Source organism: Triticum aestivum, chromosome 3D, assembly GCF_018294505.1.
Source record: "Triticum aestivum cultivar Chinese Spring chromosome 3D, IWGSC CS RefSeq v2.1, whole genome shotgun sequence".
NCBI classification, from domain to species: domain Eukaryota; kingdom Viridiplantae; phylum Streptophyta; class Magnoliopsida; order Poales; family Poaceae; genus Triticum; species Triticum aestivum.
Window position 1 is genome coordinate 58,107,136 of NC_057802.1, and position 144,179 is coordinate 58,251,314.

General features: G+C 45.3%; 6 protein-coding genes across 10 annotated transcripts; 3 read left to right on the plus strand and 3 right to left on the minus strand.

Moving 5' to 3' along the window:
• The first annotated feature begins 44,106 nt into the window (after window positions 1-44,106).
• LOC100037579 (fasciclin-like arabinogalactan protein 11) lies at window positions 44,107-45,193 on the plus strand. Its single transcript, XM_044497050.1, has one exon. The coding sequence runs from the start codon at window positions 44,158-44,160 to the stop codon at window positions 44,947-44,949; it is 792 nt and encodes a 263-aa protein (XP_044352985.1). The 5' UTR covers window positions 44,107-44,157; the 3' UTR covers window positions 44,950-45,193.
• A 6,804-nt stretch (window positions 45,194-51,997) lies between these two features.
• On the minus strand, window positions 51,998-58,328 carry LOC123077396 (F-box protein At5g49610). 5 transcript variants are annotated; one of them, XR_006436614.1, is made up of 5 exons: window positions 58,105-58,328; window positions 54,958-55,155; window positions 54,504-54,854; window positions 54,216-54,407; window positions 51,998-52,465 (listed from the first exon to the last, which is right to left on the minus strand). XR_006436614.1 is itself a non-coding variant. In XM_044499664.1 (4 exons), exon 4 carries the CDS (start codon window positions 53,264-53,266, stop codon window positions 52,157-52,159), a length of 1,110 nt encoding a protein of 369 aa, XP_044355599.1. In that variant the 5' UTR covers window positions 53,267-54,407; window positions 54,504-54,854; window positions 54,958-55,155; window positions 58,105-58,328; the 3' UTR covers window positions 51,998-52,156. The 5 variants fall into 5 exon arrangements, 4 of the variants coding, with proteins under 4 accessions (XP_044355599.1, XP_044355600.1, XP_044355598.1 ...); XM_044499664.1 differs by having other exon boundaries at window positions 51,998-54,407; XM_044499665.1 differs by adding an exon at window positions 57,059-57,224 and having other exon boundaries at window positions 51,998-54,854.
• Window positions 58,329-67,288: 8,960 nt separating this feature from the next.
• LOC123077400 (protein DELAY OF GERMINATION 1) lies at window positions 67,289-68,549 on the plus strand. The gene is made up of 2 exons (XM_044499671.1): window positions 67,289-67,903; window positions 67,970-68,549. The coding sequence occupies exons 1-2, from the start codon at window positions 67,391-67,393 to the stop codon at window positions 68,237-68,239; spliced, it is 783 nt and encodes a 260-aa protein (XP_044355606.1). The 5' UTR covers window positions 67,289-67,390; the 3' UTR covers window positions 68,240-68,549.
• Window positions 68,550-70,731: 2,182 nt separating this feature from the next.
• On the minus strand, window positions 70,732-73,469 carry LOC123077399 (mini-ribonuclease 3). The gene is made up of 7 exons (XM_044499670.1): window positions 73,159-73,469; window positions 72,764-72,885; window positions 72,454-72,543; window positions 72,064-72,116; window positions 71,589-71,691; window positions 71,259-71,374; window positions 70,732-71,180 (listed from the first exon to the last, which is right to left on the minus strand). Exons 1-7 carry the CDS (start codon window positions 73,388-73,390, stop codon window positions 71,132-71,134), a joined length of 765 nt encoding a protein of 254 aa, XP_044355605.1. The 5' UTR covers window positions 73,391-73,469; the 3' UTR covers window positions 70,732-71,131.
• Window positions 73,470-73,612: 143 nt separating this feature from the next.
• LOC123077397 (DEAD-box ATP-dependent RNA helicase 20) lies at window positions 73,613-77,543 on the plus strand. Its single transcript, XM_044499668.1, has 10 exons — window positions 73,613-73,897; window positions 73,986-74,233; window positions 75,096-75,275; window positions 75,371-75,532; window positions 75,695-75,849; window positions 76,121-76,213; window positions 76,320-76,405; window positions 76,492-76,718; window positions 76,805-77,038; window positions 77,183-77,543. The coding sequence occupies exons 1-10, from the start codon at window positions 73,842-73,844 to the stop codon at window positions 77,230-77,232; spliced, it is 1,491 nt and encodes a 496-aa protein (XP_044355603.1). The 5' UTR covers window positions 73,613-73,841; the 3' UTR covers window positions 77,233-77,543.
• A 2,233-nt stretch (window positions 77,544-79,776) lies between these two features.
• LOC123077398 (cytochrome P450 90D2) lies at window positions 79,777-86,933 on the minus strand. Its single transcript, XM_044499669.1, has 8 exons — window positions 86,468-86,933; window positions 85,937-86,273; window positions 84,674-84,823; window positions 84,177-84,431; window positions 82,887-82,976; window positions 82,594-82,779; window positions 82,162-82,283; window positions 79,777-80,280 (listed from the first exon to the last, which is right to left on the minus strand). The coding sequence occupies exons 1-8, from the start codon at window positions 86,707-86,709 to the stop codon at window positions 80,193-80,195; spliced, it is 1,470 nt and encodes a 489-aa protein (XP_044355604.1). The 5' UTR covers window positions 86,710-86,933; the 3' UTR covers window positions 79,777-80,192.
• Between the last annotated feature and the right edge of the window lie 57,246 nt (window positions 86,934-144,179).

Sequence of the window (144,179 nt, forward strand, 5' to 3'; positions counted from 1 at the left end):
ATTGAAATTTTGAGAGCAAAGGGTTTTGGAGATAAATGGATTGATTGGATCAACATGATTTATGGCACTGGTTTCTCATCAATTCTTCTTAATGGAATACCTAGGAAACAATTCCAATCTAAGAAAGGAGTTAGACAAGGTGATCCCCTATCCCCCCTGATTTTTTGTCATAGCTGCAGATATGCTCCAAACCATGATGAATGAAGCCATGCATAACAATCTGATAGTATCACCATTGATCCACCACTCCTGCCCTGGTTATCCAATCATCCAGTATGATAATGACACCATTCTAGTGGCCAATGCAGATGCTCAACAGCTCACTCACATTAAAAATTTGTTGCTCCATTTTGCATCCTACACAGGACTCAATGTTAACTATTCAAAATCCACCATGATATCCATCAACACACCCATAGAAAAAATGATTATGCTCTCTGATCTCCTAGGGTGCAAAGTTGGTACCTTGCCTCACACATATCTTGGACTCCCACTCAGTACATCAAAGCCAAATGTGGTGGATTATGTTCCTATGCTGCAAAGGATTGAGAATAGACTCCTCAGTTGCTCCACTCTGCTTTCTACCGGGGATAAGCTCACATTGATAAAAACAGTCTTCACCAGCATGCCCACTTTTTTCATGTGCACATTATCTCTGCCCAAGACTGTGGTCAAACAAATCAACATGTATCTTAAGCATTGTTTCTAGAGAAAGTATGGAACAGTTGACCAAGGACCTGCTCTTATAGCTTGGGAGAAAGTCTGTAACCCTAAGGAAGATGGTGGATTAGGTATTCTGGATATTTCTACCAACAACCAAGCTCTTCTGATGAAATTTCTCCATAAGTTCCTTAACTGAGAAGACATTCCTTGGGTAAATATCATCTGGGAAAGCTATTACCAGAACAATCTTCCAACTGATAGAATGGTGGGTTCCTTCTGGTGGAAATCTGTTTTGAAATTACTTCCTTGATACAAACAGTAGGCTCTCTGTAAGCCAGGAAAAGGGGACACAACTCTATTCTGGACTAATAATTGGAATGGTATTCCTCTAGCTGATAAATTCCCAGAACTGCATTCTTTTTCCATCAATGGAAACATCACACTGGCCAAGATTATGGAGCTTCCTGAAACTAGTCAACACTTCCACAGACCACTCACTCTTCAAGCCTATCAACAATTCACCTCACTTCAACCACTACTGGAAGATACAACGATGAATGATGTACAAGACAGATGGTACTATTCATGGAGCAGCAATAATTATTCCTCGATGAAGATGTACAGAACCCTTAAAAAGAGACACATTGCACACAACATCTTCAAGCTACTATGGAACACTTCCTGCAGGCTTAGACTCAAAATTTTCTTCTAGATGCTATATCATGACAGAGTCAATACCAGAAACTTGATCCATCGCAAGCATATGCATTTGGATGATTATAATTGTGTACTCTATGCTGACAAAACTGAAGAAACATCTCTTCACCTCTTCTGGGACTGTCCAATTGCAATCAGCTGCTGGAACTACCTCATTCAAGACAGGAAAAGAGGTATTTCATTCCACGATGAAACCACCTTATCCATACCCTCATTTCCCTCAGATATATCCATGGACATCATCATCATGAGTTGTTGGAGTATTTGGTTAGTCAAAAACGAAAAGATCTTCAGATCAGCAGCCCCACATTCAATACCTGGAAATTCTATCTCAAGGAAGGTCTATGGGCCTCAGAATTAAGAGCTAAACTGAGCAAAGCTGAGAAGATCAGGAACTGGGTGGCACAGATTATAGACCAGGACTAGGTTTTTTTTCCTCTTTTATGTGTATCATGATACCTAAAAAGGGAATTGGTTAGTTGTATTTCTCTTTATTTGTACTTTGTACTTTTGACATATCTATGAAAATACTGTAGAACGATTGTTCTACGGTTTCAGGCTCAAAAAAAATATTTCGTGCCAGGGCGTATGTGATCTATCTGTTCGTCTGTCATGGGTTCTAGCCAGTGTCAGGCCGCGGCGGGGAGAGGAAAGGCAAGGCACGACATGGCCGCACAGCTCGGTTCCGGATGGCGGCTGTTAACTTTTGTTTTTTAGGGGTGGCTGGCGGCTGTTAATTTCGTACCTGACGGGCACAGCACAGCCCATGGCCTGGTAAGCCCTTTCTTTAAATTTTTCTACTATACGTGGGCTGAAGCCAGCTCAACTTACCCTAAAAAGCCAGCTCACCATCACATATGACCAGCGATTTGTTTACCTCGCCCACCTTCTCATCCCCGAGCGAAACCCTATCTATCTGATCTCGTTTTCTTTCGCTCGTGTGGTGGCGGCGGTAGATTGGGGGCAACCAAACGCGACGACGGTGGCAGGAGTAGCTGCTCTCCTCCCTCTCCCGCCAGGTTCCTTGAGGGCACCATGCTGCGGAAGCTGCTAGTGGTGTCAGGGCCCTCCATGACGCGCAATGGCGGACCCAGCGTGCGCTGCGGCCGGACCAGCCTGGTCACGCGGCGGCGGCCCAACCTGTGTACATGACGTTCGTTCTCAGTGTGGGTACCTGCGTGCGTGCGTCCTCCAATCCCTCTCGTGTGATTGCAGGGACTGAACTCTCACTCTGTGGTGCAAGTTGCAACTCGTCCATACACTTTCTCAATTCCATCAGAGCGAATGAGGGGGTCATGGTGATGTTGGTGATGGATTATGGATGGGCTTAGGCCCATATAAGATAATAATCCCTGGTTAATCTCTAAGGCCCATTAATGTGTACGGCAAGTGGTGGGTAGTGTGGGAAGTTTAGTACCATACTGCTATAGTAAGAAGAGTGAGACCTCTTTATAAGGGCTGCTCTACCACTTTCTATTGGGAGCTTGGGAATAGGAGTTCTACATGCGTGCTCCTCCTCCTCCGCCGCCCGCCATGCCTCGTCACGACGCACCGCCGGTCGCGGGAATGAGCCGAGCCAAAGTTTTTTTTGTTGGTCAAGAATGGTTAATTAATCTCGTATCAATTAATGAGGTGTTTACGGAAGTGCCATTGTCCGAGACGTTGGACCGTGGGTTGTTCGCAGACTCGGTCGTGGGCCTGAGCCTAGGCCCATCTACCCGACGGCTTATATAAGAAGGCGCTGGCCAGTGGGGTGAACCCTAACTCAGTTCACTCACTCCCTCTCGCACAACCCTAGTCGGCATCGACTGTTCCTCTCACTGTGCTGCTTCCGGCGATCCCATCCCGACGACCGCGTGCACGGTTGGTCGGGAGAGCAGGTGCCTCCGGAACCCCGTCGTTCGAGATCCTGCCCGGGAGAACGGCAATAGGTTTTTGGGGAGCATCTTGACGCGGCTGCTCCCGATCCGTCCCCGTCTTTGTCCGCCTCTGCTTCCACTACTTCCCCTGCATCGACTCCATGGCTGACGATGAAGCCGCCAAGAAGAAGGCCTCAGCCGATGTTGAGGCTACCGCCGCGTTGGCCTGGCCAACCGGAGGGTATGACTCATTTATCCCTTATTTGCTCGTACATGTGCTGGCCGTATATATGCTGCTCATAGATGTTTTGGTTCTATGTACTGTATGTGCTCACATGCTTAGGTTTCGGTATGAGATGCATACCGTATTTGCCATGCTTATCATTTACTCGTGGATTAGATTAGTCGAAAAAGTGCTAATATTTCCAACAATCCGATAACCTTATTTTAGGCACTTTTCGACTCATGGCTTCGCCGCTACTCTGAAACCGGAAAAGTTTACGGGGGCGCGTTTTAAGCGTTGGCAGACGAGAACTACCTTGTGGCTCACAGCAATGAACACATTCTGGGTTGGTGGTGTGTCTCCCACGGTAACGGTTGCTCCTGAATAGGAGAATGCGTTTAGGGAGGCAACCACCATCTTTGTGGGAGCCGTTCTTACCGTGATCGGAGACAAGCTAGTCAACGCGTATCTCCATATGCGTGTTGCCAAGAATTTGTGGGATGCGCTCAAAGCTAAATTTGGCGCAACCGATGCTGGAAGCGAGTTGTATGCTATGGAGCAGCTCCATGATTACAAAATGGTTGATAACCGTTCTGTATTGGACCAGACCCATGAGATACAATGAATCGCTAAGGAGCTGAAGCTCCTGAAGTGTGAGTTACGGGACAAGTTTGTCGCGGGTTGCATTATTGCAAAACTCCCTCCTGGATGGAGGAACTTTGCTACTTCTCTCAAGCACTTGAGACGTGAATTCTCTGTTGAGGATGCCATCGGTCATCTAAGTGTTGAGCAGAACTCGAGAGAAAAGGACTCACACGTAAAAAGGGCAGAGGGTTCTTCTAGCGCCAATGTGGTGCAGAAGAATTTCCACAAGTTCAAGGGAAAGAACTCTGTCCAGCAGAATACTACCTTTAAGAAGAAGGGTAAGAAGAAAGACAAAAAGAGAGATGGATGCTTTACTTGTGGTTCAGAGGAACACTGGGCAAACAAGTGCCCAAACAAGTACAAGAAGCCAGGACAGGACTCCAAGTCTGTCAATGTCACTCTGAGCAACAATGACGGGGCATCTGGGTATGGTAATCTGTTTACCGTACTTTCAGTTTGTCAGTCCACCGATTGGTGGGTTGACACTGGGGCCAATATTCATGTGTGTGCTGATGTATCTTTGTTTTCTTCTTACCAGGTTGCACGAGATTGTTTCGTCCTGTTGGGGAACGGCTCGCATGCTTCTGTTCATGGTGTTGGCACGGTAGATCTAAAGTTTACTTCGGGAAATATCGTGCAACTGAAGAACGTGCAACATGTCCCCGCCATCAAGAAGAATCCCGTTAGTGGATCCAAGTTAGTATTTGAGTCCAACAAAGTAGTCATATATCGGTGTGGACTATTTGTTGGAAAAGGATACGATTGTGGTGGTTTGTTCCGCCTTTCCCTGGAGGATTTCTATAATAAAGTCGTGAACCAAATTCATTCTAATGTGAAAGAATCTGAGGTTTGGCATTCACGTCTTTGTCACATAAATTTTCGTTGTATGACGCGGCTAGCTAAGATGGATCTAATTCCGAGTTTCACTTTAGCCAAAGGCTCTAAGTGCCATGCGTATGTGCAAGCAAAGCAACCTCGTAAGCCTCACAAGCCTGCGAAGGAGAGACACCTGACACCACTAGAGCTCATACATTCAGATCTCTGTGAGATGAATTGTGTGTTGACTAAAGGTGGAAAGAAATACTTCATGACTTTAATTGATGATTCCACTAGATTCTGTTATGTGTATCTGTTAAATACAGAGCATGAGACTCTACACTACTTTAAAATCTATAAGACTGAAGTTGAGAACCAACTTGAGAAGAAAATAAAATGAGTACGGTCTGATCATGGTGTATAGTACTTTTCTAGTGAGTCCGATTTATTCTGTGTGGAACATGGTATTATTCATGAGAAGACGCCTCCCTATTCACCCCAGTCAAACAGGGTTGCCGAATGGAAAAATCGCACTCTAACAGATTTGGTTAACGCCATGTTAGATACATCAGGTTTATTGTAACATCCCAAATTTTCAATTTGCAATGTTATACATAGGTCATCATATGCATATCATATTTTATTTGCATTTTGGTAGTGATCCTAAAAATCCTAAGCAACTCAAGGACCCACGGAGAGAGTTGGGGACTTAATTATTTTCATATTTGAATTTTCTCGAATATTGAAAAGAGGATCATTTTGGTTTTAATTATTTTTCTCTCTGAAATATTTCATATTAAAATATATGAGAGGAGATAATATGACTTCTCCAAAAAAAGAAATATTGGGGGAAAATGTTAAAATCAAATAAATAATTTTATTTGAATTAGAAAAAATATGCATTTTTCAAAATTGCAATTTTAGGCCAAGAAAATGTTCACTTTGTTCTAAATATTTCATTTAGACGGTGAAAATTATTTTTGGCATTTTTAGATTTTTTATTATATTTTATTAGGATTTTTCTCGGCAGAATTTTATTTAAAAAAAAGAAAAAAAAAGTTCCGGACCGAGCTGGGCCGAAGCCCAGCTGGCCCATCACCGCCGCCGCCTACCGTCGCCGTGTTCGCGACGGACTCGGGGAGTTCGACCCCGAGCCGCCGGAGCCGTTGCCCCTCCCGCACGCCACGCCCCTCCCCGGCCTTTAAAGCCCGAGCCGCCGCCGCCCTCGACCCCCCCCCCCCACACCGCCCCACACCGCCACCCAGCGCCGCCGCAGCCGCCGCCGCGCTGCCGTCCCACCGCCCGAGCCGCGCCGCACATCGCCCGCCCGTCGGAATCCCGCGGGATATCGCCGGTTTCCGCCGCCCGGTTTTTTCGGTTTTAAGTAAAAAGCCGCCCCGTTTTTTTTAAACCCTAGTTTGTTTTTTTATTTAGATCGGTTCGGTTTTTTCGGTTTTCGTTATTTAGCGAGCGTCCGCTCGTTAGTTCGTTTCTAACGAACGCGTTCACCCGTTCATCTCTGTTAACGAACGTTCACGCCGTAGTCTTTTTCTTTTTATTTTCTTTTTCTGCCAGGGACCCATCCGCGATTATTTTTATCGCAGATTAGCCCCTGATCTTCAAACCCTCGCCGTTTCTAAACCATTTGTCCGAATCCAGTGAAACCAACGCCAAAACCTTCGTCTCGAGCCCCTCTTTCTGTTTAATCAACTTGAACAAGGTTTTGACAATTTAAAATTTGGTTTCAAGAAGATTTGATTTCGAAGTTCTTTTGACCGTAGTTTCAGTTCCGCAGCTCCGATTCGATTGATTCTTTTTGCAGATCGAATCTCTTCAGTTGAACTTTCAGATTTGATCTTCTTATTTGAGTTTTACCCTTGCATCTATGCTTGATTGCTTATGTATGCTATTGTTTGTTGCGATAGAATTTCCGGAGTGCGAAGCGTGCTACTACGAGTCTCTAGGGTTTGCAGATCGTCAGCAAGGCAAGTAGCACATTAATCATACTCTTTTCATACCCAGTTTTTATGCATTAGTTACAACCCTCAAACACTGCATGATTTAGGATGTGATTAACTTGTGGGTATTGGGGTGTAGTTGATGAGGTAGAACCTATTACCTGTTTTATTATCAAACCCTTGGGAGTTACTTCTACGTTATGCTTATATTGCCATGCTATGCCCGTAGACGTGGATTGGGTTTGAGTGTATTCCATGACAGATGTGAGATTGTTAATCAATGGTTAACTTAAGGTGGCTACTTAAACACACATCTGGGTGGATTGGTTGCGGGCACCTGGGGATATACCAGTGTTGTCCATTTGGTTCGCCACCCAGGCTCAAAGGGATCATAAGATTATTCATGCTAGAAACTTCCGTGTGCAGCCACAAGCTATTATGGGCTCTAGCATAGTTGAGTATGTTGCATGACCTCTTCCAGTGGTAGGCTAGCAGATGTGGGTTGGTACTGTCTACCCAGGGTTAGAGTTAATGCTTCTGAAATACTGTGTCTCGGTCATCCGTTTCTCAAACACCATGTAGTGCGAGAAATCCAACGGAGGAGATCGAGTCTTGTGGGGAAAAGTGCGCAAACCTCTACAGAGTGTAAAAACTAATCATGGTTAGCCGTGTCCCCGGTTATGGACATCCTGAGTATCTGGTTCTTGGATTATCATGTTGATCTCATCACTCTAAATTAATTTTGTTGGGTTGTTAATTACTTTTTAATTGGGATTGAGATGGGGATTTACCTTCTCAATGTTTCAACCACCATGATAGTTAAACAAAATATATTCCTTTGATGTAGGGAAAAATTGGCTTTTCGCAAAACCTTATAACCATAGAGCCTCCACCAGCCTCATATGCATGTAGTGATAGCTTTTACTTGTTCATTGCTCTACTGTGCTATCTTGCCAGCATATTCCATGTGCTAACCCATTTCCGGGCTGCAACATATCATGTTGCAGACTTTTTAGACGAAGAGTAAGGTGCGCTAGGTCGTTGTCGTGCACTCAACTATGCCATTGGAGTTGATGGACTCACTTTATCTTCCAAGCCTTCCGCTGTTATCTTATTTAGATGGCCTTAAGCCATGTTTATTGTAATAAGTTCTCTTTTGAGACTCTCGATGTAATAAGTGTGTGATTGAACTCTGTTATAAATCCTTCAAGTACTGTGTGTGTCAGCATCACCGATCCAGGGATGACACTTATACATAGAGATTTGACCGTCTGAGGTCGGATCGCTACATTTATCCAGGCATGGTGGGGGGAGGCCATATTGACATCATGTCATGTCCTGAATAAAGTTCCAGCGAAGGATAATGAGACTACTCCCTATGAGCAATGGGAAAAGAAAAGAACTACACTCTCTTACTTACGCACTTGGGGCTATTTGGCGAAAGCCAATGTGCCGATCCCCAAAAAGCGTAAGCTTGGTCCAAAGACCATGGACTGCGTTAATTTGGGCTATGCTAAGAATAGCGTTGGCTATAGATTTCTAGTAGTGAAATCTGAGGTACCTAACCAGAAGTTCGGTACAATTATATAGACTAAGGATGCTACATTGTTTGAGGATATTTTCACCATGGGAGATATGCAAAGCACTTCTAGACTGGAATCCGATGAGACTCCTGAACCTGCCATTCTGATGGAATATTATGAACACAAAAGTGATGAAAGTTCATCGGAGGATGACGAGGAAGCTCTTGTTAGGAGCAAGAGACAGAGGACTGCAAAGTCTTTTAGTGATGATTTCCTCGTGTACCTCGTGGATGACAACACTCCCAGTTCCATTTCAGAAGCTTATGCATCTCCGAATGCTGACTACTGGAAGGATGCGGTCCGTAGCGAGATGGGTTCCATCTTGGCTAACGGGACATGGGAGATCACTGATCGTCCTTATGGTTTCCAACCATTGGGATGTAAGTGGGTGTTCAAAAGGAAGCTTAGGCCCGATGGTACTATTGAGAAGTACAAGGCTAGGCTTGTGGCCAAGGGTTATACCCAGAAAGAAGAAGAGGATTTCTTTGATACTTACTCACCTGTGGCTAGACTGACAACCATTCGAGTGTTACTCGCTTTGTCTGCCTCGCATGGTTTTCTCGTTTATCAGATGGACGTTAAGACGACTTTAATGGGGAGCTAGACGAGGAAATTTACATGCAACAGCCAGATGGCTTTGTAGTAAATGGCCAGGAAAGAAAGGTGTGCAAGCTAGTGAAATCTTTGTATGGCCTGAAACAAGCACCTAAGCAATGGCATGAGAAGTTCAATAACACTTTGACATCTGTTGGCTTTGTTGTTAATGAAGCTGACAAATGTGTATACTATCGCTATGTTGGAGGCGAAGGAGTAATAATGTGTCTGTATGTCGATGACATACTGATATTTGGGACCCACCTCGAAGTCATTGAGGAGGTCAAGGCTTTTCTATCTCATAACTTTGAGATGAAGGACCTGGGAGTGGCTGATGTTATCTTGAACATCAAGCTACCGAGAGACACTGAGGGTGGAATTACACTTTTGCAATCCCACTACGTTGAGAAGATTTTGAGCCGTTTTGGATATTCCGACTGCAAACCTTCTGCAACACCATATGATAATAGTGTGCGGATTCGAAAGTTCGAAGGCACGGCTATAGATCAATTGAGATATTCTCAAGTGGTTGGTTCACTGATGTACCTAGGTTGTGAAGGAAATATCCCCTAGAGGCAATAATAAAGTTGTTATTTTATATTTCCTTATTCATGATAAAGGTTTATTATTCATGCTAGAATTGTATTGATCGGAAACTTAAATACATGTGTGAATACATAAACAAATACCGTGTCCCTAGTATGCCTCTACTAGACTAGCTCATTGATCAAAGATGGTTAAGGTTTCCTAAACATAAAAATGTGTTGTCATGTGATAACGGGATCACATATTAGGAGAATGATGTGATGGACAAGACCCACCCGTTAGCTTAGCATAATGATCATTCAGTTTATTGATATTGCTTTCTTCATGTCAAATACATATTCCTTCGACTATGAGATTATGCAACTCCCGGATACTAGAGGAATACCTTGTGTGCTATCAAACGTCACAACGAAACTGGGTGATCATAAAGATGCTCTACAGGTATCTCCAAAGGTGTTTGTTGAGTTGGCATAGATCGAGATTAGGATTTGTCACTCCGAGTATCGGAGAGGTATCTCTGGGCCCTCTCGGTAATACACATCATAAGCTTGCAAGCAAATGACTAAGGAGTTATTCACAATGTGATGTATTACAGAACGAGTAAAGAGACTTGCCGGTAACGAGATTGAACTAGGTACGAAGATACCGACAATTGAATCTCGGGCAAGTAACATACCGATTGACAAAGGGAATTACGTATGTTGTCATAACGGTTCGACCGATAAAGATCTTCATAGAATATGTAGGAGCCAATATGACCATCCAGATTCCGCTGTTGGTTATTGACCATAGAGGTGTCTCGGTCATGTCTACATAGTTCTCGAACCCGTAGGGTCCGCACGCTTAACGTTCGTTGACGATATAGTGTTATATGAGTTATATGTTTTGGTGATCGAATGTTGTTCGGAGTCCCGGATGAGATCACGGACATGACGAGGAGTCTCGAAATGGTAAAGAGGTAAAGATCTATATATAGGACGATGGTATTTGGACACCGGAAATGTTTCGGGATGTACAGGGAAGTAATCGGGTCACCGGAAGGGGTTCCGGGCACCGCCCCGGCAAGTTATGGGCCTTATGGGCCAAAGGAGGGAACAGACCAGCCCACAAGGGGCCTGGTGCGCCCCTTCCCTTGGTTGGCCAGCCCTAGGGAAGGAAAAGGGGGAGGGCTAGCCCCTCCCGCCTTTCCCTCTCATGGGAGAAAGGAAAGGGGGGCGCCACCCTCCCCTGCCTTTCCCCGCGCTCCAAATAAGGAAAGGGGGCGCGGCTTGGGAGAGACCCCAAGTAGGATTCCCCCTACTTGGGCGCCCCCCTTAGCTGCTCCTCCCTCCCTCCCACCTATATATATGTGGGAGGGGGGCGCCTAGCACATAACAGACAATTGCCTAGCCGTGTGCAGCGCCCCTCTCCACCATTTACACTCCCGATCATATTTTCGTAGTGCTTGGGCGAACCCTGCGGAGATAACTTCACCGTCACCGTCACCATGCCATCGTGTTGTCGGAACTCATCCACTACCTCGCCTTCTTGATGGATCAAGAAGGCGCGGACATCACCGAGCTGAACGTGTGCTGAACGCGGAGGTGTCGTACGTTCGGTACTCGATCGGTTGGATCACGAAGAAAGTTCGACTACATCAACCGCGTTGTGAAACGCTTCCTCTTACGGTCTACGAGGGTACTTAGACACACTCTCCCCTCTCGTTCCTATGCATATCCTTGATAGATCTTGCGTGGGCGTGGGATTTTTTTTTGTTTTCATGCAACGTTCCCCAACAGCTTGTGCTACTCATCCTGATATCTTATTTGTTGTGTGCAAACCGAGTCGGTTTGTTTCCAATCCGGGAGATGTGCATTGGCATGTTGTTGAGCGAGTGATGCGCTATTTGTAAGGTACTGTGAACTACGGGATTCACTATTCTGGGTACCCGACGGTAATGAGGGGTATAGTGATTCTAATTGGATATCTGATTCTGATGGGATGAAAGCCACAAGTGGATATGTCTTCACACTTGGTGGTGGTGCTATTTCCTGGAAGTCTTGCAAGCAGACGATCTTAACGAGATCGACTATGGAAACAGAACTCACGGCATTAGACACATCATGCATCGACGTAGAATGGCTTCAAGAGCTTTTGATGGATTTGCCAGTGGTTGATAAACCATCCCAGCTGTCCTTATGAATTGTGACAATCAAACTGTGATTGCCAAGGCTAAGAGTTCAAAGGAAAATATGGAATCCACTAAGCACATAAGAAGAAGATTGAAATCTCTCAGAAAATCAAGAAACTCCGGAGTGATAGCATTGGATTATATCCAGACTGCTAAAAATCTGGCAGACCCTTTTACGAAAGGGCTATCACAGATTGTGATAGAAAATGCATCGAGGGAGATGGGTATGAGACCCACGTAAGTTGCCATGGGGGTAACCCAACCTATGAGATCGGAGATCCTGTGAATTAGGACCTGGGAAAACAATCCAGCGTTCAACTGAGGAGAGTATCCTTAATTAACCCACTCTGTTGGAGATGCATAATAATCTCAATTCTGTAAGGCAGGCTGACTTTTGTATTAATGTGTTCCAAAGCATAAGCAAGATGCTAACCTACAGAGCATTCTTTGGAGGAACACACCTATGTGAGTCCGGCTGCTGGTCACAGTCTATGAGATTGGGTGATCTCTAGGAAGCTCATGAGAAGGTACGGAGTATGACTAATAAGCTCCACCCGTGGGGTTTAGCCTTCGGCAGCCACGTATCAGCTGGCAATAGGCGAAACTTCTGCACGCCAAACTGACAATTCAAGGCATAGTCCATTGTTCAGTTGTGAGGAAGTCTAATCCTATTGCTCTAGGTGGAAGTTCAACTTAACAGTCTCCATTGAAAATTCTGGTATATCAAACATTATTTGGAACAGTTGACAAACTTATGTGCCTCGAGATTTGGTGGGGGATTGATGGATTATGGATGGGCTTAGGTCCATATAAGACAATAATCCTTGGTTAATCTCTAAGGCCCATTAATGTGTACATCAAGTGGTAGGAAGTGTGGGAAGTTTAGTACCATACCACTACAGTAAGAAGAGTGAGACCTCTTTATAAGGGCTTCTCTACCACTTGCTATTGGGAGCTTGGGAATAGGAGTTGTACACGCGCGCTCCTCCTCTTCTGCCGCCCGCCTCGCCTCATCACGACGCGCGTGCGCGCCGCGGGTTGCGGGAATGTGCCAAGCCGAAGCTTATTTTTGCCGGTCAAGAATGGTTAATTAATCTTGTATTAATTAATGAGTCGCTTACAGAAGTGCCACTGTCCGAGATGTTGGACTGTGGGCTGTTCGCGGACTCGGTCGTGGGCCTAAGCCCAGGCCCATCTACCCGACGGCTTATATAAGAAGGCGCTGGCCAGTGGAGTGAACCCTAACTCAGTTCACTCACTCCCTCTCGCACGACCCTAGCCGTCATCTATTGTTCCTCTCACTGTGCTGCTTCCGGCGATCCCATCCCGAAGACCGCGTGCATGGTTGGTCGGGAGAGCAGGTGCCTCTGGAACCCTATCGTTCGAGATCCTGCCCGGGAGAACAGCAATAAGGTTTTTTGGGAGCGTCTCGACGCGACTGCTCCCGATCCGTCCCCGTCTCCGTCCGCCTCTGCTTCCACTACTTCCCCTGCATTGACTCCATGGCTGATGACGAAGCCGCCAAGAAGAAGGCATCGGCCGATGCCGAGGTTGCCGCTGCCGCCGCCGCGTTGGCCAGGCCAACCGGAGAGTATGACTCAGTCATCCCCTATTTGCTCGTACATGTGCTGGCCGTATATATGTTGTTCATGGATGTTTCGGTTCTATGTACTGTACGTGGTCACATGCTTAGGTTTCGGTATGAGATGCATACCGTATTTGCCTTGCTTATCATTTACTCATGGATTAGATTAGTCGAAAAAGTGCTAATATTTCCAACAGTTGGTACTGGCTATGGCCTCTTTGAGCGGAACCCCGGGTTCTCCTATGACACCCGCCTCGTCGCCTTCGGCAGAGACTACCGCCACAGGGTATGATTAACTGATGAGTAGGGCCGTAGTCGTCCGATCTTTCGCACTTATTAGTACTTCTTATTCACCGTCTGTTTTTTCTTCATCTTGCATTTTGTCCGCGATATATTGACATAGAGCACAGACCACGGGGGCATGCCGGAGTTAAACTGGAGGACAGTCAAGCTCGACCAATAAACTGGGTTAACATGTGTACGACGCTCAACTCTCTGCTCTCAGTTTTGATGAATTGCTTCCATGCGGGGATTGGTTCAGATATTAGTTTTGTTCTGTTCTTCCTAGCTAGTAAGTTCTTATTGGTCAATCGTGAGATGCTTGTATAGTACACCCCCAGTATTTGCTAGGCCAGATGGTCCTTGTTTGTCTCAGTAATCTTGAACTAATGGAAGCTAGTTTATATGTGTCATTAAGTTGAAAATTGTAAACTGAATTGTACCTGCTCTGATTTATCTTTTAGAGAAATTATTATTAGAACCTAACTAGTCCATGTGACATGGGTTAGTAATTAAATAGTGAGCTGCAATAAAGTATTTTCATTATGCTGATGCTCCCCGAGTATTGTTATGTTATTTTGTAGTTCTGAGCACATGGCAACTCGGTTTGAGGGAGTGTGAATAGATTTGCAAGTGAATTGTTGTTATAGAACTACAGTTGGAGTTTTATGAGCGATTCAACATGATTTTGGTAAATTGCTAATGGAGAACTAATTCCATGCACTCGTTTGTGGCAATCAGAAGTGATACTTACTATATGTTAATGCAGATTACTGTCCAAGCAAGCAGATACTACAACTAAAGACCAAAGCCTAGACGAGCTTTTAATTCGGCCTACGACCATCGCTCAATTGTTAGTAATTTATTTTCAAATGGAAGTGTCTTATTGGTCAAATGTGTGCCAAGGACAACAATGAAGCTATGCGAAACTTCTTCATGCTTTCTTCACTGTTCTAGCTGCTTCAAGGTTTCTTCCTTAGTAGCTTTGTCAAAAAAAAGTCCGCACCATTTTAATTCCGATTTAATATTTCAGATGACCTTTGTTGCTCACAAATACGACATGTTTAGTTCTATTCATATCACTTACTAGAGAAGTTCTAACATGCCTTTTTTGTTAAGATTCCAACCTAGAGCTCCGAGTTATAACTTGCATGTTGTTCTTTGTTGCAATGGTCGATGGTTTTTTCTAACTCGTTCATGCTGCTGTATTGATGTCTTTGTTTCTAATAGGCTGATTCGTAAGTCATCTTTCAAGAAGTTGATATGGATAAAGGAGGCTCATAACAATTATAGTTGCCTTCAAGAAGTCACGAGAAGAGGCATCCAACAAGGTTTCAAGTATTGATTAAGGTGGGAGCTAAGACTCACACCAAGAAGGTCTATAATGATGACCTCCAAATGTTTAAAAAAGGATGTTGTATCAAATGATTATGTAGCTTGGTTTATGTTGGATGGTGCATGTAAGTGTTAAGTGTACGTTGTTTAGAGACAAGTTGGCTTGTAATGTGATGTGAAAAATTGTCAATGAAAAGATGGCCTTAAAAATACCACACGCCCACAACTGGTTTTGAATCGGACCATGCCAAACTAATATGATAGGAAAAACTATCAATAAAATAACTCTTGAAAAGGCTAGCAGAACATGGTGACTGCTCCATAAAAAGGTGGGCTGGATCAACAACTAATGGGTTGCAAATTGACTATGGCCCACCAAACAATTAGATCCAAAAATAGAAAACTCGCTAAATTATTGAGCTTGGCCCATTTGGAACCCACTGCGCATTAGCCCGTCAATAATCTTGTGACGACAGCTTCGTCACTGAAGGTTCCATATCCGGTGACATTTTTTGCGCGCTGCATCACTAGGAATAATCTGTGACGGGGATTCCGTGACGATGCTAGTGACGCCTGAAAAATGTCACACGTGAGTATTTTGTGACGTTTTTAGCTATTACGTGACATTTTTTAGCTCGTCACAATAGGGCTGATCTCTTGTAGTGTCTTTAGGATTGAACGCGAGAATACTCCATGAGATCAACCAACGAGCTTTATCCTTTGTTTCTTGCTCTTTTGTTAATGAAGGATGACGTTCAATGTGGAAGCTCATAGCTTAGCTAACCCTCATGACATGTGCTAGGGGCGGCTGAACCAACGAGCTTTATCCTTTGTTTCTTGCTCTTCTGTTCACTCTTTCTTTACCTAAAGATGGCCATGTGTGTTTTTTGAACTTCATGACATTAATGTAATTCTGACAAACCTTTTATTCGAGCAATAAAGTGAGTGTGTTTCCCCTAAAATAATTGCTATGCCAAGACAACAATAATCCTAGTTGAGGCCACACAAAGCCTGAAAGTGATTGAGGAACGCTAACCCAGTTCATCGCACATGTTGCACGTTCTTTCAAAGCAGATTTTTTGTTCTGTTCCCCATGCTTTTTTGTATGTTTTTCTTTGTTCTTTTATTTTGTTTCGGGCTTCTTCTTCGGTTTCTATTTTTATTTTCAGAAAACTTCCCTTAGTTAAAATATTTCGTATTTCAAAAACTAATCTAGATTTTTTTAGACCACAAATTTTGAAAGTGTTGGATTTTTATTTTTGTTTTATCCTTCCAATACATGGTGAAATGTTTCTAATACATGGTGATTAATTCTTCAATATACTATGAATTTTTTGAATACACACAATGCATTTTTAATATATGTTGAAATTTTATTAATAGATATTAATCACTTTTTAATATATAGTGAACTTTTTTATTATAAATGAATATATTTTTGTAGATGCTGCATTTTTTTAAACGCATATGAACATTTTTCTAAAGAAATAATACCTTTAAGTTGTTAATAATGTTTTATAAATTCACAAATACTTGTAGAAATGTCATCATGAATTTGGGAAAAATTATTATGTATCTTATAAAAAGTTCAAGATGTGTCTGAAAAATATTCTGAGTCCAGGCCTGAACGCTACAGGCAATAAGATAGGCATCCTCCTGCATCACAGTCCAGGCCTGCAACACACAACTTAGCCATGGTGACTGCTGGGTAAAAGACCAGCCAACCCACACGGGCCCAACACAACAGAAGAGTGACACAGAGCAGTTTTTTTTTAGTGACATAAGCTCTTTATTCCATCACAGCAACCAGAGGAATAATGCTGAAATTTGAGATGGGCTCTAGGCCCATATAGCAATTTCTGAAAAATCTCTAAGGGCCCATGTGGGTTATATGGCACTAGGTGTAGTGGGAAGTTTAGTCCCACCTCGAAAGTGGGAGAGGAGTTGGACCTCCTTATAAGGGTTTCTCTTCTACATGCTATTGGAGCTTGAGAAGAGAAGAGGCCCTCGCGCACTCCTCCTCCGCCGCCCGCTACGCCACGGGATTGAGCCGAGCCGAGCTCACACCCTGGTTCCTGTACGGGGTGACGGGCGAATAGGTTTTTGGGCCCTTCATCATCACCATGTCCACCGACGCCGAACGTGCCGCCGCCGAGAAAGCTGAAGCTGACAAGAAGGCCGCCGAGGACGCCGCTGCTGCCACCAAAGCCATGCTGTTTTATTTGCTAGCGTTATACGTAGATCTTTCTGCAATTAGCGTAGTATGTGCTAGTTTGACTGAATATCAGTATGCGTTTATATGTGTCAATGCCATGCTAGTGATTTACTCGTGGATTAATTTAATCGAGAAATTGCCTATTTACTCAACAAATAATACAGATGTTCGGAACCGAACCTAACCAAATAAAACGGCCAGCACCCAGAGAAGACGCCGCCCTAGCCAAACTATGAGCATCCAAATTAAAATCCCTATTCTCATGAACTACACTAACCCTAGCACAAGTTTGAACCCTCTCCTCCATCTCCCGCAAGACACAACAGTATGTAGACGCTGATTTATTATGAAGATCCGACACCACCACTTGGCAATCCGAAACAAGCTTAATAGACAACAATAATCCTAGTTGAGGGCACACAAAGCCTGAAAGCGACCGAGGCAGGCTGACCCAGTTCGTCGCGCACACTGCACGATTGTTCGCCTTAGTTTTTTCGTTCCGTTTCCCTTACTTTTTGTTTGTTTTTTCTTCGGTCTTTTATTTTGTTTCGGGTTTATTCACTGATTTCTTTTTTATTTAAAAACTTATCTATCTTAAAAATGTTTCGGATTTCAAAACCTATTCTAGTTTTTGCTTAAAAACTCACTAATTTAAGAAGTGTTTGGATTTTCCTTTTAATTTTACCCTTTTAATACAGGGTGAATTTTTTAATACATTGTGAAAAACTCCTTAATATATGATGAACATTTTTCGAGTACCTACAAAGCATTTTATATTATATGTTGAAACTTTTATTACATAATAATAAACTTAATATATGGTGAACTTTTTTATTATAGAAGGAACATATTTTTGAGACACTGTTGGATTCGAACACCAATAGTCAAGGCTTAGTACCTGACGCCGTAGTAACCAACCGGGACAGTGTATTTGCTGTGCCACTTACTTTACTTGTTCTTCTTGTGCATATAGAATGACCTTAAAAAATGTTGCGTCTTTCCTGTTAGGTTTTTCGGCCGATTTCTCATCGGGGTTTTTTCTTTTATTTTATTTTCTTAATTCGAAAACTTATTTCAAATTCAAGAACTTTTAAAAATTCACAAAATTTGTTTGAGTTCATGAGTTTTTTTGAATTTGTGAACTTTTTTCAAATCCATTATTTTTTCTCAAATTGATGATCTTTTTAAAATTCATGAACTTTTTGTGAATCTATGAATATTCGTGATTTGTTTTCAAAATTTGTGAATATTTTCAAATTCATGAACTTTTTTCAAATTGGCGAACCTTTTTCAAATTGCACAATTTTTAAAAAAATTGTTGAACTTTTCTCAAATTCGTGAACTTTGTTTTAATTGTTGAACATTTTTGTAAATCGGAGAACATTTTTTAAAATTTGCATACATTTTTAGCTTCAGAAACAACTTTTAAAAGATTGGTGAATATTTTTTGAATTCATGATTTTTTTAATGCGAAAAAGTAAACTCGCGTGCCTTTTTTTAATAGATAAATAATTTTCTCAACTAAAAATCGTTAACAGTTTTTTCAGAGAGCGTACACCACATCATATTCTTTTAGACTAAACACAAGCTTTATTTATTGCTCAAGAATGTTTTGAGGGATACAATCAAGATCACGAGGTTCTAGAAGCCAAACGCGACCAACTGAGAGGCTAAGTGCGTACTTAGCGAGTCTATGTGCCTCAATATTCAAAGCCCTACCTTCAAAAACAAACAGAACAATGTTGGAAATATAAAGAGATTAACTGAATATCTCTAATGATGTGACTATAATTTCCGCCATTGCCTTTAGATATGTTTGAACCCACCTCTTTGTAGTTGGATCCCATGATAATATGCGTCTGCAGATGATCGATGGCTAGTGCCTCGAGTGTGGTTGGATCAGAGACCACTTTCAAAAACTATCTCTAATGAGTGCTTCTACTGCAAAGGAAATGGTCACTGGAAGCGAAAATGCTCTGAATATTTGGTGGATAAGAAGGATGGCAAAGTGAACAAGGGTATATTTGATATACAGGTTATTGATGTGTACCTTACTAGTGTTTATAGTAGCCCATAGGTATTTGATACTTGTTCGGTTGCTAAAAATTAGTAACTCGAAACAGGAGTTACAGAATAAATAGAGACTAGTTGAGGGTGAAGTGACGATGTGTGTTGGAAGTGGTTCCAAGATTGATATGATCATCATCGCACACTCCCTATACTTTCGGGATTAGTGTTAAACCTAAATAAATGTTATTTGGCGTTTGCGTTGAGCATGAATATGATTTGATCATGTTTATTGCAATACGGTTATTCATTTAAAGTCAGAGAATAATCGTTATTCTGTTTACATGAATAAAACCTCCGCTAGTCATACACCCAATGAAAATAGTTTGTTGGATCTCGATTGTAGTGATACACATATTCATTGAAGCCAAAAGATGCAAAGTTAATAATGATAGTGCAACTTATTTGTGGCACTGCCGTTTAGGTCATATTGGTGTAAAGCGCGTGAAGAAAATCCATGCTGATGGGCTTTTGGAATCACTTGATTATGAACCAGTTGATGCTTGCGAACCATGCCTCATGAGCAAGATGACTAAGACTCCGTTCTCCGAAACAATGGAGCGACCAACAGACTTGTTGGAAATAATACATACTGATGTATGCAGTCCTATGAGTGTTGAGGCTCGCGGCGGTATCGTTATTTTCTGACCTTCACAGATGATTTGAGCAAATATGGGTATATCTACTTGATGAAACATAAGTCTGAAAATTTTGAAAAGTTCAAAGAATTCATAGTGAAGTGTAAAATCATCATAACAAGAAAATAAAGTTTCTACGATCTGATCGCGGAGATGAATATTGAGTTTCGAGTTTGGTCTTCAATTAAAACAATGTGGAATAGTTTCACAAATTCATGCCGCCTGGAACACCACAGTAATGGTGTGTCCGAACATCGTAACCGTACTTTATTAGATATTGTGCAATCTATGATGTCTCTTACCGATTTACCATTATTGTTTTGGGGTTATACATTAGAGACAGCTGCATTCACGTTAAGTAGGCACCATCTAAATCCGTTGAGATGATATGAACTGTGGTTTGGCAAGAATACACAGTTGTTGTTTCTTAAAGTTTGGGGTTGCGATGCTTATGTGAAAAAATTTCATCCTAATAAGCTCAAACCCAAATCGGAGAAATGTGTCTTCATAGGATACCCAAAGGAAACTGTTGGGTATACCTTCTATCACAGATCCGAAGGCAAAACATTCGTTGCTAAAAATGGATCCTTTCTAGGGAAGGAGTTTCTCTCGAAAGAAATGAGTGGGAGGAAAGTAGAACTTGATGAGGTAACTATACCTGCTCCCTTATTGAAAAGTAGTTCATCACAGAAACCGGTTCCTGTGACACCTACACCAATTAGTGAGGAAGCTAATGATGATGATCTAGAAGCTTCAGATCAAGTTACTACCGAACCTCGTAGGTCAACCAGAGTGAGATCCGCACCAAAGTGGTACGGTAATCCTGTACTGGAGGTCATGTTACTAGACCATGACGAACCTACGAACTATGAAGAAGCGATAGTGAGCCCAGATTCCGCAAAATAGCTTGAGGCCATGAAATCTGAGATGGGATCCATGTATGAGAACAAAGTGTGGACTTTGGTTGACTTGCCCGATGATCGGCAAGCAATTGAGAATAAATGGATCTTCAAGAAGAAGACAGACGCTGACGGTAATGTTACTGTCTATAAAGCTCGACTTGTTGCGAAAGGTTTTCGACAAGTTCAAGGGATTGACTACGATGAGATTTTCTCACTCGTAGCGATGCTTAAGTCTGTCCGAATCATGTTAGCAAATTGCCACATTTTATGAAATCTGGCAAATGGATGTCAAAACTACATTCCTTAATGGTTTCTTAAAGAAGAGTTGTATATGATGCAACCATAAGGTTTTGTCGATCCTAAAGGTGCTAACAAAATGTGCAAGCTCCAGCGATCCATCTATGGACTGGTGCAAGCATCTCGGAGTTGAAATATATGCTTTGATGAGTTGATCAAAGCATATAGTTTTATACAGACTTGTGGTGAAGCCTGTATTTACAAAAAGTGAGTGGTAGCACTACAACATTTCTGATAAACATATGTGAATGACATATTGTTGATCGGAAATAATGTAGAATTTTCTGGAAAGCATAAAGGAGTATTTGAAAGGAGTTTTTCAAATAAAGACCTCGGTGAAGCTGCTTACATATTGAGCATCAAGATCTATAGAGATAGATCAAGACGCTTGATAAGTTTTTTCAATGAGTACATACCTTGACAAGATTTTGAAGTAGTTCAAAATGGAAGAGTCAAAGAAAGAGTTCTTGCCTGTGTTACAAGGTGTGAAATTGAGTAAGACTCAAAGCCCGACCACGGCAGAAGATAGAAAGAGAATGAAAGTCATTCAGTATGCCTCAGCCACAGGTTCTATAAAGTGTGACATGATGTGTACCAGATCTATTGTATACCCTACACTGAGTTTAGCAAGGAAGTACAATAGTGATCTAGGAGTAGATCACTGGACAGCGGTCAAAATTATCCTTAATAGAATAAGGATATATTTCTCGATTATGGAGGTGACAAAAGATTCGTCGTAAAGGGTTACGTCGATGCAAGTTTTTGACACTAATCCAGATGACTCTAAGTCTCAATCTGGATACATATTGAAAGTGGGAGCAATTAGCTAAAGTAGCTCCGTGCAGAGCATTGTAGACATAGAAATTTGCATAATACATACGGATCTGAATTTGGCAGACCCGTTGACTAAAACTTCTCTCACAAGCAAAACATGATCACAGCTTAGTACTCTTTGGGTGTTAATCACATAACGATGTGAACTAGATTACTGACTCTAGTAAATCCTTTGAGTGTTGGTCACATGACGATGTGAACTATGGGTGTTAATCACATAGTGATGTGAACTATTGGTATTAAATCACATGGCGATGTGAACTAGATTATTGACTCTAGTGCAAATGGGAGACTGAAGGAAATATGCCCTAGAGGCAATAATAAAGTTATTATTTATTTCCTTATTTCATGATAAATGTTTATGATTCATGCTAGAATTGTATTAACCGGAAACTTAGTACATGTGTGAATACATAGACAAAACATAGTGTCACTAGTATGCCTCTACTTGACTAGCTCGTTGAATCAAAGATGGTTAAGTTTCCTAGCCATAGACATGAGTTGTCATTTGATTAACGGGATCACATCATTAGAGAATGATGTGATTGACTTGACCCATTCCGTTAGCTTAGCACTTGATCGTTTAGTATGTTGCTATTGCTTTCTTCATGACTTATACATGTTCCTATGACTATGAGATTATGCAACTCCCGTTTACCGGAGTAACACTTTGTGTGCTACCAAATGTCACAACATAACTGGGTGATTATAAAGGTGCTCTACAGGTATCTCCGAAGATACTTGTTGAGTTGGCGTATTTCGAGATTAGGATTTGTGACTCCGATTATCGGAGAGGTATCTCTGGGCCCTCTCGGTAATGCACATCACTATAAGCCTTGCAAGCGTTGTAACTAATGAGTTAGTTGCGGGATGATGTATTACGGAACGAGTAAAGAGACTTGCCGGTAACGAGATTGAACTAGGTATTGAGATACCGATGATCGAATCTCAGGCAAGTAACATATCGGTGACAAAGGGAACAACGTATGTTGTTATGTGGTTTGACCGATAAAGATCTTCGTAGAATATGTGGGAGCCAATATGAACATCCAGGTTCCACTATTGGTTATTGGCCGGAGACGTGTCTCGGTCATGTCTACATAGTTCTCGAACCCGTAGGGTCCACACGCTTAATGTTCGGTGACGATCGGTAATATGAGTTTATGTGTTTTGATGTACTGAAGGTAGTTCGGAGTCCCGGATGAGATCGGGGACATGACGAGGAGTCTCGAAATGGTCGAGACGTGAAGATCGATATATTGGACGACTATATTCGGACATCGGAAAGGTTCCGAGTGATTCGGTTATTTTTTGGAGTACCGCGGAGTTACGGGAATACAGGGAAGAGTACTGGGCCTTAATGGGCCTTAGTGGGAAGGAGAGGCAGCAGCCAGGAGGTGGCGCGCGCCCCTCCCAAGCCCAGTCCGAATTGGACAAGGGATTTGGGGCGCGGCCCCCTCTCCCTTCCTTCTCCCCTCCCCTCCTTTCCCCCCTTCTCCTAGTTAGACTAGGAAAGGAGGAAACCTACTCCTACTAGGAGTAGGAATCCTACTCCCTTGGCGCGCCCCTCCTAGGGCCGGCCTCCTCCTCCCTTGCTCCTTTATATACGGGGGCAGGGGCACCCGATAGACACAACAATTGATCATTGATCTCTTAGCCGTGTGCGGTGCCCCCCTCCACCATAATCCACCTCGATCATATCGTAGAGGTGCTTAGGTGAAGCCCTGCGTCGGTAGCATCATCATCACCATCATCACGCCGTCGTGCTGATGGAACTCTCCCATGAAGCTCTGCTAGATCGGAGTTCGCAGGACGTCATCGAGCTGAACGTGTGCTGAACTCGGAGGTGCCGTACATTCGGTACTTGGATCGGTCGGATCGTGAAGACGTACGACTACAACAACTGCGTTGTGCTAACGCTTCCGCTTTCGGTCTACGAGGGTACATGGACAACACTCTCCCCTCTCGTTGTTATGCATCACCATGATCTTGTGTGTGCGTAGGAATTTTTTTGAAATTACTACGTTCCCCAACAGTGGCATCCGAGCCTAGTTTTATGCATAGATGTTATATGCACGAGTAGAACACAAGTGAGTTGTGGGCGATACAAGTCATACTGCTTACCAGCATGTCATACTTTGGTTCGGCGGTATTGTTGGATGAAGCGGCCCGGACCGACATTACGCGTACGCTTACGCGAGACTTGTTCTACCAACGTGCTTTGCACACAGGTGGCTGGCGGGTGTCAGTTTCTCCAACTTTAGTTGAACCGAGTGTGGCTACGCCCGGTCCTTGAGAAGGTTAAAACAACACCAACTTGATGAACTATCGTTGTGGTTTTGATGCGTAGGTAAGAACGGTTCTTGCTCAGCCCGTAGCAGCCACGTAAAACTTGCAACAACAAAGTAGAGAATGTCTAACTTGTTTTTGCAGGGCATGTTGTGATGTGATATGGTCAAGACATGATGATATATTTTATTGTATGAGATGATCATGTTTTGTAACCGATTTATCGGCAACTGGTAGGAGCCATATGGTTGTCGCTTTATTGTATGCAATGCAATTGCCCTGTAATTGCTTTACTTTATCACTAAGCGGTAGCGATAGTCGTAGAAGCAATAGTTGGCGAGACGACAACGATGTTGTGATGGAGATCAAGGTGTCGCGCCGGTGACGATGGTGATCATGACGGTGCTTCAGAGATGGAGATCACAAGCACAAGATGATGATGGCCATATCATATGACTTATATTGATTGCATGTCATGTTTATCCTTTATGCATCTTATTTTTCTTTGATTGACGGTAGCATTATAAGATGATCTCTCACTAAATTTCAAGATAAAAGTGTTCTCCCTGAGTATGCACCGTTGCCAAAGTTTGTCGTGCCGAGACACCACGTGATGATCGGGTGTGATAAGCTCTACGTTCATCTATAACGGGTGCAAGACAGTTTTGCACATGCAGAATACTCGGGTTGAACTTGACGAGCCTAGCATATGCAGATATGGCCTCGGAACACTGGAGACCAGAAGGTCGAGCGTGAATCATATAGAAGATATGATCAACATAGTGATGTTCACCATTGAAAACTACTCCATCTCACGTGATGATCGGACATGGTTTAGTTGATTTGGATCACGTGATCACTTAGATTATTAGAGGGATGTCTATCTAAGTGGGAGTTCTTAAATAATATGATTAATTGAACTTTAATTTATCACGAACTTAGTCCTGGTAGTATTAGCATATCTATGTTGTAGATCAATAGCTCACGTTGTTACTTCCCTATGTTTTATATATGTTCCTAGAGAAAACTAAGTTGAAAGATGATAGTATCAATGATGCGGACTGGGTCCGTGATCTGAGGTTTATCCTCATTGCTGCACAGAAGAATTATGTCCTTGATGCACCGCTAGGTGACAGACCTATAGCAGGAGCAGATGCAGAGTTATGAACGTTTGGCTAGCTCAATATGATGACTACTTGATAGTTTAGTGCACCATGCTTAACGGCTTAGAATCGGGACTTCAAAGACGTTTTAAACATCATGGACCATATGAAATGTTCCAGGAGTTGAAATTAATATTTCAAGCAAATACCCGAGTTGAGAGATATGAAGTCTCCAACAAGTTCTATAGCTAAAAGATGGAGGAGAATAGCTCAAGCAGTGAGCATGTGCTCAGATTGTCTGGGTACTACAATCGCTTGAATCAAGTGGAGTCAATCTTCCAGATAAAATAGTGATTGACAGAATTCTCTAGTCACCATCACCAAGTTAGTAGAACTTCGTGATGAACTATAGTATGCAAGGGATGACGAAAACGATTCCCGAGCTTTTCATGATGATGAAATCGATTAAGGTAGAAATCAAGAAAGAGCATCAAGTGTTGATGATTAACAAGACCACTAGTTTCAAGAAAAGGGCAAAGGGAAAGAAAGGGAACTTCATGTAGAATGGCAAGCAAGTTGTCACTTCCGTGAAGAAGCCCAAAGCTAGACTAAAGTCTGAAACTGAGTGCTTCTACTGCAAAGGAAATGGTCACTGGAAGCGGAAATGCCCTGAATATTTGGTGGATAAGAAGGATGGCAAAGTGAACAAGGGTATATTTGATATACAGGTTATTGATGTGTACCTTACTAGTGTTTATAGTAGCCCCTGGGTATTTGATACTTGTTCGGTTGCTAAAAATTAGTAACTCGAAACAGGAGTTACAGAATAAACAAAGACTAGTTGAGGGTAAAGTGACGATGTGTGTTGGAAGTGGTTCCAAGATTGATATGATCATCATCGCACACTCCCTATACTTTCGGGATTAGTGTTAAACCTAAATAAATGTTATTTGGCGTTTGCGTTGAGCATGAATATGATTTGATCATGTTTATTGCAATACGGTTATTCATTTAAAGTCAGAGAATAATTGTTGTTCTGTTTACATGAATAAAACCTTCGCTAGTCATACACCCAATGAAAATAGTTTGTTGGATCTCGATCGTAGTGATACACATATTCATTGAAGCCAAAAGATGCAAAGTTAATAATGATAGTGCAACTTATTTGTGGCACTGCCGTTTAGGTCATATTGGTGTAAAGCACATGAAGAAAATCCATGCTGATGGGCTTTTGGAATCACTTGATTATGAATCAGTTGATGCTTGCGAACCATGCCTTATGGGCAAGATGACTAAGACTCCATTCTCCGGAACAATGGAGCGAGCAACAGACTTGTTGGAAATAATACATACTGATGTATGCAGTCCGATGAGTGTTGAGGCTCGCGGCGGTATCGTTATTTTCTGACCTTCACAGATGATTTGAGCAGACATGGGTATATCTACTTGATGAAACATAAGTCTGAAAATTTTGAAAAGTTCAAGAATTTCATAGTGAAGTGTAAAATCATCGTAACAAGAAAATAAAGTTTCTACGATCTGATCGCGGAGATGAATATTGAGTTACGAGTTTGGTCTTCAATTAAAACAATGTGGAATAGTTTCACAAATTCATGCCGCCTGGAACACCACAGTAATGGTGTGTCCGAACATCGTAACCGTACTTTATTAGATATTGTGCAATCTATGATGTCTCTTACCGATTTACCACTATTGTTTTGGGGTTATACATTAGAGACAACTGCATTCACGTTAAGTAGGGCACCATCTAAATCCGTTGAGATGATATGAACTATGGTTTGGCAAGAAACCAAAGTTGTTGTTTCTTAAAGTTTGGGGTTGCAATGCTTATGTGAAAAAATTCATCCTGATAAGCTCAAACCCAAATCGGAGAAATGTGTCTTCATAGGATACCCAAAGGAAACTGTTGGGTACACCTTCTATCACAGATCCGAAGGCAAAACATTCGTTGCTAAAAATGGATCCTTTCTAGAGAAGGAGTTTCTCTCGAAAGAAGTGAGTGGGAGGAAAGTAGAACTCGATGAGGTAACTGTACCTGCTCCCTTATTGAAAAGTAGTTCATCACAGAAACCGGTTCCTGTGACACCTACACCAATTAGTGAGGAAGCTAATGATGATGATCATGAAGCTTCAGATCAAGTTACTACCGAACCTCGTAGGTCAACCAGAGTGAGATCTGCACCAGAGTGGTACGGTAATCCTGTTCTAGAGGTCATGTTACTAGACCATAACGAACCTACGAACTATGAAGAAGCGATGGTGAGCCCAGAGTCCGCAAAATGGCTTGAGGCCATGAAATCTGAGATGGGATCCATGTATGAGAACAAAGTGTGGACTTTGGTTGACTTGCCCGATAATCGGCAAGCAATTGAGAATAAATGGATTTTCAAGAAGAAGACAGACGCTGACGGTAATGTTACTGTCTATAAAGCTCGACTTGTTGCGAAAGGTTTTCGACAAGTTCAAGGGATTGACTACGATGATATTTTCTCACTCGTAGCGATGCTTAAGTCTGTCCGAATCATGTTAGCAAATTGCCACATTTTATGAACTCTGGCAAATGGATGTCAAAACTACATTCCTTAATGTGTTCTTAAAGAAGAGTTGTATATGATGCAACCACAAGGTTTTGTCGATCCTAAAGGTGCTAACAAAATGTGCAAGCTCCAGCGATCCATCTATGGACTGGTGCAAGCATCTCGGAGTTGGAATATATGCTTTGATGAGTTGATCAAAGCATATAGTTTTATACAGACTTGTGGTGAAGCCTGTATTTACAAAAAGTGAGTGGGAGCACTACAACATTTTTTATAAACATATGTGAATGACATATTGTTGATCGGAAATAATGTAGAATTTTCTGGAAAGCATAAAGGAGTATTTGAAAGGAGTTTTTCAAATAAAGACCTCGGTGAAGCTGCTTACATATTGAGCATCAAGATCTATAGAGATAGATCAAGACGCTTGATAAGTTTTTTCAATGAGTACATACCTTGACAAGATTTTGAAGTAGTTCAAAATGGAACAGTCAAAGAAAGAGTTCTTGCCTGTGTTACAAGGTGTGAAATTGAGTAAGACTCAAAGCCCGACCATGGCAGAAGATAGAAAGAGAATGAAAGTCATTCCCTATGCCTCAGCCACAGGTTCTATAAAGTATGTCATGCTGTGTACCAGATCTATTGTATACCCTACACTGAGTTTAGCAAGGGAGTACAATAGTGATCTAGGAGTAGATCACTGGACAGCGGTCAAAATTATCCTTAATAGAATAAGGATATGTTTCTCGATTATGGAGGTGACAAAAGGTTCGTCGTAAAGGGTTACGTCGATGCAAGTTTTTGACACTGATCCAGATGACTCTAAGTCTCAATCTGGATACATATTGAAAGTGGGAGCAATTAGCTAAAGTAGCTCCGTGCAGAGCATTGTAGACATAGAAATTTGCAAAATACATACGGATCTGAATTTGGCAGACCCGTTGACTAAACTTCTCTCACAAGCAAAACATGATCACACCTTAGTACTCTTTGGGTGTTAATCACATAGCGATGTGAACTAGATTACTGACTCTAGTAAACCCTTTGAGTGTTGGTCACATGACGATGTGAACTATGGGTGTTAATCACATAGTGATGTGAACTATTGGTATTAAATCACATGGCGATGTGAACTAGATTATTGACTCTAGTGCAAGTGGGAGACTGAAGGAAATATGCCCTAGAGGCAATAATAAAGTTATTATTTATTTCCTTATTTCATGATAAATGTTTATGATTCATGCTAGAATTGTATTAACCGGAAACTTAGTACATGTGTGAATACATAGACAAAACATAGTGTCACTAGTATGCCTCTACTTGACTAGCTCGTTGAATCAAAGATGGTTAAGTTTCCTAGCCATAGACATGAGTTGTCATTTGATTAACGTGATCACATCATTAGAGAATGATGTGATTGACTTGACCCATTCCGTTAGCTTAGCACTTGATCGTTTAGTATGTTGCTATTGCTTTCTTCATGACTTATACATGTTCCTATGACTATGAGATTATGCAACTCCCGTTTACCGGAGTAACACTTTGTGTGCTACCAAACGTCACAACATAACTGGGTGATTATAAAGGTGCTCTACAGGTGTCTCCGAAGATACTTGTTTTGTGACTCCGATTGTCGGAGAGGTATCTCTAGGCCCTCTCGGTAATGCACATCACTATAAGCCTTGCAAGCATTGTAACTAATGAGTTAGTTACGGGATAATGTATTACAGAACGAGTAAAGAGACTTGCCGGTAACGAGATTGAACTAGGTATTGAGATACCGATGATCGAATCTCGGGCAAGTAACATACCGGTGACAAAGGGAACAACGTATGTTGTTATGCGGTTTGACCGATAAAGATCTTCGTAGAATATGTGGGAGCCAATATGAGCATCCAGGTTCCACTATTGGTTATTGGCCGGAGACGTGTCTCGGTCATGTCTACATAGTTCTCGAACCCGTAGGGTCCGCACGCTTAATGTTCGGTGACAATCGGTAATATGAGTTTATGTGTTTTGATGTACCGAAGGTAGTTCGGAGTCCCGGATGAGATCGGGGACATGACGAGGAGTTTCGAAATGGTCGAGACGTAAAGATCGATATATTGGACGACTATATTCGGACATCGGAAAGGTTCAGAGTGATTCGGGTATTTTTCGGAGTACCGGGGAGTTACGGGAATACGGGGAGGAGTATTGGGCCTTAATGGGCCTTAGTGGGAAGGAGAGGCAGCAGCCAAGAGGTGGCGCGCGCCCCTCCCAAGCCCAGTCCGAATTGGACAAGGGGTTTGGGGCGCGGCCCCCCTCTCGTTTCCTTCTCCCCTCCCCTCCTTTCCCCCCTTCTCCTAGTTAGACTAGGAAGGGAGGAAACCTACTCCTACTAGGAGTAGGAATCCTACTCCCTTGGCGCGCCCTCCTAGGGCTGGCCTCCTCCTTCCTTGCTCCTTTATATACGGGGACAGGGGCACCCCATAGACACAACAATTGATCATTGATCTCTTAGCCGTGTGCGGTGCCCCCTCCACCATAATCCACCTCGATCATATCGTAGTGGTGCTTAGGCGAAGCCCTGCGTCGGTAGCATCATCATCACCATCATCACGCCGTCGTGCTGACGGAACTCTCCTGCGAAGCTCTGCTGGATCGGAGTTCGCAGGACGTCATCGAGCTGAACGTGTGCTGAACTCGGAGGTGCCGTACGTTCGGTACTTGGATCGATCGGATCGTGAAGACGTGCGACTACATCAACCGCGTTGTGCTAACGCTTCCGCTTTCGGTCTACGAGGGTACGTGGACAACACTCTCCCCTCTCGTTGCTATGCATCACCATGATCATGTGTGTGCGTAGGAAAAAAATTTAAATTACTACGTTCCCCAACAAAAAAGCTATTGGAATTTTCAAGATTTTTTTAGCTCCATAAAATTGATTTTCTTGAAAGTCCAAAACATGCAGAAAACGATGAGTGACACTGCGCATTGAGTTAATAGGTTCGTTGAGAAAAATAATAAAAATTGCTGCTAAAACTATGCCAAAGTGATATAAGCATACCATGAAGCAGTTATAAATTATAGATGTGTTTGAGACGAATCATCGGCCGGCTTGGTCGGGCGGTGGTACGGGTCTTCCCGACATGACACCATCCTCCTCGGACTATTGCTGCTTCGTTGGTCCGAGTTGTAGTCTTGTCTCCAACCCTAACCGGGCCTGAGCGAGCCGACGATGGCGGGCTGGACGTTTGGCGGGCTCTGGCCGCTGCCGGGGGTGCGGATCCACCACCATATGGGTTGCGGCCTCTCCCCATCCACCGTGTCCCGGGATATGGCGTTGGGGGCTCACCCTTTGCCTAGGCAGGGTGGGGGCACTCGTGAGGTTGTTCTCTTCTAGATTGGGCCCTCAGGGTGGTCTGATTTGGATCTTGATGGCTACAGCTACAGTTGGCGATCGATGACTGACGGAGTGGGGCTTGGTGCTGTCGGTGGACACGGGGCGAGGAGTTGTCCTGGTATGGGAAGGAGTGGCCTTCTCATGCTCTCCTGTGGTGGCTGGAAGCTGTAGACGTGGCACGTGGGCGATCTCGGGGCAAATACCAGGGATGGCGGGCTACACAGGTTGGTTCTTCGGCGAGCAACATGGTGGATGGCGTTGGAGGTGTGCTTCATCCATGTGGGTGGCGAGGTGCGTTGTGGTGGGTGATCCTTGTTGGAAATATGCCCTAGAGGCAATAATAAATTGGTTATTGTTATATTTCCTTGTTCATGATAATCGTTTATTATCCATGCTAGAATTGTATTGATAGGAAACTCAGATGCATGTGTGGATACATAGACAACACCATGTCCCTAGTAAGCCTCTAGTTGACTAGCTCGTTGATCAATAGATGGTTACGGTTTCCTGACCATGGACATTGGATGTCGTTGATAACGGGATCAGATCATTAGGAGAATGATGTGATGGACAAGACCCAATCCTGAGCCTAGCACAAGATCGTGTAGTTCGTTTGCTAAGAGCTTTTCTAATGTCAAGTATCATTTCCTTAGACCATGAGATTGTGCAACTCCCGGATACCGTAGGAATGCTTTGGGTGTACCAAACGTCACAACGTAACTGGGTGGCTATAAAGGTGCACTACAGGTATCTCCGAAAGTGTCTGTTGGATTGGCACGAATCGAGACTGGGATTTGTCACTCCGTGTAAACGGAGAGGTATCTCTGGGCCCACTCGGTAGGACATCATCATAATGTGCACAATGTGACCAAGGAGTTGATCACGGGATGATGTGTTACGGAATGAGTAAAGAGACTTGCCGGTAACGAGATTGAACAAGGTATCGGGATACCGACGATCGAATCTCGGGCAAGTAACATACCGATTGACAAAGGGAATTGTATACGGGATTGATTGAATCCCCGACATCGTGGTTCATCCGATGAGATCATCGTGGAACATGTGGGAGCCAACATGGGTATCCAGATCCCGCTGTTGGTTATTGGCCGGAGAACGTCTCGGTCATGTCTGCATGGTTCCCGAACCCGTAGGGTCTACACACTTAAGGTTCGATGACGCTAGGGTTGTAGAGATATTAGTATGCGGAAACCCGAAAGTTGTTCGGAATCCCGGATGAGATCCCGGACGTCACGAGGAGTTCCGGAATGGTCCGGAGGTGAAGAATTATATATGGGAAGTCCAGTTTCGGCCACCGGGAAAGTTTCGGGGGTTATCGGTATTGTACCGGGACCACCGGAAGGGTCCCGGGGGTCCACCGGGTGGGGCCACCTATCCCGGAGGGCCCCATGGGCTGAAGTGGGAAGGGAACCAGCCCTTAGTGGGCTGGGGCGCCCCCCCTTGGGCCTCCCCCTGCGCCTAGGGTTGGAAACCCTAGGGGTGGGGGCGCCCCACTTGGCTTGGGGGGAAGCCACCCCCCCTTCCCCCTTGGCCGCCGCCCCCCCTTGGAGATCTGATCTCCCAGGGCCGGCGCCCCCCCCCCCAGGGGTCCCTATATATAGTGGGGGGGAGGGCAGCAGCACCACAGCCCCTGGCGCCTCCCTCTCCCCCTGCAACACCTCTCCGTCCCGCTTGTGCTTGGCGAAGCCCTGCCGGGATCCCGCTACTTCCACCACCACGCCGTCGTGCTGCTGGATCTCCATCAACCTCTCCTTCCCCCTTGCTGGATCAAGAAGGAGGAGACGTCGCTGCTCCGTACGTGTGTTGAACGCGGAGGTGCCGTCCGTTCGGCACTCGGTCATCGGTGATTTGGATCACGGCGAGTACGACTCCATCAACCCCGTTCATTAGAACGCTTCCGCTCGCGATCTACAAGGGTATGTAGATGCACTCCCCTTCCCCTCGTTGCTAGAGTACTCCATAGATTGATCTTGGTGATGCGTAGAAAATTTTGAATTTCTGCTACGTTCCCCAACAGTGGCATCATGAGCTAGGTCTATGCGTAGTTTCTATGCACGAGTAGAACACAAAGTAGTTGTGGGCGTCGATTTTGTCAATTTACTTGCCGTTACTAGTCTTATCTTGATTCGGCGGCATCGTGGGATGAAGCGGCCCGGACCGACCTTACACGTACTCTTATGTGAGACAGGTTCCACCGACTGACATGCACTAGTTGCATAAGGTGGCTAGCGGGTGCTGTCTCTCCCACTTTAGTCGGATCGGATTCGATGAAAAGGGTCCTTATGAAGGGTAAATAGAAATTGGCATATCACGTTGTGGCTTTTGCGTAGGTAAGAAACGTTCTTGCTAGAATCCCATAGCAGCCACGTAAAACATGCAACAACAATTAGAGGACGTCTAACTTGTTTTTGCAGGGTATGCTATGTGATGTGATATGGCCAAAAGGATGTGATGAATGATATATGTGATGTATGAGATTGATCATGTTCTTGTAATAGGAATCACGACTTGCATGTCGATGAGTATGACAACCGGCAGGAGCCATAGGAGTTGTCTTAATTTATTGTATGACCTGCGTGTCAATGAAAAACGCCATGTAATTACTTTACTTTATTGCTAACCATTAGCCATAGTAGTAGAAGTAATAGTTGGCGAGACAACTTCGTGAAGACACAATGATGGAGATCATGGTGTCATGCCGGTGACGAAGGTGATCATGCCGCGCCTCGAAGATGGAGATCAAAAGGCGCAAGATGATATTGGCCATATCACGTCACTTTATGATTTGCATGTGATGTTTATCATGTTTACATCTTATTTGCTTAGAACGACGGTAGCATAAATAAGATGATCCCTCACTAAAATTTCAAGAGACGTGTTCCCCCTAACTGTGCACCGTTGCGAAGGTTCGTTGTTTCGAAGCACCACATGATGATCGGGTGTGATAGATTCTAACGTTCGAATACAACGGGTGTTGACGAGCCTAGCATGTACAGACATGGCCTCGGAACACATGTGAAACACTTAGGTTGACTTGACGAGCCTAGCACGTACAGACATGGCCTCGGAACACAAGAGACCGAAAGGTCGAACATGAGTCGTATAGTAGATACGATCAACATGGAGATGTTCACCGATGATGACTAGTCCGTCTCACGTGATGATCGAACACGGCCTAGATTGACTCGGATCATGTATCACTTAGATGACTAGAGGGATGTCTATCTGAGTGGGAGTTCATTAAATAATCAGATGAAATTAATTATCATGAACATAGTCAAAAGGTCTTTGCATATTATGTCATAGCTTACGCTTTAGTTCTACTGGTTAAGATATGTTCCTAGAGAAAATTTAGTTGAAAGTTGATAGTAGCAATTTTGCGGACTGGGTCCGTAAACTGAGGATTGTCCTCATTGCCAGAAGGCTTATGTCCTTAATGCACCGCTCGGTGTGCTGAACCTCAGCGTCGTCTGTAGATGTTGCGAAACATCTGGCATACAGGTTTTGATGACTACGTGATAGTTCAGTGTGTAATGCTAACGGTTTAGAATTGTGGCACCAAAGACGGTTTTGAAACGTCGCAGAACATATGAGATGTTCTGAAGACTGAAATTGGGATTTCAGACTAGTGCCCACATCAAGAGGTATGAGACCTCTGACAAGTTTCTTAAGCCTGCAAACTAAGGGAGAAAAGCTCAATCGTTGAGCATGTGCTCAGATTGTCTGAGTACCACAATCGCTTGAATCGAGTGGGAGTTAATCTTCCAGATGAGATAGTGATGGTTCTCCATAGTCACTGCCACCAAGCTATTAGAGCTTTGTGATGAACTATAACATATCAAGGATAGATGATCCTTGAGCAACTCGCGATGTTTGACACCGCGAAAGTAGAAATCAAGAAGGAGCATCAATTGTTGATGGTTAGTAAAACCACTAGTTTCTAGAAGGGCAAGGGCAAAAGGGATACTTCATGAAACAGCAAATCATTTGCTGCTCTAGTGAAGAAACCCAAGGTTGAACCCAAACCCGAGACTAAGTGCTTCTGAAATGAGGGGAACGGTCACTGAAGCAGAACTACCCTAGATACTTCGTAGATGAGAAGGCTGGCAAGGTCGACAGAAGTATATTGGATATACATTATATTAATGTGTACTTTACTAGTACTCCTAGTAGCACCAGGGTATTAGATACAGGTTCGGTTGCTAAGTGTTAGTAACTCGAAATAAAAGCTGCGGAATAAACGGAGACTAGCTAAAGGTGAGATGACGATATGTGTTGGAAGTGTTTCCAAGGTTGATGTGATCAAGCATCGCATGCTCCCTCTACCATCGAGATTGGTGTTAAACCTAAATAATAATTATTTGGTGTTTGCGTTGAGCATAAACATGATTGGATTATGTTTATCGCAATACGGTTATTCATTTAAGGAGAATAATGGTTACTCTGTTTATTTGAATAATACCTTCAATGGTCTTGCACCTAAAATGAATCTCGATCGCCGTGATACACATGTTCGTGCCAAAAGATATAAAATAGTAATGATAATACCACATACTTGTGGCACTGCCATTTGAAGTCATATTGGTATAGAACGCATGAAGAAGCTCCATGTAGATGGATCTTTGGACTCACTCGTTTTTGAAAAGATTGAGACATGTGAACCATGTCTATTGGTATATATGCATGAAGAAACTCCATGCAGATGGATCATTTGGACTCACTTGATTTTGAATCACTTGAGACATGCAAATCATACCACAGGGGCAAGATGACTGAAAGGCCTCGTTTTCGGTAAGATGGAACAAGAGAGCAACTTGTTGGAAGTAATACATTTTGATGTATGCGGTTCAATGAGTGCTGAGGCATGCAGTGGATATCATTATGTTCTTACTTCACAGATGATTTGAGTAGATGCTGTGTGTATTTACTTGATGAAACACAAGTCTGAATTATTGAAAGGTTCAAGTAATTTCAGAGTGAAGTTGAAGATCGTCGTGACAAGAGGATAAAATGTCTGTGATATGATCATAGAGATGAGTATCTGAGTTACAAGTTTGGCACACAATTAAGACATTGTGGAAAGTGTTTCACAATTTATACCGCCTGGAACACCACAGTGTGATGGTGTGTCCGAACATCATAACTGCACCCTATTGGATATGGTGCATACCATGATGTCTCTTATCGAACTACAACTATCGTTTATGGGTTAGGCATTAGAGACAGCCGCATTCACTTTAAATAGGGCACCACGCAATTCCGTTGAGACGACACCGTATGAACTATGGTTTAGAGAAACCGAAGCTGTCGTTTCTTAAAAGTTTGGGGCTGCGACGCTTATGTGAAAAAGTTTCAGGCTGATAAGCTCGAACCCAAAGCGGATAAATGCATCTTCATAGAATACCCAAAACAGTTGGGTATACCTCCTATTTCAGATCTGGAAGCAAAAGTAATTGCTTATAGAAACGAGTCCTTTCTCGAGGAAAAGTTTCTCTCGAAAGAATTGAGTGGGAGGATGGTGGAGACTTGATGAGGTTATTGAACCATAACTTCAACTAGTGTGTAGCAGGGCACAAGAAGTTGTTCCTGTGGCACCTACACCAATTGAAGTGGAAGCTTATGATAGTGATCATGAAACTTCAGATCAAGTCACTACCAAACCTCGTAGAACGACGAGGATGCGTGCTACTTCAGAGTGGTACGTAATCCTGTCTTGGAAGTCATGTTGCTAGACAACAATGAACCTATGAGCTATGGAGAAGCGATGGTGGGCCCGGATTCCGACGAATGGCTCGAGGCCATAAAATCCGAGAGAGGATCCATGTATTTGATGGTCGTAAGGCTGTTGGTGCAGATGGATTTTAAAAGGAAGACAGACAAAGATGGTAAGTGTCACCATTAAGAAAGCTCGGCTTGTCGTTAAGATGTTTTTCGACAAGTTCAAGGAGTTGACTACGATGAGATTTTCTCACTCGTAGCGATGCTAAGAGTCTGTTGGAATTATATTAGCAGTTACTGCATTATTTATGAAATCTTGCAGATAGGATGTCAAAACATTATTTCCTCGACGATTTTCTTGAGGAAAGGTTGTATGTGATACAACCAGAAGATTTTGTCAATCCTGAAAGGTGCTAACAAGTATGCAAAGCTCCAGCAATCCTTCTAAGGACTGGAGTAAGCATCTCGGAGTTGGAATGTACGCTTTGATGAGATGATCAAAGATTTTGGGTTTATACAAAGTTTGTTAGAAACTTGTATTTACAATAAAGTGAGTGGGAGCGCTACAACATTTCTGATAAGTATATGTGAATGACATATTGTTGATCCGAAATGATGTAAAATTTCTGGAAAGCATAAAGGGTTGTTTGAAAGGAGTTTTTTTTCAAAGGAAGACCTGGATTAAGCTACTTGAACATTGAGCATCAAGATCTATAAGAATAGATCAAAAACCGCTTAATAGTACTTTCAAATGAATACATACCGTGACAAGTTTTTGAAGGAGTTCAAAATAGATCAGCAAAGAAGGAGTTCTTGGCTGTGTTACAAGGTGTGAGTATTGAGTAAGACTCAACACCTGACCACAGCAGAAGAGAGAGAAAGGACGAAGGTCGTCCCCTATGCTTTAGACGTAGGCTCTACAGTATGCTATGCTGTGTACCGCACATGAAGTGTGCCTTGCCATGAGTTGGTAAAGGGGTACAATAGTGATCCGGGAATGGGTCACATGACAGCGGTCGAACTTATCCTTAGTATCTAGTGGACTAAGGAATTTTCTCGATTATGGAGGTGAAAAGGAGTTCGTCGTAAAGGGTTACGTCGATGCGAACTTTGACACTAATCCGGATGACTCTTTGTAGTAAACCGGATTCGTATAGTAGAGCAGTTATTTGAAATGGCTCCAAGTAGCGCGTGGTAGCATCCACAAGATGAAATAGATATTCGTAAAGCACACACGGATCTGAAAGGTTCAGACCTGTTGACTAATAACCTCTCTCACAAGCATAACATGATCAAACCAGAACTCATTGAGTGTTAATCACATAGTGATGTGAACTAGATTGTTGACTCTAGTAAACTCTTTAGATGTTGGTCACATGGTGATGTGACCTGTGAGTGTTAATCACATGGTGATGTGAACTAGATTATTGACTCTAGTGCAAGTGGGAGACTGTTGGAAATATGCCCTAGAGGCAATAATAAATTGGTTATTGTTAAATTTCCTTGTTCATGATAATCGTTTATTATCCATGCTAGAATTGTATTGATAGGAAACTCAGATGCATGTGTGGATACATAGACAACACCATGTCCCTAGTAAGCCTCTAGTTGACTAGCTCGTTGATCAATAGATGGTTACGGTTTCCTGACCATGGACATTGGATGTCGTTGATAACGGGATCAGATCATTAGGAGAATGATGTGATGGACAAGACCCAATCCTGAGCCTAGCACAAGATCGTGTAGTTCGTTTGCTAAGAGCTTTTCTAATGTCAAGTATCATTTCCTTAGACCATGAGATTGTGCAACTCCCGGATACCGTAGGAATGCTTTGGGTGTACCAAACGTCACAACGTAACTGGGTGGCTATAAAGGTGCACTACAGGTATCTCCGAAAGTGTCTGTTGGGTTGGCACGAATCGAGACTGGGATTTGTCACTCCGTGTAAACGGAGAGGTATCTCTGGGCCCACTCGGTAGGACATCATCATAATGTGCACAATGTGACCAAGGAGTTGATCACGGGATGATGTGTTACGGAACGAGTAAAGAGACTTGCCGGTAACAAGATTGAACAAGGTATCGGGATACCGACGATCGAATCTCGGGCAAGTAACATACCGATTGACAAAGGGAATTGTATACGGGATTGATTGAATCCCCGACATCGTGGTTCATCCGATGAGATCATCGTGGAACATGTGGGAGCCAACATGGGTATCCAGATCCCGCTGTTGGTTATTGGCCGGAGAACGTCTCGGTCATGTCTGCATGGTTCCCGAACCCGTAGGGTCTACACACTTAAGGTTCGATGACGCTAGGGTTGTAGAGATATTAGTATGTGGAAACCCGAAAGTTGTTCGGAGTCCCGGATGAGATCCCGGACGTCACGAGGAGTTCCGGAATGGTCCGGAGGTGAAGAATTATATATGGGAAGTCCAGTTTCGGCCACCGGGAAAGTTTTGGGGGTTATCGGTATTGTACCGGGACCACCGGAAGGGTCCCGAGGGTCCACCGGGTGGGGCCACCTATCCCGGAGGGCCCCATGGGCTGAAGTGGGAAGGGAACCAGCCCTTAGTGGGCTAGGGCGCCCCCCCCTTGGGTCTCCCCCTGCGCCTAGGGTTGGAAACCCTAGGGGTGGGGGGCGCCCCACTTGGCTTGGGGGGGAAGCCACCCCTCCCCCTTCCCCCTTGGCCGCCGCCCCCCTTGGAGATCTGATCTCCCAGGGCCGGCGCCCCCCCCCAGGGGTCCCTATATATAGTGGGGGCAGGGAGGGCAGCAGCACCACAGCCCCTGGCGCCTCCCTCTCCCCCTGCAACACCTCTCCGTCCCGCTTGTGCTTGGCGAAGCCCTGCCGGGATCCCGCTACTTCCACCACCACGCCGTCGTGCTGCTGGGATCTTCATCAACCTCTCCTTCCCCCTTGCTGGATCAATAAGGAGGAGACGTCGCTGCTCCATACGTGTGTTGAACGCAGAGGTGCCGTCCGTTCGGCACTCGGTCATCGGTGATTTGGATCGCGGCGAGTACGACTCCATCAACCCCGTTCATTAGAACGCTTCCGCTCGCGATCTACAAGGGTATGTAGATGCACTCCCCTTCCCCTCGTTGCTAGAGTACTCCATAGATTGATCTTGGTGATGCGTAGAAAATTTTGAATTTTCGCTACGTTCCCCAACAATCCTAACAAAGCTGCCACTGTCTGTTGCGGCAAAGCCCTGATCTGGATCTGGTGCTCATGGCTATGGTGCGGCGGGGTCCTCAATGTGGAGGGGCATGTGGCTTGCTCGTGCAATGCGGTGGGTGTGGTGTCGAGCAAAAGCTTCGCGTCTCAGCATCGACGGTGGAATGCCCGTGGGTGTTGTAGTCCTCTTGGGGCGTTGCCTTGGTCCCCACCTTTTCCTATCGACAATCGAGGCGAAAACCTCTATTTGCCTCGGCCGACATGGCGGCGATGCTTGTCATCATGACCCTCTTGGGGGGGCATCGCCAATGAGTGGGGGTGTTCCTCGAGCGTGACGACGGGTCTCTTATGCTTCTTTTGGGCGGCTCATTAAAGGCGTTTAGTAGTGCACTCTAGTGCGTTTTTAGCGATCCCTGCTAGTTTTGTCGTGTTTTCTTTTGATTAACTTATGAGAATTTCCTTAATATCTTTTGTCGTTTGGTCATTTAGCTTTGCTATCAAAAGAGTCCGTGCGTTGCAACGCGAGAAAAAAAATACCACATGTCCCTCATCCAATAACTATGACTTAAGACCCCAATAGGTCTACGTCCTTAGCACATGACATCTCATTTGTGTTTTCACTTAACCTCCTTCCCGCCCTCGTCGACGGTGGCCACAATGCTCAGACAATCACAACACGTTTGAATATGGTCAATCCTAAGTCGTCTCTCTTTTGACATAAGATGAGCAATCTGTTTTTTTATGCACGATTTTGATGAGGCGTGCATGCGTGATTACAGATGGTTTCTTTTGACTCCAATCAGATTTTGTTGTGTTCATTTTCAATCTGGATCAACACCAGTATGAAAAAAAGATAGATCGTGTGCGATTGATTAAGGTTGCACCTTAAATAATATTTTAATAATAGTTATCAGGTAAAATAACATCATATTCAGATAGTACACATTTTCTCATCAAAATACATACATATAACATGTTAAATTTGGAGTTACGATTTAAAAGACATGAGTATTTTTTAAAATTGAAAATCTGACTCAAAACTGGACTGCGGGTTGATTAACAGAAACATCAGGGGTTTTATGCAACAGCAAAAATCTGACTTAAAACTGGATTACGGGTTGATTAACAAAAATAACATGGGGGTTTTTGCAAAAACAAAAACCTGTCTAAAAATTGGACTGCGGGTTGATTCTCGAAAATGTATAGATTAGTACTCCCTCCATTTCTTTTAAATCTGCATATAAAATTTGGTCGAAGTCAAACTTTGTCAACTTTGACTAAGTTTATAGGAAAAATATCAAGATTCACAATATAAAATTAATATTATTAGATGCCTCATGAAATTAATTGTCATATCATATAGCTTTAGTATTGTAGATGTTGATATTTTTTTTCAACAAAATTAGTCAAACTTTACAAAGATTGACTTTGACCAAATTTTATATACGAACTAAAAAGAAACGGAGAGAGTATAAAGCGAAGCACAAACCCGTTTCGAGCAGGCTAACTTCATGTACAAAAAGCATGTCCATACACATAATAATCTAACTAAAGAGTGTTTCATGTTTGGCTTACTAATCCTCTGAAATACGTAGTATATATTGTATCTCCAACTATATTCGTTTTTCTGCGGGGATTATCTCCTACAATCATAATGCAATAAATAGCTATGGCCTATGGACTCCCCTAAAAAAAAGAGGCACGAGACAGATAACTTGTGCCTGGGTATGTGCATGTACGTGGATGCACCACCAGCCTGACAGAGATGGTTGGATCAAACGCTAGCATCTGCAGCAGGGCAAAGCATTTACCGGAACCACCCTCACCTCTGCATGATGTGCATTCTCGATTTATCGATCCTTCGTCGTTGTCCATCAGTTGGTCGTGTGTTTGTTCTCCACGTGAAAGAGGCAGGGGACCTTCCCCAGCTACTCTCGCGAATGATCACGATCGAGCTATTCCCGTTTCTGAAAGATACGCTCCATCTGTATATTCGTTACCTTGCCGATTTTCCTAGTTCCTACCATACAATTAACACGAGTTTAATTGACCCTTCGAGAAAAAAAAAATCGGGAGTTTTATTGACCCTTCCCCTTAATATTAAAAAAAAGAGTTTTAGGGATTTGAGAGCTCTAACTGTCGAGAGAAAGGAACTAGGCTCCAGCATAGGGGGGGCGATGACGGCAGCGCGCCTTCGGCTCGCTTTAGTGCTTGTAGTCGTCGTTGGATGGTCTATGAATTTGGATGTAATTTTTATTATTTCTTATTCACGTACTGTCATGATTGAAGATGAATAGATCAAAAGTTTTTTTTAAAAAAAGAAGCCAAGAAACCGAATCAGAGGAAAAACGAATCTTGCATGTAGAAAAGGTACTTTCACTTGCACTTGAATGCGAGTTAAAATCAGATGACAGGCTCAATGAAGAATTCTCCATGTCGGCCTGATCTTGGTGTGTCATTGAGTGAGCATGTCAAACCAGAGCACCCCCACCCCTCTCTCTTCTTTTTTGAATTAGAAAAAGGAGATGGAAGACAAAGAAAGAAAGAGATCAGGTTATTTATGATTCGAGAAAAGAAAGGGGAACTTGTAGGAAGAGGAGGCGACCGGCCCCATTCACATATGAAATTGCCAACATGAACATAAACAAAATCGTCAGAATTTCATACTGAAAGACAAGAAAAGGAAAACCCACAACATCGTGTTCAAGCCTTCAAAGCGATATTAATGCTAGTGTCTTGTAACCAAGTTCTCCCTCGTGATAATGATGCCGCAACTTCGATACGAAAGCAAAATCTTTTCTTAGTCAATACACTTGAGCTGGAGTAGAAGCTTGATCATCTGAGCTCATGTCTATGGATTTCCGCTTGCGAGGACGGGTTTCGCCATCTGAGCTCAGATTCTCCCACACATGGACAGTAAATTCGAAACGGAATAGCAAACAATTTTTAAAGTATGTAAACAAAATTACAAATTTCGTGGTGGTATGACATCAAAGGAGATATTTGGGTGCGCGTGGGGGGTGGGGGGGGGGGGGGGGGGGGGGTCAGAGTTTCAAGAAAGGTTGAAAATGTCGATATTGAAGCACTGATTCTGTTTTTACCGCCACGAGCTCCCCCAGTGTCATATTGTCACGAAAGTTTGCACGCACATAAAACTTGTTCATCTTTGATGGTCAAAACTTCGGGTTTTTAAAATTTTGTTTGCTATTTTGTTTGATTTACTGTTCATCGGAGGTTGTGTTCAGCTACAGATTTCCGCTTGCATCGACGTACAGTCAAATTTGCATGTGCCTTGTCCCTCTCAAGCAAAAGCTCGCTGCCCAAATGGTTATTTCAGGTCGAATGCTAGGCATTTGTTTTTATCTGATTAATAATTAATTGAATCACCCAGTTAACAGTATATCAAGCTTTCAGTTACCATGGCTAGGATCTAACAATCAAGCCTTGGCCCCCCACGCATGTGTGCCTTTTTTGGATGCACTTTTCAGCTAATCAACTAGTAATAATACTAATTAAGGCCCTACTGAAAGAACAAAACCAGCTCATGCAGTACAATGCATGGCATGGAAAAACCAGGTGCTCCTGTCCAGATAAAACTTGATTGCATTGTCCAGCTCAAAATCACCATCACCACAGCTCCAATTGTCAAAAGGATACGAAAGAAGAACAAGAAAAACCAGATCTTGAGGAGAGTTGCTGCTCCTGGAAGCAACCCGGCCAGCTGCTATTAGGTGGTTAGCCTGTTCCACCTTGGCAGCTCACCTCAGTGTTTGGTGCCCTGTAACTGTAAGGGCACACTCACTTACCCCCCACACAAACCCTACAAGACCCACCACACCTCTCTGCTAGTGTAGATGCTTCCACCTCACTCCTCTTCCCCGACCCAACCATCTCGTTATAAGCCACGCCATCACTCGGATCACTCGCATTGTCGCATCGAGTTGCACACCCACTGCCTGCACACGTCTACGTACACCATGGCAGCCATGCAGAGACTTGTGCTCCTTCTGTCCGTGGCGATCGCGGCGTCGGCGCAGGGCCCGGCGGTGGCGCCCGCGGCGCCGACGACGCCCACGGCCCCGGCGGCGCCCGCTCCGGCGGCCGGCACGACGAACATCACGGGGGTGCTGGCCAAGGCCGGGCAGTTCAACACCTTCATCCGGCTGCTCAAGTCGACGGGCGTGGCGGCGCAGATCGACAACCAGCTCAACAACAGCTTCGGCAGCGGCATGACGGTGTTCGCGCCCACCGACAACGCCTTCACCTCGCTCGCCTCCGGCACGCTCAACTCGCTGTCCGACAGCCAGAAGAACGCGCTCATCCAGTACCACGTCCTCTCCACCGCCATCCCCATGTCGCAGTTCGACACCGTCAGCAACCCGCTCCGCACGCAGGCCGGCAGCACCTCCCCCGCCCAGTACCCGCTCAACGTCACCGCCGAGGGCCAGCAGGTCAACATCACCACCGGCGTCGTCAACGCCACCGTCGACAACACGCTCTACACCGGCGACCAGCTCGTCGTCTACCAGGTCAACAAGGTGCTCCTGCCCATGGCCATCGCCGGCACGGCCGCACCCGCGCCCGCGCCGCTCGCGCCCACCAAGACCAAGGGGAAGACGCCCACGTCGACGGTCGCCGACGCGCCCGAGGCCGAAGCGTCGACGGACACGTCGCTCGCGGCGCCGGCACGGGTGGTCACACTCACAGGAGGTGGTGTCGTCGCGGTGGTTCACGTGCTTGCCCTGGCCTGCGTCTGGTGGGGGCCGTGACAGCGCCGCGCCCGATCAGAGTGTGAGCCCCAACCTGAGGTCTAGATCCATGCATCACAATCTTTTTTTGCTCACTTTCTTTTCAAAGGTGTTGGTCTTTTTCGTTTGATTTGTTCTTTTTATTTCAGCTCATTTTTATACCTCTGTAATTGCTAGGGACATGTAAAGTGAAATGTACTATTACGGGAGTCACATTTTTATGTAATGTTGTTACTAAATAAATATACATATTTTTATAGTGTAATTTTTTTTAACACGGTACAGACACATACATACGTACATACACTCGCCCCTATGAACGCATGCACGCACACCCTAGCCCCTTGAGCATCTTCGAGAGACCGAGTCGGCGCATTATTTTAAGATTGACGAAGTCACCACATGCGCCTTCGTAGTCGACGAGAACGTCGCATACCACTGAATGAGTATCGCCGAAAAAAATCTAAAAAAAATCTAGAAAATACGAGCATCGGTGTCAAGTCTAAAATTTGAACCCTGATGGGCTTGTTCTACCATAAAAAACCCAACCATTTGAACTAGTCTAAGTTTGCCTTTTATAGGGTGGTTGGTATGTTTATCATGGACTATGCGTTTGCTTTGATAGAGGCATGAGCAATATCTTTTGTCAAAGACGCATCTTTTATAGATTGTACAAATAGATGACCTGGAAGACATATGTGTGCATGCCATTTGCTTATGCCAAGTAATACATGATGTTCATTCGCAAAAAGAAAAGTAATACATGATGTTAGCCTTGTGATTTAATCTTGATTCCTCTAATTCCTGCGTGAATCTCAAGTTCTCAACACACAAAAAAAATTCATGTTTACAAATCTCGTTCAGAACTCAAATTTTCAAAAATGTTCACATTTTAAATTTGTTCATAATTCAAAAAATTTTGCAATTTAAAATATGTTAAAATTTTGTTAAGTTTTCAAATATTGTTCAAGTTTAAGATTTGTTCAATTTTTAAAAAAATTGTTCAAAATTCAATAATAATTTGGATTTGACTTTTTTAACAATTTTAAAAATGTTCAAATTTTCGAAAATTGGGTTCGTGTTTTCCAAATTTTGCTCATGTCTTAATTTTTTTTCACTTTTAGAAAATCACGATTCGATAAACTTGTTTCGAATTCAAAAATTGTTCATAATTTTCTAAAATATATATTCTATTTTTAATAGGTTTTTAAAATATGTAGCTTCTATAAACGGTTTTGTGGGGTGACAAAACCGACTGGAAAAAAAATCAAAAACCAGTCACGGGCAAGGTGGGCCGGCCCATTTGCGCTGCCCTTGAGTGAATGCTCTCCTTTTGTTTGATGCCTACTGGCTTCATACAGGAGCTCTTGGCATTGACAACAAAACTCGACAACCCGCAAAAAGAAAAGAACAACAAAACCCGACAAAGGGCATGATATTGGAGCAGCACAAGCCGTGAGAGCACCGACGAGCATGAACCTTGAGTCCTTGACTGCAAGCAGGGAGGTATGCAGCGCCGCCTTGGCGCCCTCGTGGGCAGCTCACGAGCAAGTACCCTCAAGGCGAGGAGAGCAGCCTGGAGCAGCAGTAGCGGCGACACGGTGCGCGGGCAGGGGTACCACCACCCCGCGTGTCTGATCTGAAACCAGTACAATGGAAAATACATGGGACATGTCGATTGCAGCGACTGCAATCTGCCCGCTTGTCTGAAACTACAATGGAAAATACTCCTACAGGCTACATGGCAGAAACCACCACCGGGTTCATATAAACTGAACACTGATGCTTGTTTCTTTGAAAATGGAACGGGCGCAGCAGCTGCTATCTCGAGGAACTGCCGGGGCGGAGGAAGTAATATAAAAACGTTTTTTACACTAGCGTAGTGTCAAAAACGGTCTTATTGGGGCGGAGGAAGTACTAGCCATTCTTAGTTCATAATACTATCATTTTTCAGTTCCTGCCGTCGTCATCACTAGCATTTGTGCCCCATCTGATCTTTATTCTAGTTCTCAACATATCTGAGTTTAGCAAAGCAACATTGTTCAGATAGATACTTGGGCAGGTGGTGGTGGTAGCCACAGTGGAATATTGCCAGATGGAGTATATACTGTAGCAAATAAGAGATTAAAAGAGATCTGGCCTAGAGAAGAAAAAGGATTTCCACCCCGAGATTAGTGGAGTCGCAAAGCGAAAATTCGTTGGCGTGCTCGTCCACGCCTGCTCACGGTATCTTCGTTCGTTGGTTTGCAATGGGATTTGGGTTGGTCGCCGTAGTCAAGGAGTATACGCAGGATAGTTAATGCGTACGCTTGTTCAGTGAGGGTGGACCGACGTCCACGACATAGTGACGGCCTCAAGGTACTGTACCAATGTGGCCCGTAGGTGCAAACGGCCGCCCGGTTGCACAGAGGAGCCGTGCATGTTTCGACACCGTTACGACGTGGGCACTTAGAGGGAGTGCTCGTACCTGCACAGCTGGACAGTCCTGGACCAGACCATTGCTCAAGCAAGCATTAGGAAAGAAAGGTGGTATGAACTTCTCGCCATAATTAGGCACCGAACGGAAAGTCTCATTACTTTCAAATTTGATGAAATTGTTTGACACGAAGAAATAATAAAAATAACATGGTTGTTATATTATTATCTCTCTACGCGTCAGGGGAAATGAACATTATGGGCGTGCCAGTGTACTAAGTACATAAATAAAATATAAAGGAACTTGTATTTTATTAATCTTTCATCGGGGATATAAATGAAGGAAATATGCCCTAGAGGCAATAATAAAGTTATTATTTATTTTCTCATATCATGATAAATGTTTATTATTCATGCTAGAATTGTATTAACCGAAAACATAATACATGTGTGAATACATAGACAAACATAGTGTCACTAGTATGCCTCTACTTGACTAGCTCGCTAATCAAAGATGGTTAAGTTTTCTAACCGTAGACATGAGTTGTCATTTGATTAACTTAGCTTAGCACATCATTAGGAGAATGATGTGATTGACTTGACCCATTCCGTTAGCTTAGCACCCGATCGTTTAGTATGTTGCTATTGCTTTCTTCATGACTTATACATGTTCCTATCACTATGAAATTATGCAACTCCCGTTTACCGAAGGAACACTTTGTGTGTTACCAAACGTCACAACGTAACTGGGTGATTATAAAGGTGCTCTACAGGTGTCTTCGAAGGTACTTGTTGAGTTGGCGTATTTCGAGATTAGGATTTATCACTCCGATTGTCAGAGAGGTATCTCTGGGCCCTCTCGGTAATGCACATCACTATAAGCATTGCAAGCAATGTGACTAATGAGTTAGTTGCGGGATGATGCATTACATAACGAGTAAAGAGACTTGCCGGTAACAAGATTGAACTAGGTATTGAGATTAGGGAAATTTATCTCTGACAAGCCGTCGAACACCTTGAGGTCACGCGCTGGAAGGGGTGATGTGGTCGAACATCAGAAAGAAGGCACGGGGCTACGACAACGTCCCAGAACGGCTCAGCGGAGGTGACTGGAGTCGACGTACACATCTTCCATTACCACTAGAACAACCCTAAAAATATGTTGGGAGGAGTGTGATGAGGGCCGCCAAAGAGTATGAAAATACCAAGACCTTTTGACACAGCAACACCTGCGACGAGCCATAAGTCCCCACAATGTGATACTGGAGCAAACACAATCAACTGAGTGTCATCGGCACTAGAGATGTAAATGGCAAATAAACAACACCCGCAAGGCCTATTTAGTTTGCTCGTTAGTTCTTTTTTCTCAAACAAAAAAAAAGAAACTTCAACTGTTATATCGATGAATGGGCTTAAACGGGGCCCTGTTTACATCCCTGACAGGCACTGACAGCGAAACTCCGCCACAAGACGCATGATACTGGAGTAGTGCAAGCCGTGAGACCACCGACGAGCACGAACCTTGACTGCAAGCTTCGCTGAAGGGACCACCACCGCAATTTGCAAGGTGGGGCGGACACTGTCAAGGAGCAAAGATCAACTAATACTGCACTTAGAACATGATGACCATGGCAACGCATCTTTCGCCATGGGAAGGATTCAAACATGAAGAGCTGTTGTGGTCGCTCGAATACGAGATTCAGAGCGCGGATTTCTCCATGAGCACACACCTCGCCTCAGCCGCCAAACAGCGCCGTGAAGATACGCTGGGGCAGCAGAGAGACGAGGCACTGCAGAGCGAGGCGAGAAATTTGCAGGCCGAAGGGACGTATGCGACGCGGGCTTGGCGCCCTCATGGCCAGTTCACAAATGTTCGTTCTCTGCTTACTGTTGTAGCATTACAAGGACATTCCGAGCTCTCGAGATTGGGTCCATGTCCAATTTCTTTCTCTTCCATTTCATAGTATGATCCAATCAATGCACTCTTAACATAATACAGTAATATAACTGTAGAAGCACTGCACCTACCCGGCTAAAACAGGTGGGCATCTGAACCTACCAAACCCATCTAGCAGCGGCAACTACAAATGGTGTCCCAGATTTTTATAGGCAAAGCACAACCCTTAAGTTCTTATTAATAGCATTTTTGCGCTGAACTGTCCCAGAAACACAACGCAGGACAAATTACAAGAGGGGGTGAAAAAGAATTCATACCCTCTTCCAAGCCCAGCGGCAATGTGCAGCAGAGCATTGCAAAATTGACAAAGCCTACAGAGAACAAGGAGGCAAAGTTTATGTTGAAAGATTCAGTTGCAGAAACAGAATTCACAAGTGGGTGAAAATGTAGCCAGCAGTTTCTACTAGGAGTACAAAATATAAGCACCAGACTAAGAGGTAATACAAGGGAAGAACAATTGCACACGCAGACAAAAGATGGCATCAACATGTCCTAATTAACACAGCGAAGTCAGCTTTCTCATTCAAGAAAACAGAGACATGAGACGGATCAGTTAGCATATATTCAAATGCGCACCATAATAACTTGGCAATTTGAGCATCACCACATACATATACTCTCTTCAACCTGAAAGAGTATCGAATCAAGCATTGATTTTTCCATGAAACCACATAACAGTGAGGGCTTCTTGGTCATATCTTTATATGCATCAACAAAGAAGCTAGTGGATCAAATTCACACATAGGGTAGCTCACGAGGACACAGACATTTAGACCTTTACGAAGAACTGGCACAATCAACATCATTCAGATGAAAGGAGTAGCATTCACGGCATAACCCTAGTGTCGGAAAGAAGGCATGTGAAACTAGAGATTGCTTGAGCTTAAGTCTCCATGATGGAAACGGGCTGGGCTTGCATCTACTTCTGTGGAGGTGACAGATTTAAGTCTTACAAGTTTCATATTTTGTTCTAAAAAACGAGTTTCATATTTGAATTTTAGCCGCGTTATTTGAGGTTTCACTGGATCTGGAACTGGATGTCAACATAGCAGCTATTGATTTTGTGCTGGATGTTCTGCATCTTCCCAGTTTCAGCAAGAAGCGGATGATGTTTTCTGCATCTACACTAAGGTAAGCATGGCTTATTATCTTTCCTTCAGGCAACCTAGGAACCTGAAACGGAAATACTACAAGCCAGGATCATCACGGGAAGTATTGCTAAACATCACTCTAAACGAAACTAATGCTAGTCTCTCTTTCTCTTTTCAATCTATAAATTTCATACAATTTTTTTCTATGTTTATCCAAATTGTTCACATGCTTTTCTTAACTTACTTTCAGCTTCAACCACACTCCAGCTCCAGCTACTAAATCCAATGACCTTACCAGCTTTCTTTCCAACTCCTAAGCCGATGGTACTAAAGCCAGCGAGGTACTGCTTGAGAGAATCTACATTCTACCAGTGGTACTGGACATGGACTTGCGTGGTTATAGAGAGAAAAGGAACACAGCTGACACTTACATTGTCTCAAGGAGAACACAATCTGGGACCTGAGATCATGGTAGAGATGATCACAAACAATGCAACAGCAAAATGCAATCTGGGACCTGAGATCATGGTAGAAATGATCACAAACAATGCAACAGCAAAATGCAGAATTATAACGAAACTTCACAATACCTAACCAGACGCAGCGGATACACGAAGAAGAATGAATTGCAAAGGAACATTTCACTAAGTTAGCTATAATGCAATCATGTAATTTAACAAGCAACACTCCAAGCTCTTCTGAAAATCAGGTTTGAGTTAACCAACAAAGAGGACGATCTGCCCTAAATGCATCACCAGCTACTACAAACAGGAAACCGGTGGTATATTGGCTAAATATTTAGTATTGAGAGAAACCACTGAAATGATCTTCAATAAAGAAACCTCAATAAAAAAATCAAGACATTCTTCAGATCAAAGACAAACAAAGACACGAGGCAGATCATTTGCCAACTATTTCAAAAGCTGACCAAAACCACTTCATCGTTTTCGATATGAGCCTGTACATTATAACATCTCTTCTATCACATCACTGAACATAACAAGAAACATAGATTCTTCATTGAAATGGAAAGCATCTAAAGTGAAATGAAAAATATGATTCCAAATGATGCAATATAAAGACAGAATTATAACAGTGTGTTTCAATATCTAACCAGATGCAATGAACAAGAATGAGTTGCAACAAAATATTCCAATGAGAAATTAATGTAGTGCTCCCAACTCTTGTAAAAGTTCAGGTGCTGCTTGCTAGTCAATAAGGATGATAATCTGCATCAAATCATCATAAGCTACAAGCCTACAACAAAAGGAACAGGAAGCACATGCATTTTTTCTAAATTTTAGTATTTAGAAGAGGAGTGGGTAATCCCTCTAAAAGAAGACATTGATACTAATTTGGGACAGAGGTAATACTATTGACTAGCAATTGACTATTGAGTACTAAGAAAGTAAGAAGACCAGTATCTAAATTCTAAAGGGAAAAAAAGAAGTCCATTCTTAAAGTTCATGAAAACAGAGGCATGAGTCAAAGCAATTGGAAAACATTATAGATCCTAACCCAATTGATTTGTAATTTTAGCATCAACACTCACAGCAGCCACTTCAGCCCGAAAAGGTATTCAAAGAAATATAAAGCAAACAGGTAGTAACACCGTAACAGCCAGAGCTTCTTGATCATAACAATTTATACATCAACAAAAGAAAGCTAGTGGGATCATAGAGGATCAAGTTAATACATACTGCAGCTCATGTGGATACGGAGAGCTAGGCCATTAAGAAGCACCACCGCACTCAACAGCCTTCGGTCAGATGAAAGGCGAAGAATTGATAACATAACCCTCTAATGCCAGAAACAAGTTATGTGAAACTAGAGACTGTTTGAGCCGAAGTCGAGTAGGACGGAGGAAACTGCGGTGGAGACTAGCAACCAACTTGCCATCAATGCCAATCTGAAGTAGCCAGTCGTCGTCAAATTTGGCCAGCAGGAGCACATCACCATGACAAGATGCAGGCATTAGCTCCCAACAATCTCCAGAATTTTGAAATTGCACCATGATCTCTGCGATCGGCAATGCAACCCGGCGTTTAAAGGCCCAGACTTCACCTTCATAGTCCTGCATCACCCAGATATCAACAATTGTAGCTTGTGCATTCAGACTGAACATGCCAAGCATATCACTCGTCTCAAACAGGTCGCCACTGCGGTGGTCAGAAACAATTGGAGAGTGCATCTGACGGAACGACTCCGCGGTGGTGTCAAATACCATTATCAGCCCGTCCGTGTGCCAATGCAGGCTACCACGGAAAAGGGTAGATCCGCGGAAATACAACAGTTCCTTGGCATCAGGGCCTGCTATGTGCCTCGGCTGCTGGCCGGAGCCCAATGTGAAGACGTAGGAACCTCTTTGAGCATCGTCCTCGAACCTCGGGGCCAGGTACAGCAGTAGTCGGTACTGGCCCGTAGGGCTGTGTGGGTACATCCCCAAGAGCCTGAAGTCATCAAGCCGGTGAAGGGGAGCGTATTGACGAGTGACCGGGTTGCAGATGGAGAGAGATGGGACACCCTTATTCCAGGTGCGTAAGAGGAGGAGGCCGTCACAGCAGGCCCTGAGAGAGACGCCGGAGGGGGCGTCAAGCCGGGCGACGGAGTGGAGCTCGTCGGCTGCGCGTTGGTCGCATGTGATGATGTCTATGGAGGACTGGTCGTCGGTGTCGACGAAGAGGAGGGGGAGGGAGGGCTGGCGGGCGTGGTGGGCGAGGAGGAAGTCGCGGGCGGAGGCGGCGCGGCGCCAGGCGCGGCAAACGGCGCGGCAGCGGAGGAGGGGTTTCGGGGGAAGGCGGACGAGGATCTCCCAGATGGAGATCTCGTCCGGGAGGCCGTGGAGGAGAGGCGTCGGCCCTGCAGCCTCCGCCATGGTCGCGGGCTGGGAGTTCCCGATCCGCCTCAGACGAGTGGTGGCGACCTCGGCCGGGAGGAGAGGCGGCGATCCGGCTGCGGACGCCGGACCCGGGTGGCGGCTCTCGATCCTCTCTCTCGCGCGCGCGCGGAGTTGGGGTGGAGTTGTGGCAGTGACGGCGGCGGAGTGAGGGTAGGTTTCCTCTCTGTCTCTCTCGCGGAGACAAAATAGTACGGCTGCATTTGGGCTCGGCCCAGTTTTGTAGCAAGCGTAAAATAGGAAAAGCTCTTGGCCCAGCTCAAGAAAAAGAAAGGAAAAGCTCTTGGCCCAGCTCAAAAAAAAAAGGAAAGCTCTTGGCGAGGAGAGCAACCCGGCGCAGAGCAGCAGTAGCCGCGACACGTCGAGGGATGCAATGGTTGCACTAACAGTCTGACGCCCATTGACTTGTACCAGAAGATAGATGCTACCATGATCACTGCCATAAGGAGGACTCGACGACGCTGGTTATTGTGGTCTGGTCAAGCAAGAAAAGAAAAACATCTCATGAAGCTTCCGATACATACTTGGGCAGGTGGTAGTGGTAGCCACAGTGGAATCCGGCCTACAGAAGTATGTACTGTAGCAATTAAGAGATTAAAGAGATCCAGCCTACAGAAGGAAAAGGATTTCCACCTCGAGATTAGTAGAGTTCATGACACTATCGTTTTTCAGTTCCTGCCGTCGTCATCACTAGCCATTTGTGCCCCGTCTGATCTCTATTCTACTGTAGTTCTCAGCATGCCTGAGTTCAGCAAGCAACATTGTTCAGTGTCCCTAGTCCCTACTTTGCAGAATCTGCCTATCTATCTACTGTATTATTATTTGAATGTTGGTGTCAGCAGTTCGTGATACATCCTCTTGTCAACACGCCCTGGAGCTTCGCATTTACAATCGCGAACAAAAACATTCACAGTAGTCATGAACTAACCCGTGGAGGAGAAGGTTCTTCAGCTGCAACCACAACATGCAACTAGACAAACATGGAGCGCTCCAGTAACCATGCATTTCATAAAGAGGCTTCGACCGAATTCTTCATGTCCTTGGTAACAGTATAGTCGCAAACTTGCAAGATCCACTCACATCCAGGAGCAGCAACATCTCCTCACATCCAGCAAAGCCTCTACATCAAAATGTGTTGATACCATCAGAGCCAGGCAATAACAAAGCACATTCCCTTCACTTATATTGCGACAATCCAGGGGATGTTGGCTTATACCCTTCTCATACATTGGTCCCTTCTCAGATGGTTGGAGAAGACAACAACACAAAAGACTTCCAATTTTCATTGTTTCGATGTCGCACGCTGCGGAGCACAAAAGTCCCGGATCAAGCTTGAAAGGAGTTTCACATAGACCATAGGAATCCATACAACAGACACAATGGTCATGATAGCTTGAGAACCAGGTGCATATCTTCCCAGCTTGACTCAATCCTCCAGTCTCTCCGCTGCTTCCCGCTTCATATCCTTCACCATGGACTTGAACTCCGCCACCTCCGCCGCCAGCATCTCATCACCCAGCACAGGACCAACCTCCAATGCTGGAGGGTTGCCCCGTAGACCCTGTAGCTGAACACATAGGCAGACACAGATAAACATTCATAAGAAGTGATTACAAACAACATGTGCACTAGGTACTTAAATAGTACAGCCACAATAAAAAACTACTCACCATCTCACGGCATTTGCGAACAGCACGTGCACAATCGCTTGTCGGGTAAGGACGGAACACCTCTGTTACTGACCACTTGATGACTATTCCGCAGGCCACAACGGTGGAGATGGCTTTTGTCATCCTGAAGATCAAGTGAGCGCCCCTTTTAAATAGTCTCATTTTCTCTTCAGATGTGAGCGGATCATCATCGCCACCCTGAGACAACATGAACATATTAGGTGCGGCGAACTTCCGAAGACATGAGTTCATAACTGTGCAGTTTACTAAAACATAATTGATAATTAGACAAGCATTGATCCAAATTGAAAAAGAACAACTTTTTTTGAGTTTAAGCATATTGCTGCATATAGTGTTATTATAAGGTAGCGCATTAGCTGAGTAAACCAACCCGCGGGAGTGTTAGTACCCTGCGGAGATTAATCCCTAGCAACCGAACAAGGCCTGAGGGAGAATACTCAAAATAGTCATCTCCAACTTATGCCTGGCTAACAGGGAGCGAGCTGAGAGCACTTGCGGATACCGTGTCTCTGACGTTGGGGCCCATACAGAAAATCCAGCCTTTCTTTGTTACTCGTCTTCTCGAACAGTAGCAGTGCGATGCCACTGACGCTAGCAACAGTGCCTCCAGGGTCAGCTTGGATGGTTCCCGTTGCCTTCGCCGCCCTTCCTGTTCACCATCCCCCGTCCAGCACCACCAGACCAGCAGGAGGAGCAGTGCGACGGCCACTACGCTGCCCGAGCTGAGCCGGAAAGCAGAGAGAGCGCTTCCAGTGCCACAATGAGAAGCAGCAGCACCGTCACCAGCATCGACACCGCTAATCGACTCGGACGGCTTTCGTTTCTGTCACCTCCCTCTCAATTCCTGCCCACCCGCCTCCCTGGCGCCATCCCCACAACCGCCTCGAGCGTCTGCCCACGATATGCCAGGGTTTTGAGTCTTGCAACAATGGCCCGGTGAGTTTAGGACATGAATTATGGAAATGGGAGCATTCAAGAGGCTTGGGTATTTTGCCAGCATGGGATTTTGTAGATTTGAATCGATCTGATGCTTTGAATTTTGGTTGTCATTTGTTTGTTCAAGAGCTTCCGGGATCTCGCATTTTGTGGGATAATTAGGAAAACATACATTATTGCCGTGATCAAATTGTATGAGCTAAATTGAGAGTCAGACATAGCATGGAAATCTGTTTGCTCTATCCTTCATATTTGAGTCAGATAATATGTATAGGAACAAAATTGATTGGCCAGCTGGGGCAAGCCTTGCACATGAGCCTGACAAGTGCGAGGAGGCTGAACATAGTAGTCAAATTATAAACAAAAATGATGGAGAATTCTTGAGGATCCTATTTTCACATCACCATACTAGCCTCTGTCTCGCTGTACGATTGAGGAATCATGGAATTAACAGATACTTCTATTTGCATACAACAAACCTGTATATCATAGAGAAGTAAGATTATTTGACCTAAATATATGCTTGCAAGGATTTTCAGCACTTGTGGACTAGTGTGTGCTAATGGCATGCATATAAGTTTTCTGATCTAGCTAAATATACTTCTATTTGCATAAAACAGAACATATAATTTAATCTATGTATTAGTGTGCCATAGTCATGCAAGAATCAAACTGCATGGAAATTTTCTCAATAAGATAGGAAGTTGAATATGTAGAAAGAAATGTTCAGAAATTTACCATGATTTTATTCGAACTTTGAAGGCTTGGTTCTGATGTGGTTTGATGCATTTTCAGCTCATTAAGGATTCCCTGGGTAGAGTTTACTTACCTGTTATGTTGGCATACACATGCTACCTTTTATTGTCGTAGGCAATCTCTATTTTTATTATTTTTTAAATGTCTTTAATACGTTCTCTCAACAGTATTTTTGTCATGCAACATTAGCTACAACTGCCATCGCAAAAACAAAAATAAAAAGCTACAGTTGAGTTTATTTTTCTGCACCAATGGGAATTGAAGGAAATGCAGTCATTTGCTGCACGAGTGATATTTTACTGAGACATTGCTAAGTGACTCAAACTTGAATGGAATGTTTCCTGGTATATGTGATGAAAAATATCAAAGAGATATGGATGAAAGTTACCTTTCAAGATTACATTTGTTCCCTTGCCCCTGCTAACATTTCATTCTTAATTCAGCCCTTGACAACAATTTAGTTATTTTCCTTTGGTCTGCCAGGTTTCAATATTTTTCGGATAGGTCTGCGGGAGTCCTTATCCCACCTGATCGATTTCCATTAAGTCACCTAGCTGATGGCAAAAAGAACTGTAAAAATTACAGGGAATGTGCTGGGGAGGGAGGTGCAACTCTAGAAGTCAGGAACACCAAAGACAAAAGAGAAGAAAATGAAGGTAGCGACAGATCAACGTCTCAAGTCACAGCAAAGCGGCGATACTTGCCAGATTTCTTATTGATTGTTATAAAGAACCTATTGTCATGGTGCTGAGATTTAAGGTTGATATAGATGAGGAGGAGCAGCAATATTTATGCCCTTGTGAGGTGATTCTTATGAAATATAAATCCTTAAAAAAAAGTATGATTAGTCTGTACAGATGATCTGAATATATCATCTCTATCTTTGTTGAACATCTTATTACGACATGTATAACATTCAGATTGACAGCCCGTGTCACATTTTGCATTTTTGCTACCTTATTTATTTTGTTTGGGAGCAATTAACTTCTGAGGTTTGATAAGTTGCGCTGCAGGAGCTGGGTTTTCATACCTTCAGAGATTGCTGCTGGTGTTGCACTTGGTTTACTTAGGAAGCGTGGTAGTTAAGTACTTCCAAGTGATATAATTAGCCAAGACTGCAATCATGTAACTGAGGTATTTCACACCTGAAAGCTATGATTTATGGGTATATCTTCTGAATGCAAAGTTGTGGTTATTATGTTTCCAGAATAGCCTACTACTCTTTGTGTTTTCCGTGAACATGCTGGTACTACTATGAAATGATACATGAGGGGAACCATGTTGCCATTAGGAATCTCCCTCTTAGTTAGGCACGTATCCTTGTACTTTTTCCACATATGAATAAATTAGCGTGTGAACTGAAAAAAAAATCTGCCTACAGATAATTCTGGACTAATAAAACCATGGAAAAAGTGAAAAATTGCCCGCAGCTACCTGCGATGAGAAGCGGCGAGGATGGACGGACGAAGCGGCCTTGATGAACGCCGGCGACAGACGCTGTCGCTCCTCCGCGAAGGTCGCCCTGTAGACCGTCCGCGGTGCCTGGCCGCCGAGGACCCTCCTCGCCGCGGAGCGGAGCGCCGCCATCGCCGCAGGCAACCAGGCGGATTCTTTTGTTTTTTAGGTCACTCACTTGGAGACTCCCACTCACTTGCGGATCTGATCGTATTCCTCTGGGTACCCCGGGCCTATGGGGCGCTGCCCGGGCTGCATTCGCCGTCAAGTTGTCCAGCAATCGAGCGATGGCCTGGCCCGGCCCGTTAAGCGCTTCATCGATCCTAGTTGGTTTTTCCGGTTTTGGGAACCTTCTAGGAGGTACCAGAACCGGTTTTTTCCCTGTTTCTATTTCTTTTTTTTTCTTTTTCCTGGTCTTTATCTCCTTTCTTCAGTTTCTTTTTTTTCCTTTCCTTTTCCGTTTTAAAGTTTCATTTTAAAATTTTAATTTCTTCACAAAACAATGTTTTGTGTGTTTAACAATTGTTCACAATTTTGCAAAAATGTTTGTGTTTTATAATTTATTCAGGAGTTACAAAAAATGTTCGTGTTTCCAGAAATTGTTCAGCTTTTGAAACCTTTTTGAAGTTTCAAAACAATTTCACGTTTTTCAAAAAACATTCGTGTTTCCAAAATGTGTTCCCTTTTTCTACTATTGTTGTGGAGTTTCAAAAAGATTTCCTATTTTCAAAAACTGCTCGTTTTTTCTAATTTTATTACGAGTTTCAAAAAAAATTCCGTTTAAAAAATGTACATATATTTAGAAAAATCGTAATTTTAAAAAATGTTCACGTTTTTAGAAAATGTTTTGACTGAAAGGTGTCCGCTTTTCATTAAACATTCATTTGACAAAAAAATAGGATTATTTATAAACATGAGCATTTTTTGAAATCCTGAACATTTTCCCAAAAAAGTGAAGAATTTATGAAGTTTTTGAACATTTCTTGTAAAATATGAACAAGTTCTGAAAACACGACCATTTTTTGAAATTTGCAAAAAAAACATTAAGTTTTTTTGAATTTGTCAAAAAAATTCAGGTTTGAGAACATTTTTTGGAATTTCGATCTAAATTTCAAAAATAAGAAAAGAAAAAAAGGAAAAGGAAATGTCTGGATCTGCGTTTGTGTTGGTTCTTATAGTCTTGCACAGCTTTGTAATCATTAGCTCTTGTTATCTACGGTGGCTATCACGAAAAGATTCTTTGCTGGAGGTCTCGTGTTTAAACCTCGGTCAGTGGGCCAGCCTAGTCAGGGCCGCCTGTGCGTTTGCTCGACAGTCTGCTGCAATAAGCGGCAAATATGAGCTCCCTAGTTGGCCGACCCACTACTGGCAATTTCTTCTTTCCAGTGTGAGCCTTTTTTGTTTTTTTGCGAATTTATAGTCGCTATGGTTGATTGCTGGCACATCCGCTCATTCGCCGGTGGGCCGGCCTAGTCGGGGCCGCCTGTGCGTTTGCCTGACAGTTTGCCGCAATAAGCGGCAGATAGGAGCTCCCTAGTTGGCCGACCCACTACTGGCAATTTCTTTTTTCCAGTGTGAGCCTTTTTTTTCATAGTTGTGTTTTATATTTAGAAATGCTCTAATCTCAATCTCTCTCTCTCTGTGTGTGTGTGTGTGTGTGTGTGTCTCTCGTCTCAAAATCGTGGGTCTTATGGTGGTCTTAAGCGAGCTCGGGGACGGCAGAGGCGACGACAGCGAGCTCGATGGAGACAACGAGGTCCTCGGGTGTGGTTGCTATGCTCGAAACCAAGCGTGTTTGGACGTGCGCGTGGGTCAGTGAGATGCACACCACCAAAACAATAGCAACAGACAAGGTACGGGACCAAATGGACAATGGAACTCGTTGGAATCATGGCAGCGGCGGCGCTGAGCTTCGGGCTCCGATGTTCTCAACGTTCCAGAGGGCTATGGGCACGACGAGGATGTCCAGGAGGATCATTGTGGTGAGGCGGACCTCGTGGTGGTGGCGGGTGGTCGCAAGGGGCTCTGGCCTCGCCGGAATCAAGTCGCGACAGCTGGCTTAGTGGCGGATGGCGGGGCTGTGTTTCCGACAGCCTGGCGGCACTCGGCTTCCATTGAATGGGGGAAAATGGAGAGGGGGTCCGGGGGTATTTAACGGACATGGTCACGAGGGTTGGGGAGCGGCCGGACCGCGTGGAGGTGGATTCGTGGGTGATTGGGTCGTGCACGCGTGAGGCGGACGACGGTTGCGGGAGGTTGAGGGTGGAGCTGACGTATGGGGCCCGCCTCACAGAGAGAAAGGAGAGAGAGGGCGCGCGAGGGCGGCTGGGCCGGCTGGCTGGCTAGGTCTCGGCTGGCCTCGCCATTTTTTTCTTTTTCTTTTTCTATTTTGAATTTTGAAATTGAATTTGAATTTTCCCCAAAGAGGAAACTTCCCCTAAAATCCATTGGGAATATTCCTGGCTGCTTGGACTTTTTCTCGAAGGATTTTGACAAACTATTTTTGTCACTAACTATTGGGCCTATTTGCAAAGTTATTTATTTTCTTTTTCTTTTTCTGTTTTATTTATTTTATCCAGAGTCTTATTCATAGTTAAATTGCCCAAATTAAACTATTTTCAAACCCTGGTTCACTCAAACAAAATAGGAAACTAATCTTAGGAAATTACTTTCCTGCCTTTATGCAACTTTCTGAAAATCATTTTGTGAAACTTCCATGGCCTCCAAATAAACTCAAAAAGGATTTGAATTCAAGTTTTGGTCATGTTTGTTTCAAAAACCAAATATGCAAGGTAAACCATGAATGCATATGCTTCTAAGTTCACATCCAAAATTTAGGAGAATTTTGGGTTGTGACATGTTCATGGATGGGGATCTTTATCGAAGGTTCCAAAATGGGGTGAACCTAGGATGTAACCCTACGGAACAAGGGCAAGCTTTGTTGTCGGATATTCACGAGGGGATACATGGGACTCATATTGGGTCGCGAGAACTCATAGGCAAATCATTTCGACAAGGATTCTATTGGCCTACAGCCTTGAGTGATGCAGAGGAGTTGGTGCATACATGTGACGTTTGCCAGTTTCACTTCAAAGAGATCCATCAACAAGCGCAGGCACTACAGACCATCCATCTCTCATGGTCGTTCGTAGTCTTAGGGCTGGACATCCTCGGGTCATTTCCCGGTGCAATCGGGGGCTTTGAGTACTTGTACATTGCCATCGACAAGTTCACGAAGTGGCCCAAGGTGGAGCCTGTCAGGAAAGTCACTGCTCAGTGGCCTAAAGTTCCACCCCCGCCATTGTTGTCCTTTTAATAATTGCTTTCTCTCTATTCCTCCCATGATTCTTGCATCTATTTGAGGGAAAAGAGTGAGGAGATCTAAATCTACCATTCCACCAATCCATCTCTCCTCTTCTTGAGGGAAACCTTGTGGATCTAGATCTTGGGATTTCTTTGGTGTTCTCCTCCTTGTTCTTCCTCCCATATTTCTCCATAGCATTAGTTGCTTTGAGAAATTTGGGAGAGAAGGACTTGAGCACTCTATGCGCTCTTGACATTGCATTAGTTGCATCGATTTGAGTTCTCCACGAGGATTCGTCGAAGTGAAAATTGAGTAGCTTATTACTCTTGGGTGCTTGGTACCCTAGAGCTTGTTCCTCTTGGTTGCTTGGGCACCCTAAATGATTGGTGTTGTCATGAAGCTCAATCATTGTGGTGTAAAGTTTTGGCCAAGTTTCGGTAGACTTCCATTAAGTTGTGGAGATTGCTCGAGCAATTTGAACGGGTTTGGTGACCGCCCTCAAGCGTCTCCAATTGTACAAGTTCGGTGACCGCTCTCAAGGTTCCCTTAGTGGAATCACAACATCTTGCATTGTGCGAGGGCATGAGGAGAATACGGTGAGCCATTGTGGTGCTTGGGGAGCATTGTGCCTCCACACCGCTCTAACGGATATTACTATCCGCAAGGGTATAAACTTCAGGATACATCATTGGTTCTGTTGGAAATATGCCCTAGAGGCAATAATAAATAGGTTATTATTATATTTCCTTGTTCATGATAATCGTTTATTATCCATGCTAGAATTGTATTGATAGGAAACTCAGATACATGTGTGGATACATAGACAACACCATGTCCCTAGTAAGCCTCTAGTTGACTAGCTCGTTGATCAATAGATGGTTACGGTTTCCTGACCATGGACATTGGATGTCGTTGATAACGGGATCACATCATTAGGAGAATGATGTGATGGACAAGACCCAATCCTAAGCCTAGCACAAGATCGTGTAGTTCGTTTGCTCAGAGCTTTTCTAATGTCAAGTATCATTTCCTTAGACCATGAGATTGTGCAACTCCCGGATACCGTAGGAATGCTTTGGGTGTGCCAAACGTCACAACGTAACTGGGTGGCTATAAAGGTGCACTACGGGTATCTCCGAAAGTGTCTGTTGGGTTGGCACGAATCGAGACTGGGATTTGTCACTCCGTGTAAACGGAGAGGTATCTCTGGGCCCACTCGGTAGGACATCATCATAATGTGCACAGTGTGACCAAGGAGTTGATCACGGGATGATGTGAGTTACGGAACGAGTAAAGAGACTTGCCGGTAACGAGATTGAACAAGGTATAGGGATACCGACGATCGAATCTCGGGCAAGTAACATACCGCTGGACAAAGGGAATTGCATACGGGATTGATTGAATCCCCGACATCGTGGTTCATCCGATGAGATCATCGTGGAACATGTGGGAGCCAACATGGGTATCCAGATCCCGCTGTTGGTTATTGACCGGAGAACGTCTCGGTCATGTCTGCATGGTTCCCGAACCCGTAGGGTCTACACGCTTAAGGTTCGATGACGCTAGGGTTATAGGGAAAGTATGTATGTGGTTACCGAATGTTGTTCGGAGTCCCGGATGAGATCCCGGACGTCACGAGGAGTTCCGGAATGGTCCGGAGGTAAAGATTTATATATGGGAAGTCCTGTTTTGGTCACCGGAAAAGTTTCGGGTGAAATCGGTAATGTACCGGGACCACCGGGAGGGTCCCGGGGGTCCACCAAGTGGGGCCACCAGCCCCAGAAGGCTGCGTGGGCCAAGTGTGAGAGGGGGCCAGCCCCAGGTGGGCTGGTGCGCCCCCCCACCAAGGCCCAAGGCGCATGGGAGAGTGGGAGGGGGCAAACCCTAGGTCCAGATGGGCCTTAGGGCCCATCTAGTGGGGCGCCTCCCCCTCTCCTCCCCTTGGCCGCCCCCTTGATGGGATCTAGGGCTGGCCGCCTCCTCTTGGGGGTGGAAACCCTAAGGGGGGCGCAGCCCCCTTCCCCCCTATATATACTTGAGGTTTGGGCTGCCATACAGACATGAGAACGTCTCCTTTTGGTGCAGCCCTACCCCTCTCCCTCCTCCTCCTCTCCCGCGGTGCTTGGCGAAGCCCTGCGGGATTGCCACGCTCATCCACCACCACCATGCCGTCGTGTTGCTGCTGGATGGAGTCTTCCCAACCTCTCCCTCTCTCCTTGCTGGATCAAGGCGTGGGAGACGTCACCGGGCTGCACGTGTGTTGAACGCGGAGGCACCGTACTTTCGGTGCTTAGATCGGAATCAACCGCGATCTGAATCGCTACGAGTACGACTCCCTCATCCGCGTTCTTGCAACGCTTCCGCATCGCGATCTACAAGGGTATGTAGATTCACTCCCCTTCCCCTCGTTGCTAGATTACTCCATAGATTGATCTTGGTGATGCGTAGAAAATTTTGAATTTCTGCTACGTTACCCAACAGGTTCCGCGTGCCTCGGTTATATCTTACCCGAGCCCTTTACTTATGCATTTACGTTGTGATAGCTTTCATGCTTCAAGTTATATATCGTGCTATCACATCGGGTTTTTTTTTTGCATGGAATAAGTTGTTGATGCACATAGTTGAACCTAGTTTATTTTGGTTTCGTGGTTGGTAAATTAAACGCTAGTTTTATTTTGCATTTATTCAAGTATATAACGTAATTGTTTTTAAAACGCCTACTCAATCCCCCCACCCCTTTAGGCGACATCCACGTCCTTTCAAAGACAGTAGGCCGTGTGGGGTGAAGAATTTCATCATCATCTGGAAGTTCATAGTGATTCTATTGTTGTTTTACTCATGTGATCGACGTGATCATATGTAATGACGTGAGCACTTGTTAGGATGGTAGATGGTAAGCTCATCGCATAGGGTAGGTTATTAGAATCTATGTATGTGTCCAAAGAGCATGCTTTGCATCAAAACATCCATACACAGGTAACGAGGCACAGAGCATAAATTGTTGCCTTGATGCATGTGGCAATATGCAGGCAACAAAACATTGTGCAGAATATGATTTTCTGCATGTATTGCCTTGATCAGCCCATATAAGCCACAGTTGCAAAGTGGGGGAAATCCGAGTTAACCAAACACATCCAAGTGAAACACGAATCTACAGAGAATCCCCTTCAAGTTTCACGGTGTGCCCATGGCTGTTTATTCTGCCTCTGCCTCGAGTGCAGGCAGGCTGGTTTGTGGTACGGCCGAGGCCGAGCAGAAAACCATGTGCCGCCTCCTCGCCACACGACGGCCGCCGTCTCCGCCCACCAAACATATCTACCGTGTACGTACGTACAACTGCAACCCGGCCCTGTGCGCCGCCGCAAGGAGCCGCGCGACGCCTTTTTCCTTCTCCGCCAAGCAAGAACCGAACCGACGGACGTCGCCATCAACTTGCGACTGCGTGCATGCATAAACAAAGAAATCCGATCCCCGTCGGTAGCCTCCAGAGCCCCTCCCTCGGGAACCTGGCCGTCACCCCGGTCCCAACACTACACCACGGTTGTTAATTGAAGGCATTTTTATAAGGGCACTTTGTAAATGCCTCAAAATCGTGCCTAAAGGTGGCGTTTTAGAAAAGTGCCTCGGATTGATGCAGCTTTGAAGGCGTTACAGAAAAGCGCCTTGGTTGATGTAGCTTTGGAGGCACTTTTGGAAAACGCCTTGGATTGTTCCAGATTTGGAGGCGTATTATCAAAATGCCTTTAATTGATGCAGCGTGGCAGGGCCGGCAGAGGCAAACTGGCCACATATTGCGGCTGATGCGGGTTGCTGTGCTGCTGCTGCGCGACCTTCAGTGTTCAAGCTTGCATGAGTCTCTCTCTCTTGGCCGTCGTCGTTCAATCGGCCGGCGATGAGATTATTGGCATATCGGAGATGAGCTGCGTAATGATTTTTGATCGGGGGACATGCTAGTCTGCAGATTCTTTGGAATTTGGTTCGGAAGAATCTGACTACTCCAGGGCTCCAGGGAACTGAAGAATTGTTCACTTGTGTAAGGTGGCGTGAAAGTTCCTGATGGGGACGGGGGACATTAGCGACAGCAGGGGCTGGAGGTTGATGGCGACGAAATCTTCAATATTTATCATATCGATTCCGTCATGAAGCACAACTTCGGACTAGTTCTACTGGTCGTGAATGCGAGGTTTGCCCTGGTCGGTGCTGGTTCGAATCCTGTTATTGCCATTTAACTATGTTTTTTTTGTTCCCGGCTGAGCTTTCCACACACAACCGATCAATTTAGTCCCATACTGCTTAGCCAACAAAAGTCAGACGTGTTTAAAAGGGAGAAATGTGTGCACAGTTCCACAACTACGTAGACATCCAGCCTGGTAGGGGGTGGGGGCCACGGCGGGAGGGCTGTACATGGAAAACGACTGATGACTTTTTTACATTTAGCGGAGGCGTTATTATAAAATGCCTTCGATGATCTTTCCCTTCGTGACCAATTATAGCGTTCTTCGTAAACACCTCGAAAAAGAATTGAAGGCGTTTTCAACTCATACAGAGGCATTTTATAATGCCTCGTAACCTCATCCGTGTTGTAGTGCAAGCGGCCAACTTGCCCAGCGCCGGTTTAGCTAGCCCACGACGCACGTGACGTGACTAGTGTCATCGTGCCGACATGGTCACCAGTGGGCACCGGCTCTGTCTGGATCGGCATGCGCACAAGGTCATCGCACCCGAGCGCGGCCGTGCGTGCGTCCAAAATGCTGCGATGGAGCGCATCATCCGATCGAGGGGCGATGCACCAAAGCGGCCAACTGCGCCGGCCGCGGCTAAACATTTGTCCTGGTCCTACTCATCCCTCTTTTTTTCTTTTTGGATGCAAGGTCCTACTCATCCCTCGAGCGTGGAACACTGACGACCACTAATGGTTTACTACTTTAGCCCTTTTTATTTATCTTTTATTAATAAATAAAGGGAAAAGCGACGTGGGTAAAATTACACTTTGGGGAAGAGAATCACGTCACATGGACTAAACTGGCCAGTGTGACGACGATAAGACTATCGTCGCACTGGCAGTGTGCGATTCTTATTACCACAACCACGACAAATAAAAAAGACGATGCCCACCCTTCGACGTGGACACGCCTCCACCGAGTAGGTGTTCACATATTATGCAGCTAAAGAGCATTTACAATCGAAGTCGACAAATTCGGACTACGTCTGCCGGACAGACTCGCGGACGGTGCCGGACGAGCCTGTTTTGTCCTCTCTATAACCACACTTCATATATGAAAACCCGTATCCATGCAAATTCATGCATGTAGGAGTACATCATATTTCAACAATTCGTGATACAATTCAACAATTCATTAGATGCCAAAATAAAAGGCAACACAATTCATGCATCGATAGGCGATACATAAGTGAAACGGCGCCTCAATTGTTGTGCTTGTTGATCCTCTTCTTCATCTTGATCATCCACTTCTTGGATTCAGCATTCAAGAGGCTAGTGTCCTGCAATATGGATATATGATCATCGACTCATCCACTTCTTGGCTTGTCTTTTTTGTTTCTCAATGTACATTTTGAATTTCGATCTGAATTTTTTTAGGAGTTATAGACATATGTCTTGTGAACATTCATAATTTTTCTCAGAATCTTTTGAAACATCTAAATATGACTTCTCAAAATTTGTATCATGGAAGCATGTAAATGGTGGTATCACATGATATCTACCCCTGGTACTAGTATCACCCGTATTCCTACTACAGCTGTGCTCACTCGTAGACTCGTAGTACTACTTGTTTTGTCTTTTACCTGGCAAAATATCGGCGAACAAGATATAAATCCATGATATGTCGTAGTATATCCGTTTTGCCGCCTTAAAAACCGCTCCTCCAGTTCACTCCAAAGCCATCGAAACCTCCACCAACTCTGACGCACGTTGATTGAGCGAGAGCCACTTGGATCACCATGACCGCCACCTCGCGGCCACAGCATCCCAACGGGAGCCTAGCCCCGGCCTCCGACGGCGGCGAGTCCTTCGCCAAGTTCTTCGAGTGCTGGATCTTGGAGCAGTCCCGTGACCTGGCCGCGCTCCGCGCCGCGGCCACGGCGCGGCCCGACGACGCTGACCTCCGGCGCCTCGTCGATCGTGTCCTCGGCCACTACGAGCACTACTACCGCGCCAAGTCCGCGGCCGCCTCCGCCGATGTGCTCCCCATGTTCGCGCCCTCGTGGATCTCCGCCACCGAGAGCCTCTACCTCTGGTGCGGCGGCTGGCGCCCCACTTCCGCGATCCAGCTGCTCTACTCCAAGTCCGGCCTGCAGCTCGAGGCCCAGCTCCCGGCCTTCCTCGACGGCGGCAGCCTCGGGGACGGTGACCTGGGCGGCCTCTCCGCGGAGCAGCTCCAGGCCGCCGACCAGCTGCAGCGCCGCACCATCCGGAGGGAACGGGAGATCGAGGAGGCCGCCGCCGGCGCGCAGGTGAACTGTTTACCAACCCCAGCTTCCTCTCCTTTTTTGGATCCGTTAACTAATGTGAACGTATAGGAGTCGTTGGCGACGACGAAGATGGTGGAGCTCGCCGGAAAGGGAGGGATGGACGCGGCGGAGGGGATGGAGCTGGAGATGGATGCCAAGGCGGAGGCGATGAAGCGCGTGCTGGAGATGGCGGACGGGCTGAGGCTGGAGACGCTGCGCGGCGTGGTGGGGCTGCTCCGGCCTGCCCAGGCCGTGCACTTCCTCGTGGCCGCCGCGGAGCTCCACCTCGCCGTGCACAAGTTCGGCCGGCGCAAGGACGGCGCCGCGGCGGCGGAGTGAGCCTGCAGGCTGCTGGTGGCGCGCGCAAGTGGTTGCTCTGCTCCGCGCAACGCTCGTCGTCTAGCTAGCTCCGAGCTGCCTTCGTTTTGCCTGGTCAACGCGAGGTGTCGCGATAAGCTTTGACCGTGATCCCCTTCTGTTTGGTCAGCATGTGCGTTCTGCCATTGTGTGAAACCTGTGGTAACTTGTACGAAGTGGGCTAGCTACTTGTGTATGTATAATGCACAAGCTCATGCCATGGTGGTTTAGCTACTTGTATGTATGTGTAATGCATTATTATGGAAAATGGAGGCGTAAAGGGGTGGCCAAATTCACTGTTTTGACCATATTTCATTAGTTTAGCACGATCTTATCCTATGTGCCAAAAAATTCGGATATGAACCTTTTTCTACCGTCACCCCGTCTTGGCGGTAGGTTTCACTACCTACCGCCACGGTCTTTAGCGGTAGTGGTCAACGTCGACGGCGTCGTCATGGACTGATGATGTAGACAAGTGCCTATCGTCACAAACGTTGGCGGTAGGGTGTTATACCCTACCCATCATACCGCCACAGACGATGACGGTTGGGTACTATATAGGTAGTTCCACTCGTGGAGGCGGGCCTCAACCACCACACAACCCCTTTCTTCCTCCTCTCCTCCATGAACAGAGGGGATGACACTTTTCTCCTCCCAAATACCTCCTCGAATCTCCTTCTCCCCTCAACCATTTTGGCGGATCTTTGGTGCATATCGAAGAGGAATTTTAGGTTTGCCCACGGAAGCGCGCAAAGAGAAATGGACAAATTCATTGATAATCATAAAGAGAATAGAGACACATAAGAGCATCTACAGCCGGACTCCTCAAATTGACCGGGTGGGCGCAGGGACCACTGAACGGACAGGAGAGAGAAGCAAAAAGTAGCAAAAGGTTGACCCAACCGGACCTCTCAAATCATCCCTATACGCCCGGGATGTCCGCGAACCCTCAAATCCATCTCAAATATGGGGAGAATATGAGGGCTCGCGGACGCGCCCAGGCGCGCCAGGTCAGTCCGCCACGTAGGACGCTTCCCCAGCCCAGACCACCTTTTCTCTTTCTTTATTCATTCTTTTCTTTCTCTCTCTTCATCTTCACCAATCACATGCAAGTGACCGGACATATGAGGACGAACATGAGGAGCGCGGCTGCACGAACGGATAAATAGGGGCTCAAATGGGACACGCCGGTCACTGACCGGGCGCGTCCGCGGGTGTTTAAGGGGTCATATTTGCTATGCCCAGCTGTAGATGTTCTAACACAACTCACAATTTGACGCTCTCAAATTCATGACACATAGCACACAACTTAGGTCCACGACGTAGTTCATGACACATAGCACAACTTAGGTCTACCCCATAATTCATGACGCATAGCACAATTTCGGTCCATGTCATAGCTCACAAATTCAGTACATAATTCTCAATAGCAACGGAAGTCAAGTCTATTGGGTCACACGGGGCCATTTCCCATCCTTGTCACGTGCCTCATCCCTCCTTTTGCGCATCGCGAGCCCTTGCAAGCTTTCTTGCCCTTTCCTCTTCACGAGCAGCCTTCTCTTTGCGGCCCTCTCCTCTTCACGAGCAGCCTTCTCTTTGCGGCCCTCTCCTCTTCACGAGCAGCCTTCTCTTTGCGGCCCTCTCCTCCTCATGCTTCTTTCGCTCCTTCTTCTCCTTCTCGTCCGAGGTTGGGCATGGATCGACGGGGCTAGCGCGTGGTCCTAAATCCGCCACTCTGTTTCAACGTCCCGCTTCATCTCGTCCCAAAGGGGGTTGAGGGGATCTGACTGTTTCTCTTCCTCATCAACCCCAAAGTTGAAGATGAGGGGGAACTCATTCCTTTGTGCCATTGACAAGGATGCGGTGAATTGAAGGTTGAGGAGAGTGCGAGGCACGAAGAGTGGAAAACATAAGAGAGAGGGTGGGAAGGGCGCAGTTGGGGGGGCAGGAGCAATAGACGACCACAGAAAGCGCAGCCGCGCTCACACGCCTCCACCTGGGTTGCTCACATGCAAGCCAGGAGATGATGCCGCGTGGCGGCCATCTGACGAGTCGCCATAGGAATTGGAGTGAGCGGCCATGGTGTTAATGGCCAAATGGTTGACAACCGCGTTTCCCCCATCGCCGGTGGTGTGTGGAGGCTGTGCCACTTCAAATCCCACCTGTGGCACGAGGAGGAAGAAGCTGGAACTTTCCTCCCACGCTGGCAGTTGGGTTCAGAGCAAGCTCCAAACGAGTCTCCATGGTCTCCAAATACTTTGAAAAAAATATGGCGATTTAGTGGTGAATGACAACTCTAGTAGAGCTGTTCTTTGCGCTCCGTGATCTATATGATAGTTATTATGCAGTTTGGGTGGATATGATAACTCTAATAGAGTTGCTCTTACATAGTAGTCACTAGGCAATCCGGAGCTCCAAGCCACTCCGGGGCACACCAACAGGACACACACAAAGCAACACAAATTTGACTCGCCTTTAACAAGAATGGGAAATATACCCTAGAATAAACTGAGATTATATCAGCATCAACATCAATTCATTCCATAGATTTCGCATCTTACACGGAATCCACACAAAGCTGGGTCTCAATTGTGCTCATGACCTTAATGTGCCACAATCTTCAGATCAGAATCATCATGACCTCGATGTGCCACAATCTTCCGATCAGAATCATCAGCCTCTTGCACGGCCACTAGTATGCACGATCATATATGTTCCTCAACTAACTCGATCTTGCCTACACACAAACAACATTCACTCATTTTTCTTTTAAGTTTAACTTTTGGAACACATGTGCCGCAAGTGGCGCGTGCTTGTATCAGTCGCTGCATCATCAAAGAAACTCCGGTTCAGTTCATTACATACTGAAACTGCTCATCGCTTTGCAGGTTGCTGAGATTGTACAGAAGTTGAGGTTGTTTTCCTGACAGAAACATCCATTAGTAACCACAGCCTTAGATTAAAAACCGGAACCAGAGGAGCATAAATAAAGGATGTTTACTGGAAGCTTGAGCGCAGCTCATCTGCAATATTTTGTGACGAAGCACCACTTGTGAATCCTAACTGGAACATCATTTGCTCCAAGCGCTTGAAATTCGTGAGGTAAAGATATCCGATCTAATAGCAGTAACATCACCAACAATGTGAGAATTTAGTATTCAAAGAAACAATGTGAGGATTAGTCTTTACAATTGAGGACAACACATTGCAACTTATAGTTAGTAAAAAAGCACTGCAACTTATAATGGAAGGGAGAGATCCAAAAAAATTTAGTTGTGAGGGAAAAAAGTCAGGATATTTGGTGCACATAATTGTTAGTTGTAGAACAAACCAGTGTTTCAAGTGAAGATGCTCGATTGTACACTGCAATTCCTGCCCGTTTTCTTGTACGAGTTTTGCTGCTAACAATGTTCCTTCCCCAACGAAGTATGTCCCTACAGAACATGATTATCTAAGTAACTCACAGGTCACAGGTACTAGACAGATGAGAAAGCATCAAACAATACTACATTTGTTCATATTCCATCTAATGCAGAGAAAACAAATGTGGTGCAGTACAAAGGCAACTCTAGGAAGATGAATTCATACGTCTTGAATACTGATGCACTAACACCGCAAGGAAGCTCAATCATGTGTATAGAGGCTAGTGCATAGTGTTTCCTAGTAGGCAGTAAAATGCTAGAAACATAGGTTTACCTTTTTTCTTCGAGAACATGCAAGAAAGCTTCATGTATCATATTAAGAAACAAGTAGGAACAAGACACATATCAGCGGCGGAAGAAGAAAGGCAGATTAACATAATTTACCTTTCTTCTTCAGTTAGAAAATCCTCTCCCAGGAGTTTGTTCAGCAGCAGATCCTGAAGGAAACAAATGCCAATTGATGTGAAAATATGCCTGACATCGTGATGCTTCAAAGCACTCTCTTATATGCAGCAAACAGATTGGAGAAAAGGCAAACAAAACAAGTGCTCTTCAGAAATTGAACTACAACCATTAAAATAGCAGTAATTGAAACAACATTAGGAGACAAAACCTATTGATATATGCGAAAATGCTAATATGAAGGCTATGATCCAATGGATAAACATAGATGATAAAGATAAATTGTACATCACAATCAACGAACATACCATACTGAAGCATTTAGTCTATGTAAGCTGTTTGATCAGAGGATAAAGAAGAGCCATATCAGACCTGTGATTCACATTTCACAACATCCATCACACGCTTATTGTATTCATTGATGCTCAGTGGAGGAAAGAAGAAGTGTCTCCGAGCATAGAGCTGTATTACAAAGAGCAAGAATCAGATCATCTCACAACAAACAAGCTTGAAGTTGAAAAAACTAGTACACATTGTCTCACCATCGTCAGGAACATCATATAGTAAATCCAGAGCAAATGAAGGTCAAAAGTGACAGATATATTGAGCTATATGTAATATAACTACATAACAGTAACTGTAAAGTGCATAAAGACCAAAGAATAAAATGACGGATTCTCACTTCATATATGCAGTCCCCCAAGTATGCCAGCGATGCCGCGTTGTAGAGTGAACGGGGCTTCTTCACCTCCGGCGCGGGCGGCAACCACCACTTCTCAAACCCCATGTACGTGCTCTTCTTTGCTAATACGAACAAACCAACAATCAATTGACAGAATTACAAACTTCTCTTGCTCACTGAACACTAGAGCAGGCCACAGCCATATGGTAGTAGTTGTCATTAAGTGAAGTAGAAAATATCGAATTATGTTCTCATTCTTGATGACACAATCATTCTATTGCACCTGCTTTTTAAAGTCAAAATCTATATGTAATTGCCTTCTACCAACTGCCTCCAGTTGTTGTGGAGCCAATGGCCGGGATGGCAGAGCTGAGTGAGGATAGATAGATAGATACCTTGGTCCTCGCTGCTGCGCGCGAAGAGGTCGGCGTGCGTGGGAGGGGGCGCGCGTGCCGGGGTGGTCGCCGTCGCCGGCGACTGCCCCAGGGCGGGCTTGGGCTTGGCCTTTGACGGCTTGGGCACGGCGACGGTGGCGGCGCCCGGGTTCATGTCCCAGGCGGCGCGCACGCGGAACTGGCGGTGGCGCGTCGGCGTCGGCGTCGCCATGGTCGCCGCGACGGTGGCCATCGTCGTCGGTCGCAGGCAAAACTCTCGCGCCGTCGAGGATACAAATGGATAAACAGCCTCCCGCCGCGGATATTTCCCCTTTCCCTCTGTTCTGTTTGTGGCCCGTGCGGGCCCACCTGCCAGTGCACTCATTACCAGTTTACGCTTCCGTTAGACATGGGAAGACGTTTCGTAAGTCGGGTTGCGTATTTGTGGGAAATACGCCTACGAGGGTAAAATCTCTCGAGCTCTACCCGAATGCCGCACGCGGAGCTCGCCTGTTGAACCCGCCGCCTCCGCTTCACTTCCAATTCGAATCGCCTCCGCCGCGCCGCCGCCATCAGCTTTGCTTGCTTCTTCTAGAATTCCTCGGCCTGCCGAATCGAACGCTCCACCGCCTCGGCGCACCCTCACCGGAGCCGGGCCCCCACCGCCCGCCGCTAAACCCTAGCTGCCGCCGGCGACCGCCGCCATGAGCCGCTTCGACGGCCGTGCGGCGGACCCCAGCTCCTACCGCGACCGCCGCAGGTAACCCGCTCCGCTCCAAACCCTAACAGTACCCCTAATAATCCTGGCTCTAGGTCCGGCTGGTTACCTATTTTGCCCGTGTTGGCAGTGAGGGGGCGTTCGGTGGCGGGACGAGGGCGTTCGCGCCGTCGGGAAAGCCGGATGCTGCCGCCGCGGCGGCCGCGGCGGAGCTGGACGGGCTGCCGCGGTTCGAGAAGAACTTCTACGTGGAGGTTCCCGCGGTGGCCGGCATGACGGCGGAGGAGGTCGAGGCCTACCGCCGCCGCCGGGAGATCACCGTCGAGGGCAACGACGTGCCCAAGCCGGTGCGCGACTTCCGCGACGTCGGCTTCCCAGGTTAGGCCATGGCGTTCTTCGTTCGTAGCCCCTTCTCTCCCCGTGCGCTACTGTTGTGTTGCAGTCTTTCAGACGCACAAATTTGATTGAATCAGCAGGGAGTAGGATAAGTGCTCGTTAGCATCTGTGTTGAATTACTTAAAATCGAATAACAGGAACGCCTTCATTTAGCTATGCGCCTCCTTGTATCACATGATGCTCTGTTTCTATCATACCACACTCAAAAAGCATAATATTGATGCACCTATATGTAATTCTAGCAAGTACCCTCATGTCACTGGGCTGAGTTGGCCCTGTTAGCTGATTGGGAAAAGGCTTGCCCTTTGAAGCAGTGATTCTCATTGAATCACAAATTTTAGCTAGTTAGCTCTCCCATTGCCTACATATGTGAGTAATCAACATAGGATATTAGGGCCTAATAGCACTGGTTATCCTGCTATTGCACGTGCCAATCACTGCAGTTACGGCCAGGAAGTTTAGATTTTTATTTTCATTGCTTTGAAGATACGTGATGCATATGTGTTTGATGAACTGAAAACAAAGTGGTAAAAATATCTATATTACTTTTTTGCCAACTGGGAATTTCCAAGTCCTCACACTGCATCACATTATAATCAGAAAGCTCATGCATCTGGAGAAATTGTAGCACCATATTATGATGCCCTTTGACGCCGGCCTTTGTTTTTCTCCACCTTTGTTCTTAAATTTATATTCTTTATGTATAGAACTGTGCTGTTTGTTTAAGAAAATGTTGCTATTCGTAGATACATGATTATTATTTTGTTGATGCTTCCTTAGGTTTATCATCTCACAGCCTTTGTTTCCACTTACTTACCTAAGGCCCTTCATTTCTTTTTTGCAGAATACGTGTTGCAAGAAATCACAAAAGCTGGCTTTACAGAACCTACCCCTATCCAGTCACAAGGTTGGCCAATGGCACTGAAGGGGCGTGATCTTATTGGCATTGCTGAAACAGGATCTGGAAAAACACTTGCTTACCTTTTACCTGCCATTGTTCATGTTAATGCTCAGCCTATTCTAGGTGCGAATACGCTGCTTATATTTCTTGATTTACTTTCCTGGAATCATTCTGGATAATAATAATCTGAAAGGCTGATACATTCTTTGTTATTCAAGCTCCTGGTGATGGTCCGATTGTTCTTGTGTTAGCCCCTACACGTGAACTTGCTGTCCAGATACAGCAGGAGACAACAAAATTTGGTGCATCATCAAAGATAAAAAGCACATGCATATATGGTGGTGTCCCAAAAGGTCCTCAAGTTCGTGATCTTCAAAAAGGTTCTCCCCCCTCCCCCCTCACTCACGTGTGCATGACTACATGTGCCTGTTTGAAAGGATTTTCTGTTTGTCTATACTCAATTGATTTAGTTACTTGCTATTTGTGTTGGTTTTTGTTGGTTCTTTACATGGCTGGTGATAGTCTGATTGTTCTTGTGTTAGGTGTTGAAATTATTATAGCCACGCCAGGAAGACTAATTGATATGATGGAATCACATCACACAAATTTGCGGAGGGTCACATACCTTGTTTTAGACGAGGCAGATCGAATGCTAGACATGGGTTTTGAACCTCAGATTAAGAAAATTGTTTCTCAGGTACACCTCTTCCTTTTCTTACAACATGATTATTGCATTATAGGGTAAATCCTGAATGTATGTACAAATCAATGTTCTGATCTTCTCCATTTGATGTGTGCCTTTTTGACTTGCACACTGTCATTTTCGCTATAAATTGAGTTATTATGATGAGGTTGTCAAAATCATTTATCCACCATATAGTTATTATCCATTACCCATCAATATTAGTATTGGCTTCACTGAAACTTGGCAAGTCTAAAAAATGATGTCAAAAGATTATATGCTTCAGATTCGTCCAGATCGACAAACTCTTTACTGGAGTGCTACCTGGCCAAAGGAAGTTGAGCTGCTAGCAAGGACTTTCCTTTTTGATCCATACAAGGTGAACATTGTACCCACAGTTCGTTTTGCTAGCGGATTTCTTACATACTGCTAGTATATGACTTTATGTGTTGCATTTCAGCAAATTTTAATTTGGTGTGATGCAGGTTATAATTGGTTCTGAAGAACTGAAAGCTAATCATGCCATTTGTCAGCATGTAGAGATATTATCTGAGAGCCAGAAGTATAACAAGTAGGATTCTGTTTCATTTTCAATTTCATAATATGTACTCAAAATGCTAATACAGCGCCTTAATACTGAACCATTGTGACATAAAGGTTGGTCAATCTACTGGAGGATATAATGGATGGCAGCCGAATTTTAATATTCATGGACACCAAGAAAGGGTGCGATCAGATCACCAGACAGCTTCGAATGGATGGTTGGCCTGCTCTGTCTATCCATGGTGACAAGAGCCAAGCTGAAAGAGATTGGGTTCTTTCTGAATTCAAGTCAGGGAAAAGCCCCATTATGACAGCTACTGATGTTGCTGCTCGAGGCTTAGGTATACAGAAATTCCCTCAGAAACAATAAGTTAAAAATTATGTAACACAGGGAGATTAATATGTGTTCTGTATATCTTGAAAACAGATGTTAAGGATGTCAAGTATGTCATTAACTATGACTTTCCGGGGTCTCTGGAGGATTATGTTCATCGCATTGGTCGAACTGGCAGAGCTGGAGCAACAGGGACAGCCTACAGCTTTTTCACGGCTGCTAACGCCAGATTTGCCAAGGATCTTATTAGCATTTTAGTTGAAGCCGGACAGAAGGTCAGCCCTGAATTAGCTAATATGGGCCGTGGTGCACCACCTCCTTCTTTGGGTAAGTTTTCTGTTCGATTACTTTTCTTTTTCAAGATATTCAGATCTGCTGATTCTTTGTTCTGCACCCATTATTTTGTTTACCCCAAGACATTGTTGAAAGCCATCTTGTTCAGTCGGGTCTGATTATTATTGCATTTTGCAGGTCATCGTGATAGATACAGAGGGCATGGAGGTGGTCGTTCATGGAGCTGACATTAAAATATTCAGTTGTTGCAAACAGCGATATTTGACCTTTCTTTGTGGATGATCATGTATTTCTGGCTCACTGGATCTTTTGGCTAGTGTCCGGTAAAGGTGGATTTATTTACTTTGGATACCATGCTGTGTTGACTGAAACTTTTTCACCCATTCTGTCTAATAGCTAGAAATGTGTCACAATCATGCAGTTTCAGTAGAAAATAGTTCAGCTGTCAGTTTTGCTGAGTCACAGCGAAACTCATATTTTGGGTCCCATCAATGTCAATACATGACCTAATTTATTTCCATAATACCGCATTCACCTACGTTGGGTCCGTAATACTGAATATCAATGCATCATTAGTTTTGTGCAGTTCCTCTTCTGTTTGTTTTCCTCTTGTGTTACCAGCACCACTAATGCGAAATAGCTGTTGGGGATTTCAGCTGGAACCTAGAGTGGGGTTTCTTCCGATCGTTACAGTGGGATTTTCCCCCCTCTCACCATGTCACGATAAATGCAGATCGTATGGTATGGATGGTCACAGCTTTCCTTCATAAGGTTGTGGTCATAAGCATTGTTCGAACTAGATGGCCATGATAGGTGTACTAATTTACTGTTTGCCCGACATAGGATACTTTTGATACCATAACAGAGTTAAAAGTTCTGCAGACGGTGTAAGAAACATCTCTGTCAGAATGTTGTCCCATAGTGTTCTTTTGCTTAGATTTTGCATGGGGTGCATGATAAGTCAATGCCCCTACATGAAAATTGCAGTGTGAAGTTAATGACCCTGCTGGGCAGTGCTTCCCTCTAGCGGTTGCCGCTGATATATCCACAGCTTTGTTAGTACCATCCTCAGCTTCCCACCAGCTTTGGCTGTACTGGTCCAAGATCTTATGGTAAATAATAAGATCTGCCAGAACAAATTGATTTGTGGTCCTTGCTGCTGTTGCATGTCTAACAATACTACATCTGTCATTTGGAGTTATCTATCATGATGCCTGAAAACCGGATTTTGTTTCTACGAAGAGACTCCCCTTGTTGCAGTCAGGTTCACTGTTACTTTGTACCACTGCCTTACTGAGTGAATCTCATCGCCATTTCTTCATAAAAAATCTGTTGTTCCTGATATACATGTTGTTAGTACATCTGCACAATCTGTCTATTACTCTTTGGGCTCAAAGTTTGTTGGCTGCAGTCTGCACTACAAGTTCTCTTCGGTTATCATTATCCGTATTTACATTAAGTCGCCTATTTGAGCCCCAATCTTACCGATGTCATTATTTGTCCCCGCGAGCTCCCACATTGTTTTCTTTTTCAGTTCAAAGTTTGTGTTATCCCCACTTGATCGATTCCTGACTACTATGTGGATTCCCACTTATTTCATCTCATGATCTTAGATCAGTTTCTCTGAACCTTTGTAGTCTGCCATTTCACTTTGTGTTAGCATTATGTGGCATGTTGTTATCTGTCCTCTTCATTTGTCCAACCGCATATCTATGGGCATGTATTGGTTCATTCAGCAGGCCTCCGCTGGTTCTTGTTGCGGTCCGTACTACAGCTTTTGTTGTTGCTATAATAATAACGCTACAAGTTACCTCAGGTCTGCAAGTTTATCTAGGTAAGCTGGAGGGGAGAGCGAAGGTAAAGCATCATATAAATCATCATCATCATTGTGCCCGACAGAGACAGCTTGTGCCCATGCCCATGCTCTGCCTCTCGTGCTCCCCAAAGCCCATCTCATTAGTCGCTGCCGGGCACACCGGTCAGGAGGCTGCAGCAGAGGCCAGCCGAGCTAGATGTTGGTGTTAGATCGTAGCAGTAGCTGCTGGTGATTCGACCTCGCCCGGGACACCTTGGCCTAGAGGGAGGACCCCTCTTCGGACGCTGGATCTTCTTTGCAATCGCGAGAAATGACTTGCGTTGCAAACAAACCCTCTAGTATGCTTCATAAAAACCAGGCTTACAGAATGGAAACAAGAGAGGACAAGTGCTGAAAGGAAGAAACCTCTGGTCTTGAGATACTACTGTCTACTACTCCCTCCCTCTGTAAAGAAATATAAGAGTGTTTAGATCACTATTTTAGTGTTCTAAACGTTCTTATATTCCTGGCAACTTGAGCCGTCTGCTCATGAAAGCATCCCCCAAAAGGATCCAGCTCCGTTGCCCTTCCTTGCAGCGGATGTGACAGCATCTCTTCGCAGCTGCAGCTGAACATTTGCAGGATCACAACAAAGCTGAACTCACAATGTCCATCCGTCCATCCATCGTCTCCATGTTGGACTTTCTCTCTCTCGGCCGTATGTACTTCCCTCTTCGCCGCTCCGAAGCAAAGCAGGCGCAGCCCCAGCTTTGCTGCAGCGGTCGAAGTCCTATCAGCCTGGTTGCATTGCGTTGCCATCACACCCACGCCACCTAGCATTTTCTTTTCTTTTTTGAGGGGAGAAATTTTTTTTTCCTTGACCAACCATGATGACTACCATTCAGAATCAAGAATGCTAGCAATCTCCATAGGGAGGGTTTCGGAGCCAACACGATGCGCTGTTGCGATCGACCCATGCAAGAAGCAAGCACACCACCTAGGATTTCAATCCATGGAGCAGACCAGATGGCAAAGTTCTTCCATGTACAGGGATGAGATATCTATTCCTTGTGACATAAGCACTATACTACTTATACTAGTATAACAGCATGCATCATCGGTCAGAGTCTTCTTCCTCGGCTATGATTAACGAGCCACGGTGATGAGTGGCACCTACTCCATGGCTAATTAACCCTTCCCTACAACACTTATACATGCATGCCCATAACTATGTACTCTCAGATCAGATGTTGCCTAGCTAGCTTGTTTTAAGGATCCTTTCAACCTTGCTATGGAAGATACCATACTTGCAGCAGCAGCATCATGTATATGCATGGCTGGCTTGGCTGCTGCGGGGAGTTGATCAAGGACGACCGTCTGATTGACAGGCAGCTAGTCTTTGGCGGTGACCCTGATGGGCATGCCTCCCTTGAGGCGCACGGTGGGGAAGTTGACGATGTGGTCCTCCTCGGCCACCCACCTGCATCCACATTCCAATCCAACGTCATTTTCATTGTCATGTCAGGCAACAAACGATAATACATCATACATAGGTGTGGTGGATCTCGCCGTCAGCCACACGATCTCGATGCGCATCCATGCATCTCAACAATCTGCTTGTTTTTATTGATAACTAGCGTGCGGTGCGGTGCCCACTTGCGTACGCTCCTATGCTATAGGTCATAGCAGGAGGGTAAAAAATATGTGCAAATCTTGACGGGCGCAAGCTGCTTTATGCAACGAGCAGGCTCATATTGTACTACTACTACGTACTTGCCAGGGTGAAAAACGTAAATAAAAGGGCCATTGCTGTGTCGTGGTACTACAAATGCAAAGAAACAAAACACAGCCATGCTGCCATGCAGCGGCGCCATGCCCTGGCAACCGGTCAAAGTGAGAGGCGCATGCGCGCGCATTTTTTATTGGGCTCCATGCAGCCGAGCTCAGTCACGACCCGGACCGGAGCAGACACGAAGCATGTCATCCATCTCATCCAGCCGGTCGAACCCGTGTTTTTGACCATCAGACGAGCCGACCGTCACATTACATGCATGTCGCCAAACTTTCCCACCACACGTAGTGCAGTACGCACGTACGTACGTACGTAGGAGTACTCCACAGGCCGATAGTCATAGACCGATGACGTGCCCGTACACAACGTGCGCTTGGACTTTGGATCATACCGCCGCCCCACTGGTGCATACCTAGTTGTACCTACTACGCCGACCGCCCAAAGCGTGCGGGCACTGTGCGGCAGCGGCCGCCGACGACTGGCACGTGCGGGTGCCGGCGCCGCGGCGGCAGGCACAAGGGTGGGTGCCCCCCCTCGCACGTGCTGGTGGGGGGTGCGGCGCGTGTCGTGTCGACGCCGCACGCGCACACAGCTACGAACACGCACCGGCCATGAATGATGCTGACCACTCATACGTTGACGACGACGACTACGTCTACATGCTTGTGTACACACGTGCGGCGGCCGGCGTGCCCTTGTGCCCGGTCTCGATCCCACACGAACGTACGTACGCGCGCGTGCGGCCGCTACGAGTAGGAGGCATATAGCCTTTCTCCTAGCCCTATGGCATGGTAGGAGTCGGCGGTATATATAGTACTTGTTGGTGGCCGGCCGCGTCGCATGTGCGCGCACGTGTGGCCCCACGCGCCAACGGAACGGACCCCCTCCCCGTCCCTCCCCTCTCTCGGCGCAAAGCCCAACACATATAGGCAGGGTCCGTCGCGTGTAGGGTAGTAGCGTGGTAGTGTAGGGGTCCCTTCCCTTGGCCTCGGCCTGGACCTCCCTAGCTAGGCTTCATCTGCCTGTACTGGCATAGATTGAACACCCAAACCTCCCTTCCCAAATTATTGGCCGCCCCGGTCGACAGATCCCACGTCAATGCACGTAGCGCAAAACAGTATTTCGGCGAAGAATGCGCGGCGTAATCTTACAGCCTTTGAGAGGGGGAGATGGTGTGTTCTCCCGCACTCGAGCTCACTCTCTCTGTGCCGAAAATGCTCTTATATTATGGGACGGAGGGAGTAAAATCTAATAATAAGTTGTGCAGGCGAATCAAGTCTTAAAATATCTCTCCGGACTACGGCTTGACATTGTATATACATGCATTAATTGTGCGTTAGAATGGCAAGCAAAAACAAAGCTATTTGCTAGGCTCAAGTGATGTGATGGGGAGATGAGGGACATGTCTATATATCCGAGTGGTTCTCGATCATTTATGCATGCAACCAAGGATGAAGGACCGGAGAGTAGCTGGCGGGCAGGCCAGGTGGTGTGATGTTTGCATGCATGCACGGGCGAGAACGAGAACGGGAGCGACGAGTAGTGATCCATGCATGCATACATACATACCTGAAGCTGGTGACCAAGTGGTGGAGAAAGATGGAAGCTTCCAGCCTGGCCAGATCCAGGCCCGGGCACAGCCTCTGCCCACCGCCAAAAGGGGTGAAGCTGCTAGTGCTCATGTCCTTCTCCTGTTGATTGGCACACACACATTTTTTTCAGACCGATACACACATTATTAGGTTTCCCAAAATCAAATGGCAATCATATAAAGCTCCACAACTAGCATAGCACAGCACCCCCACCATTTTTCATCATTTTTCCTTTTAGGTTATTCCTATCGATCATGCATGATTTGCGCGGCATTTCGTGTTCTTAAACTTAAACCCACATGCTAGGAGTCCCACAAGACCCACTCGTCGAACCCTCTATCATGTTGGTGCTGCCTAAAGGAGTGGCAACTGGATGAACATCTCTACCAAATGTGGGGCTCGTCCTCACCTTCCACCTCCATGGATTGAACTTGCAGGGATCCTCGTAGAGCATGTCGTCGAGGTGGACCGACCGGAAGTACATGAACACGCGCCATCCTTTGGGGATGAGATGCCCCTTCACCTCGACGTCGCGGACCGCCTTGCGCATGATCCCGCTGATGATGTTCCCGATCCGCAGCGTCTCCGTTATCACCTACACATGTGCCCCCAAAATGTTATGTAAATCCAGTTGTTGGTAGGATGGAAACGAAGATATTATGTAAATCAAGGTGCTAATCTTGATAGTATTCTCTTTCTTACATGCTGCGTGAATGACAAGGACATGTAGTCAGTCCATTGCAAGGTTTCACCCAGGTCGGTTTTCCTCATCTTGAGCTCCATGTTCTCCTCCTGGCACCGTCAAAATGTGTCACCAATCATTGTCGCATAAAAATAATTAGTACAGTACTGAAATCAAAAGTTCCAAATTTTTTCTACCGCAGGAAAATCGAGATGGCTACCTAGCTAGGCATGTTCCCTAACAGTACTTGGCCCGCGGAGGCTTGAATGAGTTCATTGTTCACATGGCATCAAGAGACAGAAACAGAGTCGACACACGAGTAATTTCTGCGCACTGTAGCGCTGTAAATGGAAACTAGTGAATGGCATGATGCTGCTGCTGCTGCTGCTGCTGCTGCTGCTGCTTGCGCAATAGGATGTACCACATGCTAGCTAGGGAATGTTCACGGCCGGCCCTTCTGTTTCACCAGCTGATGAAACTGTATCTCAGAAACATACATGTACTACTTCGGAAACAGCAATAGTGATTGGTTTGATTTACCAATAATGCTGTTCTGTGCAACATAGTTTTCCATAGGGTGGAAGTTAGTTAACAGTGGTAGTACGTGAGTAGATATTTTGGTTGCACTAGCTGGACAAATTAGCATTTGCCATCATGCCATCAGGTGTCAAAAGCTATGTGACAAGGATTAGGTGGCATGACAGTGTCCAAACTCCAAAGTAAAGCGACGACTGATGAAACGACCGAGTTAGATGCCACATCTCATGATGCTAAGCACTTGAGTGTGAAGGTGGCCAATTTCGATGGGATGTGTGCGTGTAGCTGACATTATCCATTAACAATGTGAGTGTGTGTGCATGTCTTGTTGCATAGTTGGGGCTGGTGCACTTTTTTAGGCACATAGATAGTATAAGAACAATAGGCTAACGCTCACGTCACGTAGATGCCAACAAGAAAGGCATGGACCAAGGTTGGCACGATCCTTTATGTGATGATAACGATTTAAAAAATTCTTCCCTCCGTTTTTAAATATATGACCTTTTGGTAGTTCAAGGAGTAGTATGCAGGCTCCTATAGTAATTATAAACAGCTCCAGTTTTGTTCGAAACACAGATGAATTGAACTGTGTGAGAAGTAAAAGGACGAGTTCATGTCTAGCTTTAATTGGCAGGTTGCGATGTTCATGCACATTCAGCAAAAAAAATGTTGATTTTAATTTGTTCAGATTAATCAGTCAGGCTCTGGCTCCGGCTGACCAGAATGCTGACAGAAACTAAGTAGTATCAGTGAGATGGAGTTTTAGCAGGTACCTCGAGCTGCTGCAGGGCGAGGGGGCACTCGCTGAGGAACTTGACGGCGAGCGTGATGAGCACTGGCACGGAGTCCTCGGCGGGGATCATGAAGTCGATCATGTTGTCGGATATGAGCTCGTCGGTGAGCTCCTCGCTGCCGTCGCCCATGAGCACGTCGATGGCGTCCCTCGGCCCGCCGCCGCCGTCGAGGGCCCTCCTCCTCCTCTTCTCCTGTATGATCCTCTGTATCACCCTGGCCATCCTCTTCTTGGCCTGCACGCACGGGCGCACCAGAGAGAGAGAGAGAGAGAGAGAGAGAGAGAGAGAGAGAGAGAGAGGTGAGCAGAAGGAACAACGATCGATGGTGGCGTTGTGCCATTGATGCCTTTGGTTTCGCTGCCATATTGGCAGATGAGATGAGATGCATGGGGCGGGAGAGACAGTCGCAGCGTGTGGGTGTGCATGCATGGGTGGATGGGTGGAGAGTGAAATGAAAGAGGGTAGTACGTACGTACCTGGAGGGATCTGTAGAGCCTAGTCCCTGGCAGCTTAATGGGAAGGGACATGAGTCCGACAATAAATTCCTGGAATTGCTGCTTGAGCTGCTGCATCTCTGGGCCTGCCTCCAGCCCGATCAGACCCCGCACCAGGATCGGGAACACTATCTGCAACACGCACACACCACATTCATCATTCATTCGTTCATGTCCCTCCAGTAAGTAGTACTCTTAAATCATTTTCATGTAAAATTGCAAGGCGCCTCCTCATCAAGATTTTGCTTGAAATCATCTAAAAAAGATTTTGCTTGAAATGCAGTGAATTCGGCGCAAAACTTTCACACGGAGCTAAAATTCACCACATGCAAGTTGCAACGTTTCTTTTCCCCCTCGCAAGGTGACTAGAAAAGTCTTTCTTCCCTCCGGCGAGTATGTGGATTCGCCTCTACCGCACCGGTGGCCGGTGGCGGGCTGGGTAAATCCTGGTGCCTCGACTCCAGCTAGTAGATAAGTTAGGGTTTTAGGATGTTTTGTACTCCCTCTATAGCTATAGTGATATAAATGATCTTATATTTCTTTACAGAGAAAGTACTTATCATAAACCTCTATAATAGGCGTGTGTCTTTAAAAAAAATCACCGCACGGTATAATAAGTACTACTCCTTCACACCAGTACGTATCACTGTGACTGTAGCTGTACATCTCTTTTTTTTCGAAAAGGAGCAGTACATCTCTTTTTTTTCCGAAAAGGAGCAGTACATCTCTTGCGAGGAGAGATGATTTTCCTTTGCCCGCTGGTGGTAATAATAAAATCCTGCGTGTGGGCCCCACCGAGGGTAGGGAGGGGTCGGAATTGAATGGGGAGGAGAAACACAGGGGTAGGCGGCACCAGCAGCTCCCCACAATCTCATTAAGATGCCGCACCCGCACAGTCACAGTCTCCCAACTCCCCTCCCTCCCCTTCTCTCTCTATCTCTAGCACACGCACGGCACAGGAGGCATGGCGAGGGGAGGAGAGAGAGAGACCCCACCCCCTTTCGGGCTTCCCCTTCCATGTGGTGACACGGCGCCGCACGTGTGCACGCCGGTGCGCGCGCCATACGACCGCTACTTGTAGTAATCCAATCCAATCCAATCCATCCCGATTCTTTCTTTCCTTCTCTCTGACGCACCTACGCACACGTCGTCGTACCTAGAGGCTAGACTCGCTCGTCGTCGCCGTCGTCGTGGTCGTCGTGCTAGAAATCGAGCTATCGATCGATCGGGAGGCGGGGGACGTACCGTCTTGGCGTGGTCCTGGATGCGGAGGCGGGCGCCGGGGCCCTGGTGGCGCCAGGAGGCGAGCGCGGGGGCGAGGCGGCGCTGCATGTCGGCGGTGACCTGCGCCTTGAGCTGCGGCGACTTGAAGAAGGCGCCGACGAGGCCGTGGACGCGGCGCTGCAGGCTGCCGTTGATGAGCAGGATGGAGGACTTGCCCATGAGCTCCGTCAGCGACCGCGGGTACCACGGCACGAACGACCGCGCGTCGCTCTGCAGCACGAACCGGTTCACCTCCGCGTCCGCCGTCACCACCGTCGCCGACCCGAACAGGTGCGACCGGAACACCGCGCCGCCGTACCTGCATGCACGCGCCCCGCCGCGCCGATGGTCCGTGTCAGTTACAGTACCACGCACGCACGCACGCACGTGCATGCGCGCGCGCTGGCATGCCATGGCATGGCATGGCATCGACGGATGATGCCACGCGCACGCGTGCCGCCACTGTGCTGCGCCAGGGAAAAGAGACGGGCCTGACGGCTTAATTTCACTCACCGGAGGCGGCGCTTGTCCACGAACGCCTCGGGGCGCGGGGAGTAGGCGCAGGAGACGAAGTCCAGCGTCTCGCCGACGACCGGCCACCCGAAGCTGCCGGGAGGGAGCTGCGCCTCTGTCTTCATCGCCCGCCTTCTCGGCCTGGCCGCGGCCGGGAGCAGCCTGAAGCACAGCAGCCATGCGGCGGCCAGCAGGGCCCCGGCGGCCGCGCACGTCGACGGCGCCGGCCAAGAAACGGACATCGCCGGTGGCAATTGCTGTCACACCGTGTCTGTGTGGGCGTGTGTCTGCAGCTATCCTTGCACCGACCGTGCCGGCCGGGCTTCTGATGGTGTGGTGTAGTGGAGGTGGAGATACGCGACTACGAGAGGACGAGAGGTTCAGAGGGGAGGAGCACTTATATGTAGGCGACTGGGGAGGAATAGAAAGAATTGGCAGCAGCCAAGCGCAAAAGGTACGGGCGGAGGCGAGAGAGGAGGAGAGAGATTTTCTGAATAAGCAATTGGGGGGATTGAGATTTCGTATAGTAGTATATGTTTTTTGCTTAGTCCCCACATCTATCTATCATTGTGTATCGTGGCACAGTGCTGGTACTACGGACGGAGTACTGGCTAAATATATCTTCCTTCGCTATTTTTGTGTGTTTCTTTTTCTCTGTCCGCTGTCCGGGAGATTGTGAGTCCCGAGCAGAACCGATGCTGGTGACGAGCGATGCCAAGACAAGTTTCTTTCCTTCACCTAAATCACATGTGGGGCCCAACAAGGATATCTCTGCTATTAAATCACTACTATTAATTAGTACTAATAAATACTCCCTCCATCCTGAAATACTTGTCAGAAAAATGAATAAAAATAGATGTATCTAGAACTAAAATATGTCTAGATACTTCCATTTCTTTGACAAGTATTTCCGGACGGAGAGAGTACTAATCTAAAAAAGATCTCTACTATTAATTATTTATTAAAAAATGTATTAAAGGGGAGTTAATACTAAGCTAAAAAAGATCTCTGCTATTCATTATTAATTAATAACTACTAATCTCAAAAGGATATCTACTATTAATTATTAATTTAATAATAAAGGTATTAAAGGGGAGTTGGTTTCGTCGCCTCCCCTCCTTCCTCGGTTTTTCCTCCCCACGCATCCCCTTCCTTCTCGGATTTTTGTTGATTTTTTTGCACAAAATTAAAACCAACATAAATTGGGTAACTTGAAATAATCTAAACCAAATCAGTACTTTCCCAAAATCACATCGTATATTAAGTATATGAAATCAAATCTTCTCAAAATCACAACTAAATCGAAACTTTCTTTCCTTCACCTACGAATAAGCAAATCAAATTAAATCTTATCAAAACCTCAACTAAATAAAAAAAATCCTTGCATTCCCCTACCCATACTCAAATCAAATTGAATCTTATCAAAATCCAAAATATGGTGGGTGTAAGGCATGATATGATTAGTTCTGAACCACTAGAATATGTATGCATCCGTTGGAATGCACGGGAAATTAGCTAGTTGTTGGGCAAAAGGGGAGTGCTAGTGCGGGTAAGGTCGTGTCGTATCCTTCCGCACGAACACTTCTTCCTTCCACGCTCGATCAAATAACATCGCTACCTTTGACGCCCGCCACGTAGAGCTATTGTGCCCTCATAAGGGCATCTCGAATGCCCTGCCTTAAAACACCCACAAATGTTTGGACTGGTTGTCTGGACGTTTTTTGCCATCCAACACAGAGCCGCAAACGTCCCCGGATGCGTCCGTGCATCCAAATGCTCGCAAACCGGATGCAAAGCTGGTAGAGGTTTGTGGGAGTCCGGGCTTCCGCCACATAGAACTCCGACAACCTTGGCCCACTCGAAGCACATATTGTTTTCCCTCTGTCCCTCCCCCTTGCTATGTCTCCGCCCCTTCCCGGCCACTCCACCCGACCGGACACCCAGGCCTTATAGTACCTCCGCCGCTCCACCAGAGCACCAAGGCCGATTTACCAACACCGTCGATCCCCCCTCGTTCGTCCGCTGCCCAGGTATCCTCTTCCCCTGCAGTTGCCGTCCACGGCGTACAGCACGCCCGACAAGTGTTTATGAAAATTCCATAGCAAAGTTGTAGACATTTTTCCTTACATCGAAGCAAACACGATGTCAGACAAAGAATACTTCTATAACAACTTCATGGAGCCGTCCTCATTGGATGAGGAGTACAAATATGAGGATGAAATGGCGATGATGCAACCCTCCTTAGCAAATGCGGAGCTTGCAGAGGAGCATGTCCTGAATATTGAGGGATCAATCAAACTTGGACCACTGAAATACGTTGTGTGTGCCTCGTTGGTGACACTAAGGGTCAAGTCATCGCCATTATGAAACAAGGCCATGTCAAACTGAACTTTACCCTCCACATCGATGGCCAGGTTTGCACATGCATGAACTCGACCCTTCCCCAACAAGGAAGACGCTGAGCATAATTAAAAGAAAAACAACAATTAGACAATTATGGTTGCAACTTTATATGCGTTAGCAATTGATGAGCCACAACAGCAGTTGAATCAGAACGTACCGTCCACTCCATAAAGTCCTCCTAGAGGTCTACGCAGATTTCATCACAAAGTGAGATGAATCTTGTGCCACGCACCTTGCTTGTTGTCGCCACACCATTGGCATGCTTCGTTTGTTGCCTACGTTCATGTTCAAAAACTAAATAGATATCACATAGTTGATTGCATGATGTTATGGAATAACTCAATGATTACAACAATAAAATAAGCATTAAAAATTATGAATCTAAGAAAAAAATGGACATGACTTTTGCTAAAAATGATAACATTGAGTGCCAGAAATGTTGAGAAACAAGAATTAATCAATGACTCACCATAATTTTGACACTCATTTTGAAGCCCCACATAGTTTGAGCGCTCCAAATAAAAAATGATCACTCTGTATGGATAACAGATCAAAAGAATAAAAGTCTACCAAATAATTACGTATATGAAACATCAACTAATTATGTACAACTTTGTTATATCTAAGTAGGAGAACCATCTAACATCAAATTATATCCACCTCTTTTTTTTATGAGCCCCTCAAACATAGCCATGATAACAAGATCTCCATGATATAGTTGTTGTAGTGACAATAAATGTCATTTTGATCACCATAAAGTCTTAAAGTTTCCAACAGCTGGTTTGTGTTTGCTACATTTGATCTAGATTCGACTATAGAGGTGCAAGCCAAGAACAAGAAGACATTTATGCAGCTAATCTGTATGTAGCTTTTTATTTTACTGGCATGCATATCTCCTTAGATTTTGTTATCTATCATTCATATCAAGGAAAAGGCTCATCTACAAGCACTTGCCACAACACAAGTATTGCACCTCAGATTCTAGATCATTCACTTGTTATTTATTATAAACATGCATATTACGTCACGTCGTCAAGAGTTTTTAGCCGCCAATGTATATAATAAATTTCATAAGTAGCTTCTATATTGTTGTCTGCTTTCCATCACTATGTCCATTGTCCTATTTTGTTTCCAATATATGAACACATTTATTATTTAACTTTAAAGTTTTACATCATGTGCTTATGAAGCCCCGCAACAATGCGCAGTGAATAATCTAGTATGTATATAAAGTTCATGACTATATCATGAACATTAAAGAGTATGGATGGACGAAAAAAAACTGGGCATGACTTCTCCTAAAAAAATGAAAACATTGAGTGCCAAAAATGGTGCGAGACATAAATTAATCAACGTTTTGCCATTATTTATGCACTCTTTTCAAGCTCTGCATAGCTTGACACTACTGCAGGATGCTGCTAACGTGACACTACGATCAGATACCCTTTGACGAAACTGTGTGCGATGCATTCATCGCAAACGGGTAAGTAAAAAAACCATCAAAAAGGTGCAAAACGTTTGCGATGGCGGAGCCATCAAACACGGTTCAAATTTTAGTTGCCTGTGCGATGCAGGGCACACGATTAATCCATTCGACCTGTTTGCGATGAGGCAAAACAACAAAAACGGGCAACCATATCAATGTGTGCGATAAATGGCATACAGTTCACTCCGATGAACTGTTTGCTATTAGGGAGTGAAACAGAAACGGTTAGCCAGATCAAGATGTGTGTGATATACGGCATACGGTTCACTCGAACGAACTGTTTTCGATTAGGGAACACAACAGAAATGGTTGAACTTAACAAGATGTGTGTGATACGTGGCAAACAACCGACTCAGATGAACTGTTTGCGATGAGAAATTACAACCCAGACGGTTAATACAGTTAGTTCATGTGCGATTCTGTGTGTACAAAAAACTTTGAAAAATGCAAACTAGTTGCTTGCGGTGGCTAGGAGTATCACACACGATGCGTCTGCGAGTACTCGTGTGCGATGATTAGTAAGTTACACATACGTTTCCTTATATTAACACGTGTGTGATAAATAACACGTGGCACCGGATACAGTATTCGGGTTGTGTGTGTGCTCCACTTAGTCTTCCCGCGCTCCACATGGGTGAATTGTAAAATCCATGCCTCTTCCCTCATCGGTTTCCCGCCACCAGCTAATGGCTTGCTGCATATAACCCAGGCGGCAACGCACCGTCGTGACACTCTGCGTAGATCTAGTCCTCACCCATCTACCATTAGTTATTTCAAGCATGCCAGGCAACGACCAAAGCTTCGACGTAGATGCCTACCCGCGTTACATCTTCGGCGAGGAGAACGAGCCAGAGCAGGTCGGGGAGCAAGAGCTTCATCGGCCGGTGCAGGCACCATGGCCCATCGGCAGCGATATCGACGTGACAGTCCTTGGGCGCACAATTGACATAGGTGTGATGAGCAGTTTGCCATCCACCGTGCAAAAGATCCATAGCTGCTCGGTGGCATGATCGACGACCCACCCGAAGAGCCGCCGTCACCAGTGCTCATCGAGAGCCTGATGCCCTGCAAAGAATGGGCAGAGAACCTCTGCGATTCAGTCAAGACACAGGCAGTCTGCGGCTTCAACATTTCCCGCGACGGCCGTGTCAACCTCGATCCCGATGATGTGGTGGCCAGGCTCGAGCGCATCCTTGGCGGAGTTGACGTCCCGGACGAAGTAGAACATCGCCAACGTGATATCTTGAGGATGCAGGTGATGGACGGAATTTGTTACTGATACGTCTCCAATGTATCTACTTTTCCTAACGCTTTTCCTCTTGTTTTGGACTCTAATTTGCATGATTTGAATGAAACTAACCCTGGACTGACGTTGTTTTCAGCAGAACTACCATGGTGTTGTTTTTGTGCAGAAATAAAAGTTCTCGGAATGGAACGAAACTTTGCGAGGATTTTTTATATCAATAATAAGAATTTCTGGAGCCAAGACCTACCGGAGAGGGGCACCTGGGTGGGCACAACCCACCAGGGCGCGCCCCCTCTCCTAGCGCGCCCAGGTGGGTTGTCCCCACCTGGTGGCCCCGCAGACCCTGAAACCAACGCTATAAAATCCTATTTTTGGAGAAAAAAATCAGGGAGAAAGAATTATCGCGATCCACGAGACGGAGCCGCCGCCAAGCCCTGTTCTTCCCCGAGAGGGCAAATCTGGAGTCTGTTTGGGGCTCCGGAGAGGGGGATCTTCGTTCTTCGTCATCACCAACCCATCTCCATCGCCAATTCCATGATACTCCCCACCGGGAGTGAGTAATTCCTTCGTAGGCTCGCTAGTCGGTGAGGAGTTGGATGAGGTTCATCATGTAATCGAGTTAGTTTTGTTAGGGCTTGATCCCTAGTATCTACTATGTTCCTAGATTGATGTTGCTATGACTTTGCTATGCTTAATACTTGTCACTTTGGGCCCGGGTGCCATGAACTCAGATCTGAACCGTTTATGTTATCATCATTATATCGATGTTTTAGATCCGATTTTGCAAGTTATAGTCACCTACTACGTGTTATGATCCGGCAACCCCGGAGTGATAACAACCGGGCCCACTTCCGATGATGACCGTTGTCGGTGTCAAAACCGGCGGATCTCGGGTAGGGGGTCCCGAACTGTGCGTCTAAGGTCGATGGTAACAGGAGACAGGGGACACGATGTTTACCGAGGTTCGGGCCCTCTCTATGGAGGTAATACCCTACTTCCTGCTTGATTGATCTTGATGGATATGAGTATTACAAGAGTTGATCTACCACGAGATCGTAATGGCTAAACCCTAGAAGTCTAGCCTGTATGACTATGGTCATGAATCTCTCTCTTTCCGGACTAAGTCCTCCGGTTTATATAGACACCGGGGAGATCTAGGGTTACACAAGGTCGGTTACAAAGAAAGGAATCTACATATCCGGTCACCAAGCTTGCCTTCCACGCCAAGGAGAGTCCCATCCGGACACGGGTGCAGTCTTCGGTCTTCATATCTTCACAGCCCATCAGTCCGGCCCATGGCTAACAGGCCGGACGCTCGAGGACCCCTTAGTCCAGGACTCCCTCAGTAGCCCCTGAACCTGGCTTCAGTGACGAGGAGTCTGGCGCGCAGATTTGTCTTCGGCATTGCAAGGCGGGTTCCCTTCTTTCCGAACTCCAAGATAGCCTCCGGCCGCGATGATTGTATCCGGACCTGTCACACACACACCATATACAACCGCAGAGAGAATATAATACTCCACGAGTCCAATCCGCCGACAACTTTTTACAGCATGACATCACGTCCGCCCGATCATAATTTCGAATCGTTGTTTCACCTGCGACCCCACGTTTCGAAATGCGGTTGTCATTGACACGTCTTATCCAAGCAGAGATCGTGTCCCCTTATTAAGGGATTCTTTTATCAATACAGACGTGGGTAACCCAACCGTCCTTAGGGTACAAGTTCTTGGGAATAGCCAAAGTTTAAGGCCCGGGAGGAGGCATTCGATATTCTCGGCCTTTATAAAGGAGCACAGACCCGCCTTTCCTCCCCACGCTTGCTGCTTCCTCGACTCTTACTACCTCGAGTTCCAACACCCAGGTCTCACCCCCCGTAAGCCCAAGCCATGTCCGGATCCAGCCGTCAAGGCCGGTGGGTGGTTTCTTCTGTCACAGAGGAGGATGTCGCAAAGCTTCGGGCGGCCAGATACCTGACCGCGGAAATTCTCCACCGGCTTCCCGCGGAGGGGCAGGTTATCCCTACCCCCAGATCCGACGAGAGGGTCGTGTTTGTTTCCCACTTCCTCCGAGGATTGGGGTTCGCCCTCAATCCCTTTGTTCGGGGGCTCATGTTCTATTATGGGTTAGATTTTCACGATCTCGCCCCGAACTCTGTCCTTCTCATCTCCGCGTTTATCGCCACGTGCGAAGCCTTCCTCCGAATCCCTCCACACTTCGGCTTGTGGCTCAAGACCTTCAATGTAAAACCACAAGTGATAGAGGGGGAGCAGGCGGAGTGTGGTGGTGCCTCAGTGAGCAAGCTCACCAGCGCTATCTGGCTGACAGGATCTTTCAAAGAATCTTCCGACTTATGGCAGCAGGGGTGGTTCTATATCACCGAGCCCCGTGGTTCCAAGTGGGCAGCTGTGCCTGCGTTTCGATCCAACCCCCCAACTCAGCTTGCATCGTGGATCAATAAGGGGTTGCACTGGGGATCAATTGACGAGGTGCGGACTCTGCAAAGTCGCATCCGAAGCCTCATTGAGAAGGACATCAATATTGTCAACGTTATTCAGGTAATGCTAGTCCGCCGGACCCTGCCGTGCCAGCGATGGCCTCTCCGCGTATGGGAGTTTAACCCGGAAGGGCCACAGACCCTTCAGCACTTCTTCGGCATTACGCACGAAGGAACGTGGGAACTATTCTTAGGGAGGCGAAAACAATGGCCGGACACCACCGAAGATACCGGCCTAGACTGTAACCATCCAGACACCCCGGTAAGTACTCATCCACCGAACACCTCATCATCAGATGTCCTGTAGTACGATACTGAGCAAACCATCTTCTTACAGGGCTGGATAAAGAAAGCGGAACGGATTAGGTGTCCGAGCCCTCTTCCCGAAGACTCAGCAGACCTCATGTTAACAAGGATGCTGGCACCGACACCGTACCAGGTGCCGGCAGGGCAGGGCAAGGTGGAGAGTGAGAAGACCCGGGATGACCTTCATTCTGGAGGTAAATCAGATACTGAGTCCGGAGAAATCGACATTTCCTCGCCTGAAGACAAAGGCGAAAGAGAAGCCAGTATCCCTTCTCCATTCAGGAGGAAAAGGGCCGCCTCCGAAGGTTGGGAGGGGCGGTCTCCTAAGAGGGGCAAGATGCCACCGTCGAGTGGTTCGGGTTTGGAAAGCGACGCCGTTGAACAGCTCCATCATGAGGACAAGCCCTCAACCAAACCGTAAGTGAATCCGGGGTGCTTTAATAGCGTCCCGCTCCTTTCCTATTACCGGAGAGATACGTAACGTGCCTGTGTTTTTTACAGTTCTGCACAGGGTGTTTCCGGGCGATCCTCTTCTTCGGGAGATCTCCTCCCAGAAATGATGGAAAGCGAGACGCCTCCCCCGACCTCCTCGCCTAATAAGGCGGACGACTCCGAAGTGTCATCTCGGAGGGTTTTTCTTGATCAACAAGCTGCGCAGGGGATGAAAGAGGCAGTACCCGAAGGCGGATCTCCGACCGTCCGGGATTCGGGGGCCAATAATGAAGACCTCGGACTGTCCGATTTTCAACCAACGATGATTCTGGAGACGGGTGAACGGGTTCCTTCCAAGGATGGTCGTGCTCCCAGAGCGGCTTTTGGAGACCCGGTGACGCCGGATATATTGCGGGATATGCTGCGAAAAGCATCTGTCTCGGAGGGACAGTGTACCCTGATGGGTACGGTGGTTGAGAAGGTTCTGTCCGCGAAGAGCGGATTGAATGAAGCCTTCATGAGCCTGCTAAAAGGCTTCGAGGTTTGTAATGTAGTGCTTTCAACTATATTTTGTTTGCAAAAATGTACCTGCGTATAGGTAGTAGCCCCTGAGACTCGGGTTGGCTTCCCATGGGAGGCGAACGGAGGATCGAGAAGAAATATTCAAGGACTAATCCAATTAACTTGAACACAGGCTGCTTCCCCCTGGCTACTTCCCAGACTACGGAAATTGCCGAGCTGCAGCGGAAGCTTGATGTGACGGGGGATGATATTGCGTTAATCAATATGCGTCTTGACGAGTCGCAAGGTATGTATTCGGGGGAGTCCCTTCAAATACGTTTTTGTGATATAAGCATGGCGCTAAAAGTTATATACTGGGATATGCATGACTGCAGATGGTGCTGCCGCCGTTGAAATTCTGCGGGCGGAGCTGGCCCGGGCCAAGTTGCAGGCCCGGGTTAGTAATGCGGCTGCCAAAAAGGCCTCGGCTGAATTGAAAGCCGAACAAGCTGCTCGGCGCCAAGACGAGGAGAAGATATCCATGATGGTGCTCGAACTAAAAAATGCTGCTAGCCGTTGTGAACTTCTTGAGAAGGAGAATAAAGCCAAAATGGCTGAACTTCACAAGGCCTTACTAGAGGCGAGCGAAGCGCGGTCTGAATCCAGAGCAGCCCGTGAGGAGATCCGGCAAGCTGGGGAGATTGCGGCTGGTAAACCCTTTATGCTACAAACTAAGTTCGGTGATCCGAACTATGCTCAGCTTAACCAAGTGTGGAGTTCTGCGGATGAGTTTTTAGACTCGCCGAAGAGTTCTTACGAAGCGGCGCAGTTTTACCAGCCGCGAGAGGGGTATGCAACGGAGAAGCTTTTCTGGTCACAATTTGGCGCGTCGAAGCGCCCTCTGTTGCTGAATGAACAGATGTCCCAATGGGCCGAGCTTCATAGGATATCCGGCGCTGCCATGAAGAACGTCATAATCCGGTTGTGGCCAACTGAGCCTGTTCCGAATAGCTACTTTGGCTTGGTGCAGCGGCTTGTTGATGCGGTGCCACGTATCGACGCTGTGAAGCGGTCGGTGTGCATTGAGGGTGCACGGATGGCCTTTGCCCGAGTCAAGACATTCTGGGGGAAGATGAAGGCCATCGATGTTGCGGCGAAGAGTCCACCCAAGGGCAAGGACCGTTACGAACCGAAGCATTATTTTGAAGATGTCCTAGAGGCCGCCCGCTTGATAGAGGGTCAATGCTCGAAAGACATAATGTTCGAGTGAGGTGTATGAGAATTGTAAAAGACAATATTATAGTTGATCTATTTTTATATTTTGCTTGAAAGCTTGTGTTCCTCCTGTGCGGCCGTTTTAATATAATCTGAAAGCTTTCCAGTCGTCGGCTTCAGCCCCCTCGTAGGAAGTACGGAGGTGTTCGGAAAAGCATTTGATCACTCTTGACCCAACGTCTTGGTCCATGAAGGAGGTGATAATGTGGCGAACCAGGCAATCAGACTATAGGGCGTTAACACTTTCACTTAGCCATAGGAGTTTTATAGGTGGGGCTACGATATAGCCCCTGGTATGCGCACGGCTTACTTCCAATATGGTGCGTTACATATATGACCTGAAAAAGGTCCTTCGTGTAATACGCAGGGAATCGCGACAGATCCCGACAAGTCATCGAGTGGTTGACTAGCTCTCGCAGCATCATGACAGTCAGTTTTCGGCTTTCTCTACTAAGGTGCTTAACCAGATAAACCGGAATCACAATTGCAGTAGTTCTCCCTTTACTACCCTAGCCGATAGAGCGGAACGTAAGGTAGCAAGCACAGGAGCCGGGCAACCCAACCATTGACCCAAGACATGATTCGGAGCTGATGCATATAAGGCCAAACTCGTGACGCCGAAGTATGCTATAAAGCTGTTCGGACTTTGTTGGCAACTCATTTGTTCCCATACTGAGCTTCCTGGCATGTTATGTCAAGGTATATCTTGTGAAACAACCATAGGAGCCACATTCATTTGCTGAAAAACGCGAATGATTAATTCGGATAATTTTTACTGGGACCAGAGCGGTATGCCGATGGTTACATTATATATAAAAAGACCTCAACCCCGGCTATTTTACATGCCCGGGGTCGAAGGAGGAGGGGAAAGGCATATTATAGGCTCGAAATAAAGAGTGCGGTCTACAAAAAATATATTTTGGACCTCCTATCGCACGTCTGCGCCGCCTGTCCTCGGCGAGGGGAATCCTTGACGGAAGTAGCCCCTTAGGTGAATGTACGGATCCGAACTCTGATGGAGTCGGTTTAAACGTTTGTCCTTTGCATCACCTGTTTTTAAGAAATAATGAAAAGAGAAAAAATGAAAGTAAAAAATGTTACGGGGATGCTTGCTAGCTTGTCCGTATTGTGCTTCCGCCAATGCCCATGGTATCTTAAGTGCGTAGTGGTGTATACGCGGTGCAAATTTTGCGGGTATATGAGACGGGCGGCGGAAGCCGAACTGCTACTTCCGCTCCGTGTCTGATCGATCCTCGGGGGGAAATTGCTTCTGACCCCCGGTGTTTGGTTGGTGAACTTCTCCGTCGTCCCTATCGCCTGGCGGCCTCCTCCCCTTGTATTCGGCGTTGAGCTTGCCGGCCTGCTTGAAGACCCAACAGTTTCTGTTGGTATGATTAGCTGGTTTATCGGGGTGGCCGTGAATCTGGCAGGGTCGGTCCAATATCCTGTCTAGGTTGGATGGTCCATCTCGGTTCGCCTTGAGTGGTTTTTTCCGTTGACCGGGTTTGGGATTGCTGAATCCGGCGTTGACCACTGTGTCGCGTGATCTTTCATTATCATCGCGACTGTTGTGTTTGCTTCGTCGTGGTTTGCCATTGTCGTCTCGGACTTCGGAAGTGCCCGAGTCGCTGGCGCTGTTGCTTCTACGAGCGAGCCAGTTGTCTTCCCCCGCGCAAAAGCGAGTGATTAGAGCGGTAAGGGCTGTCATGGATTTAGGTCCTTCTTGACCGAGGTGGCGTGCAAGCCATTCACCCCGGACGCTGTGTTTGAAGGCCGCGAGGGCTTCCGCATCCGGACAGTCGATGATTTGGTTCTTTTTTTACTAAGAACCTAGTCCAGAGCTTCCTGGCTGACTCTCCGGGCTGCTGGACAATGTGACTTAAGTCGTCGGCGTCCGGTGACCGGACATATGTTCCTTGGAAGTTGTCACGAAAGGCATCTTCCAAATCTTCCCAGCTGCCAATAGAATTTTCAGGCAGATTGTTTAACCAGTATCGAGCTGGTCCTTTTAGTTTTAGTGATAGGTATTTGATGGCATGAAGGTCATCTCCGCGGGCCATGTGGATATGGAGGAGGAAGTCCTCGATCCATACCGCGGGATCCGTTGTTCCGTTGTATGATTCGAATTCATGGGTTTGAACCCGTCTGGGAATTCATGCTCCATTACCTCGTCTGTGAAGCAAAGAGGGTGTGCGGCGCCTCTATGTTGGGCCACACTGCGACGTACCTCCGATGGAGTCCATTTGCGGTTTTCGGCCCGGGCGTGGCTAGGTTTGTCACGTCCGAATAGGTAGCCGTCGTCGCGTGTCGAGGCGTGTCCTCGTGATCCGTAGATCGATCTTGTGTGTCCTGCTCGACTATCCAAGTCCTGCTGAGGGTCGTATGTATATCCCCGGGTTGTTTTATTCTCGCATTTACGGTGAGGTGGGGCGGTCTGGTGTTCGGCTTGAGTTGCCGCTTTTTCTAGACCGACTTGTTTTCGACCTGCCGCATCGTGTGATGATGGTACGGGCTCCAACGCCTTGTCATCGCACTGAGGTAGCAATCTACGCTTTGGGTAGTTTTTGGCTGGGCCACTAAGGGCGTATTCTTCAGCGGCTAGGACTTCGATCCATCTATCATTAAGCAGATCTTGGTCCGCTTGAAGCTGCAGCTGCTTCTTTCTCAGGCTTCTTGCAGTGGCTATTAGCTGGCGTTTGAAGCGCTCCTGTTCGAGAGGTTCCTCAGGCACGGTGAAATCCTCGTTGCCGAGGCTCTCCTCTTCCTCGGAGAGCAGAAGACAATTACTACCCTCTGAGTCTCTGTGTATGGCCTGTTCATCAGGGCTATCTTGCCCACTTTCCCGTTCCCCCTGTTCGGAGGTTACCTTGACGGGGTCCTCATTATTTTCGGCATCGTCTGGAGTGTTGTTTTTTCCGGTGCCCGTACTGCAGTCTTTGGAGCGACATGACTTAGAACGGCGTCGAGGAAGTTGGCGCTTGGGCTGTCTCTCAGGAGGTTTATCCTCAGCTGGATCCTCTTTGTCATCGTTGTTAGTTTTTCCAGGCATGTCCACCATGTATACGTCGTAGGAAGAAGTGGTCGTCCGTCGTCCAGTGAATGGCGGGTTTTGGCCTTGCTCCTTGTCGGCATCGCCGTCCGTACTGGCGATGTCTTCGGAGCTATAGCCAAGCATGTCGGTTAAATCCTCGACAATGGCTATGAAGTGGGTGGCGGTTGGGAAGCAAAATTCTCGATCATCAGCCCCTAGTCCGAACCGGACAGAGTTCGGCTGTGAGTCCCCCGCCAAGGACAGGCTCTTTAAAGAGTTTAGCGCATCGCCCAAAGGCGAGTGTAGGAAGATGTCCGCGGCGCTGAATTCGAAGATCGACGTGTGATCGAGTTCGGTGTCCGCGGACTCACATGGTTCGGAACTTATGACCAGAGATGAGTCCGGAGTTCCGGTGACACCAATATTGTGTGAGGTTAAGTCCATGTGTGGCTCCAACGTCGGGTAATCTGTGGCCTCCGTGGTGGGGTCGAGCCTCCAGTCCTTGGATGCCACAGTGTGCTCTGGATCTAAGGCCGGAGTGGTCGCAGGAGCTATCTCCTGGATGCGGTCTGACGATAGATTTAGGTCATGCTCGTCAAGGTGACCAGGAGCGGTCGCCGCGGTCTCGAATCCGGCGAAGATCAAATCTCCGCGGATGTCCGCAACGTAATTCAAGCTCCCAAATCTGACCTGATGGCCGGGGGCGTAGCTATCGATCTGCTCCAGGTGGCCAAACGAGTTGGCCCGCAATGCGAAGCCCCTGCTACCTCTTGAGTACTGCGTTGGTTTTCCCTTGAAGAGGAAAGGGTGATGCAGTAAAGTAACGTAAGTATTTCCCTCAGTTTTTGAGAACCAAGGTATCAATCCAGTAGGAGACCACGCTCGAGTCCCACGCACCTACACTAACAAACAAGAACCTCGCAACCAACGCGATAAAGGGGTTGTCAATCCCTTCACGGTCACTTACGAGAGTGAGATCTGATAGATATGATAAGATAATTTTTTTGGTATTTTTATGATAAAGAGAAATAAAGATGCAAAGTAAAATAAACGGCAATAGAAATAGCTAAGTGTTGGAAGATTAATATGATGGAAAATAGACCCGGGGGCCAAAGGTCTCACTAGTGGCTTCTCTCAAGAGCATAAGTATCACGGTGGGTAAACGAATTACTGTCGAGCAATTGATAGAATTGAGCATAGTCATGAGAATATCTAGGTATGATCATGTATATAGGCATCATGTCCGTGACAAGTAGACCGAAACGATTCTGCATCTACTACTATTACTCCACACATCGGCCGTTATCCAGCATGCATCTAGAGTATTAAGTTCATAAGAACAGAGTAACGCTTTAAGCAAGATGACATGATGTAGAGGGATAAACTCATGCAATATGATATAAACCCCATCTTTTTATCCTCGATGGCAACAATACAATACGTGCCTTGCTGCCCCTGCTGTCACTGGGAAAGGACACCGCAAGATTGAACCCAAAGCTAAGCACTTCTCCCATTGCAAGAAAGATCAATCTAGTAGGCCAAACCAAACTGATAATTCGAAGAGACTTGCAAAGATAACCAATCATACATAAAAGAATTCAGAGAAGATTCAAATATTGTTCATAGATAATCTTGATCATAAACCCACAATTCATCGGATCTCGACAACCACACCGCAAAGAGAGAGAAGAAGCCGTCTAGCTAATAACTATGGACCCGAAGGTCTGAGGTAAACTACTCACACATCATCGGAGAGGCTATGGTGTTGATGTAGAAGCCCTCCGTGATCAATGCCCCCTCCAGCAGGACGCCGGAAAAGGCCCCAAGATGGGATCTCACGGGTACAGAAGGTTGCGGCGGTGGAATTAGGTTTTCGTGGGTGCTTCTGATGGTTTGGGGGTACATAGGTATATATAGGAGGAAGAAGTAGGTCAGTGGAACCACGAGGGGCCCATGAGGGTGGAGGGCGCGCCTGGGGGGGGGGGGTAGGCGGGCCCCTACCTCGTGGCCTCCTCGTCTGTTGCTTGACGTCCACTACAAGTCCTCTGGATCATGTTTGTTCCAAAAATCACGTTCTCGAAGGTTTCATTCTGTTTGGACTCCGTTTGATATTCTTTTTCTGCGGAATACTGAAATAGGCAAAAAACAACAATTTGGGTTGGGCCTCCGGTGAATAGGTTAGTCCCAAAAATAATATAAAAGTGTATAAATAAGCCCATTAAACATCCAAAACAGAATATATAATAGCATGGAACAATAAAAAATTATCGATACGTTGGAGACATATCAAGCATCCCCAAGCTTAATTCCTACTCGTCCTCGAGTAGGTAAATGATAAAAACATTGATGTGGAATGCTACTTAGCATAATTTTCAATGTAATTCTCTTATTTGTGGTATGAATATTCAGATCTGAAATATTCAAGATAAAAGTTTAATATTGACATAAAAATAATAATACTTCAAGCATACTAACTAAGCAATCATGTCTTCTCAAAATGACATGGCCAAAGAAAGTGATCTCTACAAAATCATATAGTCTGGCTATGCTCTATCTTCATCACACAAAGTATTTAATCATGCACAACCCCGATGAAAAGCCAAGCAATTGTTTCATACTTTTGATGTTCTCAAACTTTTTCAATCTTCACGCAATACATGAGCGTGAGCCATGGACATAGCACTATATGTGGAATAGAATGGTGGTTGTGGAGAAGACAAAAAGGAGAAGATAGTCTCACATCAACTAGGCTTATCAATGGGCTATGGAGATGCCCATCAATACATATCAATGTGAGTGAGTAGGGATTGCCATGCAACAGATGCACTAGAGCTATAAGTGTATGAAAGCTCAACAAAAGAAACTAAGTGGGTGTGCATCCAACTCGCTTGCTCACAAAAAGTGCGCGGTATTAGAGAGGCTAGCAATGGTGGAAGGGTGAGAGTGCGTATAATCCATGGACTCAACATTAGTCATAAAGAATTCATATACTTGTTGCAAAAATCTATTAGTTATCGAAAAAAAGTATTACACGCATGCTCCTAGGGGGATAGATTGGTAGGAAAAGACCATCGCTCGTCCCCGACCGCCACTCATAAGGAAGACAATCAATAAATAAATCATGCTCCGACTTCATCACATAACGGTTCACCATACGTGCATGCTACGGGAATCACAAACTTTAACACAAGTATTTCTCATTCACAACTACTCAACTAGCATGACTCTAATATCACGATCTTCATATCTCAAAACAATTATCAAGCATCAAACTTTTCTTAGTATTCAACGCACTTATAAGAATTTTTTTACTAATCTTGGATGCCTATCATATTAGGACTACTTCTCAATTTAAGAAAATTACCATGTTGTTTTGTGGGACTCTCAAAATAATATAAGTGAAGCATGAGAGAACAATAGTTTCTATAAAACAAAACCACCGCCGCGCTCTAAAAGATATAAGTGAAGCACTAGAGCAAAAACTATATAGCTCAAAAGATATAAGTGAAGCACATAGAGTATTCTAACAAATTCCGAATCATGTGGGTCTCTCTCAAAAGGTGTGTACAGCAAGGATGATTGTGGAAAACTAACAAACAAAGACTCAAATCATACAAGACGCTCCAAGCAAAACACTTATCATGTGGTGAATAAAAATATAGCTCCAAGTAAAGTTACCGATGGACGAAGACGAAAGAGGGGATGCCTTCCGGGGCATCCCCAAGATTTGGCTTTATGGTGTCCTTAGATTACCTTGGGGTGCCATGGGCATCCCCAAGCTTAGGCTCTTGCCACTCCTTGTTCCATAATCCATCAAATCCTTACCCAAAACTTGAAAACTTCACAACACAAAACTTAACAGAAAATCTCATGAGCTCCGTTAGCGAAAGAAAACAAAACACCACTTCAAGGTACTGTAATGAACTCATTCTTTATTTATATTGGTGTTAAACCTACTGTATTCCAACTTATCTATGGTTTATAAACTATTTACTAGCCATAGATTCATCAAAATAAGCAAACAACACACGAAAAACAGAATCTGTCAAAAACAGAACAGTCTGTAGTAATCTGTAACTAACGCAAACTTCTGGAACTCTAAAAATTCCATATAAATAGGAAGACCTAAATAATTTGTTTATTGGTCTGCTGCAATTTGAATCAATATTATATCACATTCTGGTAATTTTTAACAATTGTTTTCGTGAACAGAAATTTTCTGGAATTTTCAGCAAGATCAAATAACTATCATCCAAGAAGATCCTATAGGTTTAACTTGGCACAAACACTAACTAAAACACAAAAACAATCTAACCAGAGGCTGATCAAAGATTTATTCCTAAACAGGAGCAAAAAGCAAAAAAAAAAACTAAAAATAAAATTGGGTTGCCTCCCAACAAGCGCTATCGTTTAACGCCCCTAGCTAGGCATAAAAAGAAGGATAGATCTACGTATTGCCATCTTTGGTGTTGGGAAAGAAAAGAGAAAATTTATTATCTATAGCATTAATCTTTCTATTTTGAGAAAGCACGTGGCCATTAATGGTGGAAGAAAGATTAAGCATGCTACGGAAATTTGCATCTAAGCTAGCTTTCATCTCTTTGATAATTTCGTTTTGGTAAAAGCACAAAAGAAAGGTGGATTCAACTTTCTCACTCATGGGGTGCCCAAATATAGTTTTCATCTTTTCATAGGTATCTATGGGATCCCCTTCAAGAAAACCCTCTTCAAAAATAGAGTCTAAAACTTGCTTGAACGAAGCAGGCAACCCAACATAAAAGCTTTTTAGGTAAACCTCAATTTGATATTGGGGCACATAGCTAGCTCGGATCCTTAAAAGCCTATCCCAAGAATCTTTCAAAGACTCATCAAGTAAATAACGAAAAATTCCGGGATCATCCTCATCGGAATTATTCAAACCCTCATTGATAACCCCGGTAGGTCTTTCCATAGCATCACTATTTATGAGTTTAGAGAGGACAGAGGGGCTATCCAAGGTACTAAAATCATGGAGAGAGCCCTTAGTCCTTTTTGATTCGGCCATGGTACAAAGAAAACAGTGGGAAAGAGGCAAACAGAAAAAGAGGGCGAATAAAACGGCAAGGGTGAAGCGGGGGAGAGGAAAACGAGAGGCAAATGGCAAATAATGTAACGCGAGGGATAAGAGTTTGTGATGGGTACTTGGTATGTCTTGACTTGTGCGTAGACTCCTCGGCAACGGCGCCAAAAATGGCTCGTTGTCAAGAAATCAAATCTTGACTTGACTTGGCGCGAATTTCCCCGGCAACGGCGCCAGAAATCCTTCTTGCTACCTCTTGAGCACTGCGTTGGTTTTCCCTTGAAGAGGAAAGGGTGATGCAGTAAAGTAGCGTAAGTATTTCCCTCAGTTTTTGAGAACCAAGGTATCAATCTAGTAGGAGACCACGCTCGAGTCCCACGCACCTACACAAACAAATAAGAACCTCGCAACCAACGCGATAAAGGGGTTGTCAATCCCTTCACGGTCACTTACGAGAGTGAGATCTGATAAATATGATAAGATAATATTTTTGGTATTTTTATGATAAAGAGAAATAAAGATGCAAAGTAAAATAAACGGCAATAGAAATAGCTAAGTGTTGGAAGATTAATATGATGGAAAATAGACCGGGGGCCATAGGTTTCACTAGTGGCTTCTCTCAAGAGCATAAGTATCACGGTGGGTAAACAAATTATTGTCGAGCAATTGATAGAATTGAGCATAGTCATGAGAATATCTAGGTATGATCATGTATATAGGCATCACGTCCGTGACAAGTAGACCGAAACGATTCTGCATCTACTACTATTACTCCACACATCGACCGCTATCCAGCATGCATCTAGAGTATTAAGTTCATACGAACAGAGTAACGCTTTAAGCAAGATGACATGATGTAGAGGGATAAACTCATGCAATATGATATAAACCCCATCTTTTTATCCTTGATGGCAACAATACAATACGTGCCTTGCTGCCCCTGCTGTCACTAGGAAAGGACACCGCAAGATCGAACCCAAAGCTAAGCACTTCTCCCATTGCAAGAAAGATCAATCTAGTAGGCCAAACCAAACTGATAATTCGAAGAGACTTGCAAAGATAACCAACCATACATAAAAGAATTCAGAGAAGATTCAAATATTGTTCATAGATAATCTTGATCATAAACCCACAATTCATCGGATCTCGACAAACACACCGCAAAAGAAGAGTTACATCAAATAGATCTCCAAGAGAATCGAGGAGAACTTTGTATTGAGATCCAAAGAGAGAGAAGAAGCCATCTAGCTAATAACTATGGACCCGAAGGTCTAGGGTAAACTACTCACACATTATCGGAGAGGCTATGGTGTTGATGTAGAAGCCCTCCGTGATCAATGCCCCCTCCGGCAGGACGCCGAAAAAGGCTCCAAGATGGGATCTCACAAGTACAGAAGGTTGCGGCGGTGGAATTAGGTTTTCGTGGGTGCTTCTGATGGTTTGGGGGTACGTAGGTATATATAGGAGGAAGAAGTAGGTCGGTGGAGCCACGAGGGGCCCACGAGGGTGGAGGGCGCGCCTGGGGGGGGGGGGGGTAGGCGCGCCCCCTACCTCGTGGCCTCCTCGTCTGTTCCTTGACATCCACTCCAAGTCCTCTGGATCATGTTTGTTCCAGAAATCACGTTCCCGAAGGTTTCATTCCGTTTGGACTCCGTTTGATATTCTTTTTCTGCGAAACACTGAAATAAGCAAAAAGCAGCAATTTGGGCTGGGCCTCCGGTTAATAGGTTAGTCCCAAAAATAATATAAAAGTGTATAAATAAGCCCATTAAACATCCAAAACAGAATATATAATAGCATGGAACAATAAAAAATTATAGATACGTTAGAGACGTATCAGCCGCCGAACACGAAGATCTGTCCGGGGAGGAAGGTTTCTCCTTGGACAGCGTCATCGTTGACGATTGAAGGGGCCATCGAACCTTTTGTTGATGGCACAGTGGAACTCTCAATGAAAGCACCAATGTCGGTGTCAAAACCGGCGGATGTCGGGTAGGGGGTCCCGAACTGTGCGTCTAAGGTCGATGGTAACAGGAGACAGGGGACACGATGTTTACCCAGGTTCGGGCCCTCTCTATGGAGCTAATACCCTACTTCCTGCTTGATTGATCTTGATGGATATGAGTATTACAAGAGTTGATCTACCATGGGATCGTAATGGCTAAACCCTAGAAGTCTAGCATGTATGACTATGGTCATGAATCTCTCTCTTTCCGGACTAAGTCCTCCGGTTTATATAGACACCGGGGAGATCTAGGGTTACACAAGGTCGGTTACAAAGAAAGGAATCTACATATCCAGTCGCAAAGCTTGCCTTCCATGCCAAGGAGAGTCCCATCCGGACACGGGTGCAGTCTTCGGTCTTCATATCTTCACAGCCCATCAGTCCGGCCCATGGCTAACAGGCCGGACGCCCGAGGACCCCTTAGTCCAGGACTCCCTCAACCGTAGTTTGAGGAGTTCATGTATTCACTATGTGTTAATGCTTTGTTCCGGTTTTCTATTAAAAGGAGGCCTTAATATCCCTTAGTTTCCAATATGGACCCCGCTGCTAAGTTACTTTTAACAAAGATGTCATGCAAGTTCTTTTAACAAAGCACGTATGACTATTTACGGAATACATGCCTACATTATATCGATGAACTGGAGCTAGTGCCGTATCGGCCTAGGTTATAACTGTCACATGATGAATATCATCCAACAAGTCACCGGTCCAATGCCTACGAATTTATCCTATATTGTTTCTGCTAAGTTACTACTGCTATCATCACTGTTACACTTGCTACAAAATTACTGCTATCACTGTTACTATTACCGTTGCTGCTGTCACTACTATCAAAACTATCAAACTACTTTGCTACTGATCACTTTGATGCAGATAATTAATCTCCAGGTGTGGTTGAATTGACAACTCAGCTGCTAATACCTTCAAATATTCCTTGGCTCCCCTTGTGTCGAATCTATGAATTTGGGTTGAATACTCTACCCTCGAAAACTATTGCGATCCCCTATACTTGTGGATTATCAAGACTACTAGGCCAGACATGGAAATGGAGCGGTTCCGTGGAGATATCATGCGTGCGATTGCACGCTGTCAAGCTCTTCTGGAAGAGGCCCAGCAGCCCCAAGAGCCTCCCAGCGCCAGCAGCTCCGTAGGCGGAGGCGGGTCGGGACACTTGGAGTGAATGGCGGCAAGGGTGTATGCTGATCATGGAGTCCGAGAAGACCGTCGTTGGAAGGCCGCCAGCTTAGCCTTTTAGCCTATATTTTATTATAATTGTATGCATATGTAGGTCGTGAGTGTTCTGGACCTTGCCGCATGTGGCATTTTAAATTATCGTGAATATGTAAGACAATTATTAACCGTTGCCATTGAAAATTTGCCTCAACGGCGAGCAGAGTGTGTGCAGGGACGCTAGAGCGGAGCGCGCCGCGGCTGCCTCAATGGCGAGAAAAACGCGCGGACGGATGCGAGCAGAGCGCACCGCGGCCGCCTCAACGACGAGCAACCATGTGGTCAACCTTCTGCCATCAAAAAAATTTGACCTTCTTTCTCGTCACATTGCAGATTACAATGCACGATTGGTGCTCGTCGATCTCCACCGCTGCCTCCATGTCTAGCTCGCGCCCGACGGTCTCCTGGGGAAGGGGCTCCATGGCATCCATCGCACCATACTCGGCAAGCATCTCGTCATCCGCGTCCGCCATCTCTTTGGAAACGGCCGCCATGAGCTGGGCGTGGGCGGTCGTGATCTGAGCTTGGAAGGGCTCCATCGTTGCAAGGTATGCAGCGAAGGAACGGACGGCTGCTCGAACGCTCTCGGAGATTGCCAACTCTTCGGCCGTGGGTTGCCGACCGTTGTCGGAGAAGCTTCGTTCGATTTGTGCAGTGACCGCCACGAGCTGGGCGTGGGTGGCCTTGACATGGTCGTGGGTGGCCTCCATCAGCGCTAAGGCCGCCGCTTCGGAACGGACAACTGTTGTGCCGCTCTTGCCAGTTGCTATCCCCGAGGCAGATGTTGCTGCTGCCACCTGAGAAGCAACAGCGGCCGTTTGGGCTGCCTTGGCCGCCCGGTCACAGATTGCGGTCGCGCTCATGCACCTTGTTAGCACGCGCATGGTGGCTGCGGCCGTGCTCTCACCGGAGTGGGCCGCCGAAGTTGCCCTCACGACACGGGTCCACGTCCCCATCTTTCACCGGCGACGATTGAACAGTGAAATGATATTTGGGGAGCGAGCTAGTGTGCTTGACACGCCGGCTGTGGACTGTAGCCGATGCACCTTCTCGCATAATCCATAGGCGTACTATACACCGACGGTGCTCCAGGATATTTTGTACTGCATCTCACACGGTTGGTCATAATAAATTGTGTGGGATCTACTTGATTTTTCATCTTGATTTGAATTACATAGTGGGGTCACAGAGGCAATGGATGGTGTTTGAATTGCTAGACCTCTTATCTGCAGTGAACATGCAACTATATGTGTGTCATAAAAGAATTGGATTTATTCGGGGTTCGTTTGGACATTTTATACATTAAATTGGTTTTCTAGCCATTTCAGGTGCACAATTCAAAATTAAACTACATGCACATGCTTCGGTGCACCAACATGGGTTGTAAAATCATATATGTGTCCATGGGTTTATGCTTATGTCCTGTGCAAGAAATATGGATGAATTTCGAACACCATGGCACCATGGCTCTCCGACAAACGTCGACGTACTTGCTTTTGTAATTCTAGTAAATCCAAAAGTCATCCGAAATTCATGAAACTTGGCATGCTATCATGGAGTGGCATCAACATGCTGTGGTAAATTTTTTGTCCCATTTGGGGCAGGTTTGGGTATAAGCTTCTCACAAACCAGAGCTTCTCACAACAATTGTGATGGTTTCGGTAGGGAACGTTTCAACTTTCTGGACGAAACGATATCCGTTGCCTCTTCTCGATTTCAATTTTTTCCTAGTGTCAACATAGAACAACAGGAGTGTTGCGTCAATTTTTGGGATTTTTCGGGGTTTGCTTGGACATTTTTATACATCAACTGAGTTTTCTATGCATTCATGTGCATAATTCAAATTTGAACTCCAGGCACATGCTCTAATGCATATAAATTAGTTGAAAATTCAAATATGTGTCCTTGGTTCAATGCTTAGGTCCCATGCAAGAAATGGGAATGAATGTCAAACACCCTGCCACCGTCACTCGGCCGCAAACATTGAGATACCTGGTTTTGAAATTCTAGTAAATCCAAAGCTCGTCTGAAATTCATGAAACTTGGCATGCTATCATGGAGCGGCATCAACATGCCGTGGTAATTTTTTGCCCCATTTCGGGCAGGTTTGGGGATATGCTTCTCACAAAACAGAGTTTCTCACAACAAGCCTGATAGTTTCGGTAGGGAACCTTTCACCTTTCTGGACGAAACGATATCCCTTGCCTCTTCTCAATTACAATTTTTTCCTAGTGTCAACATAGAACAATAGGAGTGTTGTGTCAATTTTTGGGATTTTTCGGAGTTCGTTTGGACATTTTTATACATTAACTGAGTTTTCTATGCAATCATGTGCATAATTCAAATTTGAACTACAGGCACATGCTCTAATGCATATAAATTGGTTGAAAATTCAAATATGTGTCCTTGGTTGCATGCTTAGGTCCCATGCAAGAAATGGGAATGAATGTCAAATACCCTGCCACCGTCACTCGGCCGCAAACATTGAGATATCTGGTTTTTAAATTCTAGTAAATCCAAAGCTCGTCTGAAATTCATGAAACTTGGCAAGCTATCATGGAGCGGCATCAACATGCCGTGGTAAATTTTTTGTCCCATTTGGGTCAGGTTTGGAGATATGCTTCTCACAAACCAGAGCTTCTCACAACAAGCCTGATGGTTTTGGTAGGGAACGTTTCACCTTTCTGCATGAAACGATATCCATTGCCTCTTCTCGATTTCATTTTTTTTTCCTAGTGTCAACATAGAACAACAGGAGTGCTGTGTCAATTTTTGGGATTTTTTCGGGGTTCGCTTGGACATTTTTATACATTAACTGAGTTTGCTATGCATTCATGTGCATAATTAAAATTTGAACTACACGCACATGCTCTAATGCATATAAATTGGTTGAAAATTCCAATTTGTGTCCTTGGTTGCATGCTTAGGTCACATGCAAGAAATGAGAATGAATGTCTAACACCTTGCCACCGTCACTCAGCCGCAAACATTGAGATACCTGGTTTTAAATTCTAGTAAATCCAAAGCTCGTCTGAAATTCATGAAACTTGGCATGCTATCATGGAGCGGCATCAACATGCCGTGGTAAATTTTTTGTCCCATTTCGGGCAGGTTTGGGGATATGCTTCTCACAAACCAGAGCTTCTCATAACAAGCCTGATGGTTTCGGTAGGGAACGTCCCACCTTTGGGGACGAAACGATATCCATTGCCTCTTATTTCTTTCAAAAAATTTCTCGTGTCAACATAGAACAACAGTAGTGTTGTGTCAATTTTTGGGAATTTTTGGAGTTCGGTTGGACATTTTTATGCATTAATTGAGTTTTCAATGCATTTATGTGCGTAATTCAAATTTGAACTACATGCACATGCTCTAATGCATATAAATTGGTTGAAAAATTCAAATCTATGTCCTTGATTGCATGCTTAGGTCCCATGCAAGAAATGGGAATGAATGTCAAACACCCTGCCACCGTCACTCGGCCGCAAACATTGAGATACATGGTTTTTAAATTCTAGTAAATCCAAAACTCGTCTGAAATTCATGAAACTTGGCATGCTATCATGGAGCGACATCAACATGCCGTGGTAAATTTTTTGTCCCATTTGGGGAAGGTTTGGGTCTGTGCTTCTCACAACAAGCATGATGGTTTCGGTAGGGAACGTCCCACCTTTGGGGATGAAATGATATCCATTGCCTCTTATTGCTTTCAAAAAATTTCTCGTGTCAATATAAAACAACAGGAGTGTTGTGTCAATTTTTGGGTTCGGGGTTCGTTTGGACATTTTTATGCACTAATTGACTTTTCAATGCATTTATGTGCATAATTCAAATTTGAACTACATGCACATGCTCCAGTGCATATAAATTGGTTGAAAAATGAAATCTTTGTCCTTGGGTGCATGCTTAGGTCCCATGCAAGAAACGGGAATGAATTTCAAACACCAGGGCACCGTTGATTGCTGGCAAAATGTTGAGATACTTTGTTTTTAAATTCTGGCAAATCCAAAACTCGTCTGAAATTCATGAAACTTTGCATGCTATCATGGAATGGCACCCGACATGCTGTGGTATTTTCCGTGTCCATTTTGAGAGAAGGCGCACTCGAATAACAACCAACAAAGGCATTTTGAAACAAAATAGCTGCCACTCTAACATCGCAAACATTTGTATAATTCAAATCATGTGCGTTATGTTGACCATTCACGTGATGCCATGTGTCTTCGTTTTAATGGCTATAGGAGGTGCCGTGCAGACAGCTGCTTGACTGAACGGGAGGCGTGCGAGCGCAGTCCGGTGCGCAGGCTGACCGAGAGGTGCGCAAGCTATCCTCCAATGCGCAGGCTCATCGGGAAGCGTGCGAGCTGTACGCTGTGCAGGCTCACTGGGAAGCGAGCCCTTTGACTTCCATGGCTGCCTGCCGTCCTCTCCATTAATAGCGCCCGAGCTGCTGCTTAATACGGGTAGCCTTACTGTTCGCTTCCCATTCCCTCCCCTCCCTCCCGCAGACCTCCACCAACGCCATGGCGCAGACGGATCATCTGCCACTAGTCTTCAAGTTTGGTGAAGTCAACTCCGAGCCGGAGGAGATAGAAAATAAGGAGGAATGGGGCCTCATGGACATGGCCCAGAACGAGCTAGCCGCGGCGGTTGCCGCCCCCGCTCCCGTCCCAGCTCCCATCCCCGCGCCTGCGCCAGCGACCATCCTCATAGCATTGACGGGCTGGTCGCCGAGCACTATCGCAGAGTTGGAAGCTGCGGGCGTCAGCGAGGTCTTCGCGGACCCGCGCGAGCTCGTGTACATGCCAGTGCCCGTGCCCGTGTGCGCCCCTCCACCACCGCGACGTCGGTCCCCGTGCATTTGGCTACACCCGTCGCGCCCGTGCCCGTGCGCTCCCCCCTCTGCGGCATGTGGGATGCCGCCATCGACCGCTACCTTTCAGCGCCGCCAGCTGCCGTCCTCCCGCGCCCCGCCCGTCGATCGCACGACGACATGATGTTTAATTTGCAAGTGAACAACATTATGTGCTGCATTGAAGACTTCAACAACAGCGTCCCGGAGGACGACAACGACAACGACGGCGCGGGACGCCGCCTCCGCCGCCGCCGAAAATAGTTTTTTCTTTTGGGTTTAATACTGTATCTCGATCATATGAATATAAATTCACAGTATGACTAAATGAAAGATATGGTTTGAGCGAACTTGCGTTTCTCTCTCTTAATGTACAGACTTATCAAACGATTTTCTTTTGAAAAAAACGTCAATGGTTTTTAAATATAAAACATTCATCGCAAACATTTTAGTTAGAACACCCGTATGCAAACCAACAGCTTCCCCAGGAAGCCAAGGGAAAATGTGCCGAGCAGGATTTGTGCAGCTCTTGATCGCAAACGTTTTAGATAGAATACCCGTATGGAAAGTGAGAGCAGGATTTGTGCATCTCTTCAACGCAAACGGTTCTTTTGGATGACCCGTGTGCAACCACTTACAAACAATTTGGTAAGATTTGCATCTGTCATATTGGGTATGTTGCCATTTGTCAATCTGGAAAGATTTACATTTGTTGATCTAGTAACATTGCCATTTCTCAACCTTGTAACACTGCGATTTTTCAAAATATGAAGCTAAAAATCACTAGCTGTATCTAATTTTTGCAACTAAAATTCAGTAATTAAGCATAGATTTCATTCATAGATTAAGCAGTCGTTCTTTATACAAATAGTTCAACTCGACAGCTGAACCAACCAAACTTTTCACCAATTGTTGCCAATCACGTACTGAAATAGCTAGTTCTACTTTATATACTAGCTAATTTTAAGTACGTTGTACAGTTCCGCCTCATCTATAGTCAGATGAACTCAACGAAATAGCCCCTAAATACTACTACTACTACGGAGGGGCTTTGTAGTACTTCCGGCAGCCTCTCCTCTGCCGAGCGCGCTCAGTAAGAGGCAGAGGATGAGAGCCTACCGATGAGCTGGACAACTGCAATACGGTGCCTGCCGCTGCTGCACCTTCAACGACACTCACCTCGAACACCCTCTGCCGCTCCAAACGGCCCCTCTCGAAGCAGTCGTTCTCCTCGTAGATCTCCTGATTCCTCTCCTCTGAGGCGGCATGTGCCGCGGCCATGGTGGCGGAGCAGGCGATGGCCCTGGCTTTCGACGGTGGTGGCGGCAACGGCGGCCGGCAACAGCTGTCGACGGGCAGCGGCGACGGAGCATGTGGTGGGTGTTCCGCGCACACCCAACAGGGATGCCACACACACTACACTACGCCGGGGACTGCGCCGCCGCCGCGGGGTAGCCTCCTAGCTGAAGCTATCCTCTGATGATGACAGAGTGGCTGAGCGACGACGACAGACCGGTGCCATTGGCGATTATGGGAGAAGCAGACGAGATAATCAACAGGGAGGGAGGGGAAAGTGCGACGCAGGACTCGCCGGCCGTGAGGGTTTATATAGCAGGCCGGTAAGCATTGGGATTTTGGGGATTTCACCGAGTCGGGCGGGAAGCTTGCGCGGGAACCTGCGAGGTTGCGCGGGAACGGGCTCATCGACGATTCATTGACGCCACCGTTTGGCCAAAAGAACGCCCCCGCGCGCTGCACAAGCTTGCGCTGTAAGCCATCTGCGGCAGCGGGGTGACAAGACGTGCGAGAGGACGACGAAAGGCCACGTACACATACGGTTAATAAAAAAACATTTGCGATTTAATTACCTACTATACCCCCGTCCTGGTTTATAAGTAGGATTTAACTAATAAAATACGAATGCATGTCGCTAAAGATTATATAGTTCGATTCGTATTTGAACATAGTTTCAAATTATATAATTTCTATAACATGCATTAATATTTTGTTGGTTAAATTTGAGGGCAAAGTATGGCATAGAATATAAAGGGGACTATAGACCAAGACAGAGGTAGTAGCACATGGCCGCTCTCTACGCAGCGACGCAACTGTCGGCCGGCCTGTAGGCGACCATTTCCTGCGTGTTCAACTGCTCTATGCGTGTTGTTGCTTGCGGTTGAGGCGGCCGCGGTGCGCTTTGCTCGCGTCCCGCCGCGCACGCTCTGCTCTCGCGTCCCTCCGGGTGCTCTTCCCTCGTCCCTCCACGCACGCTGCCAGTGTTTGGGGCCGGCGCACTGTCACACACGTCCGTGTGCATGCGGTTGCGCCGGGCGCGACGCGACAGTGTAGTTACCTGCTGCAAAAAATGCCATGCAGACACGCAAAGAATCCAGGCCGCCCGCCCCCCATTTATTCCTGCGGCCATTTACCTTCATCTCTTGCGTCACATGACACAATATGCACACCCGCGATGACACATACAGAGAGGACATCCAGCGGTTCCAATGGCGATCCCCGTGGCTCCAGTGGCGCTCCCAGCGGCTGACAACGACAACGGCAGGCAGTTCACCACGCATCACGTAGTGGACACCCACATGAGGGGGAAGGCCCTCCCGGTGGTGTACACGAATGATCTGGTCTCGGTGGAGAGCTCCATCCAAACTATGGAGCAGTTCCTTGCCGAGGACAAGTACCAAGCGGTCGGCTTCGACCTCGAGTACACCATCGGTCATGCCGGGCACGATCAGAAGGTTGCCGTCGCCCAGTTGTGCGTGCGACATGACGTCCTCGTCTACCACTACCACCTAGCCACAAGCCCTTGCGAGCGTTTCTCTAGGTTTATCAACAGCTTCGACTACAGTTTCGCTATGGTGGGCACCACCAACGATCTAAAAGCGCTAAAGGTTTCGGGCTTGAAATGCCCGAATCTTGTCAACATCCAGCACCACTACAAGGTCTGGGGCAGCGAAAAAAACAAACTGAACTCCCTGGTTGACCTCGCCTCGGCCATCATCGACCCCTACTACATGAAGATGAAGAATGAGAGCAAGAATGACAAGAACGCCTGGCACGGTGTGTGGCATGAGAGACTGGATGAACAACATGTCAAGTATGCGGCCAAGGACGCGTATACAAGCTACGAGATGTACAGGCGGATCATTGACATGAGGAAGTGTCTTATTCCTGCTCCAGACGAGGGATCGAGCCACAGAGCAGTGGCGGGAGCGTCACAAGAAGTAGATGAATACACGATCGTTTCTCCTACTTTAGAATGCATGCAATTGTTTATTGAGGTGTGTGCGAATGATCTATATAGTCACTTATGTAATTGGATGTTTATTTCAGTTATATATATACATGTTATTTTTCTGTAGACAGAGCAAATCACACGGCTTATTAGCAGCAATCGTCTGTGTTATTATTGGTCTTCGCACACATTTCGGATTACGGACATGTTTGCCGCGTATCACACACATCTTGTTCAGTTGAACCGTTTCCATTGTGTTGCCTAATCACACACAGTTCGTCCTAGTGAACCGTATATTGTATATCGCACACACCTTCATCTAGCTGCCCGTTTCTTTTGTTCCTCCTCATCGCAAACAGTTAATTGAACTGAACCGTATGCCCTGCATCGCACAGACAACTAAAATCTGAACCATGTTTGACGCATCCATCATCGTAAATGTTTTACACCTTTTTTGATGGTTTTTTTACACCACCGTTTGCGATTATGGCATCGCACACAATTTCGTCGAAGGATCTCTGATCGTAGTGTCGCGTTTGGACCATCCTGGAGTAGTGTCTCGATCGGCTGCGCCTTGCCGGCTTCTGGGCGTTCGACGACAATCACCGTGCTGACGACCCGGTTGGTGGCGGCGATGTAGAGGAGAATTGGTTCTTTGGCAGCTGGAGCGTCCAGAATAGGCGACGTGGACAGCATCCGCTTGAGCTGGAGGAACGCCTCATCCGCCTGGTTAGTCCACTCGAAGCACATGGTCTTCTTCATTAGCTGGTAGGGCCTTCTCGCCCAACCGGCTGACGAACCGGCCAAGAGATGCCAGGCACCCGGTGAACTTCTAGACGTCCCGCAGCTTGGTCGGCTTCTTCATCCGCTCAATGGCCTTGATCTTCACAGGGTTGCACTCTATCCCGCGCTCAGGACCAAGGAAGCCGAGGAGCTGGCCTGCTGGTACTCTGAAGACACACTTTTCCGGATTGAGCTTGATCTGCAAACAGTGCAGGTTGGTAAAGGTCTCCTTGAGATCCTCCAAAAGGGTGCCACGCTTCTCCATCTTCACCACTATGTCATCCACATAGACGCGGGCATTCCTTCCGAGTTGCTTCAGGAGGCACTTCTGCATGCAGCGCTGAAAGGTGGCGTCGGCATTCCTCAAGCCGAACGTCATGGTGATGTAGCAGAATGCTCCGAAAGGGGTGATGAAGGCGGTCTTCAGTCGATTGGCCGGGTCCAGTTTGATCTGGTGGTAGCCGGAGTAGCGTCCAAAAAGGATAGCAGCTTGTAGCCGGCCGTGGAGTCGATCACTTGATCAATCCCGGGGCAAGGCAAACGGATCCTTGGGGCATGTCTTGTTCAGGCTCGTGTAGTCAATACACATGCGCCACTTGTTATTTTTCTTCAAAATGAGGACTGGGTTGGCAAGCCAGTCCGGGTAGAACACTCCCATGATGAAGCCGGCTGCCAGAAGCCGGGCGATTTCTTCACCAACGATCTTCTCTTCTCTTTTGATAGGCGGCGGAGGGGTTGCTTGACCGGATTAGCATCCGATCGCACATGTAGCTTGTGCTCGACGTACTCCCTCAGAACAACCGGCATGTCCTTGGGGGACCATGCGAAGATATCCCGATTCTCACGGAGGAAGTCGACGAGCTCGCTTTCCTATTTGCTGTCGAGGTTGGACCCAACGATAGCGTACTACTCCGGGTGCGCCGAGTCCAAGATGATCTTCTTGGTTTCCTTGGCCGGCTGGAAGGATCCCTCGGCTTCAACATCCTTGGGGTCAGATGGCATGGTCGGCTGCTTGCTGGCCATGGCCACAGCCCGGTCAAGGAGGCGCTTCTCTTCGGCAATGATGAGGGACTCGGCCAGCCGGGAGATGGCCGCGGCGCACTCGAGCGACTTCTTGTAGTCGCCATCAATTGTGACAATGCCCTTGGGACTCGGCATCTTCGCCTTCAGGTATGCATAGTGTGGAACCATCATGAACTTGGCTAATGCTGGCCGGCCCAAGAGCGCGTGGTAGGGGCTGTCCAAGTCAACCACCTCGAACCAGATAGGCTCTCACCAGAATTGTCACCGAACAAGACGTCGATATTGATCTTGCCGATTGGAAAGCAGGAAAGCCCAGGGATGATGCCATGGAACACGGTCCGGCTGGGCTAGAGGTGCTTCTCCTTGATGCCCAGCTTTTCCATGGTGTCGCGGTAGAGGATGTTGATGCTGCTACCGCTGTCTATCAGGATCCGGGGGAAACGGCAGGCCCGCCTCTCGGTTGAGAAGGTGGATTCCAGCACCATGGCATAAGCACCCCGCAAAGGCATCACGGCCGGATGGTCATCACGGCTCCAGGTGATGGGCCTCTCGGACCAGTGCATGAATTGGGGGACCTCTGGAACAACATCGTTCACCTCACGGTGCTGCTGACGCTGACTGTGCTTGTCGTCGGCTTCACTGGTGAAGACGACGTAAGTGGCGTCCTCGTTGGGGAATTAATCTTGGAGCATGCCGACAGGGCGGGCCGGCTGCTGAGGAACCGGAGCCGCCGGGCCGGCTGGAGGAGGCGGCAAGCCCTCACCCTTAGTATCCGGGTGAGTCATTTGCACTGCAGGGTTGTATGGTTGGACGGCTTCGCGCCACTGTGCAAATTGCATGGAGGGTCGAGGGCCTGCTCGAAGGAGAAGGCCGGCAGCCAGACACCCTTGTCGCCCCGCTGATGCTTGGGGTCGGGTTGCCCGGCCGGCTGCTGTTCCTCGACGGTAACCATCGCCGGCTATTAGAAGCCAACTGCTGGGCCTTGCGCTTGTTGTTGTTCGACTGCTGGCACCGGTTGGAGTCACCAGCCGGCGCTTGAGAAGCCGGCGGGATCACCTTCCTGAACGCGTCAATCCGGATCTTCGACTTCATGGAAGAGTCAGCTGTGGCGTACTTGTCCGCCACAACCAGAAGCTCGTCCAAGGTAGTTGATGTCTACTACTCAACCTTGTTCTTGTAGACGTTGTTGGGCCTCCAAGTGCAGAGGTTTGTAGGACAGTAGCAAATTTCCCTCAAGTAGATGACCTAAGGTTTATCAATCCGTGGGAGGCGTAGGTTGAAGATGGTCTCTCTCAAACAACCCTGCAACCAAATAATAAAGAGTCTCTTGTGTCCCCAACACACCCAATACAATGGTAAATTGTATAGGTGCACTAGTTCGGCAAAGAGATGGTGATACAAGTGCAATATGGATGGTAGATATAGGTTTTTGTAATCTGAAAATATAAAAACAGCAAGGTAACTAATGATAAAAGTGAGCGTAAACGGTATTGCAATGCTAGGAAACAAGGCCTAGGGTTCATACTTTCACTAGTGCAAGTTCTCTCAACAATAATAACATAATTGGATCATATAAATATCCCTCAACATGCAACAAAGAGTCACTCCAAAGTCACTAATAGCGGAGAACAAACGAAGAGATTATGGTAAGGTACGAAACCACCTCAAAGTTATTCTTTCCAATCAATCTATTGGGCTATTCCTATAAGTGTCACAAACAGCCCTAGAGTTCGTACTAGAATAACACCTTAAGACACAAATCAACCAAAACCCTAATGTCACCTAGATACTCCAATGTCACCTCAAGTATCCGTGGGTATGATTATACGATATGCATCACACAATCTCAGATTCATCTATTCAACCAACACATAGAACCTCAAAGAGTGCCCCAAAGTTTCTGCCGGAGAATCAAGACGAAAACGTGTGCCAACCCCTATGCATAGGTTCATGGGCGGAACCCGCAAGTTGATCACCAAAATATACATCAAGTGAATCACGTGATATCCCATTGTCACCTCAGATACGCACGGCAAGACATACATCAAGTGTTCTCAAATCATTAAAGACTCAATCCGATAAGATTACTTCAAAGGGAAAACTCAATCCATTACAAGAGAGTAGAGGGGGAGAAGCAACATTAGATCCAACTATAATAGCAAAGCTCGCGATACATCAAGATCGTGCCAAATCAAGAACACGAGAGAGAGAGAGATCAAACACATAGCTATTGGTACATACCCTCAGCCCCGAGGGTGAACTACTCCCTCCTCGTCATGGAGAGCGCCGGGATGATGAAGATGGCCACCGGTGAGGGTTCCCCCCTCCGGCAGGGTGCCGGAACAGGGTCCCGATTGGGTTTTGGTGGCTACAGAGGCTTGCGGCGGCGGAACTCCCGATCTATTCTGTTCCCCGATCGTTTTAGGGTATATGGGTGTATATAGGTGAAAGAAGTACGTCAGGGGAGCCACGAGGGGCCCACGAGGGTGGAGGGCGCTCCCGGGAGGGGGGGGGGGTGGGCGCGCCCCCCTGCCTCGTGCCTCCCTCGTTGCTTTCTTCACGTGGACTCCAAGTCTCCCGGGTTGCTTTCCTTCCAAAGATAACTTCCCCAGAAGATTTCATTCCGTTTCTACTCCGTTTGATATTCCTTTTCTTTGAAACACTGAAACAAGGGAAAAAACAGGAACTGGCACTGGGCTCTAGGTCAATAGGTTAGTCCCAAAAATAATATAAAAGTGCATAATAAAGCCCATAAACATCCAAAACAGATAATATAATAGCATGCAACAATCAAAAATTATAGATACGTTGGAGACGTATCAGTAGTAGACTCATCGCACAGAAGCTTGTGCTTGAGCAGGGTGCCCTCTCTGCACCCGGCGGTGAAGTACTCGATGGCCTGCACCTCGTGCACCCCTTCGCAGGAGTTGCACAACTCGGCCCAGCACATCAGGTAGTCACGATGGACTCAGTGGCCCTGAACGCACATGGAGAGCTGGCGAGGCTTGGGGGGCCGCTTGTAGGTGCTGTTGAAGTTGCGCACGAAGACTTCGCTGAAGTCTAGCCAAGTGTTGATGTTGTTAGCCTTGAGGCTGTTCAGCCACGTCCGGGTCGTGCCCTGCAACATGAGCGGAACGTACTTCACGGCTACGCGCTTGTTGCCGTTCGCTATGCTGACTGCTATGGCATAGTCGGTCAGCCAATCTTTCGGCTTCACGGCACCGTTGTACTAGGGAGTGTCGCGAGGGAGCGAGAACCCTTTGGGGAATGGCTCGTCGTGGATGCGGGGACTGAAGCAGGCCGGGCTGATTGTATCCTCCTCCACTACCAAGGATAGAATCAGCCATTCGATTCGGTGACGAGCATCATTCTCGCCGACTGCTAAATGGGGGCCCAGCCTGCCCCCAAGGTCTGGTGGTCTACCGGCGCCAGAGAAGCCAGCCTCTCCCTGCGATGGGAGGCAGAACTTTGTCCTGCTGGCGCCGGCCCTCCGCTCTTGGAGGAACTTGCCGGCTGTTCACAACCATCTCGCGGGAGTGCCGGCTGCGGCTAGCAGCCGGCTCCGGGTTCCGCTGGCCGCGGCCGCTGCCACTCGGGGACCGGGAGGTCGCTCCATTCTCGTGGCGAGGTGGGGGGTTTCTTTCTGGGAGGTCGTCTTGCCTGCTAGCTCCCACCACGCGGTTGCACGCGTCTTGCTGCGTGTTCGCGGCGTTGAGGAGCTCCTGGAGGCAGTTCAGCAGGCTGCGCCATTCGTCGCCCTCTAGGGTGTCGAGATCGTCTGCAGCTGCCTAGGCGGCACACAGGTTCTGTACTGGGGTGTCGTAGATCGGACGTCCGACTCCCAGCATGCCGGCGATGGCCGCGCCATGTTGCCGGACGGCTCCGACTCGGTTGGGCTCTCCTGCAGCCGGCGTGCCACCCACTATGCGGTCGATCTCATGCTGGTTTGCCTCAGCGCGGCGCTTCATGGCCGTCATCTTAGTGGCGCTGTCAAGGAGCTTGACACGGATTTCTTCTAGCTGCGCTGGGCCGGCGTTGGCACCAACGTGAAGGAAATATGCCCTAGAGGCAATAATAAAGTTGTTATTTATATTTCCTTATATCATGATAAATGTTTATTATTCATGCTAGAATTGTATTAACCGGAAACTTAGTACATGTGTGAATACATAGACAAATAGAGTGTCACTAGTATGCCTCTACTTGACTAGCTCGTTGAATCAAAGATGGTTAAGTTGCCTAACCATAGACATGAGTTGTCATTTGATTAACGGGATCACATCATTAGAGAATGATGTGATTGACTTGACCCATTCTGTTAGCTTAGCATTTGATCGTTTAGTATATTGCTATTGCTTTCTTCATGACTTATACATGTTCCTATGACTATGAGATTATGCAACTCCCGAATACCAGAAGAACACTTTGTGTGCTACCAAACGTCACAACGTAACTGGGTGATTATAAAGGTGCTCTACAGGTGTCTCCGATGGTACTTGTTGAGTTGGCATAGATCAAGATTAGGATTTGTCACTCCGATTGTCGGAGAGGTATCTCTGGGCCCTCTCGATAATGCACATCACTATAAGCCTTGCAAGCAATGCAACTAATGAGTTAGTTGCGGGATGATGTATTACGGAACGAGTAAAGAGACTTGCCGGTAACGAGATTGAACTAGGTATTGAGATACCGACGATCGAATCTCGGGCAAGTAACATACCGATGACAAAGGGAACAACGTATGTTGTTATGCGGTTTGACCGATAAAGATCTTCGTAGAATATGTGGGAGCCAATATGAGCATCCAGGTTCCGCTATTGGTTATTGACCGGAGACGTGTCTCGGTCATGTCTACATAGTTCTCGAACCCGTAGGGTCCGCACGCTTAACGTTCGGTGACGATCGGTAATATGAGTTTATGTGTTTTGATGTACCGAAGGTAGTTCGGAGTCCCGGATATGATCACGTACATGACGAGGAGTCTCGGAATAGTCGAGACATAAAGATCGATATATTGGATGACTATGTTTGGACTTCGGAATGGTTCCGAGTGAGTTTGGACGAATACCGGAGTACCGGGGGGTTACCGGAACCCCCCGAGGAGTGTAATGGGCCTCATGGGCCTTGGTGGAGAGAGGAAGGGGTGGCCAGGGCAGGCCGCGCACCCCCTCCCCCTCTAGTCCGAATTGGACAAGGAAGAGGGGTCGGCGCCCCCCCTTTTTCCTCCCCCCTCTCTCCTCCTTCCTTCCCTCCTACTCCTACTCTTGGAAGGGGTGGAATCCTACTCCCAGTGGGAGTAAGACTCCCCTTGGGGCGCGCCTAGGAGGCCGGCCTCCTCCCCCTCCTCCACTCCTTTATATACGGGGGAGGGGGGCACCCCATAAACACACAAGTTGATCATTGATCTCTTAGCCGTGTGCGGTGCCCCCCTCCACCATAATCCACCTCGGTCATATCGTAGCGGTGCTTAGGCGAAGCCCTGCGTCGGTAGCTTCATCATCACCGTCATCACGCCGTCGTGCTGACGGAACTCTCCCTCGAAGCTCTACTGGATCGTGAGTTCGTGTGACGTCACCGAGCTGAACGTGTGCAGATCGCGGAGGTGCCGTACGTTCGGTACTAGGATCGGTCGATCGTGAAGACGTACGACTACATCAACCGCGTTGTCATAATGCTTCCGCTTACGGTCTACGAATGTACGTGGACAACACTCTCCCCTCTCGTTGCTATGCATCACCATGATCTTGCGTGTGTGTAGGAAATTTTTGAAATTACTACGTTCCCTAACAGTGGCATCCGAGCCAGGTTTATGCGTAGATGTTATATGCACGAGTAGAACACAAGTGAGTTGCGAGCGATACTAGTCATACTGCTTACCAGCATGTCATACTTTGATTCGGCGGTATTGTTGGATGAAGCGGCCCGGACCGACATTACGCGTACGCTTACCGAGACTGGTTCTACCGACGTGCTTCGCACACAGGTGGCCGTCGGGTGTTAGTTTCTCCAACTTTAGTTGAATCGACTGTGGCTACGCCCGGTCCTTGTGAAGGTTAAAACAGCACATACTTGACGAAATATCGTTGTGGTTTTGATGCATAGGTAAGAACGATTCTTGCTCAGCCCGTAGCAGCCACGTAAAACTTGCAACAACAAAGTAGAGGACGTCTAACTTGTTTTTGCGGGGCATGTTGTGATGTGATATGGTCAAGACATGATGCTAAATTTTATTGTATGAGATGATCATGTTTTGTAACAGAGTTATCGGCAACTGGCAGGAGCCATATGGTTGTCTCTTTATTGTATAAAATGCAATCACCATGTAATTGCTTTACTTTATCACTAAGCGGTAGCGATAGTCGTAAAAGCAATAGTTGGCGAGACGACAACGATGCTACGATGGAGATCAAGGTGTCGTGCCGGTGACGATGGTGATCATGACAGTGCTTTGGAGATGGAGATCAAAGGCACAAGATGATGATGGCCATATCATATCACTTATATTGATTGCATGTGATGTTTATCCTTTATGCATCTTATTTTGCTTAGAATGACGGTAGCATTATAAGATGATCTCTCACTAAATTTCAAGGTATAAGTGTTCTCCCTGAGTATGCACCGTTGCGAAAGTTCATCGTGCCTAGACACCACGTGATGATCGGGTGTGATAAGCTCTACGTTCACATACAACGGGTGCAAGCCAGTTTTGCACATGCAGAATACTCGGGTTAAACTTGACGAGCCTAGCATATGCAGATATGGCCTCGGAACACTGGAGACCGAAAGGTCGAGCGTGAATCATATAGTAGATATGATCAACATAGTGATGTTCACATTGAAAACTACTCCATCTCATGTGATGATCGGACATGGTTTAGTTGATATGGATCACGTGATCACTTAGATGATTAGAGGGATGTCTATCTAAGTGGGAGTTCTTAAGTAATTTGTTTAATTGAACTTTAATTTATCATGAACTTAGTACCTGATAGTATTTTTCATGTCTATGTTGTTGCAGATAGATGACCCGTGCTGTTGTTCCGTTGAATTTTAATGCGTTCCTTGAGAAAGCTAAGTTGAAAGATGATGGTAGCAACTACACGGACTGGGTCCATAACTTGAGGATTATCCTCATTGCTGCACAAAAGAATTACGTCCTGGAAGCACCGCTAGGTGCCAAACCCGCTGCAGGAGCAACGCCAGATGTTATGAACGTCTAGCAGAGCAAAGCTGATGGTTACTCGATAGTTCAGTGTGCCATGCTTTAGGGCTTAGAACCGGGACTTCAACGATGTTTTGAACATCATGGTGCATATGAGATGTTCCAGGAGTTGAAGTTAATATTTCAAGCAAATGCCCGGATTGAGAGATATGAAGTCTCCAATAAGTTCTACAGCTGCAAAATGGAGGAGAATAGTTCTGTCAGTGAACATATACTCAGAATGTTTGGGTACCACAACCACTTGACTCAACTGGGAGTTAATCTTCCTGATGATAGTGTCATTGACAGAGTTCTTCAATCACTGCCACCAAGCTACAAGAGCTTCGTGATGAACTATAATATGCAAGGGATGGACAAGACAATTCCCGAGCTCTTCGCAATGCTAAAGGCTGCAGAGGTAGAAATCAAGGAGCATCAAGTGTTGATGGTCAACAAGACCACCAGTTTCAAGAAAAAGGGTAAAGGGAAGAAGGGGAACTTCAAGAAGAACGGCAAGCAAGTTGCTGCTCAAGTGAAGAAGCCCAAGTCTGGACCTAAGCCTGAGACTGAGTGCTTCTACTGCAAAGGGACTAGTCACTGGAAGCGGAACTGCCCCAAGTATTTGGCGGATAAGAAGGATGGCAAGGTGAACAAAGGTATATGTGATATACATGTTATTGATGTGTACCTTACTAATGCTCGCAGTAGTGCCTGGGTATTTGATACTGGTTCTGTTGCTAATGTTTGCAATTCGAAACAGGGACTACGGATTAAGCGAAGATTGGCTAAGGACGAGGCGACGATGCATGTGGGAAATGGTTCCAAAGTCGATGTGATCGCGGTCGGCACGCTACCTCTACATCTACCTTCGGGATTAGTTTTAGACCTGAATAATTGTTATTTGGTGCCAGCGTTGAGCATGAACATTATATCTGGATCTTGTTTGATGCGAGACGGTTATTCATTTAAATCAGAGAAAATGGTTATTCTATTTATATGAGTAATATCTTTTATGGTTATGCACCCTTGAAGAGTGGTCTATTTATATTGAATCTCGATAGTAATGATACAGATAGTCATAATATTGAAGCCAAAAGATGCCGAGTTGATAATGATAGTGCAACTTATTTGTGACACTGCCGTTTAGGTCATATTGGTGTAAAGCGCATGAAGAAACTCCACTCTGATGGACTTTTGGAATCACTTGATTATGAATCACTTGGTACTTGCGAACCATGCCTCATGGGCAAGATGACTAAAACGCCGTTCTCCGGAACAATGGAGCGAGCAACAGATTTGTTGGAAATCATACATACTGATGTATGTGGTCCGATGAATGTTGAGGCTCGCGGCGGGTATCGTTATTTTCTCACCTTCACAGATGATTTGAGCAGATATGGGTAGATCTACTTAATGAAACATAAGTCTGAAACATTTGAAAAGTTCAAAGAATTTCAGAGTGAAGTGGAAAATCATCGTAACAAGAAAATAAAGTTTCTACAATCTGATCGTGGAGGAGAATATTTGAGTTACGAGTTTGGTCTTCATTTGAAACAATGCGGAATAGTTTCGCAACTCACGCAACCCGGAACACCACAGCGTAATGGCGTGTCCGAACGTCGTAATCGTACTTTACTTGATATGGTGCGATCGATGTTGTCTCTTGCTGATTTACCACTATTGTTTTGGGGTTATGCTTTAGAGACGGCTTGATAACCCACAAGTATAGGGGATCGCAACAGTTTTTGAGGGTAGAGTATTCAATCCAAATTTATTGATTCGACACAAGGGGAGCCAAAGAATATTCTCAAGTATTAGCAGTTGAGTTGTCAATTCAACCACACCTGGATAACTTAATATCTGCAGCAAAGTATTTAGTCGCAAATTAGTATGGAAGTAACGGTAACGGTGATAAAAGTAACAGTGATAGTTTTGTAGTAATTGTAACAGTGGCAATGGTAAAGTAAATAAGCGAAGAACAATATGTGAAAAGCTCGTAGGCATTGGATCGGTGATGGAGAATTATGCCGGATGCGATTCCTCATGCAATAGTTATAACATAGGGTGACACAGAACTAGCTCCAATTCATCAATGTAATGTAGGCATGTATTCCGAATATAGTCATACGTGCTTATGGAAAAGAACTTGCATGACATCTTTTGTCCTACCATCCCGTGGCAGCGGGGTCCTATTGGAAACTAAGGGATATTAAGGCCTCCTTTTAATAAAGTACCAGACCAAAGCATTAACACTTAGTGAATACATGAACTCCTCAAACTACGGTCATCACCGGTAATGGTCCCGATTATTGTCACTTCGGGGTTAACGGATCATAACACATAATAGGTGACTATAGACTTGCAAGATAGGATCAAGAACTCACATATATTCATGGAAACATAATAGGTTCAAATCTGAAATCATGTCACTCGGGCCCTAGTGACAAGCATTAAGCATAGCAAAGTCATAGCAACATCAATCTCAGAACATAGTGGATACTAGGGATCAAACCCTAACAAAACTAACCCGATTACATGGTAAATCTCATCCAACCCCATCACTGTCGAGCTAGCCTACGATGGAATTACTCACGCACGGTGGTGAGCATCATGAAATTGGTGATGGAGGATGGTTGATGATGACGATGGCGACGGATTCCCCTCTCCGGAGCCCCGAACGGACTCCAGATCAGCCCTCCCGAGAGAGTTTAGGGCTTGGTGGCGGCTCCGTATCGTAAAACGCGATGAATCCTTTTCTCTGATATCTTTCTCCCCGAACGTGAATATATAGAGTCGGGGTTGAGGTCGGTGGAGCTCCAGGGGGCCCACGAGGCAGGGGGCGCGCCCCCACCCTCGTGGACAGGGTGTGGCCCCCCTGGCCTTGAATCTTTCGCCAGTATTTTTTATTAATTCCAAAAATAATCTCCGTTGATTTTCAGGTCATTCCGAGAACTTTTATTTCTGCACAAAAATAAAACCATGGCAATTCTGCGGAAAACAGCGTCAATCTGGGTTAGTTCCATTCAAATCATGCAAGTTAGATTCCAAAACAAGGCCAAAGTGTTTGGAAAAGTAGATACGACGGAGACGTATCAACTCCCCCAAGCTTAAACCTTTGCTAGTCCTCAAGCAATTCAGTTGATAAACTGAAAGTGATAAAGAAAAACTTTTACAAACTCTGTTTGCTCTTGTTGTTGTAAATATGTAAAGTCAGCATTCAAGTTTTCAGCAAAGATTATGAACTAACCGTATTCACAATAACATTTAGGTCTCATGTTTACTCATATCAATGGCATAATCAACTAGCGAGAAATAACAATAAATCTCGGATGACAACACTTCCTCCAAACAATCATAATATGATATAACAAGATGGTATCTCGCTAGCCCTTTCTGAGACCGAAAAACATAATTCAGAGCACCTTTGAGGATCAAGGACTGACTAAACATTGTAATTCATGGTAAAAGAGATCCAGTCATAGTCATACCCAATATAAATTAATAGTAATGGATGCAAACGACAGCGGTGCTCTCCAGTTGATGCTTTTTAATAAGAGGGTGATGACTCAACATAAAAGTAAACAGATAGGCCCTTCGCAGAGGGAAGCAGGGATTTGTAGAGGTGCCAGAGCTTGATTTTGAAATAGAGATAAATAATATTTTGAGCGGCATACTTTCATTGTCAACATAACAACCGAGAGATCTCGATATCTTCCATGCTACACACATTATAGGTGGTTCCCAAACAGAATGGTAAAGCTTATACTCCCCCTCCACCAACAAGCATCAATCCATGGCTGGGTCGAAACAACGAGTGCCTCCAACTAACAAGAGTCTCGGGGGAGTTTTGTTTGCAATTATTTCGATTTGCTTTGCTTAGAGCATGGGACTGGGCATCCCGGTGACCAGCCATTTTCTCGCGAGTGAGGAGCGGAGTCCACTCCTCTTGAGAATAACCCGCCTAGCATGGAAGATACAGACAGACCTAGTTGATACATGAGCTATTCGAGCATACAAAACAGAATTTCATTTGAAGGTTTAGAGTTTGGCACATACAAATTTACTTGGAACGGCAGGTAGATACCGCCTATAGGAAGGTATAGTGGACTCATATGGAATAACTTTGGGGTTTATGGAAGTGGATGCACAAGCAGTATTCCCGCTTAGTACAAATGAAGGCTAGAAAAAGACTGGGAAGCGACCAACTAGAGAGCGACAACTGTCATGAACATGCATTAAAATTAATGAACATTGAGTGCAAGCATGAGTAGGATATAATCCACCATGAACATAAATATCGTGGAGGCTATGTTGATTTTGTTTCAACTACATGCGTGAACATGTGCCAAATCAAGTCACTCAAATCATTCAAAGGAGGATACCACCCTATCATACCACATCACAACCATTTTAATAGCATGTTGGCACGCAAGGTAAACCATTATAAACTCCTAGCTAATTAAGCATGGCATAAGCAACTATAATCTCTAATTGTCATTGCAAATACGTTTCATTCATAATAGGCTGAATCAGGAACGATGAACTAATCATATTTACAAAAACAAGAGAGGTCGAGTTCATACCAGCTTCTCTCATCTCAATCAATTCATCATATATCGTCATTATTGCCTTTCACTTGCACGACCGAACGATGTGGATAATAATAATAATAGTGCACGTGCATTGGACTAAGCTGGAATCTGCAGGCATTCAATATAAAGGAGAAGACAAGGTAATATGGGCTCTTGGTTAAATCAACAATAATGCATATAAGAGCCACTTCAACATTTTCATTATGGTCTTCTCCTCTCGACCCCCAAAGAAAAGGAAAGAAATAAAACTATTTACATGGGAAAGCTCCCATTAAACAAAAGAAGAACATGAAATCTTTTTGGGTTTTCTTTTAATTATTACTACTACAAGCAAGGAAAGTAAAGTAGCTAAAAGCTACAACTAATCTTTTTTGTTTTTCTTAAGGTTTATCAAACACACAAGAAGAAAGCCAGGAAAAGAAAATAAACTAGCATGGATATTACAGTGAAAAGTATGAGCGCCGACAACTAGCATGAGTGTGTGAATATGAATGTAATATCGGCGAGAAATACATACTCCCCCAAGCTTAGGCTTTTGGCCTAAGTTGGTCTATGCCCATGGATCAAAGTTGTAGTTGGGGTCGTACTGAGAAGGAGCCTCGGGTTGCCACTGGTTGGCAATCTCCTCCGGATCCCACTAGTAAACAGACTGTCGTGAAGGATCAAATTGTGGTTCCGGCTCTGGCTCTGTAGCTGGTGTGGGGTTCTGCTAGGCATGAAATGCCTCCGGCTGAACAAGATACTTGCCTGTAGATAAGTCAAACAAAGAAGGAGCAGGCAAAGTAATAGTCTCAGGGCGATTTTTATCAAATATCAGTTTGTACTTAAGCATCTTTTCCTTATTCTTAATGATAAAATCATGTGCTGCCATACTCTTATAGTCTAGAAAAATAGGAGGCGGCAACTTTTCTTCTTTCTCATAATGCCTAATAGGTATGTTAAAGTGTGCAGCAAGGCGTGAGGCGAAGATACCTCCCAAGATGGGACCCATCGTGCGGTTAAGACTTAACCGTTTGGCAACGATAGCGCCTAGACTAAAAGAGTTATCACGGAACAAGGCATGGCCCAAAATAACAATATCTGGGGCACTAAGGTTTCCACAGTTTCCGCGACCAATTAAACATCTACTAGCAAATATCACAAAGTAATGCAGAACCGGAAAATGTATGCTGGTAATTCTTGCATCGGAAACTTTCCTTGTTTCCCCTACAGCAATCATATCAATAAACCCTTCCACATCATTATGATGTGGTTCCTCTATGCTGCCAGTAAGGGGTATCTTACAAACCTGGCAGAAATCAGAAAGGGACATTTCCTTATGCTCATCATATAAATAAAATTCCACTGAAGGTGGTGATCTCCTAGCATGGAAATGAAAATTATGCATGAAAATATTAGTGAGTAAGAGATACTGTTCGCGCTGGTCGCGGAGGAAGTCGGTGAGGCCCGCATTCTCAACCAAAGAATAGAAATCATCATGAATCCCGGCTGCTGTTAAGAACTCATCACAAGGCCATTCACACGGCCGAACCTCCGCGGTGCGAGGGAGATTATATTTGGGCCTCTTATCCTCTTCACTTTGCTTATCCTTCGAGCTTCGGCTCGAAGAGCCCCTCAAAAATCTCTTCATCTATTCCTGAAAATTTCTGAAATTTTTAGTAACTCAAAATAAAAGTGAACCAAACTCAACAAAATTGATAGCAACTACTCCCACAAGTGCCTAGAGACTATATCATGCATTAGAACTACTTGGGACCATATAAATTTGACATGCAAGCTCAAGAACAGGGTGACCTAGGCAGCAAAAATTTGCAATGAATAAAGCACTAGAACAAAAACTAATCGAACCATTGGAGGAGTCACATACCGAAGAACAATCCCCCAAAGCAGTTTTGTGAGTGGAGCTTTGAGCTAGGAGATCGAAAATTGCAGCAAAATGAGCTAGAACTCGTGCTTGAGTTGGTTGGTGATTTTTTTGGGAGGAAGAAGGAGTGTGTGGTGGCTGGAATAAGTGGAGGGGAGCCACCATGGGCCCACGAGGCAGGGGGCGCGCCCAGGGGGGTGGGCGCGCCCTGGACCCTCGTGGCCAGGTGCTTGCTCCCCCTGATGTGTTCTCAGTGCCAGATATTCTCAAATATTCTAGAAAAAAATCATATTTCATTTTCGGGGCATTTGGAGAACTTTTATTTTTGGGGTATTTTTTATTGCACGGATAATTCAGAAAACTGACAGAATATACTATTTTTTCTTTATTTAATCTAAACAACAGAAAGTAAAAGGAGGGTACAGAAGGTTGTGCTTTCTTACTTCATCCATCTCATGCTCATCAAAAGGAATCCACTAACAAGGTTGATCAAGTCTTGTTAACAAACTCATTCCAAATAACATGGAACCGGAGAAATTTCGAATAACACTATGTTACCTCAACGCGGATATGCACATCCCCAACAATAAGAATATCATTTTTCTTCTTGACAGTAGGTAGAGTAAATTCAAAACCTCGAATAATCGATGGAATTTTTCCAATAGAATTGATACTGTGGACATGAGGTTGTTTCCTCGGAAAGTGTACCGTATGCTCATTACCATTGACATGAAAAGTGACATTGCCTTTGTTGCAATCAATAACAGCCCCTGCAGTATTCAAAAAGGGTCTACCAAGAATAATAGACATACTATCGTCATTAATATTATTACTAGGTTCATGTTCATTACCAGATTGTGTTTCAGCATCAGAAATAGAAATATCATTGGGATTCTCAGGTGTGTCTACAACAGGTTCACTAGAAGCATGAAAAGTCCTATCATTTTTCTTTTTCTTCTTTTTAGAAGGACTAGGTGCATCAACATTAGTTCTCTTAGAATCTTGCTCAATTCTCTTGGGATGGCCCTCAGGATACAAGGGTTCCTGAGTCACTTTACCTCTAGTTGCAACTCTAACAGCAAAGTCATTTTTCTTATTATTTAATTCATTTAGCAAATCATTCTGAGCTTTAAGCACTTGTTCTACTTGAGTGGTAACCATAGAAGCATGTTTACTAATGAGTTTAAGTTCACCTTTAACTCTAGACATATAATCACTCAAGTGTTCAAGCATATCAGCATTGTGTCTCAATTGTCTACCAAAATAAGCATTGAAGTTTTCTTGTTTGACAATAAAATTATCAAACTCATCTAAGCATTGGCTAACAGACTTATAGCGAGGAATATCACCTTCATCAAATCTATAAAGAGAATTTACCTTTACTACCTGTGTCGGGTTATCAAGACCATGTATTTCTTCCACAGGCGGCAAATTAAGACCATGTATTTCTTCAATAGGAGGTAAATTCTTAACATCTTCAGTTTTAATAACTTTTTCTTTCATAGATTTCTTTGCCTCTTGCATATCTTCAGGACTGAGAAATAGAATACCCCTTTTCTTTGGAGTTGGCTTAGGAGTTGGTTCAGGAAGTGTCCAATTATGTTCATTAGTCAACATATTATTCAATAGCAACTCAACTTGATCAACTGTTCTTTCCCTGAAAACACAACCAACACAACTATCCAGGTGGTCTCTGGAAGCATTGGTTAGTCCATTATAAAAGATATCAGGTATTTCATTTTTCTTGAGAGGATGATCAGACAAAGCATTAAGTAATTGGAGAAGCCTACCCCAAGCTTGTGGGAGACTCTCTTCTTCAATTTGCACAAAATTATATATTTCCCTTAAGGCAGCTTGTTTCTTATGAGCGGGGAAATATTTAGCAGAGAAGTAATAAATCATATCCTGGGGACTACGCACACAACCAGGATCAAGAGAATTAAACCATATCTTAGCATCACCCTTTAATGAGAACGGAAATAATTTAAGGATATAGTAGTAGCAAGTTTTCTCATCATTAGTGAACAGGGTGGCTATATCATTTAATTTAGTAAGATGTGCCACAACAGTTCAGATTCATAGCCATAGAAAGGATCAGATTCAACCAAAGTAATTATCTCAGTATCAACAGAGAAATCATAATCCTTATCAGTAATAAAGATAGGTGAAGTAGCAAAAGCAGGGTCATATTTCATTCTAGCATTCAGAGATTTTTCTTTCAGCTTAGCTAATAATTTCTTAAGATCACTCCTATCATTGCAAGCAAGAAAGTCTCTAGCAGTTTCTTCATCCATAACATAACCCTCAGGCACAACAGGCAATTCATATCTAGGGGGAGAATCTTCATCATCACTTTCATCAATATTATCAGTTTCAATAATTTCATTCTCTCTAGCCCTAGCAAGTTGTTCATCAAGAAATTCACCTAGTGGCTCAGTAGTATCATGCATAGAAGTAGTTTCATCATAAGTATCATGCATAGCAGAAGTGGCATCATCAATAACATGCAACATATCAGAATTAATAGCAGAAGCAGGTTTAGGTGTCGCAAGCTTACTCAAAACAGAAGGTGAATCAAGTGCAGAGCTAGATGGCAGTTCCTTACATCCCCTCGTAGTTGAGGGAAAAATCTTAGTTTTTTCATCTTTCAAGTTCCTCATAGTGACCAGTAGATATAAATCCCAAGTGACTCAAAGAATAGAGTTATGCTCCCCGGCAACGGCGCCAGAAAATAGTCTTGATAACCCACAAGTATAGGGGATCGCAACAGTTTTTGAGGGTAGAGTATTCAATCCAAATTTATTGATTCGACACAAGGGGAGCCAAAGAATATTCTCAAGTATTAGCAGTTGAGTTGTCAATTCAACCACACCTGGATAACTTAATATCTGCAGCAAAGTATTTAGTCGCAAATTAGTATGGAAGTAACGGTAACGGTGATAAAAGTAACAGTGATAGTTTTGTAGTAATTGTAACAGTGGCAATGGTAAAGTAAATAAGCGAAGAACAATATGTGAAAAGCTCGTAGGCATTGGATCGGTGATGGAGAATTATGCCGGATGCGATTCCTCATGCAATAGTTATAACATAGGGTGACACAGAACTAGCTCCAATTCATCAATGTAATGTAGGCATGTATTCCGAATATAGTCATACGTGCTTATGGAAAAGAACTTGCATGACATCTTTTGTCCTACCATCCCGTGGCAGCGGGGTCCTATTGGAAACTAAGGGATATTAAGGCCTCCTTTTAATAAAGTACCAGACCAAAGCATTAACACTTAGTGAATACATGAACTCCTCAAACTACGGTCATCACCGGTAATGGTCCCGATTATTGTCACTTCGGGGTTAACGGATCATAACACATAATAGGTGACTATAGACTTGCAAGATAGGATCAAGAACTCACATATATTCATGGAAACATAATAGGTTCAGATTTGAAATCATGGCACTCGGGCCCTAGTGACAAGCATTAAGCATAGCAAAGTCATAGCAACATCAATCTCAGAAATAGTGGATACTAGGGATCAAACCCTAACAAAACTAACTCGATTACATGGTAAATCTCATCCAACCCCATCACCGTCCAGCAAGCCTACGATGGAATTACTCACGCACGGTGGTGAGCATCATGAAATTGGTGATGGAGGATGGTTGATGATGACGATGGCGACGGATTCCCCTCTCCGGAGCCCCGAACGGACTCCAGATCAGCCCTCCCGAGAGAGTTTAGGGCTTGGCGGCGGCTCCGTATCATAAAGACAGCTGCATTCACGTTAAGTAGGGCACCATCTAAATCCGTTGAGATGATATGAACTATGATTTGGCAAGAAACCAAAGTTGTCGTTTCTTAAAGTTTGGGGCTGCGATGCTTATGTGAAGAAACTTCAACCTGATAAGCTCGAACCCAAATCGGAGAAATGTGTCTTCATAGGATACCCAAAGAAGACTGTTGGGTACACCTTCTATCACAGATCCAAAGGCAAGATATTCGTTGCTAAGAATGGATCCTTTCTAGAGAAGGAGTTTCTCTCGAAAGAAGTGTGTGGGAGGAAAGTAGAACTTGATGAGGTAACTGTACCTACTCCCGTATTGGAAAGTAGTTCATCACAGAAATCAGTTCCTGTGACTCCTACACCAATTAGTGAGGAAGCTAATGATGATGATCATGTAACTTCAAATCAAGTTACTACCGAACCTCGTAGGTCAACCAGAGTAAGATCCGCACCAGAGTGGTACGGTAATCCTGTTCTGGAGGTCATGTTACTTGACCATGACGAACCAACGAACTATGATGAAGCGATGATGAGCCCAGATTCCGCCAAATGGCTTGAGGCCATGAAATCTGAGATGGGATCCATGTATGAGAACAAAGTGTGGACTTTGGTTGACTTGCCCGATGATCGGCAAGCCATCGAGAATAAATGGATCTTCAAGAATAAGACAGACGCTGACGGTAATGTTACTGTCTACAAAGCTCGACTTGTTGCGAAAGGTTTTCGACAAGTTCAAGGAGTTGACTACGATGAGACTTTCTCACCCGTAGCGATGCTTAAGTCCGTCCAAATCATGTTAGCAATTGCTGCATCTTATGATTATGAAATTTGGCAAATGCATGTAAAGACTGCATTCCTGAATGGATTTCTGGAAGAAGAGTTGTATATGATGCAACCTGAAGGTTTTATCGATCCAAAGGGTGCTAACAAAGTGTGCAAGCTCCGGCGATCCATCTATGGACTGGTGCAAGCATCTCGAAGTTGGAATAAATGTTTTGATAGTGTGATCAAAGCATATGGTTTTATATAGACTTTTGGAGAAGCCTGTATTTACAAGAAAGTGAGTGGGAACTCTGTAGCATTTCTAATATTATATGTGGATGACATATTGTTGATTGGAAATGATATAGAATTTCTGGATAGGATAAAAGGATAGTTGAATAAGAGTTTTTCAATGAAAGACCTCGATGAAGCTGCTTATGTATTGGGCATCAAGATCTATAGAGATAGATCAAGACGCTTAATTGGACTTTCACAAAGCACATACCTTGATAAAGTTTTGAAGAAGTTCAAAATGGATCAAGCAAAGAAAGGGTTCTTGCCTGTATTACAAGGTGTAAAGTTGATTCAGACTCAATGTCCGACCACTGCAGAAGATAGAGAGAAAATGAAAGGTGTTCCCTATGCTTCAGCCATAGGCTCTATCATGTATGCAATGCTGTGTACCAGACCTGATGTGTGCCTTGCTATTAGTTTAGCAGGGAGGTACCAAAGTAATCCAGGAGTGGATCACTTGACAACGGTCAAGAACATCCTGAAATACCTGAAAAGGACTAAGGATACGTTTCTCGTTTATGGAGGTGACAAAGAGCTCGTCGTAAATGGTTACGTCAATGCAAGCTTTGACACTGATCTGGATGACTCTAAGTCACAAACCGGATACGTGTTTATATTGAATGGTGCAGCTGTCAGTTGGTGCAGTTCTAAGCAAAGCGTCGTGGCGGGATCTACGTGTGAAGCAGAGTACATAGCTACTTCGGAAGCATCAAATGAAGGAGTCTGGATGAAGGAGTTCATATCCGATTTAGGTGTCATACCTAGTGCATCGGGTCCAATGAAAATCTTTTATGACAATACAATATTGGTGCATTTGCCTTGGCAAAGGAATCCAGATTTCACAAGAGAACCAAGCACATCAAGAGACGCTTCAATTCCATCTGCGATCAAGTCAAGGAGGGAGACATAGAGATTTGCAAGATACATACGGATCTGAATGTAGCAGACCCGTTGACTAAGCCTCTCTCACGAGCAAAACATGATCAGCACCAAGACTCCATGGGTGTTAGAATCATTACTGTGTAATCTAGATTATTGACTCTAGTGTAAGTGGGAGACTTAAGGAAATATGCCCTAGAGGCAATAATAAAGTTGTTATTTATATTTCCTTATATCATGATAAATGTTTATTATTCATGCTAGAATTGTATTAACCGGAAATTTAGTACATGTGTGAATACATAGACAAATAGAGTGTCACTAGTATGCCTCTACTTGACTAGCTCGTTGAATCAAAGATGGTTAAGTTTCCTAACCATAGACACGAGTTGTCATTTGATTAACAGGATCACATCATTAGAGAATGATGTGATTGACTTGACCCATTCCGTTAGCTTAGCATTTGATCGTTTAGTATATTGCTATTGCTTTCTTCATGACTTATACATGTTCCTATGACTATGAGATTATGCAACTCCCGAATACCAGAAAAACACTTTGTGTGCTACCAAACGTCACAACGTAACTGGGTGATTATAAAGGTGCTCTACAGGTGTCTCTGATGGTACTTGTTGAGTTGGCATAGATCAAGATTAGGATTTGTCACTCCGATTGTCGGAGAGGTATCTCTGGGCCCTCTCGGTAATGCACATCAATATAAGCCTTGCAAGCAATGCAACTAATGAGTTAGTTGCGGGATGATGTATTATGGAACGAGTAAAGAGACTTGCCGGTAACGAGATTGAACTAGGTATTGAGATACCGACGATCGAATCTCGGGCAAGTAACATACCGATGACAAAGGGAACAACATATGTTGTTATGCGGTTTGACCGATAAAGATCTTCGTATAATATGTGGGACCAATATGAGCATCCAGGTTCCGCTATTGGTTATTGACCGGAGACGTGTCTCGGTCATGTCTACATAGTTCTCGAACCCGTAGGGTCCGCACGCTTAACGTTCGGTGACGATCGGTAATATGAGTTTATGTGTTTTGATGTAGCGAAGGTAGTTCGGAGTCCCGAATATGATCACGGACATGACGAGGAGTCTCGAAATAGTCGAGACATAAAGATCGATATATTGGATGACTATGTTTGGACTTTGGAAGGGTTCCGAGTGAGTTTGGACGAATACCGGAGTACCGGGGGGTTACCAGAACCCCCCGGGGAGTGTAATGGTCCTCATGGGCCTTGGTGGAGAGAGGAAGGGGCGGCCAGGGCAGACCGCGCGCCCCCTCCCCCTCTAGTCCGAATTGGACAAGGAAGGGGGGGGGGGCGGTGATACATCTCCAACGTATCTATAATTTTTTATTGTTCCATGCTATATTATATTCTGTTTTGGACATTAATGGGCTTTATTATACACTTTTATAATATTTTTGGGACTAACCTATTAGCCGGAGGCCCAGCCCAGAATTGCTGCTTTTTGCCTATTTCAGAGTTTTGCAGAAAAAGAATATCAAACGGAGTCCAAACGGAATGAAACCTTCGGGAACGTGATTTTCGGAACGAACGTGATCGAGAGGACTTGGACCCTACGTCAAGACATCAACCAGGAGAGCACGAGGTAGGGGGCGCGCCTACCCCCCTAGGCGCGCCCTACACCCTCGTGGGTCCCATGTTGCTCCACCGACGTACTTCTTCCTCCTATATATACCTACGTACCCCCAAACTACCAGATACGGATCCCAAAACCAAATTCCACCGCCACAACCTTCTGTACCCGTGAGATCCCATCTTGGGACCTTTTCCGGAGCTCCGCCGGAGGGGGCATCGATCACGGAGGGCTTCTACATCAACACCATAGCCTCTCCGATGATGTGTGAGTAGTTTACCTCAGACCTTCGGGTCCATAGTTATTAGCTAGATGGCTTCTTCTCTCTTTTTGGATCTCAATACAATGTTCTCCCCTTCTCTTGTGGAGATCTATTCGATGTAATCTTCTTTTGCGGTGTGTTTGTTGAGACCGATGAATTGTGGGTTTATGATCAAGTTTATCTATGAACAATATTTGAATCTTCTCTGAATTCTTTTATGTATGATTGGTTATCTTTGCAAGTCTCTTCGAATGATCAGTTTGGTTTGGCCTACTAGATTGATCTTTCTTGCAATGGGAGAAGTGCTTAGCTTTGGGTTCAATCATGCGGTGTCCTTTCCCAGTGACAGCAGGGGCAGCAAGGCACGTATTGTATTGTTGCCATCGAGGATAACAAGATGGGGTTTATATCATATTGCATGAGTTTATCCCTCTACATCATGTCATCTTACTTAAAGCGTTACTCCGTTCTTATGAACTTAATACTCTAGATGCATGCTGGATAGCGGTCGATGTGTGGAGTAATAGTAGTAGATGCAGGCAGGAGTCGGTCTACTTGTCTCGGACGTGATGCCTATATACATGATCATACCTAGATATTCTCATAACTATGCTCAATTCTGTCAATTGCTCAACAGTAATTTGTTCACGCACCGTAATATTTATGCTCTTGAGAGAAGCCACTAGTGAAACCTATGGCCACCGGGTCTATCTTCCATCATATTAATCTTCCAACACTTAGCTATTTTTATTGCCTTTTTATTTACTTTGCATCTTTATCATAAAAATACCAAAAATATTATCTTATCATATCTATCAGATCTCACTCTCGTAAGTGACCGTGAAGGGATTGACAACCCCTTTATTGCGTTGGTTGCGAGGATTTATTTGTTTGTGTAGGTGCGAGGGACTCGTGCGTGGCCTCCTACTGGATTGATACCTTGGTTCTCAAAAACTGAGGGAAATACTTACGCTACTTTGCTGCATCACCCTTTCCTCTTCAATGGAAAACCAACGCAGTGCTCAAGAGGTAGCAAGAAGGATTTCTGGTGCCGTTGCCGGGGAGTCTACGCAAAAGTCAACATACCAAGTACCCATCACAAACCCTTATCTCCCGCATTACATTATTTGCCATTGCCTCTCATTTTCTTCTCCCCCACTTCACCCTTGCCGTTTTATTTGCCCTTCTTCCATTCGATCTTGCGTTACCATGTGCCTTCTTTTTGCTTGCATCTTTGCTTGCTAAAAATCTATTGATATGGATCCACTTAAAGTTTTCTACTTGGATCATCTTCGATCCTTATGCGCTCGTGCTGAAACCCCAACTAGCCTAGTTGATGGGAAATCTTTAGATGAGCATGCTCATTTTGTGCGTCACCGTTTGTCTGAAAAGGGGAAACTCTTATGGAATCAAATAAAAAAATTGCTGTGTTATGCTTGGAATCTTTGTGAAATTTGTGATATTACTTGTTGCTCTAAGAACCCTAAAAAACACCTTCCCTACCTATGTGAGTTTAATGAAAATAAAGTCTTATCTTCTTATGCAAAGGGTGTTTATAGCTACTACGATATTGAACAAATTGAAGAATTTGTTGCTTTTAAGGGTTCCTTTGAAGTTGCTTCTTTAATTGAAAAGTATGATACTACCCTTTACGAATCTGAAAATCTTGACATACTTGAATATTGCTATGAAAACTATGCTCATAATGTCTATGTCAAAGAATTTATTGAAAAAATGACCGTTGCTTTTAAAGAAAATAATGATATGCACGAATCTATAGATAATTATGATTCCGATGATTTGACTGAAATATACCTTGATGAACATGATGCTTGCTATCCTTGTGGCCATGATGCCAATATTTATGAAGATGAATTTGCTATAGTTCCTTACGTTAAACATGAGATCGTTGCTATTGCACCCATACTTTGTAGTTCCTTCGATGAAAAGCATGATTGCAATAATTTTACTATAAATTTTCTTAATGTCAATTGTGCTAATAATATGCAAAACCCTAATCTTGGGGATGCTAGTTTTGCTATGTCTACTACTTGTTGCAATGATCATGATTGGGGTGATTCTTCTTTTGATCTTGAAAATTTATTTAAGCCCCATGATGAATATGAGATTGATAATAGTGTTTGCAATATTATTGAAAGTAGGTTTGGAAGAGTGTCAACTTTATATCCCACATATTTGGAGAATATTCAATCTTATGATTTTTTTTATAAAAGTGGGTTTGGAGAGGTCATGACTTTAGTTAATGTTAATCCCACTATTTTGGAAGAGTGTCAACTTTGCATGCATGTGGATCATGTTGAAAATATTTTATGTGATAGCTATTTTGTTGAATTTGAATATGATCCCACATGTAATTATTATGAGAGAGGAAAATATGGTTGGAGAAATTTTCATGTTACTAAATTACCTCTCGTTATGTTGAGATTGCTATTGTTTCTCACTTCTTCCTTGCATATGATAGTATTTACTTGTCTTGATAATTTGTTTGCCTATAAGATGCCTATGCATAGGAAGTATGTTAGACTTAGATGTGTTTTTCACATGTTTATTGATGCTCTCTTTGTGCTTCAATTCTTGTCTTTCATGTGAGCATCATTAAAATTATCAATGCCTAGCTAGGGGCGTTAAACGATATCGCTTGTTGGGAGGCAACCCAATTTTATTTTTAGTTTTTTTTAGTTTTTTGCTTTTTGCTTCTGTTTAGGAATAACTATTTGATCTAACCTCTGGTTAGATTTGTTTTTATGTTTTAATTATTGTTTGTGCCAAGTTAAACCTATAGGATCTTCTTGGATGATAGTTATTTGATCTTGCTGAAAATTCCAGAAACTTTCTGTTCACGAAATTAATTGTTAAAAATCATCAGAACGTGATAAAATATTGATTCCAATTGCTGCTGATCAATAAACAAATTGTCTAGGTCTTCCCAGTTTGTCTGAATTTTTGGAGTTCCAGAAGTTTGCGTTAGTTACAGATTACAACAGACTCTTCTGTTTTTGACAGATTCTGTTTTTCGTGTGTTGTTTTCTTATTTTGATGAATCTATGGCTAGTAAAATAGTTTATAAACCATAGAGAAGTTGGAATACAGTAGGTTTAACACCAATATAAATAAAGAATGAGTTCATTACAGTACCTTGAAGTGGTGTTTTGTTTTCTTTCGCTAACGGAGCTCACGAGATTTTCTGTTAAGTTTTGTGTTGCGAAGTTTTCAAGTTTTGGGTAAAAGATTTGATGGATTATGGAACAAGGAGTGGCAAGAGCCTAAGCTTGGGGATTCCCATGGCACCCCAAGATAATCTAAGGACACCAAAAATCCAATGCTTGGGGATGCCCCGGAAGGCATCCCCTCTTTCGTCTACTTCCATCGGTAACTTTACTTGGAGCTATATTTTTATTCACCACATGATATGTGTTTTGCTTGGAGCGTCTTGTATTATTTGAGTCTTTGTTTGTTAGTTTGCCACAATCATCCTTGCTGTACACACTTTTTGAAAGAGACACACATGATTCGGAATTTATTAGAATACTCTATGCGCTTCACTTATATCTTTTGAGCTATATAGTTTTTGCTCCAGTGCTTCACTTATATCTTTTAGAGCACGACGGTGGTTTTGTTTTATAGAAACTATTATTCTCTCATGCTTCACTTATATTATTTTGAGAGTCTTAAACAGCATGGTAATTTGCTTAAATTGGGAAATTAATCCTAATATGTTAGGTATTCAAGACTAGTAAAAAACTTTCTTATGAGTGTGCTGAATGCTAAGAGAAGTTTGATGCTTGATGATTGTTTCGAGATATGGAGGTAGTGATATTAAAGTTGTGCTAGTTGAGTAGTTGTGAATTTGAGAAATACTTGTGTTGAAGTTTTCAAGTCCGTAGCATGCACGTATGGTAAACGTTATGTAACAAATTTGAAACATGAGGTGTTATTTGATTGTCCTCCTTATGAGTGGCGGTCGGGGATGAGCGATGGTCTTTTCCTACCAATCTATCCCCCTAGGAGAATGCGCATAGTGCTTGGTTTTTGATGACTTGTAGATTTTTGCAATAAGTATGTGAGTTCTTTATGACTAATGTTGAGTCCATGGATTATACGCACTCTTACCCTTCCATCATTGCTAGCCTCTTCGGTACCGTGCATTGCCCTTTCTCACATTGAGAGTTGGTGCAAACTTCGCCGGTGCATCCAAACCCCGTGATATGATACGCTCTTTCACACATAAACCTACTTATATCTTCCGCAAAACAGCCACCATACCTACCTATTATGGCATTTCCATAGCCATTCCGAGATATATTGCCATGCAACTTTCCACCGTTCCGTTTTTTATGACACGCTCATCATTGTCATATTGCTTTGCATGATCATGTAGTTGACATAGTATTTGTGGCAAAGCCACCGTTCATAATTTTTCATACATGTCACTCTTGATTCATTGCTATCCCGGTATACCGCCGGAGGCATTCATATAGAGTCATACTTTGTTCTAGTATCGAGTTGTAATCATTGAGTTGTAAATAAATAGAAGTGTGATGATCATCATTCATAGAGCATTGTCCCAAAAAAAGAGAGATAAAGGCAAAAAAAAGGCCCAAAAAAATAAAAAGGGACAATGCTACTATCCTTTTTTTTCCACACTTGTGCTTCAAAGTAGCACCATGATATTCATGATAGAGAGTCTCTTGTTTTGTCACTTTCATATACTAGTGGGAAATTTTCATTATAGAATTTGGCTTGTATATTCCAACAATGGGCTTCGTCAAATGCCCTAGGTTTTCGTGAGCAAGCGAGTTGGATGCACACCCACTTAGTTTCTTTTGTTGAGCTTTCATGCATTTATAGCTCTAGTGCATCCGTTGCATGGCAATCCCTACTCCTTGCATTAACATCAATCGATGGGCATCTCCATAGCTCATTGATTAGCCACGTTGATGTGAGACTTTCTCCTTTTTGTCTTCTCCACATAACCCCCATCATTATATTCTATTCCACCCATAGTGCTATATCCATGGCTCACGCTCATGTATTGCGTGAAGGTTGAAAAAGTTTGAGATTA

Bases quoted from the DNA above. Each gene is read 5' to 3' on its own strand.
- LOC123077396 (XM_044499664.1), bottom strand. From the start codon at position 53,266: ATGGCGGAGGCTGCAGGGCCGACGCCTCTCCTCCACGGCCTCCCGGAC.
- LOC123077400 (XM_044499671.1), top strand. From the start codon at position 67,391: ATGACCGCCACCTCGCGGCCACAGCATCCCAACGGGAGCCTAGCCCCG. The intron at 67,904-67,969 runs GTGAACTGTTTA...GTGAACGTATAG, and splicing joins AGGCCGCCGCCGGCGCGCAG to GAGTCGTTGGCGACGACGAA.
- LOC123077398 (XM_044499669.1), bottom strand. From the start codon at position 86,709: ATGTCCGTTTCTTGGCCGGCGCCGTCGACGTGCGCGGCCGCCGGGGCC. The intron at 84,824-85,936 runs GTACGTCCCCCG...TGCGTGTTGCAG, and splicing joins TCCAGGACCACGCCAAGACG to ATAGTGTTCCCGATCCTGGT. The intron at 82,780-82,886 runs GTAAGAAAGAGA...GCACATGTGTAG, and splicing joins CCTTGTCATTCACGCAGCAT to GTGATAACGGAGACGCTGCG.
- LOC123077397 (XM_044499668.1), top strand. From the start codon at position 73,842: ATGAGCCGCTTCGACGGCCGTGCGGCGGACCCCAGCTCCTACCGCGAC. The intron at 75,276-75,370 runs GTGCGAATACGC...TTGTTATTCAAG, and splicing joins TAATGCTCAGCCTATTCTAG to CTCCTGGTGATGGTCCGATT. The intron at 76,214-76,319 runs GTGAACATTGTA...GGTGTGATGCAG, and splicing joins TCCTTTTTGATCCATACAAG to GTTATAATTGGTTCTGAAGA.
- LOC123077399 (XM_044499670.1), bottom strand. From the start codon at position 73,390: ATGGCCACCGTCGCGGCGACCATGGCGACGCCGACGCCGACGCGCCAC. The intron at 72,117-72,453 runs GTCTGATATGGC...TGTTTCCTTCAG, and splicing joins TTGTGAAATGTGAATCACAG to GATCTGCTGCTGAACAAACT. The intron at 71,375-71,588 runs GTTTGTTCTACA...TACTGCTATTAG, and splicing joins CATCTTCACTTGAAACACTG to ATCGGATATCTTTACCTCAC.
- LOC100037579 (XM_044497050.1), top strand. From the start codon at position 44,158: ATGGCAGCCATGCAGAGACTTGTGCTCCTTCTGTCCGTGGCGATCGCG.